Source organism: Epinephelus fuscoguttatus, linkage group LG13 (genome assembly GCF_011397635.1).
Source record: "Epinephelus fuscoguttatus linkage group LG13, E.fuscoguttatus.final_Chr_v1".
Lineage (NCBI taxonomy): Eukaryota > Metazoa > Chordata > Actinopteri > Perciformes > Serranidae > Epinephelus > Epinephelus fuscoguttatus.
The window spans coordinates 31,280,343-31,402,238 of NC_064764.1; the positions used below are offsets into that span (position 1 = coordinate 31,280,343).

Genomic DNA, 121,896 nt, shown 5'->3' on the forward strand with positions numbered 1-121,896 from the left:
TTGATAAGATTAACTGACCTTAAGGTTGCTTTCGTTCCTTTATTAGTCTCTTGGGGGCAGCAAAAACAAGCTAGATATACAACACTGACATATCACCTTTAAAGTTGATGTGGCAATACGTTAGCAAAGAGTTGCTCCTTTAGATATTTAGCAAATAACTCATTTGGAGCCATGCCTCAGGCCATCTGATAAAAGTAATTCCAATATTAACTCTCCTTTTACCTCTGTTTGGGTCTCCACCAACTCCTGAGGGAAATATCAGGCTCTTTAGCTGCTAAACTCTCTCCTCGCTAGTTGGTGTCAGGCAGGCAGTGTGCAGTGGGTCTATTGCAGCTTTAATTACTAAAAACATCTGCTCGCTGCATTTGGAAAAGACACTAGAAAGAGTCAACCAAACAGTAAAACTGCAGGCTGTGGACCCAAAATCAACAGATGAAAGCAGAGACTAGTGAAGGTTCTCTGTGGGTTTGTCACTACGAACAATAACTTTCATACTACACATTCATTCTTAATGTGAGAATATTGTAATACATATGGGTAAAACATGAATTATTTTAACTTTAAATAACTTTCAACCTTTTTATTTAAACCTGGTGGCAAATAGTTTTACCAGCACAAGGTTGAAACACACACTGGAGAACAGGTGGTACACACTTCCCCACCCTTTGTCACACACTTGTTGGCATGCATGTGTCTATGCTGAGGGAAGGAGGACGCACAACTCCAATATTTTTAAAAAACAATGGGTGCAAGTTGCAGAATGATTCCAAAAACTTGTGGGCAACAGCACTTGTGAGTGCTGTTGCATGCATGTGTCTATGCAAAAACAAAACAACGCAAAATATTTGTCACAATAAACCTATTTTTAGAAGAAAGTTTACATTTAAGCCATGCTGGTGACATGGCCCTAGGGATGGCAGTGTTGGTTAGTCTGTCACTTTGGTCCTTTGGTCCTTGTGTGTGGTATCACTGGAAAGCTCTGCTCCTGCGCTTTCATGTGATATGCGTGGCATTTCTGTGTGAGCCTGCATTCACAAGTAATCCATCCAAGTGTAATGTGTGTGCAAAGCTGTATGAAAGCTCTGTTATACATCATTTTAGTGTAGCTTTATCATTTTTTTCGCTGTGAAAACACTGGACTACCGACAAGTGCTTGGTCATCTCGGAAAGCCACGATTCCACTGTTTCAAGTGATATGCGTGGCTTCTTGCTATGACGAACGGTTGCGGAGAAAATCCATAGAGAAGAACAGGTGTGAATTTGGACGCACTATGCGTCGTTCGGGCCCATAGGGTTAATAAGCCAGCGTGTTCCCAACGACGGTATGGAGACGATAAGCTGTCACCAAGAGAGGTAACCCTAGCACGGCTGTGGACTCTCAGTCAATGCTGAACTAAATCCAACTGGTTTCAATCCAAGTTCATTACTTAGATACAAAGATTCTGCAGTGAAGATCATGCTTTTATCAACTTTAACTTGCTTTTGTTTTAAGATTTCCTAAACCAATGTAGTTACTTCATAGATGTGCAGTTTGTCTTTTCTTTTGTCAGATGTGTTTCTTGTCAGCTCCGGCAGAAAATCTATCAAATTTCTCACAAGATATTAATCAGATCCTGGAAAACAAGTTTATTAGTAACCCTTTTGCAGTACACATCAAATGCTATAACAAATCCCAGTCGCTCTGGGAGAAGGAATATCAAAGTACGTTCAAAGTTACAAGAGGTCACTGTGTTAGCCTTTAGTCAAATGGCTCCCTGCGTGACTTGATGAGGCCAAATGTCTCGTTTGATAAATGAATTTAAGCTTTTAAGCTCTGACTGGTATTCAATTAAGATTCAGATAACGTGTTTGTTTTATGGTTATGAGATGTAAATATAATCAGGAGCATCTGTGTTGTTTATAAATCAATGCAGTTAATGTACAGAAGGCAGGCATTTGTTGTTGCTCTTCTACTTTCACACACACACACACACTTCACCCAGTATTGCATTGCTTCAGGAGGCAGGTTGGACACATCTTACTGTATATCTTTATCAGAACTGAGCTGTATTATCATAATTGTCAGCTTTTACTGTATCTTGTCTCTTTAACATCATTTTGGTTGTATTTTTAGATCTGCAGCCTGCTTGAGATTCAGCACCGCTAATTAAATAGACAGAGGCGCTCACCATGCCAAATAAACTGATGTCTTTTCCCAGGAACTCTACGGAAGACTGTCAGATGAACCTAAACACACACACACACGCAAACACACACACACACACTTCAAAACAAACGATCCTGCCAGCAAGAGATGCAGGATCTGTCCTGATTACTGCAATTGTCACCGGCTGACCAGCGAAGTTGTGAGGAAGCTTAAAGGAATGATTACTGAAATGATAAAAAGTTTACCTGTCTGATAAAGACAGAGGGAGAAAGTGAGAGGAATGGAATGTGTTTGTAATTGAGTGTGTTTCTGTGTGTGTGCGTGTGTGTGTGTGTGTGTGAGGGAGAGAGAAAGTCAGAGAGATAATGACCTACGTGATTGATAATCGATGGCCTCCCTCTCCCCTTGTCTCGTGTTTCTGTTCTAGGGTTGTGTTTTAATGTCGCTCCTCTGCTCGCTGACCTCATTAAAGGATCTGGTTACCCTCAAACAGCTTTTTAATTTAGCCTAATGATTTTTTGCATAATAGATCAGATACTTGGTAAGCCCCAGGGAGCGGCCCTCCTCTTCAAGGTGCCTTTATAGTGAGAGGAGTAGAGGTTTGGGAGGTTGTTATTGTGCTATACGTGTTTTTGTTTAATTCTGGGTTTCTTTCTTTAGCTGCTTAGCTTCTTATTATATATCTTTGTTGGTAATTGACTGTGTCTGTGGAAACCCAGAGCCTCTGCCTTACTCTTATTTCCCTTCAACCACTGAACTAATCTATAAAAATATACCACTTGGTTACAGACAGAATCACCACATTTCTCGATAGCAAAATCAATGCCACAGTAAAAAACAAAAACAAAGCAATACCTCCCACATACTTATACAAACACTACAAACATCTAAATGAACTTCGATTCAAATATTTTTCATCCTTGATGATCAGTCTCGAAGCGCTTCACGTTCAGACCTTTATGCTCTGCCATTTCTCCTCTAATCATCACGCTGTAACCTGTAACAGGCTGCTATGATACCACAACTAGCACACATTCATATATGTAGTATCTTGTTGAGCCGTGAGTGTCACGTAGGTTTACATTACCAAAGGTTTATGACAAAATCACTTGACGACACTGACTCCCATGTACGCACAGTGAGAGAGGAGAGGGAGAGACGCTGTGCTGCTGCCAGAGGAGCTGCTGAACGAGTTTCCTCTGAGCGGTAAGTCACTAAAAGAGTCTGAGAAGTCCGGGGCTGTTCATGAAACATTCAGGACGCCACAGTTTATTCCACACTACTGAAGCTGCTCCTCTTTTTGGAAACGCTGCGGAGTCGGTAATAATTTCGCCTTCAGCCATGCTTGTTGTTGCCGTGGATAACAATATGACATCAGAATGTCAACAAGTTAAAATATCGTGAGTATCACAATATTAATTTTACATATCATATTAAAAAATATAGCTGTATTATTATGAATTACATTATATGGCACACGCCTACTTTTAGGCAAATACACTGCTACACTGTTAGGTCCAGAAGGACTCGAAAGGAACAAGAATTATATATTATTATCAAAAATTGGAAGTTCAACACCATATAAACAAATTAAAGTGTGTAAGAGCTGCATCACCAGTGCCTTTTTAATATAAGAAGAGAGATGGTCTTTATGGGTACAATAGGGGTGGCTGTGGCTCAGAGGTAGAGCAGGTCGTCCATTCATCATAAGGTCAGTGGCTCGACCCTCGGCTCCTCCAGTCAGCATGTCAAAGTATTGGGCAAGATACTGAACCCTAAATTCCAGATGGCTGTTCCATTGATGTGTGAGTGCATGTGAATGCTGACGGAGGGGCAGGTGGCACCATATATGGTAGCCTAGGCCACCAGTGTGTGAATGTGTGTAAATGGGTGAATGTGATGTAGTGTAAAGGTGTTTTGAGTGGTTGGAAGACTAGAAAGGCGCTACGCAGTCCATTTACCAATTATCTTTTTTCTCCTCCATTGCCATTGTTTCTGTTTTGCGATATGATGGTTGGTCTTTGTCATAGGCTATTCGTCCCGCCGTCCCCCACTATGATTGGACAACTGGGTAAAAAGTGACAATGATGACACTGCTGGCATTTTTAGCATAATGAAAATATGCGGTGCTCCCATGAAAAAAAAGACAAAACTTCCAATATCGTTGTGGTTGAAGCAGCTGCTTGCCATCCCTTGTGGTCAGCTTGTCAATAGCATGGTACGGCAATATTTCTGTTATCGCGACAGCCCTAACTACAGTGCACAGTGGTTTCAGATAATAACTTACGAAACTAAATACTTGTGTCCCGTTTTAAAGATTTCTACCTTCAACAGAAACCAATGGGCCTTGGGCTGAATGTAGAAGGATGAAAAGTCTGACTTACACACCATTGGTTTTGGTCCTCTCATGGTATTGGTTAGGAATAGCAAAAATACAGTAGTGGTAATTGCTTAACCTAAAAAATCTTATTTTTCACATTTTGTATAACTATTTTCTTCATATTTAAAATATATAAACACTGATTAAGATGTTATCTCAATAAAGCCATTCATAAGCCTTGAATTTAAATATTCAGGCTAAGGTGCAGCTGGGTTAGAAACAGTTAGGGTGAGCACTGTCTGTTTTTATAACTGGTGATGTAGCTCAAAAGCAAAAACCTCTGTCATAAACAACCATATCATCAGAGGTAAAATTATGCGCAGCACTCAATCTAAGGTTCATATGCATTTCTTAGAGAAATGTCTTGGGAACTTAAAGTATGCAGAGCTCATAGCTTCCTTGTATACACAGTGAATGAACTGTCACACACAAAACCCAAGTGATGAATGGAACTCAAAATCAATTTTCTACAAATGTCTTGGGAGGGATCCATCCCCTCCATATATAGCAGAGTGAACTGTAATCTGTGTGGCTTCCTGCAGCACTGAGACAACCAACACAAACATATTCCCTTCCCACACCCACAACACAAGCCAAATCCACAGCCTCGCACACAAACACGAGCGAGCAGTGAGCGTGAGGGGAAGAGACAGGCTCCGTCCCTGATCAGCAGTCACCCAGGCCTCTTCGTCTCGACATGATCACTGCCTGTCATTAGTCAGTTACTCTGTAAATTATTTAACCATGCACATGTTTGGAACCGTCTAAACACACCAGACACAACGCCACGCAAAGTGCTTTCATGCGCCGAGCGACGCGCTGACACACTCTCAGAAAATCGGACTCTTGGAATGAATGAATAAGTAAGGCGGGAAATAAATAAATAAGTGAAACAAACAAAAAACAAGCTCGGATGGGGAGGTGGAGGAGGGAGGGGGGAGCCTGAGCAGGGGGATGACGGCGTAATTTAGCGCTCCACTTCAATCCCAGTCAAATTAAAAGGGAATCTTAATGCATGTGTCTCTCCCAGCATTGATGTGTTCTCTCTCTGTGATATGGCGCTGAGATGGTAGACGCAATATGCCTGACAATCTATTCCCAGACTGGCCTCGCTGCCACTCAAACTAAGCACAGCGCTACTGTAGCTATTAGACAGGCTCTTTTGGGGAACTGATGGCTTTTCAGTGGAAAGAAAACTCTTTTGTGTATGTTTTAGTGTGTGTGTGTGTATGTACATGGATGGCTTATCATATACGTAGCTGTGTTTCAGCGTGTACATTCCAGCGTTGGCATGCTTAAAGGCTTGTCTATGCATGTATGCGTGTTCAGTATCAGTGTCAGAACTCAAGGGCCTTGTAATCAGCACTGAGCGGGTGCTCGACAAGGCCATTCCCCACCGCTGAGCATTATGAGGCCTCGGCAGCCGGAACTTAAGACAACATCGTGCACAAAGTGGGTAAACAGTGTTTGACATGTTTTCAATATGGTTACATTAGAACAAGCTGCGTTTGATTGAAAAGCTAATATTCAAGCCATGCAAATCATCAATCATGGGAAAAGGCCTATTAATTATTCAATAAAACAGTCTAATTCAAGAATCAATGTAGGGAAGCGGAGAGAGGGATGAGGGGGCTCCCAGCAGAGAGCGAGAAGGAGAGAGGGAGAGTGTGGGTAATATAAAGGAATAGGGAATTACCCCTCTCTCTCTGAGCTGTGGCCCATCTCGTCCCGAGCTGTCAAAAACAACTGCCGCTCCCGCGTTTCATCTCGCCAAGTTTAAAGACGACTTTGGAAACACTTCATTTTCCTCGCGAAACTCGTTAGGTCTTTGTTCCTCATTAGTTCATCTTCTTTTCTCCGTCTCTGTCTCTGTTACTCCTCCTCTGTTGTCCCCCCCTTCCTATATCACTCCTTTCTTTTTTCTTGGAAGTCATCGTTATGGCTCTTACGACCGCCTGGCTCGGGCGTTTTGAAGTTTTGGTATTGTGCCGTCTGATCTCCGGCAATTACAACTGGGCCAAATCTCTTCCTTGGGAATTCATTATTTACGTTCAATTAAACAAATTCATCAGCGGTCTCCTCAGTAGAATTCGGGGTGTGTGAGTGGTCGGCTGTAACGAGGCTGGGGCACGGACCGGCTCAATCAGCTCTAATACAAAGACTTGTAGTGTTTCCTCCAGCCAGGCCCCCCGGCCCCCAGCACCTCAAAGGTGTTTTCACAGGGTTCATTAGTCACTGGGGACTTCTAAAGTCCAACAGTACACCCACTTCAAAGCTCATTAGTATCTATTATTAATGAATTAATATCCAATATCTTTGATAGACCTAGGCTATCGTTAAAAGTTCTGGACTGAGTGTTAACTTCAGTCAAACCCTCATTTGGGTGGCAGCGTCTGAACTTCCACTAGTGACTTTTTGCAGATAATTTGGGCTACGCCGCGCCTTAGCAGCTCTGTGGCACTGTGAACTCTTTATCCTCTCTTGCTCGTAAAACTCATGAGGTGTCTATGAGGCGTTTAAAGCCCCTCAACCGCACAGCCACAGCTGGCCTATCTGATAACAACTGTGTGGTTCAGGAGCACATGAAAAGTCAATAGAAAGTGGTTGTGGGGGATTCAGGGACATGTAGAGTATATAACCACACTCACACACTCACACAGTCAATATGTATAAAAATTTCCACTGATTACAATGTTTCAATGATGATACATAATAAATATTCCATTCGCTAACTTTCTGCTGATAATTAATGGGAGAAAAAGGCCTTTATTTCTCTTGTTGCTTATAAAGTCCTGAGACAGCCCATTCCTCTGGGCCATTGACCTCCGTCACTACCCACCAACTATTTAAAACGCAAAATAGAGCCACAATGTCCCACTGGCTGACATGTTCCTTCATTACAATGAACACTAACATTGAAGAAATGTTCAACTCTATCAAAACAACATGAGGTGCCGATATAATGCTTTTAAACTTATAACAGCTACGTATACTGAAAGCACCTTCTGAAGGGCTTTTAAGGACAGGAAGAATGATCACAGAAAGCAAAATCTGTTTCAATGTTCATACAGGTATCTGTCTGTTGTTTTTAAGGCAGAGTTTAATAACTCTGACCTAACTAGGCGTGGCAGGATATCATAGTTATACAGTATACACAGGTATTTAAAATCCTGATGATATGATTTTCAATACAGTCATTAATACTGACACTCTTCTTTCTATTTAACGGATACATAGATGCTGTATTTAGGTGATGTATTGTATGTAGTGCACATCATGCGCCACCAGAGGTCAGTCTCCATTGATGGAGGAAGCAGGTGACCTCAGAAAGACGACAACTGCAGGGATGGGGATCATGTTACAGAACTAGTAAAAAGCCGGCCAGCAACGGCAGAGAGGAATCGTGGGGAAAACAGCATGTAGACCCAGCCTATCTTCACATCTGACTTTAGGAATTAAGGGTTTATTTTGACCAAACCAGAGGTGGTGATTGTGGAAAGACGAAACAACATGGTTTTAGTAAGATTTATTCTGTTTCTGTCAAGTTTAAATGAAGTGTATTCTACACTCAGTTCAAAATGCAATTAAAAGTTAAGAGTCTTAGTTTGTTAAAAAAAGAGAAATTTAAATTCAGTAGAAGTACAAGTTGGATTTTTCTGTTTAATAAAGACAGCAGATGCAAAAATATTTCCTTTCTTGACATTGTGTGAGTTTATGTTAAGTATTAGACTAAAAAAGCTGAAAGAGATTGTGGCGTCACACAAATGCCGTCATATACAGCAGTTGTTCCCAACTGGTCCAGCCTCGGGGTCCAGATTTCTCCTTAGCCATTAGTTCAAGGTCCACACAGTTTGATACATTCAGTGTCATACTTGTGTTTGGCCATGTTGTCGAGCTAGTTTGCGGTTTCTGTTAAGTAGCTGTCTGTTATGCACTTATTCTACAGCCGGAAGATAAAAATGAAATCGAAATTAAGTGTGTTTTTTACAAATCTGTCACATTCACGAGTCATTTGCAGTCCGTGACCGACCAGTTGGAAACCACTGATATACTGAATACCCTGTGAAATGTCAGGAAGGTATGAAAAATACAATAGATACCACCCAAGCCAAGAGCCTTCCATTCAAAATATATAATTGTGACCCATTCCTCAAGATTTATGTCTTCAGTAATATCCAATAGGACTGAGGCTGAGTGCCACAGACAGAGTTCGGAAGTCAGAAAATACATGGATACATGGATTAACGCATTGTTGGTTCTGATTTTTATGGGATTTGTTGACTATAAGAAAAGTATAGAACTATGCCAACTTTATCCTGTAAACACCAAAACAGACATACATGTATGTAACATAAGGGGCTATGGTGAGGCTGTACTGCTTCAGGTGATGCGTAGGTATGATTAAGAAAGGTAAGAGATCCATGAGTTTGAAGGTTTATCAAACAGTATAACACTGCACATTGGTTTATCATATTGAAAGACAGGATTTTACCACTCTGAAAAGTTATAACCTAATACTCATCAGCAATGATCATGATGTAAATCAGTAGTTCCTAATTGTTGGGTCGTGGGTACCCTGGAAATCCAGAGGTCTCGCGAGAGCACAATCTGAATTTGCTCAGAGAGTCACTCTGGCAATCAGTAATGATGCTCATTACCCATGCCGTTGGAGCCGAGCTGCACCAATCACATCGCTGTATCTGATATAGGTGGGCCAGAGGCGAGCTAAACAGATGACGACAGCGCTGCGACGACAAAGTCCGGAATCAGTCAGTAAACATTGCAAGATGGCTACGGATGAACACCAGTTGTTTGAAACGGCTTTGGCCGCTACAATGAACGAGTTAGACTTGGCTTTTTCTCTAAAAGAGGAACAGAAGACGGCGCTTGAATCTTTCCTTTGCAAGAAGGATGTTTTTGCTGTTTTGCCGACCGGATATGGCAAGAGTCTAATCTACCAGTTAGTTCCGCTTGTAGCTAAGCGTAAACGTCACCCCGTGTATTGTTCTGACTGGTTGTAGTGTTATCCAATTGCGTGCAGTGATATTTACAAATGCATGCTTGGTGCCGCCCCTCGAGTTGCATTTTCATTACTCATGGCAAGACCCTAAATCTTTCTAGATTTGGGTCTGAATGGAACACAAGTGACTGGCAAAATGTCAAGTTTGTTAAAAAAAAAAAAACAACAACACACACTTTATTTTGAGGTAAAGCGAATTTCAAGCACAGGGATTTTATTAGGTATGTGCCCTTGGATGTATTTGATTGGCCAACACAGTACAATGATACAAAAACTGAGCCAGGTTCAACCGGGGAACGTGCATCTACTGCTAGCCCCCCTAGCACCACTGAGCATGCTAACGCTACAGCTCAGCTGAGGAGGACGCCACTGATGTTTATATCTTGCTTTTCACAAGCACAAGCCTCTCATTCATGAGTAGATACACGCTTCCTTTTGTGTGGTGATACAGTTGTAATTCTATAAGAAGGAAATAGTTCCTACATGAAACTGCTCACAACAAAGTCTTTGGATAATCCTGAGTAACCCGGTCATGATTTCTGGAAAAAGATATTGCTTTTGACATATTAAAATACATATTTTTGGCACTTTGAGCACCACAAGCATAGTGCTATCTAGTTCCATTTTATTCGGGAGAGAGCAGACATCTCTACAGCTGATATCCTCGATACTCGATACTCACACTAAAACAATATAGACTGATAAACTGTACTACAGGTGAGAGGAAAATATGTATTTTTGATTTTGGGGGTGAACTGTCCCTTTAAGTGCCAAAGTGTTCTAAAACAGGTGAGGCAAACAAAAAAGTGACAAGGCTTCAAACTGAAATTGGTACAAGAGAGTTCGCAAAGAGTGACTTTTGCGAAGGATTGAAGGTTAGCATTAAGAAGAGGCAGCGGATGCACTTCAGACAGAATCAGTATAACTATATGTGTCGTTACTTAACCAGCAGGGTCACAGACACAGAGAGGAGGACAATCAGAGAAAACAAGGATGCACTGCACACACACATACACACACAGTGGCATACACATACAAGGAGGATCATGAAACACAACACCAAGGGCCCTCTCTGTGCATGTTAAACAATACTCTGACTGTCAACAATCAGGCATAAATTAGCAGCCGTGGCCTCTACTGTATTTATTCTGGTAATTACCTCCCAGGAGGGCACGCACACACACACATGCACACACACTAGCAGACACCACAGCATGGCACGACACACTCGCAGAGCACCAGCCCGTCGCCTCAGAGTGTGCGAGGGAGGGGTCTGTAGACATCCCATCAACACTCTGTGTGTGTGTGAGTGCACAGAAACATATGCGTGCAAGAAGACTTCTTCGTCCCTTTGATTGTGCGCAAGGGCTTTAAACCATATAAATCAGTGCGCTGATAAAAGCTAATCATTCTCTTCCATTAGGGGACAGCAACCTCTGAGACAGATACTGACTGATTGATAGACAGTTCTGAAAACACTACAGATTGGGATATCAGAGTTCAATAAAAAACTGACAACGAAGAGTGAAACAGCGAGACAGACCGAGAGCGGGAGAGACAGACAGGAAGGAGGAGGATGAGAGACACGAGAGCATGAGAGGGAGACAGAGAGAGACAGGGACACAGGCAATGACAGCCACATGAAATCTCATCTCCATTTTTGACAATGGGGGAACCATCTGAAGAGCAGAGAACAGAGGGAGGAATTTAACTGCTTTCATCTTGTCATAATTATCTCCAAGAAGCCACATGAAAGGGAAAATCTGTGTTTTTTGTTTATAAATTAGAGAACAAGGACATTTTCTGTGTCAACTTTGATGGCATTTTTCCTCTGTGCATGGTTGAACAGTCCTGGGCTAATGATCCCTTCTCTTCTTAAAGCGAAGAAAAAAAGCAATGATGAAAATTGCAATAAAAACGACACTAAACACAATTTAGCAAATGAACGGAGAGCGGAAGTGTCATAATTCAGAGAGCATCATTATCAAAATTGCTTCAATTGTTGTGCACTCACACAAACGCATAAGTATTTCCCCAATTTCTTTGCGTCGCTGCCCACCAGTGTCCGGCGAAACTCACAGAAAAATACACATAACATAGAGAACACGGCGCAGCCGGGCCTGACTGTTAGTGGCTGAAGCAGGTTTTTTCTCTGAGGCTCAAACATCATTAAAAAGAGCCGAGGTCATTTCTATGATCCATGCAGTTGGGCTTTCATGGGCAGATCAACAAATGGAGGCTGAAACCAACGGCAACAGCAATCAATAGTTCCCTTCAAGACACACAGGAGCACTCTGGGTATCCATCAATCTCCACCCTCGGACAGGAAGTTAACCACAAACTGGAAATAATAACTGCATGGGTTAGTTGGCGCCTTGTTGCCACAACAACTCTTCCTAGTGACACTGTACATGAAACATCTGTCACTAATGCTTATTTATTCTGCTCTAGACAACCAACAATACATTAAAGGGTCAGTTCACCCAAATATCCTTTCTCCCCAATTACTCCTGCTTTCCAGTTTGTAACTAGTGATAACTGGGACATTGTTTCTGGGAAGACGTTGCTTTTAAACTATTTTTTTTTCTTATGTTATTTTGCAACGCTTTAAGCACCACAAACAGTTTCTTGGCACTTCTAAAACTATCCAAATAACTGGATACAACTTGAGGTAAGTGGTAAAATGTGGATTTTCACCCGTCTCCCACAAAAATACACTTGTCCTATCCCAATCCCATGACAGAGTAAAAGCTAGAAAAACCACTTCGTGGTTGTATGCCTTTGCCAACCAGTCACTTTGCAGTTTACTTCCGTGTCTGTCAACACTTATATGATATAAGAAGTGAAGACACTGAAAGAATCTATAAAAGGTATTAAGTGTATTTTTTGGTGAAACATGGATGCTTCACACACACCTTCAACCCGGCAGCACAGGAGATCAACACAATCAGCATAGTTTCAAGATGGACACCCAAGATTAGTGTCACCAATTCAGTATCTGACCAAATGTCTCCCCTTCTGTTCCTGAGTTATGACTAGGTATGCGCGCCATTAGTCGTCTAACCGATTAAACGTCCACCCCCTCGCTAGTCAGCACCAGAAATATTAATCGGTTAAACCTATTAGTGTTTTATTCATGTACAATGCCACTTAACTGTCATGCAGCCACCAGCAACTAGTGGGTGCTACAGAGCCATCAGATAGCATTCCCCCTCCCCGCGGTAATGCTTGAGTAGACTGGAGTTTTAAAACAGCACGGTGTGAAACTGGAGAGGTGTCGTCTCGCAAAACCAGCGCAGTGTGGCAGTGCTTTCATCAAGAAAATGAAAACAAGGTAGAGCATATAATCACTCAACTGGAGCAATGCGCAACCACATTCAACTCAAGCTTTTGGATGTTAACCTGCATGGAACAACAGCTGCTGCCGCTAGGGCAATTTGACATTGTTCACCCGGAGACGCTGTGATCCGGCCCGGTCTGAGAAGATAACGCAGCTCATCATGACAGTGACCTTGGAGGATATGCTTCCACTTAACTTTGTTGAAGGTAAAGTGTTCAGGGAGTTAATGGAATATGTTGAGCCTGAATACATCGTGACAAGACGTTTTTTAGACTAATCGAGTAGTCTTAATTAAAATTTTCATTAAGTCGACAGGGAAATTAGTCGCCAGGAACATCCCTAGTTATGACATTGTGTAATGGCCACTGGATTGCATAAAATTATGTTGTCACAATGAAGTTGACCTTTGACCTTTTGGATGTAAAATGTGATCACCTCATCATTTTATCGTGTTAGACATTTGTGTGCAATTGTCTTAATTACGTATGAGTTCTTGAGGTATGGCCAAAAGCACAGTGAGCTTGACTTTTGACAACCAAAATCTGACCAGTTCATCCTTGAGTATGAGTGAACACTTGTGCCTAATTTGAAGAAATTCGCATTCATGACAACGAGACACACGGATGTATGTGCACCCAACCTGTAGAGGCTGGGTGTACACATCATCAACCAGGCTACTGAAGAGTAATGGGCGTTCGAGGACTTCCAACAAGCCATCAAGTCACTATCAGTGGCTGCTGAGCGAAGCTGCAATTGGCTTTGGACGAAGAGGAAGGACCCCAACTGGTCTGCAAGGTGTCCAACATGAGGGGTAAAAGTGACGGGGGGCACACCTGGGACGCCAGGTGTCACTGTTGAGCCCTCTGGAGATGTCTTGGGCCTATCAACCAAACACCAATGAAGGAGGGTGTCCACCTGATAACCCTGATGAAGTGATTACCCCTCTCCCTCTCAAGACACAAAACGCCAAGCAAGTGCTGCTTACTCTTATGGATTGTAACAACAAGTGAAACCTGTGTGACACCGTCAACAGATTCGGTTTACATGGATTTCTGAGGAATTCCTGAATTCCTTCCTCACAAAACATTTTCAGAGTCTACTTTTTATAATGCTCTACATCTTGAATAGTTTGTACACACGCTCCACTGCAAGCAGTCTTCTTTTTCCCTCTCTTTGCTGGTGCATTATGATGTTTCTGGACACTTTACTGCCACCTGTAGATCAAAACAGGAACCCACTCATAAACATTATAGTGTCTGCTGGTGGTCAAAAACTCTGATGGTTGTATCAGGGTTTTTATGTAGCCTAAACTATGATCAGCCAAATTATGAAGCACAAGCTGTTTCTATTGTGAAGCAGCCTCTGCGTGTGTTGGAGGTCAAGAGAGAGTTACATTTCATGTTTTTATTTTACTACATGTACTGTGTCCAGTGTTTTTAGTTACATTCTTGGTACAGTTTTCATTACTCAGCATATGGCTTCGTATCAGCCTTTTTGTTTAACACGCATGGGTTGAGGAGATGCCTAAAATAGCCTGGCAGTAGCAGACGAGCGGAAGCCTTAGAGTGATTACTGGTATGTGCAAATGCAGGGAACGCAGTTGTTCTGTGCAGAGACACATGTTGCTTTCTTCACTCAGAATTTCCCAGGAACTGAAACATTGATGCATAGCTGCAGTTTTTTCTTTTATTTAGCTTTTTTTTTCCGGCATCCTTTGTTTTAACTTGCTGAATATGTCCACTTATTTTCTTGTTCTGGGAGGAGATGGTTGGCTTAAGGGAAATATGGTGCAAGCAAGTTCAGAAAATCTCCAATGAGGGTTGGCAAGGCCACGTAGAAGGTAACAGAGTTGGCAAATTGAAAAGTAAACAGGAAATAAAATGATATTCAAGTTGTTTTAATTTCTTTACTTATTTGGCAACTGTGGAGTCATTTGTTGTTATCTGTATACATATATATATATATATATATATAAAACATGTATATTGTGATCATTTTTGTTGTACAATCTTTTTTATAGTGGAAGAGTCTAGTGTGAAGGACTCGTCTTGTGCCAGAAAATTTTCAATATATGTCAATAAATTATGAACATTATTATTATGTTAAAGGGGTAGGTGTTATAAGGTGTAGCTTCATTCTACACCTTTTCCAGACTGCAGAAGTGTCCAAGTTATGCTGAATTATTGTATTGTAATGTTTTGCTCTGTTCTATTTAAGTATCTGCCATTTTCTGAGAGGTTGCTATTTTATTAACATGAATTTGTAGATTAATTCATGATGTTCTTACTGTATATCTACTTGCAGACCGAAATTCAAACCCTAAATTTAAAAAAAATTAACACTAAAAATTCAGGTATCTACCTTTAATGCCCTTTTTAAAACTGTGTAATTAAAATTATTTCTAGTTTCTTATATAGGCACTCAATTATTCTTAATCAATCTATTCTCTAAAAAAAATCTAGTTACTCAGTCTATCCATTAATATATTAACTTGTTATGTATTTGTCCCATTGAATATCCCAATTATAAATAGACTTTATGACCATCTGCAAACATTTCTGTTTTTTTTTGTGAATGTACACTGAGAAATTTAGACACACAGAATTACACCAGACACATACCAGCCAGAGCCAATGCTCACCGATCCAAACCCCAAACCAGTCCAACCCACTTCCCCTGTCCGTCTCCCATCAGTCTGCCAGCTGCTGAGCCATAACTAAAAGGTACACCAAAGAAACACTTCATAAAAATGCCTATCATCTATCACCTAAATCACATGCAAACATCCCCTGCTTTTTGACTGGTTTCCAACTAATGCTGTGAACTGGATGTGTTTTTTCCTCATACAGCTGAAGCGTTGTGAGAGCCGCAATCAGCATCTGCAAGCGCAGCCTAATGTGGCCAAAGAGGATATGAAGCCGAGCCAAAACATGCACAAGGCAGACCGAATCTAATTAATGTTCATTAAAAGTTAAAGCGGGGGAAACGGCCAGGTTAATTTCTGCTACTGTGATCTTAAAGCCCGATGACTCACATGAAACCACGGCGGCCTCTATTTTGAGGCAGTTGCGGTGTTCTGCTGCGTGCAGTGCTGTGCTGGTGTTTTAAGAGAGCGAGGACAAGGACAGACCACACTGAGCCATATGTCCTTCCACTCTGCACATTAGGCAGCGAAATCCCTGGTCATCCATCACTGCCTTGTTAGAGAGGAGAGAAACAACATATTGCTGCAACATATTGTAGGAATACCATCACATAGACTGAGGCCAAATGTATATTTTTGGAGATCATTTACAGAGTCATATAACCTCCTATTGTGAGATAGTGAGATATCTGCATCCTGTCCCTCTGTCCACTCCGTCCTGGCTCTCCAGCCATCTGTGGCCCCTGTCACCTCTGACCTTTAGCAGAGGTCAACACAGGTCAGGCGTCTCAGGTTTGGCTATTGTTTAAGATAAGACAGCTTCTGTCTCATTATCAAAAACTCACTCACACATGCACGGGTTTATCCTCGACTCCACAACATGTCTAGAAATCCACACTGAATAAACTTTTACAAGACAGTCGGTTCGTGCTCTGCGAAAATAACTTCAAAATTCTACTCGTTCCTGACCAAAGTAAATATATAGAGAGCAAGAGAGGATTGCATAGTGCAAGGGGAACTATCCAGAGACATCATGCAATATGTTAATCACTCTACAAGAGGGAGGGCGAGGGGCCACGAAATCTGCGGGTGTTATACAACCACATAGAAACCAAAACAACTCAGCAAAACACCACGGAAAAGTTGTCTATGGAAATTAGACAAACAAGCAGCCATAAACCAGCGAGGGAAAACGCTCAAGGTTTTCCTCTTCACTTGGCGGTCATACACGTTTTGTTTCTCCATCACCTCTTCACTGCTTTTCTTTTTTAGCCTTAATTGTAGTTTACAGGGAAAGGGTAATCACTTGTGAAACAGGGCGTGTTATTTTCTTGCCCAGAGTGTGAATCCTAAGCAGGCCAATCGCCGGCTCTATCGCTCCATCTCTCCGCTGGCTGAATCCTAATGGCTGGATGGAGAGAAGAAGCGCAGGGAGCGGGGAGAGAGAAAGAGAGAGAGAGAGAGAGAGGCTGACAGCGGGGCTTGACATGGGCATTAAATCATGCCCCGAGGAATCCTCCATCCACAGGCTCCTGACAGCCGCGCTGTCATCACGGCCAGGCCACTTCCTATGCCTCTTGACAACACTGGAGCAGAATTAGTCAGAGCATCAGATGTAAATTGGCGCTGTTCAAGGATGATAATGAGCACCAAGATACATGTCGGTGTCACTGACGGGACGCCATCATGATTGGCTGTCCCTCACACCGCGCTCCATTAGGTCTAATGGTATTCAGGCCAGGTATGGGCGGAAGGCGGCAGCAGGGGGGGAGCAGGGATGGACAGGGAGAAAGTTTTCTGTTGTGATCAGTTTGTTCCATTTGTGCGTGTTGGATTGTGGAGGACCCTGTGGCCAGAGAGGAGGACATTTACACAGGGTCCAGGCAGCCCCCATATTCAGCTGTCCACTAACTGATATGTCTGTCTCCTCTCTCTCTCTCTCTCTCACACACACACACACACACACAAAACTGTCGTATTATCTGTCAAACTTAGTATAAGATCACGCAGCTTTTACACAGTGTGAATATACAAACACAGAGCGTCAGTTACTCTAAATCCTACCTCAATATATATTGTATTTTTTATGTACCATGCTGCCATATGCAATAAACTGCCTGTCCAAAAATGGCACCAGTCTTATCCCAGTCTGAACTCATGTGAGAAATCCACACACACACCAAGTCACTTCCAAAATTTTTCCAGCCCATTCAGTAAAACTCTTGGCTCACTAGTTTCCCCTCTCTCTCTCTCGGTGCAGTATGTATGCATGCAGTGTGTACAGCTTGCTAACATAATGCAGTAATAGTTGCCAGCGTGCCATTTTCCCTGCCCATGCTGAGGATGAGCCAGCCAGAGCCTGCCCCAGATGCATACATTTCCCATAATGAGGCAGGTGGCCTCGACAGACGGCTCGGTCGTGTGGGTGACACCGTGTACACCGCAGCTCTGGGCATCTGACTGACAGACAGTGCCAGTCCCTTCCCTCCTCTCTCCTCTCTCTCTCTCCTCTCTCTCTCGTGCGTGCTACATCTCTTTCGTGCTCTTCCACCTCTCGCTTCCTTTCTTTTCCTGAGTTTGTGCAAGTGTGTGTGTTTGTGTGTGTGTTTCTGCTGCTTTGTTTCACTGTGGGGTTTGGATAAATTCCTCCGCTCCACGGCAATTTCATATGAAGATAGCTGAAGGTCATTAATTGAACTGCCGCTGCTGTAACAGGGTAAAACTCACTGTAATTAAGAGTGAATAAATAATTGATTATGTATATTTTCTTGTAATTGGCTCCTCGTTACCCCTCTACATGCTGAATGCTAATTGACGCTGGGAGTTAATTATCATTTCACTATGAAGTTGGTAGTATATCCACAGAGATGTTGAAGATGAAGTGCCAAGGTCCCATCATGGCCGCACCTATAAGCACCAAGGTCAAGCCGAAATAAAAAAAATACCAGAAAAAAAAGGAGGAGCGGTCAGAACGTGGAGTGGTACAAAATGCCCCGTCAGCCAACTAATTGAGAGTATTTAGCAAACTAGAAGAGGAAGTGGTAAATGGCAAGGATTAAGCCAGAGGCCCTAAGCAAGAGGATCTATTAACAAGGATTCCCCAAGGCCTAACTAAAGACTAAAGATTAAGACTCCAATCTGAATGTAGGTCTAGCAACAGAGGCCGCTAGCTGATTAAAAAAAAAAAAAATCACATCTTCATCTTCAGATAAAATTACTCGCAGCAAGACGTAATTACTGATATTGATCAAAAGTCAGCTGGAAGAATTTGGCAAGCAATCAGTAGGTACTCAGTCTATCACACAAAGGTAGAAATAAAGAACTGATCCTCTTATATTAGATGTTGAACTGAAATTTGAAATGTCCTTACTTTTTCTGTAAAAAAAAATATAAATCAAAAAGGTGCGTCAGCTAGCCTCTGGATGGGCTTTGCTTGACAGATGTTGACATTTGAGGGCTGGTGTTGGTAGAAGATACGCTGTCAACCCCCCCACGACATTACGCCATAATTCTTATACAGCCATGGATGTATAAAGAGAACTGGATAAAGTGTTTCAGGCAGGGCCCCATTCATCCCTGTAGAAGTTACTCAGTGGTGCATGAAGCCAAAACGTCCAAATTCCCAGATGTAAAATTACCCAGCTCCTCCGCATCATTGGGCCCATAGAGCAAGTGCAATCGAGACTTTACCGGATGTGGCTAACTTCCAGCTAACTAGCCAGCTAGTTCATTCTGCTTAAGCAAAATAAATAAATATCCTGCAGCTCTTCCAGATTTCTAAATGTTATCCGATTGGATGGATTCAATCCGGATTATAAAACAAGCCTTTCGTCATAGAGCTTTTCCAAACTAAGTCTACTGGAAAATGTCTTTTTGGGCTGCAGGGCACCACGTGACGGACCCACAAGGTGTAATTCCATGGTTTGGCCACTAGGAAAATTGGCTCAAAAGCATGGTGTGCTTCCTGGGGACCTGTTTATAGCCTATGAACATTGATACAACACTTTCCTTTTTCAACAAGCCCACATATCGTTAGTTATGTACTAATTTAAGACAACTGTGAAAAATTCTACGATTAGGAGCTTGCTAATCTCATCAATGATTTCCACTCTGCGTAAATTTGTGTTCACGTTATTTTAACACCTGCTCCTGCACATTCAGTGTTGAGTTCATTCATATTATTTAAAGGAGGAACTTTCCTGGTGAGCCAACGTGCCTTTTGGGCTGACTCTTTTTTTGTTTTGTTTTCATTTGATCAGCCCATAAAAACAGGTAGATCAGTCCACTTTTTTTTTCTCTTGGTTAACACTGAGATGGCCAAGTCATATCTTTAAACCCTCCCCCCTTTGGGCTTGCCTTCATTAAACAGTGCATCCTCTCCTCTCTCCCCGTGCGCACGCAGGTGGGAGTGAGCTACTACGGCAACGGGAATCAGCGCCACCAAGTCATTTTGTCGTAATGTAAGCCTATGTGAAGCTCGACATAAAAAAATTTGTGAATGTAGTATTCATAGCATTCTTATTATCAACGATGAACAGTTGAATCAGGAAGTACAACAACATTTCCACTATAAATTGATGCAGAAAAGGAACAAATTGGGACAAAGAACATCACCAGAACGCAGGAAATAAAGTTTGCCCAGGCTGGGCCAAAATGCCAGCACTGATTTTTTTTGTCCCAGTCCAGCCCTGAGGGAGAGGTCTAGCTAGCATTAGCAAACAACTAGACTGACAGAACTTAAAGCAAGGGGTAGTCTTGTAATCATATCACCCTGTACGAAAAATATGGAGTGCTCAAATCACAAAATAGCAACGGCTGACGACGTAGACTACCAGCCGGCAGATGGGCTGCAGAAATTATCACACTAATGAAATTACCAGTATGAGATGAAACCAAAAATTCAAGTCATCCCAAGAACACTGGGGGGCGCTGCCACTGTAGAAAAAACAAACAGAGAGGCAAAGTCCCTCTGCTTCCACTGGACCACCATGAGACCTTATTTGTAGTGTTACATTTGTGCCAAGGTAGGGGCCATGTTGGTGTTGGTCACGTATATTGTCTGAGATGTAGTTCACTGAGCGGTTTCAAACAAAGGTAAATGGTACGATGACAAACCTCAGACAAAGTGAAACTTTCTTCACTTGCAAAATTATTTTTTAAATTGACAAACATCATGTGTCTATCACCGTTAAATACTGTACTTTTTTTTCTGAAATAAGGTCTCATGGGGAACATTGGAAGGGGAGAGACTTTGACTTTCAACTCTCTTCTTTTGGTAATTACATTTTGACCAAACACCACTGATTTTCTAGTGAAAAATGAATTTTAATTTCAGTCAGACTTTAAATATTACTGAGCCACAGACAGAGAGAGAGACTGGGAGTAAGTGAGGGAGAGAGCAGAATAGTCCCAGTCTCCTGCTAAGTTGCTTGCTCAGTCAGAACAGAGACAGCCGTCGCCCCGTGTGTCAGGCTTCCTTAATGGAGTCTTAACGTGTCCAGCAGCGAACAAAGACCAGAGACTCCTCTTCACACTGCCTGCCTTACAGGACCCCTTCTGTCTGTCTGTCTGTCTCACTGACTGAGGTGTCCTCTGACGTGCCTGAATTAATTTCCTACAACAGGGCCAGGCCTAGGGCAGCTGTGTCAGCATTTCATGAGCATGGTGAGGACTGCGGATTTTAAGCACGTCTGGTCTATAGGCCCGCATGTACTCTGACAGTCCTGTCAGGGAACTAGAAGGCAGAGATGCTCCTCAGCTCCTCTTACAAAAGCTTGTGTGATCAGCTGCCTCTCTGGAATAGCTTTCAGAGCACGGAAAGGCGAGGAAATGCTCACTTTTGCAATGTCAAACATTGCTGGGATATTACAGAGATACAGAAATAGATTCACGAGGAAGCCAGGAAATAACTAAGACTATCGGGGAATTCATAGACCATTTGAATGTTAATTTAAATAAGTCCACTAGCACTTATTTTGGCTAATTTCTTTGTGATTGTCTGTACAGTAAACTGCTCTCTCTGTTCCTGAAAAGACAAGTTTGCAGCAGCAGACAGCTGTATTGTACTGTACTGTACCGAGTAACATATTTTTCTTTTTTTTTCTCCTTTTTTTGTTTTTGGATGCGTTGTTTTTGTCTTTGAACGCTCCTTCCCTAGTGTCCTCCCGCTGCTTTCTGCATGTTTAATGTATCAGTCATTCAGGTGGGGAGTGACTGGTATGGCATTGTCTTTTAGAAGCGAAGAACTCTCTGTTTTCCAACTGCTGCGCCAGGTGTAACTGAAATTGACATGTCTTTCAATACATGCAGGAAATATGTTATTGGAAGAGACATCTTTTATTCTCCAGAACTTTACATCACACGCGATCTTGGCCGAGCGCTCTGATCTGGATCCCTCTGTGGATAAAGGGGAGGGTAGGGCTGCACATGTATGAGTGCGAGTGTGTGTATTAAATAAATAAGTCCAAAGACAAATCGATTAACACAGAAGCGTAGAAGTTTTCTTGGGAAACTAGGCAAGAAGAAAGAAAAAAAAAGTTCTATGGAAGTACCACGAAAGAAAGACAATATTAAGTGTAGGACAGTGGCTGTGCACGCTGCTGCTGTATGCATCACATGTACTGAGTTCAAAGGTCAAACTGCAGGAGGCAGTGAGCTTTGTATAATTATATAATATCTTAAAATTCTGAGACATATTTGCAGGAACAAAGCATGCAAGCAATGACTGAGAGAAAAATTAAGCATGAACAAAATGAGAGTGACAGTGGATCCAGGACAAAAACCTTTAAGGGACAGTTCACCCCCGAAAATCAAAAATATGTATTTTTCCTCTTGCCTGTAGTGCTATTTATCAATCTAGATTGTTTTGGTGTGAGTTAATGAGCGTTGGAGATATCGGCCATAGACATGTCTACCTTCTCTCAAATGTAATGGAACCAGATGGCACTCGGCTTGTGGTGCTCAAAGTGCCTAAAAGACACATTTAAAAAACTCGACAGCAATGTCTCTTTCCAGAAATCGTGGCCCAGTTACTCAAGATAATCCACAGACCTTGTTGTGAGTGCAGGGTTTCCCACACATTAATTTGTTTGCATCAGCATTTGCTGCCACATTTTGATTTTCTATTTTTGGAGCTGGACCGTTAATTTGAGCACCATTCGGTTATTTAGAGCACCACACTCTCTGAGAGCAGAGTATACTCTAGGCACAGATAGAGCAGCACAACGCCAGGCCAAGGAGAAGTGAAACTTAACCGTTCATTAATTCATATAGAAATAAATCGCTCTATGTCTTAGAACAACACTGTCATGTTAGCACTGTCTACTGTTTTTCTACCTGGCTGTGTTCCCATGGAAACCACACACCATACAATACAGCCCTAGGTTTAATGTTGTGTTCACACCAAACATGATGTGAATTTTGGATCATTTCATGTTGGCTCACTTCATATGCGTGAATAAGTTGCATCATGCGCGTGTGAAATCTCTTGATCAATGAATCAATCAATGAATGAACTTCCACCGTACATCCTTGGCGTCATAAGTCACCAGAGGATCTCAGTGCTGATTGGCTATTGGGCACCAATTGGTCACTGAAGGATTACACAAAATCACGCTATACACCTAATGCGCTTATTTCGCATCATTCCCGTCTCGTCCATCATGCCCATTGCGTCACCCAGCATAAATTTGCATCTAATCGTGTCTTTACATTGACTTTACATGTAATTCACTCCCCCAAATTGTTTCACTCACACCTGGTGTGAACACAACGTAACAGTTTCCTTCCATGCGCCTCTGCAGCAGCTGCTCCTCTAACCCATCTATCTGCTCTGATCGATCCGACCACAAACTGATTCACTGATCAATTCTCCACCTCTCGACTCAAACTTAAACTGTTGTTGTCGCCGATACCACCACACATATAGAGATATTCTAATTCTTTTGGAAACACTGAAGCACTTTTGTGGAGGAGCTATTTTCTTTCTACCAAACTTTCTGACACTCGTGCTCTTGAAAGCACCGGATTACATGAGCACAAACATTAATGGTGTCCTCCTTGGTTGAGCTGTAATGTTAGCTAGCTCAGTTGTGCTAGCAGTAGATGCACACTTCCTTCTGTGCGGTGATACGGTTTGAAGGTGTATTTCAGGGGGACGAAAGTAGTTCCTCCATGAAACTGCTCACAACAAGTGTTCAAATGTATTTTTTTAGCGCTTTGAGCACCATATGCCAAGTGTCATCTACTTTTATTACATTTGATAGAAGGCAGATATCCCTACAGCCGATATCTCCAACACTCGGATACTCATACTCATACTAGATTGATAAATGGCACTACAGGTAAGAGGAAAAATACGTATTTTTTATTTAGGGGTGAACTGTTGCTTTAAAAAGTTAAAAGGCAGCAAAAGAAAGCATCATGGAGTAATTAAAAGATATTTCTCCGTCCTTGTATGTACACAAGATATGGTGCTTTTGTCAGATTTAACAACTGTAACCTGAGTGAATTTTATCAAAGCAAAATAACCAGAAACCACACATCCTGATGTGCAGCAATTCTGTGGACATCAATGGCGTTGGTGCCCCGGGCTCTGGACCCAGCCTGGCCCACACCTGGACGAGGGCCTGTGCTGTTTTGGGGCAAGCAGGTGAACCAGGCAGGAAATGAGAGGATGCTTGTTCCTGGAAGAGTGACACTGAACTTGGATCAACACGCGGGTTTTGTAGCCCAGGACGTTTGAACATAATGTCATTCAGCAAACGCACACTGGCTTCTATTAGGAGCACGTCCCTGTTGGAATGTGTCAGAGCTCTTCCGGATGTTTTCTGGCCCTGATTGTCTTGCTTAGATGTATGCTTTCTGGCCTGGTGAGTGTGAATCTATCTTGGACTGGCTTAATACATTTGAACGCAGGCCGGGGTGTTTGAACTTGAGTGCAGTTTGGCTCCGTCCGTCCAAGGCCTCAGCTCACCATCTCTCTCTCTCTCTCTCTCTCTCTCTCTCTCTCTCTCACACACACACACACACACACACACTTCCACTCTTTTTGCTGGTCTTTCTCTCGCTCCCTCGTGGCCCTTCATCCCTTTGTTGGAGTATGCATAACCGTTGAGGGAGTGCCAAACTGGGCTGAGCCTGAGATGCTGATACAGTAGAAACCTGCGCTATCCCTTTAATGAGTACACACAGACACAGACACACACACACACACACACACACACACACACACACTTTCCACTGCTTGGCTATTAGGCACCAAGAACAGGAGGAAAACTATTTGAAAGTGAATTTTAGATTTCCGGTCGTGGAGCTTTGCCTAGGAGTGGCAGCCGAGCAGAGGTGCAAGCAGTGCGCACACACACACACACACACACACACACACACACACACACACACACGCACACTAATACATACACACACATACACACACACACCTCATACACCTCACTGTTTCGGCTCCAGTTGCTCTCGCACACAGCATGGATGATCAAAAGAGGCCAACGGCTGCCGACCATTATGCCAATGACACTTTGAGTAAGAGTCCAGAGAGCGCAGCGACATGACAGCCATTAGGGATTGAAAGTGGGACTTTAAAGGAGGGCTGAAGGACAACTGTCAGCGCAGAATCAAAGGCAGAAAGTGAAATCTTCATAATGTATTGCACTGGAAAAATTCCTGCTCTAGCTGTCTCTCTCAGCCGCTCGCTCAAAAGTATCCCATACACAGCTATGCCATTCAGCTCCCCCCAAAAAACATGAAACAGCCAGGAACAAAGGGCTGATGAGGGGAGTTCAGAGACTGGCACTCTGTAAATGAAAGCGAACAGCGGTGTGGGCCATTGTGCGGGTGGTAGACAGATAGATCATTAAGGACTGGACTGGGTTACAGTCAGAGCAGAGGACTACTAGCTAGCAACTCCAGCACTGTACCTCTGTTTTCCCCCAGCTTAGATCCAGCTGACAAATGTGACTGAACCAGTATGGCAGCACAATTAGAGCTAATGGATCACACTCAGTAACAGTTACAAAGAGGACTCAAACTTTTTTCAAAAGCACCGGCAGACGCTTTGTCACTGCACGCCCAAAATATAGCTTCATGTGTTTACAATTGCTGCAATACTTGAAGACCAATAAACTGTGACCAGACAAACTCCCTGTCTTCCAACTTTGATTTGTCCACTCATCGTTAAAATTGACAAAACAGAGGGCGGCTTTGTGTGTGCTGCTTTAGTGCTTTTCATTGGTGAAATCAAGGCCTGCTGCTGGCACTGACCAAACACTCTGCTGCTCTCTCAGCTTGGCAGAAAACTGCCTCTAATGTGTCTCTCTGTCGCATAATCAAGGATTTCACACTCTAAATCTTTGATCTGAGAGAACCCTCTCTGATGGGAGAACCCTCCAACCGCTACCACACACACACTGCACACACACCCCTCTCGGATCTCTGATCTCCCTCCAATTAATGATGTCAAATGAGTGTGTTTACAGGCTCATTAGATTACTGCTGCAGAAGTAGAGCACCGCCCTGCATCGCCCAGCACGCACACACACACATGCATGTATGCACACCCGGACCAAGACGCTCTCTGTCTTGACATGGCCCTTGGAGGGAAGCCTGATGGCAAAGCACCAAAGTACTGCTGCCACCATGGTCATAGCTGTGGCTCTCTGTGGTAACTGAGCCATGATGGCACGAGTCCACACACACACACGCTCTTACACACTAGATGTCCAACCCAGCTGGACCAGTTTGGAGGCTGTTCAGGGCCGGTTAGGCCGCAGCCAAGCAAATCCCCTGAAGAGCTCCAAGAGCTCAGAGACGCAGGCTGAGGCCAAGGCCTGGGGACAAACTGACAGGTGTGACAGGAGCAGTGCTGTGCACGTTCGCACTTCACAAGAGCGAGCTCAAAGTTCACTTCACACAGACTAAAAGGGCTCTATGCGAAATTCAGAGCGTATGAGTTGTCTGGACGCAGTTCTCAACATGGAGGTGGCTGAGCCAGAGGCTAGCAGCTAACAGTGCTAATGTCATAAACAGCACTAAACAACAGCAGCAGCGTTTAACAGAGCAACAGAGTTAACACTGTTAACCTGGGGTGGGGTCTATGCCTTCACAGTGACATTGTTCTGATATCAGCAATAACTGTCGTATGAGCTCAGTGCAAGGTGGCAGCAATGAATTAGCCAGTGGGATACACACATGCATGCTCTGCTCAGGACATCATTCGATTATATCTTTACATAGCAAAAAGGGGTGTGCCATATCATCTCGTTCACGATAATACTGGTATAATTTTTAATATAACATGAAAAAATCATATCGTGATACTCGCAATATTTCAACTTGTTGACATATTTATGTTATACTGTTACCCACGGCAACAACAAGCAAGGCTGAAAGTGAAATTATTACCGACTCCGCGGTGGTTCCAAAAAGAGGAGCAGCTTCAGTAGTGTGGAATAAACTGTGGTGTCCCGAATGTTTTATGAACAACCCCGGACTTCTCAGACGCTTTTAGCGACTTACCGCTCAGAGGGAACTCATTCAGCGGCTCCTCTGGCAGCAGCACAGCGTCTCTCCCTCTCCTCTCTCACTGTGCGCACACTGGAGTCGTGATGATCACAGCGTGATGATTAGAGGAGAAATGGCAGAGCATAAAGGTCCAGGTGGGAAAAAAAACAATGACTTAGGATTTTACTAAAAGAAGGAAATCAGCTGTTGATTTATATATATAGATCCCATGGGACATTTTTCGTATTTGGGAGCTGTTTAAATGTGTAATTTGTGGCAGATTTTATTTTGTTGCACTATTAATATTGTATACAGAATCTGAATCTCACTCTGAGTTACTGTTGTTGTTCACAAACTAAAGAAATTACATTCTGTTTAGTTTTTACTGAATATTTGAAGGCAAACTGTAAAACTATATCACTTATTTTGTTGCGATTCTATCCTCTTAAATTAATGATGTTTTTTGTTTTTTTGTCATATTGTCAACAATATTATTATCACAAAAATACCCTGACATATTGTGATATTATTTTAGGGCCATATCGCCCAGCCCTAAAAGCAAATAGTGGTTTGCCACTATATTAATGCTCTTAAAAAAATTAACTAGTTCATAGTTCACAATTTCAAGTTCAGAGTGCCAAAAAGCTATCTCGTTTTCATTTCTTCTGTTTTTCTTAATTGTCTTTTCAAAAAATAAGATAAAATCTTATTATTATTAATTCACTCACAGATATTTCGCAAAACTGGTTGTCTGCTTTAACTCCATATGTTATTTCAAATTTCTTGCTTTTTTTCAGATGTAGCGTGCATTATTTGCACAAAAACATTATGTTTTTTTCCACTGGAATCTGCACTGATCTGTTGATAAAACTCCAAACATTCATATGACTTGGATTCCTCAGCACCAGTAGCTGCACCGTCTGAATTGCCAGTTGCAAAAGCCATGCAGGTGTTGTGTCAAAGTCTGTTCCCCCATCAAATAGTGCTTCCCTACTGTTAAAATGTGTATCACCCCCCTCTGTGATTGGGTAAAGGAAAAGGTTTGGGTCAGATTTAGGTAGAGGGAAACACAAGTCGACAGAAAAACACTCTTGGACACATCACTGGCATGCCAAGTGCCATAAAACACAGTGTGAGTATTGTTAAGTGTTGTGAAAGTGAATCACACTCATGTTCATGTTTATTAGTTGCAAACAGATGCGCTCAGTTCACTGTTCACCAAAAATATGAGCAATGAACGTGTTTATGCACAAAACTAGACAAGAGGCACAAGCATGGTTGGGTGGATGACAGGGGAAGTACAAAATGTGAGGAAAAAGCCGCAGAGCTCATCAATTCCATCCAGCAATTCTTCATGTTTCATTCATCAACCAGTTTTCCCTTTACAACAGCTTGTTACCATGCAAATCAGCATGCTGCCTCCAAAAAGACCTCATGTGCAGAGCTGTGGACACCATGCAGGCTGAGCTCACTACATCTTCACTGCCCCCACTGGGTTGGAGGTCATCCTCTTCCCCCTGACTGAGAACGCCATGGGCCCACACTCTCACCTTAGCACTCACCAAGGGGCTCACTCGGGCCCTTGCCTTTCAACCAGCAGTAATTATGACACTAATGAGAAGAGCGTGAATCAGAGGGTTACATGCGGACAGGAAGACGGCTTTGACACACTGCTTCAATTACAGAACAGTCTGTCTTTGTAGAGCCCAAAGACGAAAGGGTTTGAGAGGAGTTAAGAGGATGAGAGAGCGAGAGGGGAGGGGGGCCAGATACGGCCTCTGTAATTCATATTTAATATCTGCATCTGTGTTTCACAGCACCTAACAGGCCACCAGTGACGTAATCACCCCCTTAATTGGGTAGTAATGATTGTTAATGCATGAATCATGTGCAGGAACATTTCCCATTAGAAAAATAACGCACAAGTGAATGCACCAAATGTACAAACTCCACGAAGAAAAGGCGCTGTTTAAAACAAATAATCAAAATTCTGTTGTTAAACGCTGACATTGAGCATTATTATTAATGCAGTGGACATATTCCACCTGAGCTCGGTGAGTCTGGTAGTCTTCTTCTTGAGGAATTCGGCTACAGAAAGCATTTCCTGACAGCATGTGTGACACTGTGACCTCAGCTGGAGTGACATAACCTGTGGCAAAAGCGAGAAAGGGAGAGTGCTGGCTCAGCAAACGCTGCTCTAAACAGTCACTCAAAACATCGCAACATCCGCACACCCCGAGGAAAACACACAGACACACATTCACAGACCAGGAAGTGACACTGACAGTGACAAATACCTCTTTGAGATATCACACTCAGCCGGTCTGCACTTTCTCACACACACACACACACACACACACACACACACACACACACACAGACCAGGAGGAAGTACACAAACGGGGGAAAGTGGCACACAAACACACACACTCACACAACAGCCAGGGCTAGCACATTACTATTCTATTGAGGTTTAGCAGCACTACCTTTTCCTCCCACTGGGAATTCGATAAGCTAGAAAATCACTGCATTTTTCACACAGGCACACACATACACACACACATCCCTGTACATCTATCTTTGTGAGGACCCTCTTGACATAATGCAATCCCACGCCCCTTACCCAAAACTTAACCTTCACAGCTGCTGTAAATGTCTGACTGTAGCCCTTATCTAAATCTAAACATGAACTTTAAATACAAGTCTTAACTGTAAAACAGGCCTTTAAAGAAGTGAGGACCAGCCACAATATCCCCACTGTCCAAACATGTCCTCACTTCGTTGGTTAAAAACCTGTTTCGGTCCTCACTATGTAGCAGGTACAAGAACACACACACATCCATGGTTTTACTCCTCTGCTACCTTCCATCTTCTCCCCCAAATCTTCCCCATCCTGCTAAAAAAAAAAAAAACTACTGGTGGCAAGAGTCTTCTCAGGCGTGCTCATATTAGAGCCATTACAGCTGAGGCTTTTTTGGGGGGGGTGGTGGGGGCCTGTATGTTTTAGCCCGGGCATCTTTTTTCTATCCTCTGGTCCTCTCTTATCTCGTTACACACTCTTCAGGCTTTGTGGTTAAATTATGTATTAAGGTCAATGTCAAAACACGGAAGATGTGTAATCTGCAGGGAGTTTCCTTTTATTCATTATTACAGTGAAGGCTGAGCACAACTGTCAGCCAGCCACGGTTGTGCTCAGCATGGAAGCTTATGTGCTCAGCGGGGCCCCACCAAGCCTCTCTCCCTCGCTCTCCTCTACCCCTTCTCCACCTATCCCTTGGCTCTCCCCTCCCATACTCACACACACACACCCTCTTCATCCTTCTCCCCCTTCTTCTTCCTCCCTTCTCCTCCTCCTCCTCCTCCTCCCGGACGGACCCCTGATAGATTTACCCAGCTAACCCGACTCACTTTGGGATCTCCCTCTTCTACAGCGCCAATCTGAGAGCTGTCAAGTGCACCTATATGCCGATGTCATAAATCTGAAGGAGAAAAATGTGCACGCCGGAGACCAAGGGGAGAGAGGAGGTAGAGGAGAGGAGCAGGGAGAGAAGAGGGGAAGGAGGGAGGGGGTGTCATGCCATCCGCTTGTAGTTTAGGGAATTTGTCTAATCTGGAATCATGTCAGGATACAGCGAGGCTATGCAATGCACTCCCTCTCCCCCTCCCATGTGTATCCACGCTTGTACATGAGTGAACGAGAGGAAGAAAAACAACGAGATGGAAAGAAATAGAGAGAGGAGCACAGAGAGAGGTTGCCAACGTCTTGTGTTCTTTGTTTTAATTCAAGGTAAACTGACGCTATGTGTTGACAGGACAAGCTATCACCTCCTTGGATTCTGCTGTCCTCCACAGGGATTTGGATCTGGGGGGTTCAAGCCTTCCTCTCTGCTGTCTCACAACAGCTCAACACTTGACCCCTTGTTTTCTCAATTGCTGTCAGTCAACGTCAGAGGCTCTTTTCTGTGTCAGATACGTACTGACAGCTGTAGCACAGCCAGCTTTGAGGTGCGCCGGACGCCTTTAACCTCGCCGGGCTTGCAGATCTCTTCCTTTAGTGGCTCGCGGTGGGGGGGGCGCAGGAAACAGTTTGATAAATCTGGTCCGGCTTTGTTCCAGCCAGTGTAATTATCTTCCGATTAGATTAATTCAGTTAGGCCTCAGTCGCATTTACAACAGCATTCCTCGGAGGCGACCGCTCTGTCATGTTAACCATTACACAATTACGCCTGTAAGTGATAATAACTGCTGTTATTATCAACCATGCGACATGCAAAGACCCATAAATAAACATATGCAACAAAGGCAGACATGTTAGAATGAAATAAACAAACACATATATGCATAATGGAGAGAAGAGGAGACAAACAAGCGTGAATTTCAACAAAAAAAGCTTCAAAGAAGAGTACAGAAAACAGAATAACAGAGAGGGCACGAGACAAACAAAGCGCACAACCAAGGTTATCGTGAATTTTTACCACTCAAGGAGTGAGTGATGGAGAGAGGTTAAGGTACTCAACGGCACCCAGACAGGGAAGCAAGGAGGCCAAGGTTGGCTTTCTTTTGAAAAACACACACACCCTCTCTCTGTCTCTCTGCAGCCCCTCGCCTGGTGGTTGCATCTTCTCTCTCTCAACCTCACGTGTTGTGCTTAGGAAAATGCCTCCTGACTGGTGGGCCTAATTACTGGCTCTTCGCTGACCCGCGCCGGGCCGAGGCCTCGTCAAAACACTGATTCAACATGAGCCCCGCACCGGCCAGCACCTCACACTAATGAATACTAATGAATAATTATCACTGGCTTGCTGGCGCGCTGGCCCACTGCAGGGACACATGTTAACACACCCACTTGTGGAGCGGTAGGAGAGGCGTAGAGGCCCTTACCCAGAAAACAGGATACTCAGCCCCCTATGCACAGGGCTATGCAGGAATATGCAACTCTCCCTGAAGGGATGCACAGGAAGCATAGAAGCCCTCAAGGTTAAACAAAAGTAACACTGAGCGGACTGGAGTGCGCTGACCCCTGTGAGGACTGTTTTGATTGTCATGACCTGTATAAGGCTTAATGTATATGGGGGCATGCTGTGGCAGTTGATCTACGTTAACCTGACACCCAGAGACTGTGAGCAGCAGCTTGTTTGGTGATATGATGAAACATGTCAGCTCAAGTGTGGTGTCAATGATCGCAGCAATGTAAACCTCTCCTCTGCTTACCCCAGCTGCACTGTAGGAGAGCTATACTTCGATATGACTGTGAAGGTTATTGGATTGCAAGCAGGCACAAAGTAGTGAATAAAAAGGTTGGCAATCTGTGACCTCAAGTCAGCCATCATCACAGGACATCGTGTGTGGAAAAAAACGTATTGACATGTTGTACAGTGCTGAGATTAAGATCATTTGAGAAATTGATTAATGTAGACAAAGCTGTCAATAAATATTGATATTTGTGTTTCACTTCAAACAGTGCATGTGTTTAACAGACCATGTGTACATCCTGTATGTTTCCCATGTGGCTTGCTTCAGTGTGAAAGTGCTGAGCAACATTTACTCACGCTCTGTACTTAAGTACATTTTTGAGGCACTTGTACTCTACTCAAGCGTTCCCATTTTCATACTAATTTATACTAATACTACATTTATTTGAGTGAGTTAAATAAAAAAAAATTGTTGGAGATTGAGATGTTACATACACAACATATGATCTTATGAAATATGATGTGTTATGTATTAAAACATCCAGGAACATATCAAGTAAAAATTACTCAAGCCTCAACTGGCTACAACATTAATCCATCAACAACTATAATACGATAATACAGTACACTAGGGATGCACCGGTTGCGAAATTCTGTGCCGATACCGATACAGAAGTGTAGAATAACAATTAGGTCGATAGATGATACTGATTTGTTTTTGTTATTGTTGTTGTTTCTGTTTTTGTTGTAATTTATTCACCCCTTTTGAACCAGGAAAACAAAGAAATCTTAAGTATAAAAAATATAATAACTGAACTGTTTTGAAGTCAGTCGACCTTCATTATACTATCACTGAATGAGCACAAATTCAATCATACACATTTGTAAAACAGCCTTTAAAATAACTTTCTTTCACATGGAAAACACTTCTTTTAAAGAAAATAACTGCTTCAAAAGCTTTTTTACTTTATATAATATATCATAACCTCACTCTCTAATATCTATTTTATATTGCTGTAAGAAACATCAACAAATTTCTCCTTCAAAAACTGTATTCTTTTAAGTTGCTCAACAAAAACTACATTTTACAAGCTTGTATTTGAACATATCATAAGAACACAATACTCATTTTTACTGAAGAGAGCTTGAACGCATCATAATGCAACCTCTGTTAGCTGTTAGTTGTTATTTCCGGCCACCAACTGCTAACAGCTAATGTTACGTAGCTCTCCTTCTGCTGATAACAACATGGATTTGTTGTTCACAAAGTAGCATTATCAGGGAAAAAAATAGGGTGTGTCACATGACGTGTTGATACCGAGTTTACTGCATCTTTTTGTGCTTAAGGCATCCTGAGGAAGACCTCCGTCCATCCTAAAAACGTTATCTATTGGTCCTGGGATAACTGGACACGTAAGTTTCGAGTTGCGTTTTTTAATCTGCGCAAAATTGATGTGACACAATAGAAAAACATTGGCCTCTGCCATCAGTGAATGCTAACTTATTTGCAGATAGGCCAATGGCAGTTAACAGCGAATATTTGCCGATACCAATGTGCGGCCAGAAAATCGCTGCATCCCTACAATATACACAATAATCTAAGTATATTTTACTGATAATACTTATAGACTTTTACTTACTCTGTATCTACTTAGATTTTTCAAAGCATGGATTTTTACTTCAGAGTATTTTAAATGGTGGTGTTGCTACTTTAACTTAAGTGCAGAATCGAGGCATCACTGCACAAACTGCCAATCACATCAACAATCACAGTTGTGTATCTCCTACAATAAGCAACACTTAGATCATTGTAGCACATCACCACACTTTGTCCAGGTTTAAACCAGCTACTGAAGCATATTGATATGTAATCTATGTGCAGAGTGTTTCTTTAGGCATAAAAATACTTCTCTTACTGATTTCATGCTGTCATTAAAACCTTCAAAGTGTTGTCTTATGACTTTACAAGGGGCGGGGGAAAACTCGATACAGCAGAGTATCACGATATTTTGTGTGGCGATGTTGTATCAATACATGGCCACCAAGTATCCATTTTTCATTATACAAATTATTAATATTGCAAATACAAATTAAACACATGGTAGCCTACTAGAATACAAAGAAATCAATATTTTGCAGCTATAAAAATGACTGAAGTGAGATGAGCAGACTGACAACTTCATCTTATAATATAAAACAAATGTTGACAAAGTTTTCCTTTGAGGACATAATCTACAATATATATTATTGCAATACTCAGCATATTGCAAAACATTTAAAAATCACAGTAATATTGTATCATGACTTAAGTATCGTGATAATATCATACTGTGGGGCCCCCGGAAATCCCCACTCCTAGACTTACAGTAAGTACTGCCCAAAACAAAATTCACAATAACTTCACATCATGAAGAAAGAAATATGAGCCCGAGATTTAGGCCAAGCTCTGTTTTGCAAATAAAAAGCAGTGAGTGGGTTTCCCCTTCTTCCTGATGTCAACTCATTGTCATAGCATCACATTTGTATCTTGCACATTTTTTGGATTAAATTACACCAGACTACCTAATAGTGAGTGTGAGTGTGTGTTCCCATGTGCTTTTCTGCCTCTGTGTGTGTGTGTGTGTGTGTGTGTGGTTGCAGGAGTGTGCACACGCGGGTTTTCCCCCTTGTGAGGAAATGTAAAACTTCTTGGTGTGTTATTTTTCTCCCCACCGTTTGTTCTTTTGATCTGTGTGTACATTATCTCCAGCTCTTTGAATTTCAATTTCACTGTCATGTAAGCTCTTTTCATCACAGCCGACGGTTGCAGCTCTAATAATATTCAACTTTTAGGTCACAGTGGAATGCTAATTAGATTGCTATTTTAATTAATATGTCCCTGCAGGTTTCCATATCAAATCAGTTTTAACACTGTACCATGCACTTTGAGCCAATAAATTACAATGAAAACCCCAAAATAAAACCACTTCAAAAAAGGAGGATTTTTAAGGTGTACAGGAGCGGCGCTCGTTTGAACTGTGTTTACATAAATTGCTTATTGTTGCTTAATAAACTGCATAATTTCAACCACATTTGGGGTACGTTTGAAACTGTTTCAATAAGCCATAATGGATGTTTCTATTTTCTGCTAATAAATCCATACATGAACCTGCTCAAAGGATAAAAGCCTCAGCTTAGCTGGTTATTTTCAAGGGCAGTGTAGTGTTAAATGTGCTTTAAACACAAGGAGATAAGTGTAGGTGTTGTAATATTACAGACTGTGTGTGTGTGTGTGTGTGTGTGTGTGTGTGTGTGTGTGTGTGTGTTTGGTGCTAGTGGCATTTAAAGACTTAAAAGTGCTTCACTTTCCATCAGAGTGTCATTTGTCTGTCAGCATTTCGATGTGTGAGCACGTGCATGTACGTGTATCTGCCTCTGTGTGTGTGTGTGTGTGTGTGTGTGTGTGTGTCACCCTGGATCCTCGAATGGTTGTTTTGTCCTGCAGCTTAGGGTGTCCCATTCATCATGTTGAGAGGGAACGGGGAGGCCTGGGATATGAGCACCGCTGTATTCCTCTCATAATCAAAGGTCATACTGGGGGCCAGTGTTCAAATTGCTTTACTTCACTGCAAAGCAGACACCTGCCCACACACACACACACACACACACAGACACACACATACAAATTAGTCGTCATGCCAAAATTACGCCATGCCAAATACGCTGCTCTGAAACAGGTTTCAATCTAAACCTGTCTGAGTTTTGTCTTTAAACAGGTTGTGTATTTCCCATAATAACGCGCCGCACACCTGCATACGAAAACAGCAAACACAGCATCATTCACTGACCTCTGAATATATTCTTCATCTTTAATTCTCCATCTTCATGTGTTTTCTTATAACTTTTTTTTTTTTTTTATCTAAAAAATGATTAAAGTTTTTGTCCAGCGTTCGCTTCAATTACGCTCTTACTATATCTCAATTTGTAAAATTCTTACTGGACCACATTCGCACGTCGCTACTGTACTTTCTGCACAACCTCCTTAAGAACAGCAAAGCCAGGCTTTTGCACGCTAACAAAAAATTGATATTCATGGACGGGGAGGAAGAGGAGGGGGGGTGGAAACTATTTGGATGTTTATTATACTTTAAAATGAAGTGATCCGCATTTCGCTGCCTGCGAGGTAATTAATGTGGGGAAATCTTGAATTAAAGATGTAAATCCTGACACTTTGGCAGGGGGGCCGGTAAGGGACAGTGGTCTCCAAGGTCTAGATTATTCTTAGCGTATACCAATTAACACCATGTATCTTCTTTTATGTTCACTTCAATTAAGAGCCTTTACAATTTTTAAGTTCTTTTCTTCTCAGTAGTTAGAGAATGTCAGAGAGGCTGATCAAAGGCGTGAGCTGCCGTCCGCGCACCATAGGTAATGCTGCTTTGCATAAAGAAATCTGCATATTGCTAAGAAGGTTTTCATTTCATTTTGCATGAATTACAGAGATGCAGCGGCAGATCGAGATGTGGAGGTGTGGACGTGCACGTGTGCACAAATACTCCAGACAAAGCACTCACCACTGAAGCATCTGTAAACTTGGAGGATTTTGATTTCATCGTGGTGACAGTATCAAGATAAAACAAGCCGACACCAGTTGAATGAGAGTTTTTTTTTTGGTTTCCTGTTGTTCCAGCTGTTGGGATTGTAAAAGAGAGATTGGGGTTACGCAAGGCTTCTGTTACAAGCTGCCGCCCACTATTAAGAGTGTTAATAACGCTGCACACCAACGTTAGCACCCAATAACTGCAGCTCCTGAAGTAATCACATGCTGATTTATGTGGGTGATTTTGGTGCAAATGTCTCAGAAAGCTTTGCTCGTTTTCTAGATCACCATCTTTTAATAGGGCCTGCAAATCAGGCCGGGCCTAATAGCCTTCTTCTCCACTCCGCCGCTTCACTCATTTGTTTTTCCTGCTCTTTCTTCCCATTACCTTGCTGCTGGCCTCGGGACCTCCTGTCTTCAGCTGAGGGTCAAATGAGAAATCACATGACGCACCCAGCAATTTGGGAACTTCTTATTTTGTTCAAATTACACAGGACGCATTTGCAGACTTGAATGTATGTGCATGATGTGTCTACCTTTACATCGCCAGTGTTGAAACTCTCAACAGATTGCAGGGCAAACAAACAAACAGCCTGCTCAAGTCGTGATAATCACTGCTACTTAATTCCATTACACTGTCAGCTAACAATAAATCAATGAGCAAATGAACTGACCGGCTATGAGGAATCGCCGTCCAGTGTGTGTGTCTGTATTATTCTATTGATGTTCCACCAACGGTCGTCCTGGAGATATTGAATGCTCTTTAAGCGAAGTGCTGACATCATAATAAAAGGCCACCGCGAACTGGCCGGCTGTGCGGTTTGGGAGCTTCGGGCTAAAGAGACGGACGGCCTCTGAAGAAGAAGAAGAAAGGCAATCTTCAAAGTCAATACTGCAACCAAGTGCTCTATGTGGTCACATTTACTGCACATAATGAAACTACAAATAGCCTCTCACGCAAAACACACACAGCGGATACACTAATATAAGAGAGAAAGGCATGGCAATGGAGCTGGAATAATTATACGATAACTGGAATGATAAATAATGTGCTCAGTGGTTTCTTTTGACACTAATAGCACCCTTGACTTGTTTTGAAATCTGTCAGTTTAATTGAAGTCTTTCCTGATTCGCAAAAAAAAAAGAAAAAGATTTGTGGAGTATATATTAAAATTGACATTGCATAGAGGTTATTTTTAAATCTACTCAAATGCACTTTCACCCCACTGAGTGTGCATCTGTACCTGACTTTTGTGATGACAGTATATTTAATCCATTGTTCGTGACTTCATAAAAAAATGAAGGGTTGGCAAATTCAAACATCAAAACATTAAGTTGGGTGCTATGTCTGTGCAGCTGTGTGTTTTCATAACCCAAGTGTCTCAAAGCATTATTAACAAAAATCTTTTGCTCAGCCTTGCATTTCCAGGGCCAATAGCAGCGGCATGAGGAGGCTGCACCGGTGCAGACACAACACAGCACAGACAGCCATCTAGTGTCGGAAAGGAGCAGATGCACGGCTCCAGCGCAGGGGGGGAAAGGCACTTCATTGTAGCCTGTATGCTGTTTATACCTTCATTTGGTTTTAAGGGCCACAAATGAGGGATTTGAGTCGGCACGGAGAAACTGAAAAAACATTACAATAAACTAACAAAGCCTGGATTAAGCACTGCGTTATTTGTTGTGTGTCATCATTACACCCACAAATTGGAGGAAAAACTCTCATGCGCTTTTGTACTGCCAGAACCAGGCACAGAAGGTACGCTAATGGTCAGAACTTGTCTTTTTAGCCCACACAGAACACAGCACACCCTGGGTTGCCCTAATAGCCAGCCTGCTGAGAGAGCTTAACCTCTCCCAGGGATACTACTGAAATAACAAGGCATCGGCTCCTGGAGGCTGCGTCCACCTCTTTTTGTACGAGAAACCTTTCTTTGCTTTTTACCTCGTGCCCTCTGTTTGCATCGCAACCGCAAAAAAAAAAAATCTTTTTGTTAATGCACGCAACCCAAACAAAGATTACAAACAAATGTGTGCTATTGTGTGCATATTGGGTGCATGAATATGTATTTGCTGAGCGTTCAAACAAAGACACAAAGGGAGGCCCAACCTGTTGTCGGCTCAGCCCCCTTTTTTCCCTGCTGTGAAAACCCTGCTCCCTTAATAATCACACATCATTATGACAATAGATGTTAGGCAAAACACATAAGCCCAATCACACAAGGAGACAGGAGCGTGTGCAGACAAACGCACATAAATACTGTACACGCGTGCATATCATCAGAGCCTCGTAGATTCCTTCACCTTGTGTGTGAAGATCTAATTCAGCCCTGTTTAAGATCTAAAAACACGTTTCTACAGTTTATCCCCTCGTCCTCCCCGCTGCTGTAAAGGTCTCGGCCCCTGCAGTCACGCGCTGCTCCCACAGACTTATCATCTAATTGCTTTTCATTGATCCTGTCCGATCAGGTGCTTAATGTTCATCCTTTTCCGGTGCCGTCTCCCGAGCACTTCTGCCAGTCCTAATCTGAGAAGTGTGCGTCCTTTTTCGGCACTCAAACACAAAAACAGCGAGACAACGGAGGATTGTTTTCATTCTGCGCTTGGAACATTTGCTTGTGTGTTTATGTGCGCACATGTAGTGGCTTGCATGAAACAGGATATCTCCTGGCCTGTTGTCAGTTCCCATGCAGACCAGATGAGGACATTTAGATATATTTAATGCATCGTGGACGGGCTGCAACAGCCAGAGAGGCTCCACTACCTAAAGACAGGACAGTCATGTGTGGAGTACAATAATGAGCCTGTTTATCTTGGAAGTCAGACAGTAAGGCTCTTCCGGTAAGGTGAACCAGATCAAGGATTTGGGACAGAAACCTCCGAGCTCCTCCTGAAGATTAAATGATGTCAGCATCACAAGTGAAGGCCAATGTGTGTTGGCAGGCGCTGAGCTGGACTTCTGAGGGATATTACAGTTTGTATGACTATCAATGGACAGAACTTAACTCTGAATAATTTTTTTTTCTACCCTGAATCTGGACTACAGCCACAAGCCTGCGCACTGACACACACACACACACACACACACACACACACAGAATTCATCCCTCTCCGAGGAGCTGTATCACAGCGTCGGTTTAATATGCAGGCCAGTTCTTGGTGGTATCAGATCAATGGAGAGTTTCAAATCAGACACAGCCGCTGAGACAGACAGAAGAGACCATCTTTGGCGCACATTAAGAGAACACTTTCCTTCCCCTCAAGATCACAGTTATTCCTTTTTTTTTTTTTTGATGGAGCCATTGAGTAAGATTCAACTGTCTTGTGATGCTCATTAAAAATATTAACGTAGAGTTTGTCTTTTTTGGCTCCAAATTATGAGCTCGGGATACTCTGAAAGTAATTGGCTAATTGCAGAAACTTCATGTGTTTTCTTTCAAACCTTTATCTGGAAAGATGTAAAATGGTCTTTTACAAAAAGGAAATTTCCCCATTGTTCTAAGAGAAACTCAAACACTTGCTCACATTTTCTCTGCACAATCATCTTGATCCATGCATGGTTTTGTTGTGGATGTAAGGAGGCAGAGCATGACTACACAAATCAAAGCTTTTATGATTATTCAATCAGTGTTCCACCTTATAAATCTGAACCCTACGGGATGGCTGGAAATCATCTCACCCACATTCTAGTTTACCTTGTAGCCTCTCCATGCAAATTCCAAGGACCTCTATGATCTATTTATCTCGTTTCATGTATACTCTAACTGTTTCATATATATACGGTGCGAGGAGATGATCATCAGTGCTGTTGCCGACTCCCTTCGAGCCTTCCCCTGCCTTTTCCCGTGCATTATTCAGTCTTTTCCTGAAGTAACAGCCGCCCTCTATATGCAGGCACGCCGACCACTAACACACTACGCTAATGTGATGTAAAAATGAATGATGAAATTCAAGGAGGCCAAATGAAAGAGAGACCGATGTGTGTTTGCGTGTGTGTGTGTGTGTGTGCGTGTGTGTGCGTGTGTGTGAGAGAGAGTAAATTCTGGCCCTGGTGTGAGCTTGTGTGTGTGTTCAAAGGTGAGGCCTTGGGTGATGGAGAATAGGATTCCCTTACCTCCTATAAGTACAGAGGAGGATAAAAGCCAGCTGTAATGACCTTGGTATAATGAAGGCCTCGCTGATTTCCATGATTTTCTTGCTTTCATGCCACGAATCTGCTATTCCATAGGAGGGGGCGTGAGGGGAAAAAGAAGGAGCTTTGTCTGGCCAAACATTAGCAGCCAACAACATTTGCCCAGAATCGAACACAAGCTCTTGTTCCCATGTTCAAGTCATTATGTAAACGATTATTATCTTGAGGCAAATTAATACATGAAACACATTTTTCTTAATGGGCTGCTCCTTATTTCTCCCTCTCTTTTTTTGAGGTGACCAATTTACGTGCAATTTCCTCAATTCGTGAAGTTATTTAGAAAGTGATGTAATGCTTGTTTCTTTTTATCTTGAAAGCAAAAGGCAGCGTGTTGTCTCGGGCTGCTCAGTGCAGCTAATATGGCACAACGAAATGAAAGGCTTCAAAAGAGCTTTTCCACTTGGAGCTGATGTAGTGCTGTGGCCGACCTCCAAATGTGATTAGACTGCAGTAAACACAACAATAGCAAACAATAAACAACTGGTAATTGGTGTGATCCTCTGTTCCAACAAAATCTTTCTTGATTTGCTATGAATTATGAGCGTTAATGTTTCCGCGCGACATGCCCCTCTGAGGATATCAAAAAGCTCCCGCTCCGTCTTGATGGGCCTGTCTCATTAAAGGAGAAATGGAGGCCAATGTGGGGATGTGATGTACGGTACATTCATCAGGATAACTGGCACCAACTCACCTCTAATTCGTTCTGTCTCTGTGCCTGATATAAGATGATTACACTCAAATGAATATTGTTTATGTGTGTGTGCATACAGAGAGACAGAGACTGGGAAAGGTGAAGCATCCCAGGTGAAGTGTGCCCTCTACAGGCAGATGTTATACAGTCTTGTGTGTGTAGAGAGAGGAAAAACGTAGATTTTGCAAAGTTAAGATTTCTTGCACCACATCACATACACACAACGTATGAGTCCGTCATATATCCGTGCACATAAAGGCAGCCGCTCAGGTTTTCCTACTCCGGCTCTCCAACTCCATACATGCCACCTCTTTCATTAATATGTGATGAGAGAGAAAATCTCCAAAGACCCCAATAGGCAGAGGCATTGTTTCTCTTTTAAAGTCATCTCAGATGGAAGGAGCAAACTTCAGAGCGTTAGTGAAGTGTCTAATGAAAGAAGTCTCCTCCTCTGCGGCTCCATTTCGCACAGCGTATTAGGAATCTAAATGTTGACTGAAGACAGTTTGATTCTCCGCCTGTGATTTTCTTAAGGAATAAAAACAGTGTAGCGTGTTTACAGTGTAGCCATGAAAGAGCTATGAGAAGGCTCATCACTACCCGATGCCATTTTGGGAGGCGGAAAGTGAGGTTCATACCACAGTTCATTTGAAAGCCATATCAAACAGCGAATGTTTAAGACCAAGATCAAAGCGATTTCTGGTCAAAAATATCACTAGACCAGCTACATTCTTGTAAAATTGTTGCTTTATGGTCGCAGTTATTTCAACAATGGGGGGCTATTATTGGAAATCAGACAGACAAGAGAAATATCTACACGTCTATGCTGCTTTTTAACTTTGGAGTAGTGGTGCTTACACACTGCAAGAGGGTGAAATGTGACAGTATGGACCGTCGTGGTTGCTCAGGTAAGTCAGGTGTCTCACATGCAACAGATAAAAGTTGTAGTGGAATGTGTGTGCCCGATTGAGGTAGAAAATATTTTTTAAAAGTTGCTTTGGGGACATTTTTCAAGCCTTTTTATAATACATTATAAAACTGTGAAGAAAGTACATGAAATATCAGGTGTAAGTAATCTCTTTGTGTCAAAAGTTTATTTTTCTGTCCTTCAAAACTACAAAAAATATACCGGAAATAAGCATTACGTTGTTAAAAATATATCTTAATATGCAAAATAGTTCTGTATATATTCAGTGATTATTTTCCTCACTTTTACCCACAGTTTTTGTTGGTAACATTTCATACAAAAGTTTATTAGCAGTCTAAAAATCAATATAATTTCAAAGTAAAATGTGTATCTATGTTTTATGTTAAGAGGCATTTTAATGCAAAGTAAGGCTGCAACCAACGATTACATTCATTGTTGATTAACCTGTCAATTGTGTCTTTAAAAATGGTCTATAAAATTAATAAAATTATATTAAAAAAAATGCCAATCAGTGTTCTGCAAATGTCTTGTTTTGTGAATAACCCAAAGAAATTCAGTTTGCTGTCATATAGGAGTAAAGAAAGCAGGAAACATTCATATTTAAGAAGCTGGAATCAAAGAATTTTCCTTTTTTGATTATTTTTTCATCAAAAAAAACCAAACAAACGATTAATCGGATATCAAATTAGTTTCCGATTCATTTAATAGTTGACAACTACTCGATTATTAGTCGCAGCTCTAATGCAATGTGCACTATGCTACTCAAAAGAGCTCTGCTAGTTAACAGCATAAAAAAAAAAGATAATTTAAATATATAATCGACCAGGTTTAAAATTGATTTCTCACCCTAACACTACATCTTGTGCAGTTTTGTGTCTCTTGCAGTGTTTTCATTTGTTTTCATTCAAAGAAGCTACAGACATTTTTCCACAGTCTGGATAAGAGAGGGAGACGACTGGGGAAGATGAAAACACACAGCCCTAAACACTCACTGGTGACTGTGAGCTATTCAGAAGAGGTGAAGCACTGTCTCTACACCGGTATTACTTTTACACACACTCATACCTAACGCTATCTGCTTATGTCATTTTCACTGTCCTTTGCGGAACACTTTTGTTTGTCTTTTTGAAAGACAAATGACTCGTGTGGTCAGTGAGGAGAACACTGCTGCAGGGAGTTGTTTAAATAGTTACGCAAACATACAGTTATACAACTGTTCTACAAACAATACAAACAGTTAACATAATGAGGTTTAAAACATCTCAGATGACTTGACACACCAATTTTTGTAAGTAGCCCCTATATCTGTCTTTGTGTTTCAGTTATAGCAGAAAAAAAAAACTCTGAATGTATTTTAAAATTAGCAAAACATATAAGTTATAATAAGTTTACTTAACAATATGTGACAGGTTGTTTTAGGAAGAAAGCATTTAATATCCACAGAACTTTATATCTTCATATAACTGCTCATAACTTTACAAGTAGGGATGAAAGTGTTACTGACGTCATGATAAACCGCAGTAAAATTTAAGATTGTGTAATTGTGACTACCTCTCAAACCGTGCTGGATTACCATGCTTTGAAAAACTCAACACAAACCCAGTAATGCTATAGGCTGTATCATTCCCCCAGGCTGTCACTATGATGAACTCCTAACAGTCACAGAGTGGCAGGACAAACAACACTGGCATCCTTGTATATTGTATATGTTTTTTTATATTTTATGTATTTTTTTTGTATATTGTATATTTCTGTATATTCCACTTCTTCTAAATTTTGAGTACTTATGTCAATTCTGGTACATTGAGAGCAAGTCTACCGGAGTCAAATTCCTTGTATGTACTATACTTGGCGAATAAAGCTGATTCTGATTCTGATTATTATAACATTTGTACAAACAGATATAGTACAGTGCTGCTTATTTTATTTAATTTTACAATATAAAATTTGGTGAAGTGACTTCAGTGTGTTTATCAGTAGTTTTTCGGCACATTTTAACCGTACCGTGATATTACTTATAACCAAATTCTAAAATTTTGGGTCACTATATTCATGAAATTAAATTTTCATACCATTTAATCTCTAATCACAACTCAAATTTTCTGTTTTTACACAGTGAAATAAGTTCTGAGCCCGTTTCATACACCACAAACTCCAGTTTCACATGCAACTGTATATCAGTACAAAGATATGAGTCCTAAAACTTGAATAACTAAAATCAAAATTTACAATGATTTAACATTTATTCCAGAATACCACTTTTGATTTTTAGTCTGTGTGCATAATAATTTTTTTTGTCAAACCTTACAAAATTGGGCAGAACTCACTATTAAAACTAATGTTGAAATATTTGGAACAGACATGTCATTTATTTGTTTGTATGACTACGACACACCAAAATGTAACTGACCTCTACTGAACATGGCTAAAAGACCAGTTCAGACCAAAGAGGCAAAGCAAGTTCTGTGAGATCTGTACGTCCGATTTAAACAGGAGTTTGAGCGTAGAAAAGAAAATCTGTTGTATGAAAACCAAAATTACACACGGGCTATTTGTAACTTTAAGGTCAGCGGCACCAGAATCCGCACATCACTTGAAGATAAAAAGGCCTGGATTAGAATTTTTTTTGAACGTTCGAATGTAATGAGCACTATTTAAACCATCCATATATGTTTAAATTAATTTTGTCATACAGTTGGATAAATTATAGTTACATTAGGTGCCTTCTTGAAGATGTGATGCATTTCAGTGGATTCAAACTCCACAATCTGAATCTGGCAAACATTATATTTAAAGAAGACAAAGTTTTGTCCAAACTTATACAATATAGAACAAACTTAAACCTTAAAATAACCATGGCCCATTGCCTATTCTATTATGTGCATAGACTATACTACGGTCCAAATAACTCTCCACAGAGCAGAGCTACAACACAACACTTTCAACTTTATTCACTCTCCTTATTAGAGCAGATTGCTTATCGCCTACTTCACAGAGCGCCCATATAGCATAGCTGACAGCAGTAAGGGAGAGCTGCACACATGAACTCCTCACTAACACTTTCCTACGCTAACCAGCTGTCCCCCTGTGGTTTCAGCTTCGGCCAAACCTTTGAAATGTCCTTCAAGGCGTGAAAAAACAACATGCACACTGCTTTGGGTAAAATCCTATTTGTACACTGTAATTACACTTTGAAAAGTTGCAAAGTTTAAAGTTTCGAGACCTTCACTTTTTCTCTTCTCATTTCTGATATTGATTAGGCTCTAAAACACATGTAAGGCTCGCCGTGCTAAAGAACAAAAGAGGTTTCTCATTACGTGCTGCGCCTCAGACAACTTTGAATGTTTCAGACTTGATTTCGCTGGTGTTATCAAGGGAAGCAATCAGGAGTGTTCAGTCAATAATTTTCAGAACCATGCAACTGCCATTAATTTGCTCGTAACAAAAAGGCTACAGGCATTTTGAATGCGGTTATTACCGAGATAGAGGTTTTGTGTGATAGGTGTCCCTAATGTCCTTCATGCTAAAAATACAGAGAAACATATCAATAAAGTTCATGTCAGGTGGTTTTCGGTAAGTCAACATAAAACTATGTAATCCTCTTCATCAACAATTATTTTCAGTCTTTGAATCTCAGAAATAATGATTGCGTAAAACTGAATAGAAGCATTAGCGACAAATGAAACAGACGTGAAAAATTGACTTTGATTTTGTTTAGGGCTATAATTTGTCATAGCCAAAAGGGACAGATTAGTCTAGACCCAATTTGCTTTGTTGCCTGCATGTTAAGCATAATTACCTAGCAACACCGTACTCACAGAGACATGAAGTAATCAGGTTGTTGTTTTTGGTTTCAGTGCTTGTGTAAGTGAAAATAATTCCAAGTGAAATTGTTATTGCACCATTAATTCCTGACCCTGTGATCAATCATAACATCTGTCTCAGTAATTTTAATGTTACATGTAAGCCACTCAAGTGCAACCAACATTTGTTTCTTCATCGCTTAAATATGCATTCAATTAATATGCTGGGGGTTTGATTTGTTATGAGATACAGAGTTTGGAAAGTCCCGTCCTGCTGAAAACAATCCACTCCTTTTTTTTTTTTTTTTGTGCCCCAGGTGTCAAATATGGTGCCCATTATTTAAACTGACCTCTTCTTGTGTTGCTTGCTTTCTACGCTGGGGATGCGGCGAGGGAGCCACGATGTCTCCCTACAGTAATCAATAAGGATGTCCAGCTCCATACACACCAGGTGCTCGGCCCAGCTGCTTTGAGGAGTGAGGGTACGAGCGGAGAAAAGAGAGAGGAATCAGGCACAGATGTAGCATTGTTATTCATGCAAAGAGAGTCAGGATCAAGTTCATAAGAGACTAAATTGAATACACAGGACTGGTTTCCTGGGAACGAGTACTGCGGGGATGACCACAAATCTGGATTGTGCACTGCAGAAAATAAACAATCACAAATTGACAAAAGGAGTTTGGATGGTAATTATAAATGTGATGAACACAGTGTATGAATATAATTTGTGTTTAACAAGGTATGTAAGTCTCAACTTTCAAAAATCAGGAACACTTGCATCATACATTTGATGTCAGTGCCTTATGGACAGTGTTTATGCAAGATGGACTCAGTACATGCTGTATTTGAGCACAATTTTGAAGTAATTTACTACTTGAAATATAACACTTTTTACTGCACTACATTTATTTAATAATCAGTGAAATACTTTGAAGATTTAGATGCTTGCAGTGTGTAAGATTTAAGGGGTTTTATTGGCATCTAGCAGTGAGTGTTGTAGATTGCAACCAGCTGAAACTTCTCCTGGTTAGAATTCCTTCAGTGTTCATTGTCAGGAGGTTTTAACCAGGAGTCGAATTATCCACAGAGGTCTCAGACCAGGTGATTAAAACCAGAAAAAACACTGGATAAAGCAGTTTCACGTTACAAATGAGTGTTTCTCTGACGCTGTTCAGCTAGTGATAGACAGAAAATTTAAGATCCAGACATTAAGGAGGTTTGTATCAGAAACCAAATTATCCACAGAGGTCTCTTCCTCTCCGAAACAAACAGGGTTCCCACACATTTCAATGGACAGAAAGAACCCATAATAAAGAAACATTATTTCTTGCCCCACTTGCCTGTCATTTTTCAAACATATCAGATTCAAACTCCATTCAAACATAATTTCAGCTAGCTGGCATACATGACGGGAGCGACAGAGCATGCAAAGAAAACGCAGACACATAAGTGATGGTAAACACAACAAACATCAACAGAGCTATGTTACATCGTCAGCTACAGCAAATAAATTACATGTTAGGCTGTCCATGAAAGATTACTGTAACAATTTCATTACACTCAACAAAACTCTGACTTTTCCAAAACTTTCAATGAGTTTTTTCCAGGCCTTCCATGACTGTAGAAACCTTGAACAAATGGAACAGGTTATTTAAACCATAAAAACAATAACTGAAGCAGTTTCATGTTAGAAATCAGTACATTTTTCGGCGCGGCTCCGGTAGAAGGGGCTGCTAACTACGATGGCCGATGCAAAAACCCAAATGACCCAGTCTAGAGCCAGTTTTAGTTTGTCCATTCTGGGCTACTGTAGAAATATGGCAGTGCAACATGGCGATCTCTGTGAATGAGGACCTGCTCCCTATGAAGATATAACCGGCTCTTTGTAAGGTAATAAAACACAATGATTCCTATTTTCAGGTGATTATACACTAAATAAAAAATAATTATAGTGTAAGATGGGGTAAGATGCCCCCACCCCCTTAATTCTTCATCAAACCAATATATGGCACTAAATCTACTCTCAACACATGTATTGAATGGCTATACAATAGTGAATGGTGACATTTCATTTGAATTGCTGCAGTCTTGATATTTATTCCACCAGTGCCATTTTGGGGTAAACGTATTGAATTTTATGTCACTTGAAAATAGTGATTTATTTATATGAAGTTGTACAGTTCTTTAAAGTAATAAATATAAAGTTTGACCCTTTACAAGATTTTCTTTTTTGTTTCATTTACATTTACATTTATTTGACTCACGACCATATCACATGGTATTGAGTACAAACATACAGTAAATACAATGACAAAACAATGGCACATGGCGTGGCTTAAGTACAACCAGTGTTACTTAAACAAAGGAAGGACATTGTTCACAAAAGCACCTCTTTTACAAATTACTTTTGGCTAATCTGATTGTAACAACAAAATTAATTTAGACATAGATGAATGGTTTAAATAATACTTTGTCAAATACCTTTCTCTGTAAGTCATTAAGCTTACATTCAAACAAAATATGATACTCATCTCCCACATGATTATCATCACAGAGGTTGCAGATGCTCTGGTTTCTGTCCAACCCTTATATCTTCATGTGACTTTAGGAATTCTGGTGTTACTACTCTAAAATTACAAATAGGCTGTCTGTATTTTTGGTTTTCATGCAATAGATACATCTCCAGTTTAAACTCTTGTTGTGCTTTAACTTTAACTACAAAATTGGCTACCGTTCAAATTTATTTCTCCCAACAATGTGTTGGTTTGTGGATAATGAGCCTGTAGATGCTAAAATCATATTTAAATAGCTTTCATATTTTACAGTATATTGACTTTGCTCTTAAGGTGAGCATCTTCCCCCATCTTACCCAGTATTATATTCCATTTCTGCCAATATATCTACCTCAATCCTACCAACTGGACCTTTAAAATACACAACAACTTACACAATATGACATATCCACTTCGACCAGCAACATTAAAAGTAGTACAAATGGCCTAGTAGTTGGACTAGGCCTGGTAGTAGTAGTAGCCTAATGTAACTGTCAGGGGCCATTTTGCAGCAACACTTGTGTTTTATTTCATGTACTTTTAAGACATTTTGCCTATAATACTGTCCTACTTTTACCTTACTACTTACCTGCTCATGAAGATTTCGGATGCAGGGCTTAAAATTGACTATTTTAAACGCAGTATTGCTGCTTTAATTTCAGTAAACGCTTTAAATTCTACTTCCATCACTGACTACTGGGACTTAAAATGAGAAAAGCTGTTACAGTAGCAAAATAAAGGAGAGGAGAAATGTGTTTTTCACCACAGAGAGCACACCAGCAGAGTTTTAACAGGTGGGCGGCAAAAGTCCATTTTCCTGGGGGAGATACCGTTGGTGTGGATGAACTCTCACCCCGCTGAAGATCTCGCGTTAACACTGTGGTTACCAGGGGAACGAGAGCCTGAGAAGTACTGCCTATGTGCTCTGCTGCTGCTGCTCAGCGAAATGAACACCGGAGATACAGCGTTACTTTTGTAATCCACAGACAAAGAGTCAAGCTTGCAACAGCATCGCAAATGAAGGAAGTAATGTAGAGTCATATCAACGCAATCGGCTTCACCGCCCATTCACTCTAAGGTTGGTACCGTAGTTAGCCAGCTAATGTTAGCATGCTAAAGCTATAGCTGCTAACAAACTGCTGTTGCCTGCTTCTCCTAGAAAACAACGTAACCAACTCTGTCGACTCTGGCATGTCTTTCCAAAGTAGTCTGGCAGGTTTACGTGACATTAGCTAACTCTGAATGTTGTCTTTAAGCATTTTAGCTTCCTACAAAATAGCTAACGTTAACGGGGTCAGTGTGGGTTGACGTTCACTTTTGCCTGTGGGCTAAGGCATTGACGGTTCGCGCTAAAATTCAATAACGTTAGTGAGTGTTGATGTGTGTACACACAGCTATTACAGCTGACACCAAGCTATTGCAAGTGTTATTTACTGTCAGTCGCTGCATTTATAATAACCTCTCATCGGTTTTACAGTGTCATGTCATTGAGGTTCTGCTGGCAGATCCAGAGTAGTGCACTGTGATGTTAACGTTTCTCTTATTTATTCTCAGGAACGCTTTGTCAGAGCCAAAAAAATTCATATTCTGCCAAAATGCCATCGCCTCAAGTCCTCCAGCCTGTTCTCAAGATGAAAGTGGATGAGCTTTTTCTCAACTGGTTGAGTGATCCTGCAACACAGTCACTACTCAAAGACTATCTTGACCTAATCAAAAGTGGACAACCAGTTGAGCTGAGCAGTGGGGACGCCCACGACAAAAAGTCATTGACCTTCAATGAGAACAACAATGTAGCATCCCAAAGGAACCTGGTAGAGAAGAAGCCAACACCCCTCGGTACTCCCTCTAGCCCCCCATCTGCCAGTACCCTGCCTTCTGGCAGCAGTAGTAACACCAGAGTGACCGGACCCAATGGCAGAGTACTACGGAGGTCTGTCAGCACCAAAAAGGCAAGTTATTGACTGAAACAGTAAATTAAAACCTTGAACAACATGTAAATGGTTGTCATGAGATTTCTGCAAGCATGCAGCCCATAATTCATAATTGAAACCTCTTTTCCAAGCTGTTATTTAACAGTGCTACAGGTTTAAACAAGATTTGGAAGTTCATATGAGAACATGCCAAAGGGCTTTCATCAAGATTGTAGTTTATAACATAAAAAACAAGGTGTGTCTTGCAGTCTCAGCCCTCTTCCTAGGGCCACCTGAGGTAGCCGTGACTTCAGGGTGTGTTGCATAATCTTATGTCTCAGTAAGCCCTGACTGTGTAGCAACATGTATTAGTGCTAAAATCTTAGGTGTAGTTGCAGGACTCTTTTAACATGTTGCAATGTTATAGGCACTGGTCTAATTACTACATTTAATGATGGCTAAAGTACACGTAGCTGCTTCGTTTTCAGCGTAATGGTATTGTGCATGCCTGTGCACTGTCACCCTGTCATGGCTAAATGGAATATTTTCATAAAATGGAGGCAACTTTATTGTTGTAAGCAACGTCAGTGGTTTTCCTATTATGACAGGCCACAATGTCTGCTGTGAAAAAGGCCCAAAACATAGCCTTTGTTTTAGATTATTCTTTCATGGGTTTACTAATAAGTGTTCCAGCAGTATTGCCAAAGTTGCACCTCATCAGATGTAGCATAAACATTCCAGCTGTAAAAGGACTGAGTTCATGGTTCAACTGTTTTCATTGTGATTATAGCATCTTTAATGTTGGTAGCAACAACAGTTGCTGTCTGCTGCAGCGCATTTCTTTAACACAAATGCCCCCCCGAGTTTAATTTTTTTCAGATCCTACACACAGAGCATTTCCTCTACTCTGAGAAATTCTTGTTTCTCAAACTTGGCCCTAATCTATCCTCTGGGGTCTTTATTTTCCCGGGCTGGCCACAAGAGGCTGCTGAGTAGCCTACGGGATCAAAGGCATTGAAAGGCTGTCCACTCTGCACTATCATAGTGGAGCCTCCATGTCTGTAGGCATATGTAGTGATTATTAGTCAAATACTTTCCAAATGTTCAGGCCTCGCCTGCGAATTAGTGGGGCATGAGAGATGGGAGTGTCTGAACCTAGCCTATCCCTGGCACTCAGGTTACTCCTTCCAGCCTGTGTGTTGCAGACATTTATTCTGTCTCCTGAAGCAGTGTAGGATTTTTGCGTTTGGCTGTTTGTAGAAGAAATCAGGCCCGCACAATGCAGTTAAAAGGCTCAAAATGTTTTTTATGTTTGTTCAAGAACTCTGTCAAGATGAGAAGTTGTGAACATAGCGAGTGTGGTGACAGCCAGACAGCTAGTGGCACGTCCTCTAAGAGACTCCGCCTTCGACATGCTGTTGACATGGTAAAGACAGGCATGGTGGTCACTGCTGAGACATCTGTGCTCTCTTTGACTGAAATACCAGGGCTGGAGAGCTAGACCGAATGTTAGAGCAAGGCAATTGTGTATTGAGGGTGATGAGTTTTTTTACTGTTGTGTAATGCATATAACTACTGTGGGCTTACAAGTGACCACAAAGCAATATAAACCAGATCCACAATGCATTTTAAACAACACAAAAATTGAAGCCAGTTTGCATAGCTCACATATTCAGATTTCCAGAGCTTCATGTACACAACAAACTTCATAGACGTTTCATAAATGAGATGTAATTTTAACCAACTAGAAAAAAATGGAAGTAAAGATTTATTTAAAAAGTCAAATGCAGCGAACTAAAATGCATCTGAATTCAGCATTTATTACAGTTTTTGATCTTCCGTACACCAGAATTTTTTAGTTGAAGCTGAAGATACAAACACTGTCTTAGCAAGGCCTTTTTGTGACCTGATAAGAAATGATTCATTGCTAAAAACAGCCTGACCACAGGAGGAAGAGGATGTAAAAGACTTAAAGCATTGCAGCATGCTAGTCTTCTTTGTGGGTTTCAGGTTTTAATGTTTCTCACAAGAACGATCAGTTGGCTTTGAGTCTTAACAAAGAGCTTTCTGTCTTGTCTGTTTAACATAAGCCCTTACAGTGGAAAGGGGCGTGAGACATTGATCCGAACTCTTTGACTTTCCCATCTATGTCTCTTTCCTCCCTATGACCTTAGGCCCCTTATGCCACCCTCTCACCCCAGATTAATAAAAAGCAACTGCTGGACAATTTGTGTATTCTGCTGTGATGTGTCACGGCATGTGGCCACTCTGTGTCACTCAATATTAAAGGGGCGGTGAAGTTGTATAAAGTAATACTTCTATTTTAAGACAACAAAATGAATTCCTGCATACAGATGCATTCTTCAAAGGATTACTCAAAAATTCGATTTATGTCACACTGATGCAGCCCGGAACAGCTGGTCTGACTTTGACATCAGACACCGATATAGATAGCCTTGGTTCCCTTGTGTTGGCATTAGTTACCCAGAACCCTGCCAGTGAGATGAGGTGTGGCAGCACATTCATCCTCCCTGTAATTTACTCTGAAACAACTCCTATTAGATGCTTCTCATTGTTAGAATATGTGGTCATGGATTATTTATTTACACTATGTACAGTAAATATCAGCTTCATATGAAGGCTTGTCTTGTGGTTCCTCTGTGTAGCTCTACACCTAAAATTTCCTGTTTGTTATAAGTGCAAAATGCACACACAAACACACACACACACACACACACACTTATTAATGTTAGTGATGTAGAACAGATTAATTTAGTTTGAGGGTTTGCTTTTTCTTCTGTTCTCAGTGTCCACATTTAGGATCACAGGTTATTTCGCAAGATGTATTTTTACAGCATGCTTGGTTAGGCTCAGCAACATTGAGGCTATTTGAAGCGGGGTTCTGGGGTCACGTTATCAGTTGCCTGACCTGTCACAGAGAACGAGGTGTTAAACTGTTTCCCACAAGCCCTTTTATTTTGGAGTCTTGGTCCCTTAGAATATAAAGTGTACAACTGCAAACTTTGGGCTTCGGCTAGGACTCTCTTCAGTGTTCCCCACATACTTAGATTCTATTTGTGGTAGTAACTAACTGGGGGGGGTGTCAGGGTCAGACACGGACCACAGTTAGTGGTAGTGGCTATAGCAACTCCTATTTAGCCTTCACAAACCTCAGCACTGGGGGTCTGATGTTATCTCAGGTCAACTCATTGCTAGATCAGTAAACTTTCTGTTGCTGCCTGCACAAGTTAGACCCAGCCTGCAGTGACTCCCCGCTCTGGGTTTGCACTGGCTGAATTCGAACTGCTAATGTTACAGCTGCTCTATCTCAGAATTGTCCACTCTCTTCCCGAGGAATGTAGTCTCCAAGCGAGGTGGGGTTGAGAAGAAAGAGAGGCCAAGGAAGGGCTGAGAGAATCAGTAAATAAAAATGAAATAATATTGTACCCATTTTAAATAGAAAAAAGGCGGTCAATGTTCATATTGTGGCGGGAAGACATGAATAAACCAAGGTATGGAAACTACTGCAATCTAGGCCTCATGTGAGATAGCACAATGAAATATGTGGTGTTTGTCAATCCCGGCATTTTAAGGATATTTTTTGAGCACAGTGGCACCTTGTACCTTAATCCAGTTCTGCCTTGATCATTAGTCTCAATAGATCTGTTGTTTGTGCAGCTATATTCCATTATAAACTTATAATTAAATTAAGTATAAATTCAAAGCACAATATCTCGCTTGTTTAGCATAGAGCCAAATTATTTGGGCTCTCGCTGTAGTGAAAACCCTGCAGACATGAACATAATGTAATTTTTTTTAAAACACAGGACAATAAACAGTTTTGGGAAATTGCAATGTCAGATTAAATATCATCTCAGAAAGCTAAATATGAGTTTTAAAAAATAATAAAAGAATAGGTAAAATTCACTTGATGTCTAAAGCTGTTAACGCCTAACCATCATAAGCTACATTTCCAATGTTTACACAGTAGTAATACAGTTGAGTTAAGTCAGGGCGGCCCAGTGTACTGTCACTCTTCATCTGCAGCTTCTTTCTTTAGTATGCTGACCCTTTGCTCCACTTCTGGTGCCATGTAGACTACATAGATTTTCCAGCAAACCCCCCACGATAACTGTCCAGCTCCGCTTTTGCATTATTACTCTTATGCAAGCCAGCTGATCTGCTCACATCATGTTCTGCTTGTCGGCCTTTCCCCAAGCCCACCATGTTGTCAGTCAATCAGGCCTATTTTTGGCCCACGTTCACATGTATCCCAAATCCCTGTCTCAGACATCCGATTGTGGTGGATTGAGCTGGAGCTTTCTGGATTTCACAGCAGCATTGGTTCTGTACCCGCGCTGTGAACCAGCTGTGGCTCTCACCCCACTGTCATGAGGTTGTTTGAGTCACCTCTGTGTGGATTCACTGTGGTACGTGTCACTAGTTCAGTCATTTTAGTAGTGCCGATACTACAGCCAGCTGAATGTAGTATTTGTGGGGCATTGTGTATGCTTGTATCGACAGTTTGGGAAAGCCGTCTGGGGAGTTTTGATCAGTTCGCCCCACCCTTCTCTAATATTTCTCTCTGCTGTGGTTGCCTGTCTGCCTTGCATGTTGTCTCTTGAATATCACAGATTTATAGCAACAGCATTGAATGTTGTTTCAACTGAACCTCGACTAAAATACAACCTCAACAACTTGTGAAGTCATCTGACTGCTGGGAGCTCTCACATACAGACCTGCCAAGAGTCACTAACTCCATACGGTGTGTTTCATAATCTCATCTGTTATGTAATGAGGTGAACATGACTGGACACATCTTTCTGTACAAATCAGATTTAACAGTTTACAGATTAGACATATTGTGGAGTCAGTCTCAGCTCTTGTTGTTTTCCTGTTTGTCACAGTGACCCAATAGAGTGTGGACATGGTACTTTAGCAGCCTGTTTGACTGGTAGTTGCCTCACAGGCTGATGTTGTTTGGACAGCCCGCCTGCTGTGGCCCTAAGATGATTTGGTTAGTGACAACACTTGCTGGAACTTGTCAATTTGGGATTTTCAAACAGCACAAGCTCGTGTTCAGAACCAGTGGGTGTTTTTGTATCTGTGATGTTTCCTCAGCCCACCACTTCTGTTCACACGATGTGTGCCTTGATATTAAAACACCAGCAGGACTGTTGCCTCATATGTAAACCAACACATCATCATCCCTGCTGTGGTGTGAAACCTCTGTTTATGAAACACTTTTTTTTTTTTTTATTAAATCAAACATATAACCGGGCAGAACATTATTCCATGGGAGCTGACAGTTTCAAGTGATATATTAGAGTTTTAATATATTTTGGCCTTGGTGCTTTTATTTCCATGTTTGGTTTGAATTGATGAGCACGGACAAAAGGCAGCCAGTGTGAAAAGGCCCATCATACAAACAGCTTATCAAGCATGTGCAGTGTCCTGTGTGGACGATAACAGGAACTGGGTTTGAGCAGAAACCAGTGGAAAAGTGTGGACTTTGTGATCCTGTCATCTAAAAATAACGTGGGTGTGCTTTCACTTTCCGTGTGAAATAACAATAGTATTAACAAACATAGGATTATTTACGTAGTCAACTGATGTGGACGTCTCTGTACTGATTTTGTTTAATTAACATTTACATCAGCAGGCGTATAAAGGTAGATGTTGGACTTTCCCTGTGCAGCGAAGGCAACCCCAGAGCTGTTAGATCAGCATATTTGTGGAGAATTGATGTAATTGCCATCACTCCGGGACAGCAGCAACCGGAAGTAGATGTTTGTTTGAGGACTAAAGATATACCCTTGTTTTCCAGATCTAGTTTCTTGGATTGCCCAAACAGTGCTTGCTGGTGCTTTTAATAGGCGCAGACTGGTTCGGTCATCATTCTTTGAATTTGACATGTCTCCCCCCTCCTCTATTTGCCCATCAACTATAATAAGACGTGGAATGGCTGGCAGCCCGAGCTTGCAAAGGGAAGTCAAAACAAAGACCACCATTAGATAAGATGCAGAATAGTTGAATATATGTATGTCTTTGAGTTGTGTGTGTATTATCTGGTGGTTTGGCCCACACTCTTGTTATCTATTATTAAGCAGCCATACCTTGGCTGTGTTCTGTATTTGCCAGTGCCTCATTAAGCTTATTTTATCTGTATGCTGTTCTTGTGATTTATACTTTCAGGCAGATTTAGTGGCAGATGTAGGCAGATTTAGCAGAAGAAGCATGTGGCTTTCATTAGACTCCATCACTTCAGGGGTTGTATTTTGAATTTTCCCATTAGTGTCTGTATGTACTGTCCAAAGAAAGGGGGGTTCCAGTTTGCAGGCCTCCGAGCACAAGCACGCATTTCTCTGAAGTATGCGGCTGTGTTGGGGATATGCAGACAGGAAGCCAGAGAACATGAGCAGTGTGCTGTCGTGATATTGAGGTGCATCCTTCAATTGGCTCCTGAGGCTGCTGCAAGCTGCAACAACAGGTCTGTCTTTACATAACCTTCCATGAGCACTGAGGAATGCAAACTGGAAAGGGCAGATCCATTGCACACACCCCTCCCATCCCACACATACACTAAGTGACTCCCACACACAAACACCCTGCCGCTTCTTATCTCCCCACCAGCTTTGAGGCAAGGGCTCCCTGACCCTGTGCAGTGCATGTGTGTGCGTATGTGCATGTTATGTAGAGACTGGGACAGAGCAGCAGGCAGAGCTGAGATTGTGCGACCAGATCTGGAATGGGAGAGAGAGTCATCACAGTAGCAGCTGCTCCCTTGCATTAAGAGGCTCTCACTCTGACAGAGGACAATCACAGGGACACAGACACAGAGGACTTCCATTGCCGCCACTGCCTTTTGCTCACAGCGCTCTGAGTGATTTGTACGGTCAAGAGGATAACGCTGGATTGAGTGTTGAGTTTGTGTATATGTCTGCCCCATCCTGTCTGGAGCAAGGATGAGGATGAGGGAGCTGTCTCTGCGTCAGGACCCTGACCTGAGGAAGGAGTTGGCTTTGCTGGCACGCGGCTGTGACTTTGTTCTGCCCTCTCGGTTCAAGAAGAGGCTCAGAGCCTTCCAGCAAGGACAGGCAGGTGTTTGTATGAATGTAGCCTCTACCACACTGGCTTTTCTGGCCTGTTGGCCAGTGGGCACGTCTGTTAATGTGGACTGGTATTTGTGGGCTTCATGTCTTGGTATTAAGGTTGCATTAGTAACAATCTGCTGTATTACAGGCCTCTATGAAATCACAGTAATTGTACTTATCCCTCATTGTTGACAATTCTTATTTACAAAGTGAAACTATAGGTGTTGTTGCTGCAGCTTGGATAAGTCAGGACAAAGTAGCAGTTACATCACTTTCTCTAGCATATTTAAAACTTTCATTAAACAGCTCACACACACTACTGAGCCATATGACGATGTGACTGTTGTGCAAACAAACCCACTTTTTGTGGGTTGTCTAGGGGCAAGCTATTTGAGCATTTGTACATAGAAATATGAGACATGAACTGTGGTTATTGGATGATGTTTCAGCTCATGCAGTACGTTGTGCTCAGCTGCTTTACTGTCCTCTCTCAGACCACACCATTGTGAATGTGCAAAATGTCATGGGGCTTAGCGGCTGTGCTCAAGAGCTCTGCTAGCGGTTAGCATGAAGCAAGGGTGAGTGAGAGAGAGATAGGGGGGACAGTGCTGGGCAGGGCAACAGGAGATGTTTATGTCCTTTTATAGCCATGGCTGACACCAACACACAGGACAGAGAAGAGCAGCAGCATTTATCATTTATCAGGTTGAAATGAGCCAACAGAATAAAGCAAACAATTTCGGTTGACACTTGTTAGAAATAGACATGGCTGGATTTAGCCCCCATATGTTCTCCTCTATAATTTTAAAGTTCCACTCTGGATACATTTTAAAGAATGCTATAATTAATGTTGTGTTTACCACGGTTTTCCCACATTGGGCTGGAAGCACATCTACTCTTTTTCTCTCATTGAGAAATTTGGGATTTGGCTTCACATCCAGCCCACAATGGCTGCTTGCACTAGGTTTCATTTTCTTCAGAATCAGAAGAGCAATAAAACAAAGTGTGGAGTCTGACTATGGGAGGCTAGGGCTAGATTGACAGGTGAAACAGCACCGGACACCAAGATGCTTAGCATTAGCATCAGAGGAAACATCGGAGAGATGTCAGACCCAAACTGGGATGAGAAGTCTGTTGGCGACTAGCAGTTGTACCACAAACATAGAATTATGTTTGCTTTGATTTTACAGTGTGTTCACATTGTCACACTATTATTGCATAATTATATACCAGTTAATAATCAGTATATAGTGAGAGATGTAATCAAAGTTTTCAGGAAGATATATCCCTTCTGGCTGAGAGTTTTATATTATGTGTAATAAGTCCACATTAAATTGGGGGTTCCAGGTGTTTCTGCTGATGTTGTGTCGAAGTCTGTTCCCACGTGAAGTAGTGTTTCCCGTAATAGACAGTGATTGGCTATTACATTCCTGACATATCTAATCTAGTTTGTCTGGGGTGCATATGAAGCTCAGATTTAGGAAAGTACACAGAAGTCAGATATAAGTCATCATTGTCAAGGTCAGATGCTTTAGGGAATATAAACATACTTGAGTGGAGGTGATCTTTAAAGTTTTTGGTCATATTAAAAGTCTTACTGTTGCAGACGATACAGGCCCTGTGCAATCTGGTCAGAGTGAGAACAATGGGTAGGATGTGTTGGACCCCCCCAAAAGACAGGGTGGTATTTTTATCTCTGAGCAGGCCTCTGTGTGGGTCTGTTTATGTGATTATTAAAGGCCATGGAGACTGATCCAGTTAGCAAGTTCTTGAGTCAAGTAAATAGTCTTTGAGTATGAGATGAAGAGTGAAGCATGCTCTGCTCAAGCTGTTTTTAGCAACTGGCTAATGTGAACAACATAACGTGTTTTGATCCAGATGCATGATGCAAGATGTCTTCTCAAGCTGTGGAGATGTTATCAAGGAGTATGATCTCCTCACAGTGTGTCAGCTGTGTTTGGTTGGTGTCATAAATCATGCAGGTTTGGAATCAAATTTATCATTACATACAGACGCGGGCCTGATGTTGCATTATGTCATTGCCATTAGACTTGAAAGGATGCACTGGTTTCCATGATGGTAGTGCTTAATAGTATATACCTCACACACACACACAGCGAGCATTTTTGGTACTAGGCAGGACACACAGAGATGTTTCCAAGCTCTGACATATTGGAAGATTGCAAAGATTTTTAAAAATCAAGCTCAGGTTTACATCCTGTAAAGACTCAAACATAACACTCATACAGCACCTCTGCAGTTAAAAGCCGACACACACACATTCATCACATGCCAGCCCCGCTCTTATCTGCACTGCTGTCATTGACAACTACTGTTTGTTTGTAATGAAGTACTTTCTTTTTAAGGGAACACACACTTATGCATTATGACATTGCAGTTTTCTAGTCCTTTATTGGGGCTGTCTCTTTAAGAAATTTTTAGTTTTTAATTAATGGGCTGTTTCATAGCAGACAAAAGCACAGGTGTAATTAATGATTCCAGTATTTGATTCAGGTGTGTCAGCTCTGAGGTCATGGTATGTGCCTGCTGGCTTACTGGGACACTTGAATGCGTCATCAGTAATGTTGTTTATAATTTATGATGTGCATTTTCTCATATGCTGTCAAAGTGTCTGCTGGGAATTTATTGATTTATTGATAGTATCGTTCCTGTTATCTCCAGATAAATCTGTTTAAGGGCTAGTCAGTATTTTTTGAGCATATGATTCCCAAGTATATGAACATGGATTGTGAAATAAATAAAATAACTTAAATTAAATCTAAGTATTTTGTGTTTTCCTCCACTGACGATTGAATAATTTGACTGCTTTAAACATTACTGATAAAAACAAACTGTTGATAGTTGTTTTGTGTTAACATATCTCATGTTGTTTACAGTTAGACACAGATACAGATTATGCTGTCAAGGACCAAAATATACTTGTGAACATTATTGCAATGCCAGAGATGTGAAGATAATTTTCTATTATACATGACTACTACTTAGAGACCCTTGACAAAGTAGTTGACTCAAATAAGATGGGTCATCCCTGTCACTTATTTGTGTATGATTAAATGCTTGTGTTAATCAAATAAAAATGTCACGTCTGTCCGTAGATTATCATAAATGTTATTTAGTAATGGTGTCCTCAGCCTTCTAGTATTATCTTGTTTAATATAGCCCATAAATTCCTGACTATTTTAGACATAATTTAATAAACAGATGACATTAACAACATGCAAACATCTCAGGGTCACTTGTGGTTTTCAGCAGCAAACTAAAATGTCCATTAGTCAAATCAGTGTACACATATTAATGTTACTTTACACATCTTAATTTAAATCTATTACATAATCTATTAAAAGGGAAACTCTATTACAAGCGTATCTGTTACAGATAATATCTAAAACTACTGGCTGCGTAGTCACAGCTCGTCCCTGATGGGCCTTGGGGCTGTTGAGAGGTTTGGTTACAGTGCGAGCAATGTAGAGTTTGTGTTAAGGCGAGCCGTAGCACATGCTGGAATGCCTGAGCTGCGAGGTGTTAGCGTTGTGCTAGCATCAATGGCTAACAGTTTACTCCTGTGTGTTTGTCTCAGGCCCAGGTGAGGACGGAGGAGCCCGTCACCACAGCGCTGAGTGAAAGCATTCCAAAGTTTTACTTCCCACAGGGCCGGCCCCAAGCCAACCTCAACATCGACGGCCTCATTTCCAAAATTGAGAAAATATTTTCCCAATTCCCAAATGAAAGGGCCACCATTGAGGACATGGGGCAGGTCGCCAAGGTGAGAATGTGATTTGTAGCATGGAGGCTCAGCTGCCACCCGGCAAATTATTTTCATTAGTGCCATTTAGCTCCCGACTTTACGAATGTTTGCTGATTTTAAACCTCTTCGGAAAATATTATCTCCAACTCCCCGAGGAATGTGAGCAATGGCCCAAGGAGAGCCTGAGTAAAGATAGAAATGACAGCTCAGTTTCCTCGGGGTTTTTAAGTGATGCAGCGCTGCTTGTCAACCCAACAGTGTCATGTGTCATTGTGCTGTTCTTTTCTGCATTAAAGGTCACATGTATATCTACAAAAATCAATTTTCCCCATCTCTTTTCTCTATATCCACACTACACACTGCCCCATCTCTTCTGCTTATTTGTCTCCATAGGCCTGTGAGTGTCCCCTCTACTGGAAAATGCCATTGTTCTGCTCCGCTGGAGGCGACAGGACCGGCTTCGTGTCCGTTCACAAGTTCGTGGCTATGTGGAGAAAGTAAGACAATGGCTCTTCTTATTCTCACTGGACCACTAGTACACTCACGGCCAAGTGGCTCATACAGTCTCCTTTGAACAATGATGACCACACGCCGGGATTACAGACACTGCATGCAGCTCTCTGCTATCATAACACTTTTCTTTTCAATTCTAAACAGAAATCACTGATCACAAAGGCCTCGCAAATGCTCACAAGGGAATACTTGCTGGGCATGTACAGTATCTGAATGAAAACATCTATTCAGTGTCTTTCTGCGTGATACTGAAAGGAATACCATAGGGCTTTTGTAATGGCGACTGTGCTCTTAGCTGTGTGCTGTTGTATGCAATAGGCATGCTCTTGTATTAATGCGTTAGCCTCCAGAGAACTGGATAGACCTGGCCTTTGACTCGAACTCATGACTGAGCCATTCTTAGATGAGAGGCCACAACAGACGCTCGCATTATTTCCCCAGCGCTACCATAACACTCAATGCTTATAATCACCAGGCGGCTATTCAGAATCCTAATTTCAGAATGTATTATACCTGCACTCGCACTTTTGAGGGGGAACAATCTGAAACTTGTGCTCTTGAAATAATGATAAAAAGAACAGAGAGAATGTACGAGCAAAAGAGGGAGTAACCTTGCAACCATCTGTTCTCTCTTTTCTCCTCCAGAACTCTGCAGACCTGTCACGACGACGCTTCTAAATTTGTGCACCTCTTGGCCAAGCCTGGCTGTAATTACCTGGAACAAGACGACTTTATTCCATTCCTGCAGGTACTGGCTGCAGCACACCCAGGGAGAGGGCTGGACTTGGCAGTGCAGGGTGGCAAAATTGCATTGGCTTGGGTGGTGCGAACTGGACTTAATTTTAGGACTGCCCTGCTGAAGCGGTGCTTTTTCATGTGGCGGAGGACTAATTCAGGGACGTTAGTATAAGCCAGTAATATGGTGGAGGGGAGTACGCTGAAAGGGAGCTACATCGGTGAGGGAATCAACCTCAGCATAAATTAACCAAAGGGAGATGACGATGTAATACACACATTATAGCGGCAAAAAAATCCTAGAAAACATGGACGCAGATTAATCAGATTTTTTCATAAGGATAGTCTAATTGGTGTTTGGTCAGTCTCACCATGTGGACCTGCTGTGCTGGCTGTTTGTATTCTCATTCCCCCTGACAAGCTGTTGTTGCTCCACACTAGCCCCACCCTACACCTGATTCATTTTCATGCTGGCAGGAGCGGCCGCTGGGCTGCACTGAACACCCGTTAGCATACCAGCAGAGATGCCTTGTGGCACACGCCGTTTAATTTGTACGGTTCCGCTCGGCGAATCGCCTTTGACTGTTTTGATGAATGAAAGGCGGATTGCAGTGGAGTAGATTTGACTGTCCCCGCCTGTTTCCTGTGCCCGGTGATTTATGTGTTTCTCTATGATTTAATTTCTCACACTAAGAGTCAAAAAGGCACGACGGCTGCCCTGAAATAAGGCCTTTTAATTTCATTGCCGCCTTCGCATTTATGTCAACAATTCTTTCCCCCAGCAGAAAGAGAAGGCGGTAGAATAAAGAAAAGACACGAGGGAGTTTTGTGGCAGGGATACAGCTACAGTTCATTTAAAATGCAGCACACCCCCTGTGACTTTATGGCATGAGGAAGGAGAGAAGGTTAAGAGCAGTCACTGGCAAACATCTTTTCTTTGGCCTTCCCACCACTTAGCTGTCAAATCACAGAGACTGAAACTCATCCCAAAACCGGTTGACCCAGTGATTTCTGACTTCAAAGGAACATTTAAATTTGATGGCCTCTCCCAACAAGGCTTGGAGCCTTTTCTTAACATAGCACAATTTATAAAGCATATGGCATGACAGAGTGATGTAGATAGAAAGTGACAACTTTGAATGTTTGAATAAGCATGCATTTAAATGGCCAACCCCCCCACCCCACCCCGCATGTCGTGTTCTGTCTACCAAAAAAAAAAAAAAGCACATGTGGTTGGTTTGCCATTTGACTTTGCAGAATAACTGCAGAATTTGACTGAGCATACATGCTTATTACTGTGGCAGGCACAGCATGCCACTGAGTTGTTTTGCATTTGTGTTTGTTAATTTTTAGGGGTCTGTCATAGAAATGATGCAGATATGTAGTAGAGACAAAAAGAGCTGACTTTATGGTTGTTTTTTTAGGATGTGGTGAACTCACACGCAGGCCTGGCCTTTCTGAAGGACGCACCAGATTTTCACTCACGATACATCACCACGGTATGCTACTACATTACTACTGCAAAAATGGTGCTGCATTGATTAAGTTAAGCTCATGGATTATTTATAACACTCTCAACTTTTTTTCAGGTGATTCAGAGGATATTCTACAATGTGAACCGCTCATGGTCTGGAAAAATAACATGTTCTGAGCTCAGGAAAAGTAACTTTCTTCAGGTATGTGTTACTCCTATGTTACTAAGGATGTCTCTTGATCCTTTAAACATCTACAGGGTGTCTGAAGGCCCTTAAAACATCTTAAATTAAATTCTATTAGGGTTGCCCCCTAATAGTCCACCAAAGATTAGTCGACCAGAAAGGTCATTAGTTGGTAAGATTTCATTGGTCGCTTAGTTGCAGAAAAAAACAAACAAATGTGAAACTCTATTAGGAGCTGCACCTTGTCAAAATAAATCAAAACCTATATGACTGGACCATGTGGGAATTTAATTTGAAAGGACAGACACAGGAAGTGTCCATGCTCAGCAGTCAGACAGGAGTCAGGTTAATTTCCAGGGCTGGTACCTGTAAACTCATCTTCATTGGTCGACTACAAACATGACATATCATCTGAAACATGGAAGTAGCTACATGCCCATTAGCCCACAGCGTCATTAACAGGCGGCTCGCTCAGTGTGTGATGTGCACTTGGAGATAAAATATAGGCCTATATTAATGAAGGTTCATTAGTACGGTTTTGTATTTCTCTGTAATGTAGCACAGTGTTAACAATGTTACTGATACTATTCTTTCTCACACCTTCAACTCAAACCACCAAAATAGATCATTTAATCATTGAAGTAATATCGTAAACATGCAGGCGACTAGTCGACTAATGGCCCTAAATGACGACTATTGGTCGACCAGGAAAATTCCTAGTTGGGGGCAGCCCTATATTTTATGTATATTAGGCCTTGAAAGTCATTAAATGTCCACATTTCTGTGGTTACAAACCCTTAAACCTACCTACATAATACTGTTGTTTTACTTTACACTTGCACTGACCTGTGGGCAAAATGTAGATAAACCTAACTCACTACTACTTACCTTAGAACTTACCTGCATACTTTAACAAAGAAAATCAGTCTTAAATTTGGTTTAAATTATCTTGGAAAGGTCTTAAAAAGTATTAGATTTAAGTGTCTGATACCCGAAGACACCCTGGTCTAATTTAATATATGACTTATTTATATATGAACATTTATCTTCAGTTGCACAGTCAAAAAAGTTGATAGATTTTAATAGAAATCTTAAATATGTACAGTTTGTTTTTACACTAATCACTTAGCTTCCCTTTATCCCCTTAAGAAAACCTGTAATAATAACAAAAAGGTTTATTAAAGGAAATTAGATCCATTAAATCTTATCGTTGTAGTTTTGTTCATCATTTCTTTCTGTTAGGATAACAGTGTTCTCATCAGAGTATAATAGCTGAATTTATTTTTGATATTATGTGCTATTTCAAACAACTTAATTTCAAGGCGAAATTAAGCATGAGGGCACCCACAATATTTGTGTAACTCCTCAGTGCACTGGAAATTTTTTGCATGCACAGCTACACCAAGTATAGACGGTCAACATTGAACAAGGAAGTTGGGGTGTAAACTATGACGGAGGATTTGACTTGTATTAACAATATTTTGATCATTAATATTGCAAAAACTTTACATTTAAATTACGGCTACAACTCTTCCTTCTGTCCCAGAATGTGGCGTTGCTGGAGCAGGAAGAGGACGTGAACCAGCTGACAGAGTTCTTCTCCTACGAACATTTCTATGTCATCTACTGCAAGTTCTGGGAGCTGGACACTGACCACGACCTCTACATAGACCAGAAGGACCTGGCACAGCACAATGACCAAGGTGCACAAGTACACCCGACTGGAATCTGCATAATTTGTTGTATTTGGATCTTAAAAACACACACACACACACACACACACACACACAGTGCTGATACCTCGTCAGAACACAACTCTCCCTCCTGGCATTTGTTGGCACAGTCAGTAGGCTGAAACTACATGTAACAATAAAAAGCATTAGTAAATGTCACTGGGTCCAGGTCTACTGCTCACACACAAACACATACACTGAGGAAAAAGACTTGTCTTTGGCGCTTCCTCCACAAACACTCGGCACCACATGTTCCTGGTTGATGGTCTGCGAGTGAGGCAGGGGAAATGAGACACAAGATCAATAAGAGAGCAGCACATATACTCTGCTCGAATGACGCCATGTCTGGAACAATTTCTGCCACTATATGGTCAAAATGATGACCAGAGGATTTATAGCACTGTCAAGATAAAAAAGAGCTTACACTAGCCGTTCTGGATTTACAGTCTGTGAGAATGGATTACATGTGTTAGGAATAAGTTGTATATTAACTGAGAGAGCTGTAGTATGAGAGATTTTTTTATATTTCCAACAGTCTGGATTATAAGTTATCTCTTTGCTATTTTCCAGCCATCTCCCATAAGATGATTGAGAGAATATTCTCAGGAACAGTAACAAGGTAAGTGAGGAATTTAATAAAGTGTGAAGGATTCTTGTCATAAGTTCTGAGCAGTTCATTTTGTAGAAGACATTTTCGGCTACAGTAGTAACTGTGTGGTTTATTCCATCAGAGACAGAAAGGTGTACAAGGAGGGGCGACTCAGTTACGCTGATTTTGTCTGGTTCCTCATCTCTGAGGAGGACAAGAAGACTGACACCAGGTATGTAGACTCACAGCCACACTGACTGCATCTTCTGTTTACATACAGCTTTTACAGATTCCTGTAGATCCTTAAATGTCTTTGAAGGCTCTTCAATTTAAAAATAAGGGATTAAATAGTTTTTGGAGCCTTATCTAAACACAAGGTACATATAAATATACACATACAGTTATGAATGAAATTGAACACAGGGTGGAGCATTCATGTGTGAAGTGCATAGAGGTAAGCTCCAGGTAATGGGAATCAGATGTGTGCAACGGGTACCAAACAGTTTTTGACCTTGTTAATGAAGCGTGTCGTGTAAGCATCAAGCATCGGCGTGGAACGCTGGATCTGTGAATGGAGTAATAATTGAATATGGACAATATGCCATAGTGAGCATGTGAAAATTGTATTAAGAATAAATGGATCGCCAAATCTAAAGAGAGAACGGGTACTAGACATTGGTTTATTCTTAGCCCAGAACACGTGTCCAGAACAATTTCCCCTGTTTGCACCTCAGTGGCTTGTTCAGACACTTTGTATGGTTAAAAGTCACTACAATAGGATTAAAATTTCTTAAATCAATCTTCCAAAAGACTTTAAAATGCTGACATGTAATGTAGGACTTCATAAATCTTTTTTCAAATGTTGCATTGTAAAATCTCAAAATAATTGTTAGCTCTTTTGTGTGTGTGTATTTTCTTTTTTTTTTTTTTAAATATAATCTACCAAGAAGGACAGCTCCCCTTTTAGTGTGTGCGCCCCAAATAGTCTGAGTCATTTGCAGTGGCCAAGGTTTGATTCCAACCTATGGCCTTTGCTGCGTGTCATCTCCTCTCTCTTTCTCACATCCTGTCTCTCTTCAGCTATCTTATCAATGTCGGCAAAAAAGAGTAAAAAATAATCTTCTCATTCTGATCTACCCTTGCCTCCACCATGCTTCCATCCCCATCTGTGATACCAGCATCTGGGTCTGGAGCAACACATCTCTGAACATCATTCAAGACACATAAAGTAGAGGAACTGTGATGTCTGAATCAAGCCCCCTAGTAACAGCGCCAGGCTTTAAAGCCAATTCTACATAGTGGCCAAATGTGGAATCGCAACGTACAGGTCCATTTCATGAAGCAATTAGGCCTAAAAGACCTTTCCCCAAAGACTTACATTGGCAAAGAGATTTTTTGAGCATCTTGATTCATTGAGCCTATCCCAGCTGACATTGGGCGAGAGGCAGGGTACACCCTGGACAGGTCACCAGACTATCACAGGGCTGACACATAGAGACAGACAACCATTCACACTGGCATTCACACCTACGGACAATTTAGAGTCACCAGTTAACCTGCATGTCTTTGAACTGTGGGAGGAAGCTGGAGTACCCCTGCGTAATGACTTATTTCACTATTGGGATTTGAGCCATTTGTTCCGAGGAGATCCACACAGTTAAATAAAATTTCTCCCATTCAAGTGAGCGGAGGGCTAAACAGAAAGCAGCCAGCTCAGCCGCGCTAGTTCGCCATAAGTCTCTAGCGCGCCTGCTCTATGGGCCCCACAGTGAGGAAGAGCCAGGTCATTTTAAACAGCGGAAAACAAGCTTTTTTGGCCTCATGCATCACAAAGCAACTTCAATAGGATCCTCCAACACTGTATCCAGTGTGCTTTATACATCCATGGTATGAACACGGTGACAAACACCAGTCATGCAATTCAAATGAGGAAGTGAAAGACCTATTCCACACAGTGCTCCCAGACTCCTAAATATGTTGGTTCATGATTTTTTTTTTTACTCAGTTTTGGTTATTTTAAATTTGATCTTAAATTTCATCCTACTGGCATTAAAATGTCCTACAAAGTCTTAAATCTAACTTGCCTTACACTGTAGGAACCTTGCTTTACATCTTTCCTCTCATGCATCTCTGCCCGCTGCTCTTCCCCTTCCTCCTATCCAGTATAGAGTACTGGTTCCGCTGTATGGACCTGGATGGAGACGGCGTGCTCAGCATGTACGAGCTGGAGTACTTCTACGAGGATCAGTGCCAGAAGCTGGAGACCATGGCCATCGAGCCCCTTCCCTTCGAGGACTGCCTCTGCCAAATGCTTGACCTCGTCAAGCCCGAGGTCGAAGGTCAGACCTGTTTTACACTTACACACACTCTCAGAAGTTCACACACACCAGAAAGGCTAACAGTGACGGTCACAGACACACATTCAGGTCGGCTCATTGATCATTAGCTGAGGGGAACCGTTATAGATGAGACTGACTGACTGATCTCTACTGACTGAGGCCAGCTGTTGGTGTCATCCACACTGTCAACAAATTCCCGGCAGCACTTAGCTTTACCGCCATGCCATTTAGAAGACACTAGCCCATGGTGAGGGTATGCATGTTTAGTATTGATAGCCACAGCAAGAATGTGACCCTAAGTCGACCCTGTGGTGCGCTGTACGAGTGGAGCTGTGTAATAGAACATGTAATATGAGATGTAACAACTTCATATTTGAGACTGAGGTTTCCTCCTCCCAACAGCCCAACTTTCACAATTTTAAGAGTCTGTTAAAATGTCGCATTAAATGTAGTATTCTTTAGGAGATCTCCGGTCTGTGGCGCAGGCATATGAACTTGAACACTAGCTGCAGATAGAGATGTTACATCTGATGACAACATAATATGCAGATCAGATGAGTATGGAGGAGTTTTCATAAACAGCTGTTGTGAAACGCTGAACTCGTCGACCTAAAGTCTCTTTTGAGTGCTACCAGTCTTTACATTTCACATCACTTCACTTTAGGCACAGAATAACAAGTTATCTGTTGGGGTTAGATTAGATTTCAATATTTTCTATGTTACTTTAAAAGCACGTTTATGTCTCATCCTTAGACAAATCAGACATCTTAAACTTTGCATGAGCCAAGCAGCAGCCTGCGAATATCAGGCTGAGCTCCCTCTCTGAAAGTTCCATTTGAAGGCCTAAAACTGAAGGTGATTGCTGTCAGTACCCCTGAGCTTTACAAGCAGCTGCATGAGAAGGTTAGGCTGGCAAAATCTGAGAGATGTTTAAAATCAGGCGCTCAGTTTATCCAGGTTTGACACAGTTTCCAAACAGTGAAAATGAAATTGATTTTTTTCATACGTGATCAATCATTTTCATGTCATTGATTCAGTAACAGTCCAAACATTTGCTGGTCTCAAATCTGAAAATCTGGTTTCACATCTTTATATTAACAGAATATCATCATGGCAGGCCACCACAAATACATGAAGGTGTGGGGAAACCCTGCCACCAGTGCCAAAAACTTGACATTTACTGAGTCAGCTCAAGTCTCAGGGCAGTTTCTAAAGCTAGATTGGACGGCAAAGTCAAGCTAAAAACCTTGTAGTGAGACCCTAAATAATTTAATAAAGCCCATGCCATAAATCACCTGTCACTGTCTAAAGTGCCTCTTTAATCCCGTCCAGGTAAGATCACTCTGCGAGACCTTAAAAGGTGCAAGCTGTCCCACATCTTCTTTGACACTTTCTTCAACATTGAGAAGTACCTGGACCACGAGCAGAAGGACCCGTTCTCCGTTATAAGGGTAAGGTTAAACTCTGGTAGCATGTCAACAGGTGTGAGAAAGCATCATGACTTTGGAGTTCAGGTGGATCATGTAGCTTTGTCGTGTTCTTAAGGAGATGGAGACAGACGGCCAGGAGGTCTCAGACTGGGAGAAATACGCCGCTGAAGAGTATGACATCCTCGTGGCTGAAGAGGCCGCAAACGAACAGTGCAACGACGTGTAAGTCTGACTTTAATCACGGGGTTTATTAGATGTGGCTGCAGTTACAATCCTGGGGCCTCGTTACAGAAAAATATCTTAACTGCTGGTCCTATCTTAAGTTTCAAAGATAGGAAAATCCTGTCCTACTATTACAGAAACAGTTAAATTCTAGTCTCTGGTTGGCTGTTCCCACTTAAAGCAATACATGTAAATAATCAAGTGATCACTTTAAGTTGTTTTTAAAGGTTATTAATTTACTTTTTAACATTTCTTTACTCCTAAATTGACTCTACAAATTCCTAGTGTGATTTTTTTATAAGTTTGATAAACTCGGGCCCTGATTATTGTGTTAGCTCTTGTAATTACACATAATTATTGTGAGTGCTGTGGTACCATTATGTCATGGCAGGAGAAGCCCAGATATAATTGATGTAAGGGAGTGTATTGTGCTGTCAGACAGTGACAGTTTAGGTCATGTGTTATGCCCAGCAGCAGCAGCAGAGCCCCTCTGAGCGAGAGTCAGTGATAGATGAGGCTGTTGACAGGTATGTTGTGTGGCGGTTTTAGGAGCACCACCGAGTTCTAAAGACAGGCTGCTAACCAGAGCAGGTAAGACTTTCAGGGTACCAGCAGGGACTCAGTGCCCTCCTCCTCCTCCTCCTCCTCCTCCTCCTCCTCCTCCCTCCTACTCTCTGGGAGAGTCCAGTCCTAAACCCACTCCTAGCCTCTCCCCTCACCCTCCAATCTGAGCATACTGTTGACAGCAGATAGTTGTTTTCCAGACAGCGCAGTATCATGTGTATGCGGCCATGTCTTAGAGCTGGGAGTCTGTTTTTGAACCAGACACTTTCTGTTTTTATCCTTCCTCTTCTAAGAACAAAAAGCTCTACTCCTGCATTATCTCTGTCCGTTCCTTCATGTGTTGCTCCTGTTGCCTCTCCAGTTCAATATCTCCTGTCTGTTCAGAGGAGTACTTTGACATTTTGGGAACTAAGCTTACATGTTCTTGTCAAGAATTATAGGAAAAAAACAACACCACTCTCATACCTGCATGATTAAAAATGAAGGTATCGCCAGCAGCCAGTTAGCTTAGCTTAGTTTAGCTTAGCATAAAGACTGGAAACAGGGAAACTGCTAGCCTGGATCTGTCCAATAAAATCTGCTCATGTAAACACAACAAACTGGAGGTCATGTGCCATACTATTTCGGCTATAGCCAGATGTAATTTCTTTAAGTCTTGTTGTTACCATGAAGCTGCCAAGCAACCAGCTGAGGCTTTTTTTTTTTACATGTTTTATAGGAAAGTAAACAAGATACTAGCATTTGAATCAATAAGCATTAAAGGTGCTGTTTACCCTGTTCCCAGTCTTTGTGCTAAGCTAACAGTTTCTGGTGGTTTCACTGTTGAATTGATCTTCTCTGACTCTCAGCAAGAAAGCCAATCACTGTGTCAATTTTGTCAATGAAAACTTTGATGATTAGCATTCATTTGTGTCATTTTCTCTCAGGACTAAACTGTAAGAACGACGTTAATTCAAAAAATACTGACGACGAAATCTCTGTTTGTTCTGAACAGTAAAAATAACACGAAATTGGCTCTGTGTGGGTGGAAAACCTAATTTCAATCACAGTAGCTATGTCAAAGCTTAATCATTTTCCCACCTGCATGAGTGATTAGCTTGCCTCATGCCATTAACTCTGTCCCTGCTTTGTTTATTGTTAAATTTAGCTTACAGTAAACATCTGCTCCTTCTAAAAACTGATTTCTTACGACTCAAAACTAGACACATACTCATTCAGTGAATATTAAACTTGATTCAGTATTAATTTTAGCTCCATGTAAAGTGAATAAATGTGACGTTTGCCTGCTAATGCTCCGCTCATCTGCCTTGACAACATAGTTTACACATTTTCACAATTGCCAATTTATTTTATTTTAAATATTCTACTGAGTGAGACATGACACTGAATTTAGTGGAAGACATTAGTAAGTTACTAGATATTAGTAATATGAAGACTTTGTAATTTAGAGAGCTGTAGGCATTCATTTTTATGTTCATACAAGACGTACAGGAAATCAGTAACACATTATTAGCATAGATGACTGAACGGATTTTGTGCAGCCAGGAGAAATGTCTCTAAAATTGTCAGAGAAAATTATATCTACAACACTGAATAAAACTAAAACAGTTTCACTGACTAAATCTTTACTAAAACAAGACAAAAAATGACCAAAGTTTAAACCAGCAGAAATTTCAGCAAGACCAAAACTAAATTTAAAATTCTTATCAAAGTTAACACTGGAGAATAAGTATATTTACCAAATGTCAAACTATTCCTTTAACATGGTTATCCTTAAGCACGTTCACCAGAGTTAGTATTACTGTTGACTGTGTTTGAATGATCTTTCCCTCCGTGTGTTTGTGTAGGTATGATAATCCTTTGAGCCCTTTAGGGCAGCACATCTCAAGCGAGCTGGGGCTGACAAAGAGACACTTCTTTGAGATCCCCACTCCGCACTGCAACCTGGACCTGGACGAATACGAATATGAAGATGACTTTGAATGACCCTCGGCCCTGTAGCGCTTTCTCACACGCCTGCTGAGCGCTGTGCGCTCTCAGAAACAGAGCTCAACCAGCAGTGTCAGTGGATGAATCGCATCACGCCGGAGATTCGCAGGTTCAAGCCCAGTTTCCAGAAACAGGACAAACTTCAATAAACAGGTGGTGAATTCAAACACTGTCAGGGCACTGGTGGGGTCAGATGTGCTGGAGGAACAGCCACGGTGTCACACATGTGGCTAACAGGAAACATGACACTGTACTTTACCAGATGTTTTAATATTGTCACCTGTCACAGTTAAAGAAGTCACCACAGCTGACTTCATGATGTCACACTCAGACCTTTGCTCCATCTCCACGTGTTAACACAGGAGAGGTTGTGTTTGTGCACGTAATGCTTTGTATAAATAATGTCTGGGGCGAGTGTTTTGTCATGTGAACGTCAGCACTGTGTAATCACACGAGCTAAATCACACTCTTCACACACTGGAGCTCCCTGGAGTGTTAGTGACAGATGGGTTGATTAGATTCAGGTTCTGAACTCATTATTCTCTGACGTCATTGGCTAATGTTACATTCCAGTGATCATAACGCAAAGTTTTCTACAAGACTGTAAATGTATTAATGGTTGTTTGTTGAAATGAGAAGTTGCTGTAAATGCCAAACAAGCCACCGTTGAGCCTGCTGCACACACACACACACACACAGCTCAGACTGCCACACACACACACAAACACACTGTATATTTTACAGGTCTGTGCTCACTATGATTTACTGTATGTGTGAGATGGGGTTGTTATTAAATTATTAGAGATGGATTTATAAATAAGTGTAAATATTTATTCGGTGCTTGCTGTGTTGTAAATGATTTGGGAACGTGTTTTAGACAAATTCTTTTTTTCTATGTTACCAAGTACTTAATATGAATGTACTTTGACAGAACAAAAGGAACCAATTTTAAAATGTTTTGCTTTTCTTTAAATTAATAATAAAGCCTTTGTTAATGGAAAAGAAAAATGACTGGGGTTTAATTTAATCTATATTTATCTGTCACCATGCTGCTGCTGTAAACACAGTATTCATGGGTATTACATGGAACAAAATACGGTATTTATAGAAATGAATGTATTAAAAAGAATATTACAGATTGGGAACATGTGCTTGTTTGAACTTTTTAATGATTTAAATACATTTACAGCGATACATAGGAAGTTTTTGGCAAACTTAAACCCAACCGTTTCCTATAAGGAGCAATAATAAAGTGGCAGGTGTTACAATAAAGCAAAAGTCTTAATGTACTCTACAAGACAATCAGACAAATGTTGGACCTGAGTGTGACACGAATGTAAAATGAAAAAATGGATCATTGTCACTTGTAAAATTCAAGTACAGTACAGATGTGAATGTGAAGGAAAATCTTTACACACACTGATACACTTGGTCCTGAAATAAAAGGTGTCGGTAAATAAAATATATGAGCTTAATCTGACATTATTTAAAGAATAAGGAGCGTTATTCTATAACTTTCTCTGTAACAAGTCCCATGAAAATACTTTACATCGTAAAAACAGATCATAAATATTTAGTTTACACTTTTAAATAAATACATTCAGTAATTAACCGCTGGGCAGTTTTTACGTAGCAAATTATTCTCCCAACAGGAGTGAAAGTGCATTTGTTGGGGACTGTTTTCAGCCGCAAATAAATACATATTTGGAGTGCTAGTTCAGTGGTTCTTAACCAGGGGTCAGAGGACCCACAAGGGTCCTAGAGGGAGTCCCAGAGGGTCCCCAGAAAATGGGGAAAAGTTTAATTGCACTATTTAATTCACTGTAGAAGGGAGACCGATGAGTCATAATGTCGTGTTCACACCAAATGGGATGCAAGTTTTCGCTAGTAACAAGTTTGAACACTAGAATATTTTGTGGCGACTCCTTTCACACGTGCAAATAAGTTGTGTCATACATGCGTGAAATCACTGAACATCATCATCCGAACATCCCTGGAGGATCTCAATGCTGATTGGCTATTGCGGTTTAATTGGTCGCTGGAGTTCAGATTTTTCAACTTTTGCAAATAAGGGAACGTCATGAAATCGCACCTATCGCACTGCCCAGCAGGAATTCGCATCTTTACATTGACTTCACATGTAATTCCCTCGCACAAATTGTTTTACGCAACGAAAGATTTTCTATTCTGATCATTGGTTTCACTTTCCCTGATCCGAATCAAACCTAACGACTAAAATATTTTCAGATAAAGTTCCCTGAAGCGAAATCCTATCAAATGACCCTTTGCTAAGCCCCGCCCTCAAACACAGACTGGCCAATCACAGCGTAGCATTGGCTAGCTCTAGCGTAGGGTCTGACAACAACACAGCTGTGCTCCATTCACTCATGCAACTGTGTCAGAATTTCTTCGTTTTCAGGCTGAGTTTGTAGATTTAGAGCTAGCCATGGTTAAACATTCTTGGGGGGACATGTGATAGTGATACTTGTTACCTGGAGAGGTCGGTAGGAGACATGCGTTAAACGTTACACGTAACGTTACTAAGTTAGTGCTTCTATGCTACGCTAGCTACTGAAGGTACACTTAATGTATGGGCATACTGCTTTTGCTGTGTGAATAAGGATCAACACTGCTTTACAGGAACACTTTTCAATTTTTCTGAGATTTTGATAACCTTTCTTGAGTGCAGATTGTGACTATGGGCTGCATGCTAGCTTCAGCAGCTCAGTGGTCCATCATAAAGGGGCGTGGCTTAGCCAAGGGTCAATTTAGGGGTCTTTTACCAAAAAAAAAGTGTCTTGTCAGGGAGTAAAGCGAATGTGGGATTGGTTCAAAGTGAACTACAGTTCCCTTGTTCTTTGTAATGCAGGATAATTAATTAATTAACATGCTTTTAATACTTTGTGGGTAACAACTGAGGTTACATCAGACTTTGGCACAAATAATCACTTTATAATTAGTAGGATAAATTGGTCTTTTCATGAGACTTGTTGACAATAAGAAAAAGAGAATATCACAGACGTATCCTTTGAAACTATACCCTCATAGAAAACATATTATACTGCATTTCAAAATATGTTATAAAAAAAAAAAGAGGACACTGGTACATCTGCACATCAAAACAGAGGAGAAACAAAAAAAGGTATACGTCTCACTCAATGTTAGTGACGTCCAGTGTGAGGTCTCCTGGTCTCGTCATCCAGACAGAAGCACCAATTCTCCTCCGACCTCCTGATAACTGTTACAGTTCAACATCCACAGTGTCGTCGTCCACCTCGTTGCTGAGGACGGATCCCTCCATGATTAATCTTCTTGCAGGAGGTTCCACGGGGACAGAAAACGGATCCGCGTCGGTCGTCTTTTCCTGATGGCTGAGGAGTTAGATATAATTATTAGTGTGAGCGAGGTAGAGAAGGTTTGCTGTGTAACTGCTTTATAAACTAATAAGACTGGTTCACCTTGGACTGAAGCTGGACCTGTGAGCTTTGACAACTTTGGACTCAACAGAGCTGAACGGACACGGGGACTTGCTCCCTAAAAAAGAAAATATACACACATGATGCAGCTGCTAATTTTTAAATCCTGTGCTTGAGTTTGTTGTTCAGTGTAGCACCTTCAATTTTCTGTTTGGAGAAAGGAGAGCGATTGGGCTTCCTGTCAGAGCTCACATAGGACGCAGCATCCTCTCCTTCAGCTACAGCCAACAGAGACGCACGGTAGTAGATAAGTGGCTGCCAGCACTCCTCCCTGAGGTTAATGATGTGCTCTGCAGTGTGTTTCTGCAGATAGGAGAACCTGCACAGACAAGAACGAGATTTTCAGAGAGCCGAGTTTGAAGAAATAAAAAGGTCTGTGACATTGTTTGATGCAGCACTTACACTGTTTTCTTGTCTGGTTTGAGGAGTTTGCTGGAGAACTCACTGAGGATGGTCAGGTAGGAGAGGTACGGTGGCGTAGGAGTGTCTGGGGTCTGACTGAACTCTTGGAACACAAACTCGATGCCGTTCCTGCACGTATTAACACACACTTGAAGAAATAACATCTAAAGAAAACAATCTGACTAACGTGAAACAAGAGCCTGGCCTGACCTGTGGATCATGACAACGCATTCACGAAACTTGACAAGGTCCCCGAACGTGAGGGCGAAGCGCCTGGCCAGCTCTTTGATGCTGGTGAAGGTCTGGACTCCTGGGTGAACCCTGCCGCCGCTCTCCTGCTCTCGCTTCAGACGAGCAAACAGCTGAGGAACAGAGGATCAAATCACATCAGCATCTCGCAGCTTGTGTAGCTGAGGCTTATTTTTAGGATGCGTAGGGAGCGACTGTACCTGCTGCAAACAGAGCACCAGTGTACGGGCACTCTCTATCTTATCCATCTGTCTGGTCCTGTACATCGTCTCTTTGATGATGTCTCCGAAGTCGTTGTGGTACTGAGGACAAACAGGGACAATCAGCTTGGGTAGCACATACTAGCATTAAAGGGATAGTTTTAGTAATTTTGGGGAAGTAGATATAATCACTTTCTTAGCAAAAGTTAGATGAGAAGATTGATTCCACTCTCATGTCTGTCCATTAAATATAAAGATACAGCCAGCAGACAGTTAGCTTAGCTTAGCATAAAGACTGGAAACGGGTGGAAACAGCTAGCCTAGCTCAGTCCAAAGGTAACAATTTTTTTTTTTTGCTTTATCTTATCATAATGGAGTAAATGTCGATAGCACAAAGTAATGGCTGTAGAATAATGACACCATGTGTATTTAGATTGATATGCTATAACCCTCGCTTTCACTATGCAATTGACCTTCTGCTAAGCCCGGCCGCTTGTGATGGTCCAACAAGCTGTCAGAGGCCCTGCGTCGACGTAAGTTTGTGAGCTGAAACCATTTCCCTCAGTGGAAACAAAGCTTTATTTACTTTAATTTCACAGATAAGAAACAATAAACTGTGAAGACAGTAAAGCCTCCACAAAAATAGCATTTTAAGTCTTGTGTGTGATTTATCCTGGCTTCATATGAGCAGAGGAAATCTCCGCTCATTGCTAGGCTAATTTATACAATGTAAAATGCCATAGGCTTGTGCTAATAACGTTAGCATGTTGTATTTGTTTGGAAAACGTGTTTAGTATAAGACAGTTGTTTTGTCAGTGAACCTTGTGAGTTGTAATGGAGCAGAATTTTCTGACGTTACCTTTGTTAAATGTTGCTGTTGTTCCTGGCTTCATATGAGTAGAGAAAAAGTCTGTTAGCAGCTAGCTAATTTATACAATGTAAAATGCCATAGGCTTGTGCTAATAATGTTAGCATGTTGTATTTGTGGGGAAAATGTGTCCAGATAAAGACAAGTGTTTGTCGATCCTGAGAGTAACAGTGAAGCTGATTTGTGTACTTGTGTTTGAAATTGTCTCTATTAAGCCATGTTTAATGTGTGTTTAATGTGTGTTTTGGGTGTGTTTTGAATCAACTAAACTTCACAGCACTTCACAAAACCCCAACTAGTGTTTAGGAGGTGTAGCTGCAGAGTGACACAGACACACCACCGCACAAGTATAAATGCTCACAGCACAGAGCTGACACACAGGCATAAATCCCGCTTTGGACAGATATATGCACCTTACAGACATGAGAGTGGTATCAATTGTCTTATCTAACTTTTGGCAGGAAACCTAAATAACTTATTTCCCAGAATGTGAAACTATTCCTTGAAGGAGTTAACCTTTACCTTCATGTAGTACATGAAGACCTCAGCCGCCATGCTCATCTCCAGCACTCCATGCACTATCAGTTTGCAGAAGGCCGCCAGCAGATTTCTGCGTCTGTGAAGGTCCTCCAGCCTCTCCACTTCAGAGCTTTCACTGACTGAGGGAGCCAGATGGGGGTGAAGCGTGTGGTTGGATGTGAAGTGGTCGGAGAGAGAGAGAAGGGGAAGAGAGTGATTAATCATGAGAAATCATATAGCAGAAAAGGAAAAAGAACAAAGCAGAGTGTTTTAGTTAGTTTGAGGACAATGGCTTTAGCAGGTGGAAATCAAAGATAACATAAGACTAGAGTTATGGTTGTGACACCATGTGGCTTCAATCTTTCACAGGGCTAATAAAATAGGCTCAGAGGTGAGCCAGAGTTAATGGAATTTTCTCACGGAAAGAGATTGCCCTGATTTTATGATTTAACTCAGTGCCCTTGCCCTCCGAGTGATCTCTGATCCAGCAGCTAATAGAAAACACTGTCTATATAACAGAACCGTTACCAGGCAAATCCAATAAAACAATAGCTTTTTATTACATGTTCAAAAACCAATAATCCTGTATTGTATTTGGTTGAACATTTAAGAGATTCCCACCAGGGCCGCTATTGACTCTCTGGACGATCCCATATTTGGATGCAATATATATGTCTGTGAAAGACGAAGCTATTGTAAAGATAATAAAAATGTTTTAGTTACAGTCAGCCATGAATGGATTCATAAGTTTACCTGCAGGACTTTACAGAGAAAACACCACATATTTCCAGCATGTCAATCTTATTTTCTCATCTCAGAGCAGACAGGAACACACTGCCGTCATCAACTTACAAGCTTGCATCCCTTCGCATGACAAAGTCCAACGTCCTTTCATACAAATTAGTCCGGCCAGTTTCAGTCCGAGGATATTAACAGGGCTTTCTTTGTAATTGCGGGTCAGTTGTCAGGTCAGGTTGGAAATCAGAGCCCACTTACAGTCAGCGGGCCACTTCGCAGTCAGTTATTAAGCCAAATGTGTGGCCATGCATTTAATATCTGCATGTTTTGACCACGTTGAGCCGCTGCACTCAATCAGTGCCTCACTCGGAGCAGAGGAGGCCTGAGAATAGATGCTGAGCTCCGACAGGGTGAGAGTGCCATCTGCTGTGTGAACGCTGCACAGTGTTTACTCCTGGGTGTCACACACACACACACACACTGCCTGAGTATAACACACCACTATGAGGCAGCTGTGTGAGAGTGCAAACGTCACAAAATATGCAAATCGATAGGTTTATCTGAAGTTAGTCAAAAACACTCTAAGAACAGCCAGATGGTGAAGACAAATTCAAATCATTAACTTGTGTTTCGGATTTGTGGCATGTATGTTATGTTTATGTTACTTTAAACTTGTACTCCACTACACTCAACAGCTGTAGTTACTTTTTAGACTGAGATTTTACGTGGAAAAAATGTAAGAAAGCTTATAAAATATATCGCAATGTTAAAAATTTCAAACTTCTGGGCCTTTTGTAGCCTTCACTCAAAACAGTGTCCTTGCCAGGTTCAGGTGTTAATGATTCATTACGCATTGCCACCAAAAAAAAAAGATATTTCTCAAATGGATTCACAAATAAAAACAATTAGGTATATAAATACAAATTTTGGTAACCGAACTTTGCTTTCTCGTCTTTCCTATTCCAATAATTTGACGACCCTTTGGAGGGGGCCTGACCCCTCGTTTTGAAACCACTGGACTATTGTTAGTATTAAAACTAGTTTCACCTCGACCAGCTGCAACAATAAATGTTGTATGTAATAATCAATCAGTCACAGGAGACATTTGTCTGCATGACTACTTGCTGCTAATACTGCATTTTTCCTAAATACAAATTTTAAATGCAGCACCTTTACTGACAATAAAGTGTTTTAACATTGTTGTATTGTTACTTTTACTTAAAGGAATACTTGACCCCTCAAACGGCCATTTGTATACCTGGATGCTGTTCAACACGGCTACTCATACTGGATGTTTTAATATTCATTCTGCACATGGCTCATCCATAGAAAGAGTCAACAGTATAAATACCTCGTGCCTAGCTGGATGACAATCTAAATTTTAAACACCATATTGAAATTCTGACTGCCAAATTGAGGACAATATTTGACTTTCTGCACAGAAATAAGAACCGCTTTCTTTTTGTACACAGGAAAAAGAATTGTAGAATCTGCATTTTTGTCTATTTTGGATTATGGGGATGTTATATACGGAAAAGCTGCTGCCTCTACACTGAAATCACTGGATGTTGTCGACCTTATACATGGAATATTCTGCAAAAGATCTTAAACTTGGACACTGCCACCCTTATGGCTGTTTTAAATGCCTTACTTCTGATCTTGTTTATTTGAGTGTAAATGCTTTTAACTATACATCTACACCTTACACATCATTTATTGCTGGTGTTGTTTGTTGTTTTGTATGATTTAATCTCTGTTTTAGTTGATATGCATTACAGTTCTTTGTTTGATTGTTTTTAAAGTCTTTGTTCATGCTCTGCATCACTGAAATGAGGGTCTCCCTGAAATGATTTCCCAAGTCTTAAATAAAGGTTTGAATGAATGAATTCCTCACCCCACGTTACCTCGGATTTGGCAACAAAACTTTTTCTTGCATGCTTTCATGACGAACAAAGAATCCAAAAACAGTGAAAATTCTTGATCAATTTAAGTCATAGTGCACTGCGTTTAACAACAGCAAAACTACATTTAAACATCAGTTTACAAACTCTCACACAAGTCATTTAGTATAATCAAATTCTCATTTATCTAGTAATATGCTCAGTAATTCCAAAACATGATGTTTAAATATAGTTTTGCTGTTGTTAAACGCAGTCCGCTATCACTTGAGTTCATGAAGAATTTTCTCCAGATTTGGATTCTTCAGTCACAGTAAAGGCATGTAAGAACCAATTTTCTCACTAGTTCAAATCAACACTGGGTGAGTAATTAATAAACAAATGGTAATTTGGGAGATTAAGTATTCCTTAAAGTAAAGACTCTGAGTGCTTCTTACACCACTGGACCATTGATCTTCTCTCTCCTTGTTTCTTTTTACTGTCAACTGTGAAATAAAGGCGGAAGTGCCACAAAAATACCCTAAATTAAACACAAAACAAATATGTTGTGTAGAAAAGTACATGTATTCTTAAAGATACTCTCCAGATATACAAAAATAGTCTGCTTGGAATAAAAAATTGTGTCTAATATGCTTTTATCACAAAAAAATCCTCAGTGGCAAATCAGAATCTATGAAAATACAAATATTTATGCTTGTTTGTACAAGAAACAATCTGCAATCAGCACAGTGAAGCTCAAACATCCAAGTGAGGTAACAGTGACCAAAAACTCTTGCACGTAGGTTAAGAAACTACTGCTATAAAGAGTCTGATGTCTCACCACCACTCTGGCTGTCACAGTCCGTTCCGACAAAGATGTGTGTGCAAACAAAGGTCAACAGCGCCCTCTGCAGTTTGGGACTGGGAGTGTACAACAGTGGACCGAAGGAGGTGGGATCCCACACGTGTAGCTGGTAGGAATGAGCCGTCAGAACGTCACAGACGCCCAGAAAAGCCTGATGTGGGAAATCAGGGAAGTTAGAAAGATGAGAAACAAGAAGCGCAAAAGGTGCCATCACTGATCAAACATGAGTTCACCTGCTGCTGCACACTGTGGTCAGCGTGGGAGAGAAGGTGGTGACCTCTCTCACAGAAGAGACGCAGCTGGAGTCTCTGGGCCACGGCTCTCTCCTGAAACACACGAAAGGGCATAATGATGAGTCACAAACAGTGCAGCATGTTGCCTGCAAATATGTATAAATATATATACATTTATTTCATGTACAAGCTTTCTAAAGGAGAACATGTTCTAAATCTCTTCACACTACTTAAAAGCATCATCTCAGTGAAGGGAATTAAAGCAGATGTAACTCACTCTGGAGGTCAAAGTTTCATGACTGGTGTTGAGAGACCAGAGCATGCAGTAAGACAGACACTGCAGCACCTCCAGCAGCACCTTCACACAAACATGACAAAGAGAGACAGAGGACACTTATAAAAAGAAAGACAGTGAATGAATAAGTCCACAAAAATTGATTTTAGAGAGGTGAGTTGGTACCTTGGGTGGTGCTGCTCCATTACTGTCCTCCGCTGACAGGAGAGGAGACAACAGCTCAAACAGGTTCCACCTCAGGAGGTCGTGACAGCTAACAAAACATGAAGACATATAGATAATCAGCAGCCAATAATGACACGTCACTGACAGGATAATACAGGCTCTCAAATCTTACTTGTGGAACGCTCGGAGTTTCTTCAATGTGGCTAAAATTTCTCCAGTTTTCGCCTCGTCAGCAGAGAAACTTGGGCTTTCACCCTGTAACAGAGAAATCAGAAATAATAAGTCATCATTGTCAAGTAAGGCCCCAATCACACAGAAACCTAACCTTACCATGTATTCAATCTACCATTTATTTATCTTATTTTATTTATTTGACAGTAATTAGTATCTAGTCACTAAAATGTTGAGGCAGAGCGTATGTCTGTAGCTCTGGTTGAGGGTGAGAGGCTGTCAGCAGATAAACAGAGATCTGTGTGGGTACATGAGACCCTAAAAAAGAGGGTGGATTACGGGGAGCACCACCAGTTGGTCCAGGAGCTTCTCCTCCATGATGGCTGTTTCAGGCTCGTAGCAAAAAAAATAAATAAAAAATGCTAAAAAAAGTAAAGTCCACATGGCCAAATCCCACATACACACGTCATCGTACTTTCAGCCCCACAGTGTAACAGCACCCTCACCTTCAGTGAGTCCCCCAGCAGTGCTGCCAGTTGGTCCACCCAGCACTGAACCAGAGCGTCCCTGGCAGCCCGGGCCGCTGAGCACCATGCCGTCTCCTCCCCGCACAGACTGAGGTAGGTGCGGGCTGCAGCCTCCAGAACAGCAGGGCTCGAGTGGCGCTCCAGAGCAGCTCCCATCTCCGCCGTCAAGGAGGAAACTGCCTGAGGAAGAGGAGGAAGAGAAAACCACAGGTTAACTTCAAAATATGTGGATGATTTTGTGACCATATCCAACAGCTAATAACGATTACGGCAAATAAATATAATCTACATTATTCTGACAGTGTTAAAATAATGAGTTAGTTTTTAGATTAAAAAAAAAAGAACTGCGTCACCCCATTAATCTATCATTAAATACTTGAGTCAGGTGAGAGACTGGGTGCAGACCTGTGTGTTTTCAGCTTCAGGACACTCAGGGAGGAAGTACTGAGGGATCTTCAACAGGGAGGCAACAACGTCACAACTACCTGAAAACTACACAAACAACAGAGACATTCTCATAATGTAAAGCCCAGAGTCTAACTGTGCAGCACAGACACCTGAATGTTAATTAATATATTGATGACTATGTGTGGAATAAATACCTTGCACAGTAACTTAGGAAGCACCACGAGGAGATGATCAGTGAGTTTAGTACAGTCGTCAATCTGAATCTTCTTTTCTCTGGCATTCATGACCTGAAACACCAAAACACACAGAGACTAGTGCATCAGATTTAAAGTACATAAGCATGAAAGAGGGAAACAGAGAGGGCTTCAGGCTGGAACTGAACCCGCAGCTGCTGTAGCAAAGTCATTGCCGTCATATCTTCTCTACCCACTAAGAAACCAGGAGCCCCAAGATTAAGATTTTACATTAAAAAAAACATAAAATAAGATTAGAAAATACAATGAACTTAAATAATTAAACCAGTATTTTTTCATTTGTGATGATGAGTAGTTTCACTGAGGAGACAGTCGCCCCTTTAAACATCTCAGATGGCTTAATTACATAATTTCTTGAAGCTCAAAAGGTGAAATTATCCAATATTTCACAAAAAAATTGAGAAAGGTCAAAATGATGAACATAAATTTGTCTTTTACCTCTTTTCTACCCCACAAATCATCTCATCATGTATCAGATTTATCCTTAAACCTTTAAAAGAAACCACCAAGGCGAGACCCACAGGGTGACACTTACTTACTTACTACTTAACTGTATTCAAGGTAATTAAAAGAAGCTCCACCTCGACCTGCTACAACAGTGAAATGCTGCTTACACTTTGATGTATTAGTATTAACAATCTAAAGACAAAATATATAATAATCCATCAGTCAGAGTGGCCATTTTTACTTTACTTTTTATATTTTTGTACATTAAGCTGAAAATAACTTCTGTGCTTTTACTGGATTTGTACTATTACATTGCTGTATTGGTACTTTTTCTTTAGTAAAAGATCTTAATACTTCTTCCACCCGTGCTCAAAAACAGGGATGCATCTCCCACTGACCCTCTTGGCTCCGCTCCTTCCTGCCAGCGCTGATCCCTCAGCAGCCTGACGCACCGACGCGACCAGGATCTCCACAAGCACCGCTTCTTCCTCGAGAGTAAGACCTGGAAGCACACACACACACACACACACACACACAAGATGGTGACTGCCCTGGAATAATAATTTATGTCACAACATATGATGACAAGTTTGGATAATAACATTTAGTGACAGTGTTTTGCAGCAGAAATGAAGCTGTTAGAGGCTGAGACAAACCCACTTAATTAGAAGCAGATACTGTTTGCAAAACAGGATGCTGAGGACATTTTTCATTAAACAGTGGCTTGCTGTGGTGTTTTACACATCTGGAGCCTCACAATAATATTTACAAATATGCTTTAGTCATCAATAAGCACTGGATATTATGATCACATTCATCTGTAATGATTTCAATCAAATCAAGGAAATGATCTGTCAAACTAAACCTCTGCTTGTCTTAGAATTTTAAGGATTGCAGCATCACAGTTACCTGGACCGTGTGAGGAAGAGTCCTGCAGCAGTATAGACGTGAGTGTGGGCCAGTCCTTCAGCAAGGCTCCACCACAGTCCCACAGACTGTCCACGAGGTACACCACATGATTGTGCAGCTGAAAGTGGATGCACGCAGACATGTTAGTCCGCCTGCTCATGTTAATTTCTTTTAAGCTAAAACAAGAATCTCAGCCGGTGTGTTTTCACCTCAGACTCCTGGTAGAACTGCAGCAGAGCCTTCAGTCTGGCAGATGTTTGTTGTTGATGCACCTCCTCCTCATTTATGTCATCCTGAGTATCAGATGCAGGGGCTACAGTGTTGAGAAGCCTAACAGAGACCAGCGACATCCAGGCAAACACTGATTAACAGTCTGATTGGGGTTTTTTATTTGTTTTTTCAAGTGGTGGAGGTGAACATACCGTGAGAACAGAAGCTCCCCTGCAGTGGCCGCCAGAGGGCGCTGTGACGAGTACACAAACTGGAGCAGTTGATTGTAGTCGTCTGGAGTGAGGACATCATCAGATGTTCTGAGGAGTCAGAGGTAGTTTGAGGCAAAGAAAATCAGCAGGGAAACATTACAGATGATTGCAAAAAAAGATGAGAATAGCAACCAGGCTGTGGACTCACTTGGAGATAAGAAGCAGTAGTTTCATCGTCTGCACCGCCACTTCATTGTCCTTATCTAAGGTCATGGAGATCATCCGGTCCTGGAGCAGTAAAGATGAAGCATGAGTGTTCACAGTTATACAATGTAGGTCTCAACGTGCATTCATCATATTTTAAACAGTAACAAAGAATCAGCTTTGTGAGAGAATGTTTGTTTGCTTAGACTCCTGTTTTTGTCTCAAAGAAGACAAGAAAACCATATTGTTCAGAGGAGGAAAAGATCAAACTGCTGGAGGAACAGAATCATAGAAAGCACAAACTACAAAGTAAATTTGATTCTCCAAATACCAGAGAATAGAAAATGACTGTTGGAAGAAACTGCAACGAAAACAAATTCAGTCAAATCTAAAGTGTAAAATCAAAAGCGAATCCAGCAGTCGCAAAACACTCCTCTCCGGGTGTGATAGTTTTTTCATTTACCACCATGAACTCAGACTCTGAGTGGACATGAATGAAATGCAGCTTTAAGCGGAGTTGCATACCTTGAAGCGGTTCGTGAACAGGTCCAGTTTAGGGAGGAGCGGAGGATCTCCATACAAACCCTGTAGCCCTAACACACACTTGAGACGCACATCTGGTATCTGAAACATGAGATGCATGTCAGAGCATAGACAATCATCAGTTTCATGGCAACAGACATTCAAAAAGATTTAACATTCACAATAAAATCAAAGCTATCTTTCTGTATTATCACATTGATGCTACATTTACCTTGTCGTGCATCATCCAGCCCACGTACTTGAGGTAGCTGTCATTGAGAAAGGCCGAACTGTAGAGCTTCATCCACAAACCCAACTCCTCCATACAGATGGAGCGGATTTCTGGAAGCACATCGCTGCACACACACACACACACACACACACACACACACACATAAACACAAAATCAGCTCCACAATCAATAACATAATACACACTGAAACTTACAGTGTCTGAGGAACAGTTACCGATATCTCTTCAGAAACACTCCTTTAAAGATGACGTCCATCATGCTCTCTATCTCCGCCCTCTTCTCCTGCAGCTTGAAGGCAGACAGAAACAAACAGAGTCAGACATTACTCACACGCAGCACAGATAAAATCCTCGACCAAGCGACACCGGTCTTACCTCTGTGATCTTCTTCTGTATCCTCTCCTGCTGCAGCGTGCTCTTCTGCCTCATCGTTTTCCTCTTCTGCACCTCATAAAGCTTCTGACTGTTTTCAATGCCGACACTCAGACTCAGAGCCACAGACACCAGAGAGCTCAGCAGCTTCACCGCTTATCAGGGACCAAAACCAGACAGCACAGATTAGTGCACTGAATGTGTTCATGTATCTGCATGTATGTGTCTTCTGTTCTTTACCTGCTAATGTGCAGGTGTGTCTGAAAGCCCGTATGTAGGAGTCTGACAGCTCTGTGAGCAGCGAGATGAGCGTGTTCATCAGGTAGCTGTCGAATATGACACTGTGCTGACACTGAGCTACGAGCACCGACACAAAGTCGCAGAACTCGGAGTGGAACCAGCGACCGTACGGACCAGGTTGTATCAGAGGGTACTCCACACTGTCCTGCAGCGAGAGGAGGGAGGGAAGGAAACAGAGAGAGAGAAACACTTTGAAAGGACTTTGAAGGAGGAATGATGTTAATGTCAGGACAAAGCCTTCAAACAGGAAGGTGCTACTGACTGTGTCCATGGGCCACGTGACTGTGAGGATCCAGGGAAAGGCCAGGAACTTCTTATACTGCAGACCAGCGACCTGAAACACACACACAGTCGAACAGTTTCAGTTTAAAGTGTTAAACACTGGTAAAGACAGAGAGGGAAACACAGACTGAGGACAGCTCACCTCATCCAGCTCCTCCACCATCTTACTCATGACCTCATTGTCCTCTTTGTTCTGACACATCTCTGCTGTGACCACACCTGAGACACAGGAGAGAAAGATATAACTGACTGTGTGTATTCTATGTGGATTCTGTGTGTGTGTGTGTGTGTGTGTGTGTGTGTGTGTGTGTGTGTGTGTGCTGCTTGCCTTTGCATCCAGAGCACTGGATGAAGAAGCTGATGAGATCGAGGAGAGATGAGTCTCTGTCCGTCACATACGCCTCGATCCAGTCATCAATCACCGCCTGCTCAGACGTCACACAAGAGTCAGTCACTGGGTTTACTGTGTATTAATATTCTGATAATGACACTTATCCCAGTCGGTATATTCAGGTGTTTTTATGGTCAGGACATCGGGCTCATTCTTGCTTTTTATTGTGTAAACACTGTTTGCATGCAGCTGCTCCTTCTCTCCTTACACATAAGGACATCTGGGAGCGGCGCCCAAGTCCACCACTTTGTCAGAAGTGCAAACACAGGAGGCAGAGGTGTTATCGGATTACATTTAGCTCGAGCCAAGTGCTCCAGCAGGGTATAAACAGTGGTTGATGTTTTGTGAACTGAAGGATTGTCTGTACAGGTAATGTTTGGCTGAATCATCCTTAACAATGGCCACTAGCTGACTTCACAAACATACTCACTCCTGGTTAGTACAGTTCAAATTTATTTATTGAAGTCAATTAAATATGTACATAATTGTTCATGTTATGGGTGTCTGATGTAGTGATCACTCATAATGGCTTTGGTATGAATTTGAGAATGGTTACATTGGTGTGACTGGACAGCACTGTACTGTTACAGACCGAGTTAAGTGAATTAATTGAATTTCCATTTATTGCGAACTGTCCCAAAACTATTGATTAAACACCTACTTTTACTCACTTATGACTTTTGTCCTAAAAGAGGTTCATTAGAGCCCAAACGGACAGTGTTTCCACTTGCTCACATCTGGCCAGAAGGCTGATCCTGTGTAAATGGACGGATTCTTCACCTCCAACATATGGACATTGGATTAAGGATGTTGTGTATTATTTACAATGGGAGGAAATCCGTTCTTTTATTAAAGGATCAACTGCATGCTTCTTTGCCACCTGACAGACATTTTTAACTTTTGTAGCAAATATGGAAGCTGAAAAATTGTAATGAAATATTTAATACTCCCCTACTGTCGTGACACAAGTTAATAAATTTGTCATTCTTTGTAAATTTTATTTTATTTTATCTATTTATTTTTAGTCTATTTTATTTTTTTTATTTATACATATTTTTTTTTTTTTTACATTTTTTTTTTGTATGTATATATTTTTTTTAAATCTTTTTTCATTTATTTATTTATTGTTCGTTTTTGTCTTATTTAATCTCACTGGTCTGGCTTTCCCTGTTTCTGGGTTGGTGGGGTTGTTTTCTGTCCTTGTTGGCTCTGCTTGTTTGTTGATGCTCTGTGCATCTTATTGAATTATCAATAAATATACCTTGTTTGAAAAGGGGGGGGGGGTTGAGAGAATCATTAATTTGACTCCTAATAAATAAATGTTTTTACCAATATAAATAAATGCTAAAATAAGTGCTCTCCATTCACAGAACATGTTTTATTGTCTGTACCGAGGCTACGCGCAGAGTTTGGCAAACAAGCATTTCTGTATGCAGCTCCTTGTATGTGGGGAATCTTCTGCAGAAAGGCTTAACGTTGCACTTATTGGTTCCTCTCGGCTGTTTCAAAGCACTGTTGCAGGATTTTTGTACACAATCATCTATGTGCCCGTGTCAGGGTGTATTTTAGCTGGTCTTTGTCTTGCCTTTCTGTTATGTTTTTATGGTTCACTTGTAGCATATATTAACATATTTTGGGGCTTTCAATCTCATTACATATTTTATACTTCTTGTTTAAGAGCTGCATATTTTTATTTTGTATTTTTATTCTGTCTGTAACTTTATGTTGCTGCCTGTCTCGGCCAGGACACTCTTGAAAAAGAGATTTTTACTCCCAAGAGGGTTTTTTCTGGTTAAATAAAAGTTAAATAAACAAAAATAAATAAATCGTACATCCCTTAGCTAGCCAACATTCCAAGATAAGTGTTTTCATTTGTTTATAATTACCTGTTATGAAATGAGGAGAACATAAATAAACAGACTTTGTTTTTGTTGCCCATGGTTTCTCCATGACCCTATCTATCCTAGCACAACCCTTCACCCACACTGCTCTTCTTTCAGGCTCTTTCTCATGGCTCGGGAATTTAATAAACAAATATTTGGAGCTCCCATCTTCATTTTTCATGGGATGATGGTTCTTGTAGGTTCCTTCACTACAGCACATCACCGTAGTTATGCACTTGCACCCAAGAAATAGGCATGATGTCAGAGTGATATGCAGTCACACTCGGCCATAGCCTGTGTGTTTGCACCTCCAACACCATGGATGCACACAATTGCAGGTAGAGCACGGTGTCATCAGCTGAAAATATCTCGAGTAAAGCTGGAATATTAATGTGCATGTAGAATTATCACTCTTTTATAAGAAATCAAAGGCTAAATAATATTTTCGGTGCACATGTTTCACTCTACTTCTGCAAAAACAGTTTAGATTTTTCCAATTACATTGAATAAAATTACATAAAATAAGACCACAGACACAAATAATATATCACAGTTGAGTGTTAGCTAGTCTTACCTGCATGGCGCTCCTGCCCATGGTGATGACCTCGAACAGGGTGACGGCCTCCACCTGCCTCTGTTTACCGTGGCTGCTTCCTGCTCTGCCAACATTGCTGCGGCTGGCTTTGGCACTTTTGCTCTTGACATTCTCTGAGCCCTTGTGTGGTCGTTTTCTTCGTCTCTGTGGGTTTTGATAAGACAGTAAAAAAGAGACTCTGTATTTCCTCAACCTTCAGAAAATCAGATACACTCCTAAAGGCACCTTGCAAAAAATTTAGGACCCCCTTTTGGAATATTTTGAGAGTTGACAAGTATTGAATGAGACTGACTGGTTGTAATCCTTGCCAAATTAGTCCCCTACAGATTTGGAGGGTACAACTGGGATGATCGAGAGTGTTGGGCTGTGAGGGAAAAGGGCAGGTTATCCTCACATTTACTCACTCATTTGTACAGTACATCTGTTCTTTGTTCAGCAATACACTCACTGCCAATGTGTACTGCAAACAAATATGTTGTCAAATGAAAATTCAATAAACCTGTTAAACAGGCAAACTCCTCTGTGTTAGCACTGAAGCACCTTTAACGAGTGAAGGTGCAAATTCAAGGCACCAGACGTTTCCCTCCTCCAGGTGGGTGCTAACGAGTCTCATCACACTTTGGAAACTCTTTTAGTGAGACGGCTTTTGACAAACGCTTTTTCTTTTTTATCATTGTTAATAAAAATGGAAGATTTGGCTCCATCAGTGAGACAAAAAACAATACTGATGAACACAAACAATTATTTTAATAATAAGTTAATCTGCTAATCATTTTCTCAGCTACTCTAATAAGCATTTTGTCTGTAAAATGTCAGAAAATAGTCAAAAAAAAGCTCATTATTATTTTATAGAGCCCAAAATGACGTCTTCGAATTACCAACACTCAAAGACATTCAGTTTACTAACATATAGAAAAAGCAGCAAATCATCACATTTGGCATTTTTCTTAAAATATGACTGAAATTTTTAAACAATTCTCAAAAAAGCTGATAAGTAAAGAAATATTTCATTTTTTAAATTATATAAAATCAACTCCTGTGACAGGCCTTTCTCACAGTCGACCTTTTGTCTTCTCGTTGTAGAAGAGAAGCATACGTGTTACTTATAATACTAATGATGGCTCTGTCACGTGTCCCAGTAAGTCCTGACAGTGTGACAGTGAACTTGTATGCACAATACCAGAACCCTGAAACTGGAGCAGCTAAACAGAATTCAGCCATTATTCAATTCATCACTTGCACCTGTGCATTTCATACAGTTACATGCTGGTTTGAAGAAAGGTATTGAACAGTGTGTGCGGGACTTTCTGTTCAAACACAGTGACATGTTAAAGTGTCTATGAAAGGGGGCAGATGTGAGAATAAAATATACAGTATCATCAAAGAGGCACTGTTTGTATTATGTGTGCCAATACTGTCTTACTGCTCCTCGACTGCTGCTCTCCTGTTATCAGACTGTTTCTGGTGGACACCGTGCACACTAAATGATGAACATAAAAACACCTACCACGCTCTTTTGTCTGTTCTCGTTCCCGGACTCGTCCTCTGAATGATTGACAACCTCGGAGGAGTTCGCCTCATCGTGAGAGTTCTGACTGAGAAGTCAAAAATAGAAAACAAAAAAGGAAATAAGCATTTAAGCACCAGAGATGGACAGTAAGTACATTGACTCATGTCCTGCACTAAATTATAGGGCTGTGGCAAACGTCTTGAAGCGTCGAAGCTTCATTCATAACATCGACCTTCACTTCTAAATCAGCAGTTGAATGCTGCACAGCTTTTTCATTTTTTTTGCATGTCTATTCATTCTGTTTAAACCCAGTATTTATTACTTACGTAAGATTTTGAATTTCAGGACTTTTACTTGCAAGTAAAGTGATGAACACATTAATGCATCAATAATTCTAATTAAGTAGCCTAATGTCTTTTATTCTGAAATGGGACTTTCTGCATAATGAATACTTTTACTTTTATTACTTTAAAGTAGGGATGTACGATATTGGATTTTTGGCCGATATCTGATATGCCGATATTTAACAACTCATTTGGCTGATAACTGATACCATTATCGATATATCCTTTTTTCCCCACCAGTTTTAGTGATCATCAAGTCTCCTCTGTAGTAGGGGTGTAACGATACATCAGTCCACATCAATACATCAATTCATTGATTAACGATCCGATTATATCGATGCAAAATGAAAGCATCGATCCATATCGTCATCTTGAAGATACACATTTATTTTGAAATTCACATAGCACATCTGTGTCACCATTTCTGGGCAAGTGTGCCTCTACTCAAACAACAAACAGAGCTCAGAAATAAAATGGTCAAATCATATTCTAGTTGTTTTTGTGAGTTGATGTAAATGATTGTGTTAGATGGGCATATGATATCGCGTCATATCGATCGCAGGCTCCTGAATCGAATCGAATCAAAATCGTATCGTGACAGACTTTGTGATATCGGCAAACATCGTATCATCATCCAAACAAATCGATATAATATCGTATCGTGATGAAGCTGGTGATTTACACCCCTACTCTGTAGTGGAATTAACATCATATTATACATGTGTACTCTTATCATGATGACCCACCAGCAGATGGAGACATGAAATATAATACTTTTCAATATATGTAATAATTATTTATTGTACAAAATAAGAAATAGCATGTTGGCTGATTCCAATAGTTCATTTCAAAGCCGATATTGGTCGATACTGATGTAAGAGCCACAATGTGTGAATATAAGTTCATTTAAATATCATGCAAAATCTATTTCCAGACATTGTGTAAAACTTAAATACTGTGTAAAAATGTAACAGAACTAAAATGCATGTATGTTAATTTTTGATGATGACGCTCCCTTTAATTTTATAACGTACATCATGTGCAGTATAGTTGAGCTGACAGCTGCATTAGGCACAGGAGCACACAGTTTTTCTACCGTGTGACTGAGGGTAATTTCAACTTTTCAGTTAATGTTTTAAGCTGAATGTCATCTCCTGTCATTCACGTCAGATTGAAGTTACTGTGCATACAGCTCATTAGTGGCCTTTTTGATATTCAGAGGGTGATATTGATTGATATTATCATGCATCCCTAATTTAAAGCATATTTTGATGCAGACACTTCTGTGGTTTTACTTAAACAAGACTTTGAATGCAGGACTTTTACTTGTGATAAAGTATTTAGACCGATTACTCTAGTTAAGGGTCTCGATACTTTGCTTTTTCCACCTCTGTCAGTCTCTTACTTCTGCTCTGAGGTCCTGGATGCAGCTGTAGCCGAGGGTTCAGGGATCATCTCCTCCTCAGGTCTTTACACAGAGCTCAGGTGTGTGTCTCTGCATCTGGAAACACAGTGTGATGAAGTGAGGTGCAAACAGAAGATGTTTCAGCAACCAAAAGTATGCATCAAAATTAACCCTGCATGCATAGTGAGAAGAAGTTGCCATATTTATGAGTATCTGTCTTATGTTAGTACGTGTGTGCATGCAAAGGTGCTGTTGCATGTCTCCTCTCCCCAGGGAGAAGGTGACAGGGGATTTTAAGAGCTGCTCAAAGACACTCCGGCAGAGTACATGCCTTTACCCCCCTGAGGCTTTCAGACACAACTGTGAGACAACTCCCTGCTGTCCTGTGACACTGCTAGCTAACACATATGTTCCTAGAAACTTAAACATGACGTTAAGTTGTAATTTTCTGAAGCAGCCCTGACGTGTGTACGTTACAACAATGACTGACAGGTGAACACACAGGTCCGCCGCCGCTCCTACTAAAGTTTTCAAACTTACCGTCCTCACATCGACTCATCTTTCCTCGGTGTTCATTCATGTGTAATTTTAAATCCGAAAGCTGTCACATTAATTCAATTTTGAACATTTTCCACCGCGAATATCCTCCTTCTTTTCGCCCAGCTCTCACAGTCAAGTTGCAGGACAGCCTAGCTCTAACCTGATTGGCTGGGGAAGCGAGTGGAACGTGTGTGATTGGTTAGTCTGGAACGTCACTCACAGTGTAGTCCCGCCCCTGGAGGCTGTGACAGACAGACCGTGTCCGGTTTGGTTTCTGCATACCTCAGCACTGTAAACATCTGCAGGACGTATGACATATGAGGCAGATATGAGTCATTACTGGGTGTTTATTTAATAAATAATATTACAGAACATTGTATTGTTTCCTCTCAGCCGTTAATATGGTGTTAAAGTGTCTTAATGTGGCCTGTATGTGTCGTTTATTTCAATAAACCAGCAGCAGTAGTTAATTCAGAGGGGAGCTGTCGCGGTATTTTCAGATTTAATATTGTGCAGGAGTTGGACAGCAGGAGGCGCCATTTACTCATCATAGACCACAGGCTGACATGGCTGCTCTATTACAGGCAAGAGTGAGGTCATTGTCAGAGGAAGGATTCACAAGGCAGTAATCATGATATATATTAACCCTTTCAGTGTTTACATTCCTCTTTAATCATGAAAAACAAAATTTTTAAGTTATTTTTTATAAATATGCATGTCGGGTGGTCATCATGCATTTAAGTTTTCAACTGCTGATATATAAACCAATGAAAAAAATGGATGTACTATGTGAAACTATGCAAATATATATTATTAATGCTGTTAAACTAGAATGTTCACATATTTTAACATACTCCAGTGCTACTCAATGCATGTGCAAAAGCATTGAACCTTGCTTCTGACTCCTCCGCCCCTCCCCTCTCTTTCTACACCTCCCCCTTGGACCCCTCCTCCCTCATTCAGCTCCCTACTCTTGACTCCTCAGGCCCCAGAAACACCTCCCCCTGTTAAATGTTCTGCTTTTCAATGAGTGCACTTGCTTATTTATCATAGGGTGCAGCCCCCAATCCCAGCAAGTCGTCCCACCACCCTCAACCTTGACTTTAAAACCCTAAAAACAGGGGTGGAAGAAGTATTGGCATCTTTTACTTCAATAAATACCAATACAACATAAAGTCCTCCACTACAAGTAGAAGCCCTGCACTCAAAATCCAAGTTGAGTAAAAGTACAGAAGTAGTAACACCTAAATATCAAATGTAAAAGTGGTCTCTCTATAACTAAATATTTGTATCATGACGTTAATACTAATGTATCACTGCTTACCCAACGTTTGGGTGTAGCTAGTCGAGGTAGAAATAGTTTTAATTTTTAGTTTTGAGTTTGTCACAGCTCAAGTTTCTTAGGTTATGTTTGTTTATTTTTTTGATTCATGTTGTTTCCTGTTTTACTTTGAAACTCACATCTCCTCTCCTTTCAGAGCCCTTCACTTCCTGCCCCTTTTGATGACTTCACCTGTGTCTGATTGTCTGTCCCGCCCTGGGTAGCCTCACCTGTGTCTCGTTATCTTTCCCCTCACGAGAGTATATAGTGTGTGTCTTGTTTTCTCTCAGTGCCACTTAGTCTTAGCACCTTGTGCCTCTAGCGTTCCAGCCTTTTATTTCACTGTGTTTTCTTGTTTTTTTTGTGGATTTAGCCTGTTGATTCTGCCTCCTCCTCATCCTTTTTGGATTTGTTTGCCTTCACTGATTGTCCCTTTGTGTACCAAACCTACAGTTTGACCAGTAAAAACTGTGTTATTTTACCTGAACTGTCTCCAGAGTCGTGCGTTTGGTCCACCAGTTTTTAGCTTAGTTAGTTTGTAGTAGGTTAATTACGCATTAATGTTTTTTGAAATATGCACCTCAAAGGTGTTTTAAACTGAGTAAATAAAACAATATTTTTACTCGGGGAGCCTCTACATGGTGGAGCCTGATTGTCTATTGTCTATTACTTCAGTTTAAACTGTACAAATACAGCTACATCCTGATTAGTGCAGAGAAGTACATGACATCACTTCTTTTCAAGCTGAGTCCCACCTATTTCAAACTAGTGAGAGGAGCTCAGACAAAAACACAAACACAGGAAATTGTTGCAGGAGAGGGAGTTGAGCCAGGAGACGAAACTTTTGATTGACTGGTCCATCTACGTCCCAACCCTCACCTATGGTCATGAGCTCTGGGTAGTGACCGAAAGATTGAGGTCGTGGATACAAGCAGCTGAAATGAGTTCCCTCCGTGGGCTGGCTGGGCTCAGCCTTAGAGATAGGGTAAGGAGCTCAGACATCTGGAGGGAGCTCAGAGTAGAGCCGCTGCTCCTTCATGTTGAAAGGGGTCAGTTGAGGTGGTTTGGGCATCTGATCAGGATCGGGCACGTCCCACTGGTAGGAGGCTTCAGGGCAGACCCAGAACACACTGGAGGGATTACATATCTCATCTGGCTGGGGAATGCCTTGGGGTCCCCCAGGAGGAGCTGGAAAGGGTTGCTGGGGTGCTTTGCTCTGCCTGCTGCCTCTGAGACCCGGCCCTGGGTAAGCGGATGAAAATAGATGGAGGGATGTTGCAGAAAGTCTTGTGTTCATGTTGGAATCAATCGCTCATAGCTGCATCAGAAAATAGGTATTGCGGGGCCTTTAATGTTGATCTTTCACTAATGATACTTTGTTTTTATGAGGGACAATGTAGCTGATTTGACAGCTAATCTATATGTTGTTATAGCAACAGGGAGAAAGCAAACACATTTCCCTATTGCATCCAATTTTATTATTCCACTTTAGGTAAAAAAAAAAGAAGAAAGGAACGGAATAATAACAGTAGTTTTAACAGTAGTGCAAGGAAGGATTCAACAAGGTTACATTCATTTTCCAACAACTGACTCATCATAGGGACTAATATGGGTCACATTCAGGAGGACAATATAAAAACCTACATGATTTGTCAATGAAATCCCACCATCAATCAGTTGAATCAAATTGTGTAGCACCTTTTCACAGTCTTAACAACGTCAGTTCATTTAGAAGCTCCTGGAGAGACCCGGTGCATCAGACGTCAGGATTCATAGACACAGAGACGTTGGTTGAGGTGAGTCAGGACAGGAACTGAGAGATGAAGGTCACGGCCTGGTGAAGGTCTTCTGTCAGCTCCTCCGGCAGCGTCAGCACCACTGACGTTAAGCTTTGAGTTAGTTCCAATATCCTGCACAGAGAAGCAGCATATGGTCGGTATCAGATTGTTGCTGCATTAATCATCATCAGCGTCACATTTTGGATTTTGACTCACCAGTTAATGTAGTGAGCTGCCAGCTGAGGTTCATGCCTGGAGCCTTCCTCGACCACCAGAGACTGTTTCATCTGTTTGAAGTTGGCCTCGATGTCTTTCTTCATTTCAGAGAAAGCCTTAATTCCTCTGAAAGAACTCAAGACTTGCTGCAAAAAAAGACATCAAAGTGTGTAGTGGAATAAAAACATAGAGGTTGATGAATAACAGAAAAGAGCTGAAACGTGATAGTTGTGATTTATTCTCCTTACATAAATAACCGAGAGCTGGTGAGCGATGTATTTATGACTCCCAAGGTGCCTGATATCTTCCTCTAGCTGTTGACTCAGCACCAGGAGCTGGTTCAGTTTGGCGATGTGGAAGAAATATTCTGCAAAAGAAGCATCAGCACATTAGTTAGGAATGTTTTTTAATAGTAGGAACACCCACTGTAGATGATTGGCATAAGGATCAGAATCAATCATTGTTGCTTCAACTACAAGGCATCTATGTGAATATAAAAATGCCAAGAGAACATCGACACCACCAGGAGAAGAAATATTTAAAAAGGACCAAAAATAAAGCACTCATTAAGCAGAATAATCCTCAAGACTGTCTGCAAGTACAACACGTTTTTGTATTTCCATCTGTGGAGTGAAACTATGGAACCATTTGAATGTGAAGCTCAAGAAATGTCCAAATATAAGCCAGTTTAAAAAGAGGTATAAAGAGATGATTTTCACAAGGTACAAGAATGAAGAAGGCGTTTGACTATCAGCAGGTGTTTACTCTTTATTCATTCATTTATTTATTGCCATGAGTGACGTGACTAAGAACTCAAGGCGTCAACCTGGCCTCCAAATTCCCCGCATCCCAATCCGATCGAGCATCCATTGGGCATGCCGATACCTTACCTCACGACCCACAGGACTCAAAGGATCCGTCAACAACGCCTTGGTGCCAGACAACACAGAACACCCCCAGCGGTGTCTCCATGCCTCAACAGGTCAGAGGCCCCATCACAGATCGGACTTGGCTCTGATCTGTCGAGGCATGGACAAAGGACCTCTGAGGTACTGGTTTGTCCCAGAGATGCTCAATCAGATTAGGATCTGGGGATTTGAAAGCTAGGTCAATGCCTTGAGCTCTTTGTCACGTTCCTTGGACCATTCCTGAGCAGTTTTTGTGGTGTGGCAATCAGTGGGGCTACTTTGTCTATCTCAATGTTTAGGTGGGTGGAGTGCGTAAAGGGGCATCCACATGGATGTCTCCCAGCAGAACACTGCATTGCATGCAGTGTACATAGTTTGTGTATATGTGCATAGCAAGCAAGACATATCTGTCATGATTGGATAAGGATATAAAGATGAGATTATTTTTTGAAAAAGGTATATAATTCCTGAATTCAGGCTGGCATAAAATCTTGTTTCGGGCATGTCCAACGGGGAGGAGACCTCAGGGCCGCCCCAGGACACGCTGGAGGGATTACATCGCCCGGCTGGCCTGGGAACGCCTCGGGGTTCCCTCGGAAGAGCTGACGGAAGTGGCTGGGGAGAGGACTGTCTGGGCTTCTTTGCTGAGGCTGCTGCCCCTGCGACCCGGATCCAGATAAGCGGAGGACGACGAGTACGAGTACGAGTCTTTTTAAATCTATGCACAATCTGTCCATATGCTTCTTGCTCCTGGCTGGATATACATTTATATTCAATTACCGTCCATTGGCGGCCTCTCCAGCATGTCCACCGGGCTGCCTTGAATGAGGAACACCTCTACACGAGGAAACATCACTGACAGGCCCACCATGTCCAGGTAGTCCTGAGGAAACACGTAAACCCTCTGATTTCTGGTACACTATGTAACACGAATACTCTGCTATTCAACAGCATGCCATAATGGTCCTGTTTTTTTTAACACTATCATTGGATGTGATACCTCCAGCTGTGGCATAGGCTTTGGTAGATGTTCAAGGCACTGCAGCATCTGGTCGAGAATCTCTGATCCTTGAGCCTGGAAAGTGTCGGACTCCTCTGGGCTGCAGCCTTGTCCTAACTGCTCCTGGAACTGTAACACAGAAACTATGTATAACAATGTCACGCATTAATGCATTAATGGACTTAAAACCTTTTTTTCAAGTCTCGGCATGTTGGGACACATCATGATTAAACTGGCAATGGCTTTCTCACGTCTAATGCTACATTTGAGTGCCGTCGTAAATGTCAGAGTTACGATATGGGACAGGATCACAGGGACACGACACGATGTCAAAAATGTAAATAGGTCCAGGAAAATATGAAGTTGTCTGAGCCCAAAATGTGTGTAATGTTCACAATTAATTAAAGAAGATAATGCAAGAAGAAAACTTGTGAGTGCCTGACCTAAATGTGACTAATAGCACCGTAAATAATCTCAAAAGATTCAAATTAAAGGCAACAAGCAGAGTCGATTCCTTAATTTGTTTTGCTGAAGTGGGGATTTTCAGTCGATGGGTTTCCAATCAAGCAGCAAGTGGTAAATTATGATTTAAAAAAGATTTAATTTGCTTAAAACTAAAGAAAAACTGTCGAAGAACAAATTAACGATGATGGAAAAGCATGTCAGAGTCCTAATTGTAGTTGTATGCACATTCATTTGCAGCCCATTATCAGATGCATGATGTATGGCCAACATTAGCTGATATAATTAAGGTGCTGCACACCCAGTGCTCATTGACTCCTGTTTAATGGCTGTGTGTTGTGCACTGGTTCATACATTAAACTTCCAGTATGCCTGTTTAATTGCTTTAGTTCTGCTGATGGAAATGCGCATGGGGCTAATTAGTGCTTTGATGGAAAACGTGACCTTTACTTTACTTAAAGGGACAGTTCACCCCAAAACCAAAAATACGTATTTTTCCTCTTACCTGTAGTGCTGTTTATCAGTCTAGATTGTTTTGGTGTGAGTTACTGAGTGTTGTAGATATCAGCTGTAGAGATGTCTGCTTTCTCTCCAATATAATGGAACTAGATGGCACTCGGCTTGTGGTGCTCAACACACCAAAAAAAATACATTTGAAAAACTCAACAGCAATGTCTCTTTCCAGAAATCATGACCTGGTTACTCAAGATAATCCACAGACCTTGTTGTGAGCTGTTTCATGTAGGAACTATTTTCTTAAACTACATCAGCCGACTGTATCACCACACAAAAGGAAGCGTGCATCCACTGCTAGCTCACCTAGCATCATTGGGCTAGCTAACGTTACAGCTCAGCCGACATCTTGCGCTGTCATGAGCACGAGCCTCTCGTCCATGAGTAGATGCACACTTCCTTCTGTGTGGTGCTACGACTCATGGGTGTAGCTCAGTAGAAAGAAAATAGTTCCTACATGAAACTGCTCACAACAAGGTCTGTGGATTATCTTGAGTAACCAGGTCATGATTTCTGGAAAGAGACATTGCTGTTGAGTTTTTCAAATGTATTTTTTGGCGCTTAAAGGAACATTGTGTAAGATTTAGGGGGATTTACTTGCATCTAGCAGTGAGGATTGCAGATTGCTGCTAAAACCAGCTGAAACTTCTGGTTTGATTCCTCCAGTGTTCATTGTTCAGGAGAGTTTTACTGAGAGCTGAATTATCCACAGAGGTCTCTTCTTCTCCAAAACAAACAGACCAGGTGATTTAAACTGGTAAAAACACTGAAAAGAGCAGTTTCACTTCAAAAAACAATGTTTCTTTTATGCTATTAGGCATGTCGCAGACGAGGCACCAGCCCAGCACCTGCTGATGTGCACTTGTGTATTTTCTCTGATAACTTAATGTGTGCACACGTTGTTTCTGATCCAGACACTCAGGAGGTTTTTACCAGGAGCCAAATTATCCGCAGAGATCTCTTATTCTCCAAAACAAATGGACCCAGTGAGGAAAAAATAGGGAGTGCTGAACTGGGCTAAGGCACAACGAAGTAAGTTTTAAGAAATAGCTCACTCAGTGTAAAAGTCCATGTCTCAGGCAGGCAGTCCAAAAATGCATCTGAGGCACTCTGTAGTAAAAACTCTTTTATTAGTACATGGATAAACCAAGGCATTTCAACTAGAGAGTCTTCATCAGGGTGACGAAGTACATGGCTGAACTGTTCATTTTCTGTCTTTGCTTATCCTGTTGAAGGCCTATCCCAGCCGATGTTGGGTGAGAGGCAGGGTACACCCTGGACAGGTCACCAGACTATCACAGGGCTGACACATAGAGACAGACAACCATTCACACTCACATTCACAATTTAGAGTCACCAGTTAACCTGCATGTCTTTGGACTGTGGGAGGAAGCTGGAGTACCTGGAGGAAACCCACACTGACACAGGGAGAACATGCAAACTCCGCACAGAGGGGCTCCCACACCCTGGGTCTGAACCAGGAACCCTCTTGCTGTGAGGCAGCAATGCTAAACACTATACCACTGTGACACCAGTTTATAATTTTTAATAAAGGATTTTTAACTACAGTCCGAGTGCCGTGGATGCATTTTTGGACTGCCTGTCTGACTTTTACGCTGAGTGAGCTGGCCAGTCGTTGTTTTTTATCTGTAAATGGACACGGTGATTTAAACCGTTAAAAAAAAACACTGAATAAAGTAGTTTCACCTTGAAATTCTGTGCGTTTCCAATGCTACAGTGGCTGATGTTAAAATGTGAATGGCCCTATCTAGAGCCAATATTTGGTTTGTTTGTTTGTTTGTTTGTTTGTTTGTTCTGGGCCTCCGTAGAAACATGGTGGTGCAACAGTGAGGACCCTCTACCTATGTAGATATAAGCAACTCATTCTAAGGTAACGAAAACACAATGATTCTTATTTTCAGGTGATTATACACTAAATAAAACATACTTATTATATTATATTCCATTTCAGCCAATATATCACCCTAAATCCCGCACACCGGACGTTTAAACCAAGTGCCATCTAGTTCCATTATATTCAAGAGCAGGCAGACATATCTCCAACACTGGACAGCTCACACTGAAACAACCTAGACTGATAAATTGCCCCTTAAATAAACTAGACTGTCCCTTTAAATTCCACTTAACAGTTACATCAAAAACTGATGAAAACTAAGGGGAAAGTAAAGGAGATTAATGGCTGGTGGGGGGGGGGGGTCACTCTACCTGCTGCATCTGTGCCCTGATGAGAAGGTCCAGCTGCCCACAGAGACACAACATCTCCAGGCCCACCTGCTCTGGACTCAGGTGGACAGGCATCAGAGGTCTCTTCACCTGTAGCTCCACTGACCAAATGACAACCAACAATCAGTCTGACACCTCCCCATTTTCCATCCTCTTCACAACAAACACAAACTCACAAGAGCAGCCTATTAAAACAAGCTGACATCCAGCCTACAGGTCCCGGGCAGGATGGAGATGTATAAGGGCTGAAGGGGAGTGGTCAGTGTGTTGAAATGAGCTGGAGCCAATTCCTGCAGGGCGCACTCCACCAACATGCAGACACCAGAGAGATGTCAGTGTAACTGCTGCTACAGAGCAGGATGAAACAATGCTGGGACTTACCTTTGAAAGCTTCATGGTAAACGCAGGGCTGACAGAGCGGCTCTGATGTCCTCACTGCCATATCTGACCTGTTATTATCACTATTATTCTCCTAAATGCGTCCCGCTGGTGACAGCCATAAGAAGCTCATAAAAGCAAAGTCAACAGCCAAACTGAGGCCATAGACGGAAAATAGATGAGGGTCTATTTATTTATCTTATTGCATCTGGTCGGTATCTAACGCAAAGTGGTGCGTTCGAGTGTCACACGTTCAGTCAGGGTGAATAAAAGCCCGCACGGTGTTTCCTCAGCCCTAATTCTTCATTTCCGTGCAGGTGTCGATGCTCAGGCAGAAAACATCCTTAACACCGAGAGGATCCATGTCGCTATGTGATAAAACACACACTCACACAATGTCCACGCCCTTTGCAACAACAGCCGTGCAGTCACAGTCTGTGATTTGCAGTTTTGAACGCCCCCTCGCCCCCCCACACACAGACTGAGCCTCTCAGAATGATGTCATGTTTTAGGGATGAGGACCACAGCATCACTTGGTGAGGATGCAGAGCTGCTCTCTGCAGGTCTAGCACGACAAAGACACACCTGAGTGAAGTGGAGGGAATTGAATAAGTACATTTACTCAAGTGCAACTGTCAGGTGCTTGAGTATCTTCATTTTATACCACTTTATACTATTTTTTTTAGGGATTTCACATCAGTTAATCTGCAGATTATTCTTTCAGTCTATATAGTATAAAATCTTCCATCTTACCATCAGTTCAGACCCACAGTTATTCTGTTTACAATCAAACCGCAGAATAAAAATCTACACTATATCAATGTTCATTAGAGAGAAGACACAATATGAAACTAAACGTGAAGTGTGAGTGTGGATATTAGAAAAGATGCTGCACAACTGCTTTTCTTTCTCAACTTTGATCATTTCTGATCCATTCATGAATTTATTCATTAAAGTTTGTACGTCAAAATGTCCTAAGATTTAGTTTTAGTACATCCTCTCTGTATATATTTAAGGAATAGTATCCTTATATTTATTGTGTTTTCGGATAAGTATCTTTGTCCTTTTACTTTTTCTTTTTAAAATAATTCTTGCAAACGCACAAATAGAAACCTGACACATTTTTGAATCCGCTCCTGCACTGTCATTTGAGCATCTGTTATTAAATACAAATCTTTGCAAACCCCCAGAAATAAAGGACAGGGTCAACTATATGACAGAAGCTGCCTCTTATGAGCCAGTGACGACTGGGATGATTGACGGGGCTCAAAGACCAATCTGGGGGGATTTGGGGATTTATTTTGCATTGTCTGGGGGCCTGCAAGTGTGATTTTTGTTATGTCTTGCCCTGCCTATTTTTTGTATTTATTTGATTTATTTTTTAACTAGGGGCAGCACGGTGGTGTGGTGGTTAGCACTGCCACCTCACAGCAAGAGGGTTCCTGGTTCACTCTTTGCAGAGTTTGCATGTTGTCCCTGTGGCAGCGTGGGTTTTCTCTGGGTACTCCGGCTTCCTCCCACAATCCAAAGACATGCAGATTGGGGATAGGTTAATTGGTGACTCTAAATTGCCGTGTGATAGTCTAGTGACCAGTTCACGGTGTACCCTGCCTCTCGCCCAAAGTCAGCTGGGATAGGCTCCAGCCCCCCCGCGACCCTCAAGAGGATAAGCGGTTAGAAAATGGATGTTTTTTTTTTTTTTTAACTATTTTTAATTTGTTTATGAATTTAAATGTAGTTACTTTGTTTCTTTGGGCAGACTGGGACTGGTGCTGTACCTCTTGTATGGATCTTTATTACCCTTTTTGTATTGTACTTTTAATTTTGTCAGTTGAATGTCTCATTTGATGTGTAGAACTGTCACATACCAACCTAACCAAAATAAATAAAAATTAGGATTATATATATTAAAAAAGATAGCAAAAAAGATCTTTGCCAAAAAAAAGGACAAATCACCTTTTTTTTTATTCAAGCACTGCAGTTAAGGATAAAGGGAAGTAGTATATGTCTAATTTTGTGCAGAAGCAGGTTGGGTTAATCTAAATTTTGCCAACAGTTCAATGCAAGTATAACGTGATAAGACAGGATTAGGTTCAGTGTTATATTTTAAAGTTTGTAACATCAGAAATGTGGACTCTCACGCAAGAGATCTTGACTCACTGAGACAAAAATAAATAAATAAAAGATGGATAAAGTTAAGTAGATAAAATGTTTGTTGCAATTAAGTCTTTACAAATTCAAATCAAAGATTATTTAATGACTTTTATGCTCTAAAATTAACATTTTAAGACCTTTTTGGGACCTGCAGACACCCTGAACGAAGCACTGATTACATGTTAATGCAGGTGCTGGGCTATTACTAATTACCAGGAATAAACTAAAAAGGCTGCATGTGCTTGCAACTTATACACGTCCAGTTGAAATGGTTTGACATGATGTACCCGCTGAGGTGGCATTTAACAAAATAGAAGAGCTGAAAGAAGTCAAGAGTAAAATATGAAAGCAGTTGGAATGTCACTGTATAGTAATAATGACGATGACATATATATATATACATAACAAACTGGAAGGGGCTATTTTTTTATAACATATATTTATATTTGTTGCCACTACGTCTGTACTTGTGTTTAAGTAAAACTTTTGCAGCAGGACATTTACTTGTCGGAGTATTTTTATATTGTAGTATTGCTACTTTTCTTCAGTGAATGATCTAATCCTCAAAGCACAAACCAACTCTGGGCTTGGTTTATTAAATAACAAAGTCAGACAGGAAGTCTCAAATCCTTCAATCAGGACTCAAAATGGGTCTTAATAAAATACAACTGGCTTATAAAGTTTGTCACAGTTTTACAGTATCCAAAGAGAAAGTCAGAAATAAAAATGCAGAGGTCTCGACAAGGTAAAGGCAGGAAAACATTTAAATAGTGTGCTAAGGAATATATCTCCTGATACTATAATAGTATCAGTCTGGCGTTACAAAAAAACAAAACAAAAACTGAAGACAATTCTCTAGCAAAAATCGAACTCACCTGATTCTTTCAACACTCAAATATACAACAATATACATATTTTCGTAAACAACCTTAATTTCAATAGATAATCTTGTTTACAAGTGCATCTGGAGGAAAAATAACATTTATATCCTTTTGCATCAAACGCCCCGCCCTGTCCCTGTCGTCCATAATCTACCTGTGAGCTCCTATCAAGAATAAAGACTGTGGTCCACGACTGTACATATTCAGCTCCCTTTCATAACAGCTATTATACATCAGGTCGACAGTCCAGTGGCTGAAGCAGAGAAGACACATGCTGGAGTTTGACATCTTGGGACCACATTTGTTGCTCTCGTTTTCCTTCTCGGCTCAGAGACGAACGCCTCCTCAGTCTCAGTGGGACTCCAGTTGAGTTCAGGTACTCTGAATTTGTTGTTTCTACTGACGGGTGCCGTGGGGTAGAGTCAGGTTCGCCATCAGCTCATGAACAGACGCAAATATCGTACACTCACCTAAAAAAAAGAAAAGAAAAAAAAGAAAATACCCAGTGTCAGCGAGTACAGATAACAACACTGATTATTCGACTGAAACCACTTTAGAAAATTTGATACAACTTGTTTTAATACAGTAAATTATTCAGTGTTCATCAGAGCGTGAGTCTCACCCTGTCTGGCTGGGTGCAGCTCATTAAACCTCTTCAGGATATTAGAGACCATGAGCGCTGCGGCCCCAGAGGAGCTGTGCTGTCTGGGGATGTCAGCCTGCTGAGTGAGGCCTGTGGCCATGTCGTACACAATGGGCACAATAATGCTCACTGGCTCCTGGGGCACTGGGATACGCTGGGTCAGCTGCAGCTGTGAGACAGACAAAGATAAACACAGAGTCAGGTTGTTTCAAATTATGCTACACAAGTATAAATATGACTTGTGTTGTAGTTGTGGAGAGAGACCAGTGAGGCTCCACTGGGACTTACGAAAAAGAGCATCTTGGACTTGAGCACCACAGCGATGGTTCCAGGAGGGGCAATGGGGGGAGCACTGGGAGGGATGGTGAGGCAAAACTGGACGTTCCACTTGAGCTGTGCAGCCTGGTCAGGGAACTGCAGAGAAAGGCAAAATGTACGAGTGTTTCCCATCTGACTGTCAATAAAAAATATACTACTTGGGCTCTGATGCAGTCGCCTCTCTGTCAGTTGTCACCACTCTGTCCCGCCCACAGCACTAATTGGTTACACCTCTTAAGTAAAAGCCTATCAACTCTGAAAGGTGCAAGACAGATTGATGCTGCTCTGGACAGCGAGCAGAGCTGTGTGGTGAACATTAAGGCCCAGACACACCAAAGCAACATCAAAGAACTAGTGGCGACAAAAACCGACTGTTGCATCGCCTGTGTCTCGGCCAAAATGTTGCAGTTGAACACCCTGCAAAGACGACAGCCAACAGCCAACTAGCATGTGAGTGCTGCACCTGCCTGAAAGGAAATAACTCTCCATACCAGCAGACAGCGATAGTCTGTATTTGTCATTCAAAAAGGGAAACCGGACGACTGGCGGAACTGATTTAAGACGCTAGTTAGCAACCTGATGTTGAAAGAACGAATGATATTTACCGTATGCTAGCTAACAACACAAACAATTATGAACTGTTTCTGCTGAAGGGCTCCTGACTTTACTTTGCTCACTTCCAATTCTTTTCTCATGCATGAAGCTGAACTACCAATCAGAGAGATTTCATCAGAGCTAACTTGAGCTGTATGAATTAAAGATCTGTAAGGAGTGGCACCTGGACGTGGGTGAGATATGTGACCAGATTATCTTAGTTTATAAAAATGCAACAAAGTAATGATTTAGACATTTTACACACTAGACATTTATAACATGGACTTGCCGATGGACATTCAACCCGCACTGAACCCATTCATGAGTCAGCTGTCACTCTGTTTGTCTCTGTTGTTTGAGACTTACATCTGCAGTGCAGTTCATGCACTTTACTGATAAACCACAGAATTATACAGCGTAACAGTGGTCTTAGTGATCATAGGAAGTTTTTGTTTTGCATCAAAACTTCAACCCCTTTCAAAAAAGAAACGGCTACTCACCAGTTCCAGCTTCATGATGCGCACACAGTCCCTCAGGATGTTGGTGGGCGCCCCCAGCAGCTTTGTGAAGGCATTTAGAGTGTTGTATTTGAAGGGAGGACCAGCAACCTAGAAAGTGGACAATAGAAGATGAGTCAATGGGATAAAATGACACAAGTGCACGTGTTCCTGTGAATGCTTAAAGTCTATCCCTGTTAAATTGGTCTTCTCATCAAACTCTTCAACTGCATATTCATGTGCATCAAATTTATGAATTAGGCTTCAAGTGGCTGCTGCGTATTCTTACCCGTGTCTCAAAGAACTTCTCCAGCACCTGAAGCTCCTCCTGGGACCAGGGACCTGTATTCTCTGGAGTGACTTTGAGCTGCAGTGTCTGATAGTTCTTTGGGTTGAGAGCCACACGGCACTTGAGTACGTCCGTCTTAAACATGATCACGCCCGGCTCGTTAGAGTTCACAATAGATAACTGGACGAGAGTTGACAGAGTAAGCGAAGTTAGGGGAGAGCAGAGCACATGATGTAATCTGAGGAACAAAAAAAAAAAAAAAAAAGGGCAAGGACTTAAGTCCCCAAAATCAGGATAATCTGTGCACCACTTACGTTGGCCTCCTGCTGAATGATCCTTTGTAGGTGCCGCCTCATGATAACTGAACCCAGAAAGCGCTCAAGTGGCGAGCAGAGGTAGCTTCCTGCCAGGCCTGGCACCAGGCAGGGAGTGGGTGAGGGGAGCAGAAGCACATGCAAGGCATTGTGGGTGAGGATGGTGGGAATGGAGGCAGCCCAGGGGCGCTGAGGTAGCTTACGGGGTGGAGGCATACTGGTAGGCATGACTTGTGAACCTGAAACAAAGACAGAGGGAGAGAGAAGCTGAAGAGAAGCACTCAAATATTTTTACAGATCAGAGTCCTGCATTGGGTTGGGTGCCCATCGGGTGAACGACAAAAAAGATGATCTGCTGCTGGCATTTCGTCTTAATTTTACTTCCAGGTTCGGTTCTGCAGTGTCACCGAGTTTGTGCTATAGCTTGTTCACCAGAGAGCACTGACAGGTTCAAGATTCAATACTTTATTTCCATATAAGCATGGACGGTTAGAATTAATTTTTCAACTCTAAAATGTCAAACACAGTTTGTACTTACTGGTCCCGGCACGTGGAGAATGAGGGTCGGGGATAGGCGAGTGCAGCGATGGGTTACCAGGGGACATGCCATGGATCCTTGCCCCAGGAGAAGGCCCTGAGACCTGGGGTGAGCCTGGCCACTGGCCCCTATGGCTGGGAGACACCATGGCATATGGAGAGCTGGGGTCCAGAGCACCTAGGGTGAAGGAGAGACCGCGGTGAGCGACACAACAACTAATGTTACAACACAGATTATTACACCACTGTGTGCCCACTAACAATAGGACATTTGTCATATGCTTGCTAACGTCTGCAGCCTAGTGAAGATGTACACTTCAGCCCATTCCAGCCCTTTTGTCCAGCAGACCAGAATCACCACCACGCTTCCCTGCTGCTTACCGTGGGGACTGGCAAAGCTGGTCTGGCCCATGGCTATGCCCAGAGAAGACGGAGACGGTGTGGGCCCGAAAGGAGAAGGTGCCCTCAGAGCTCCACTAGGGGAGCCAGAGGCATGGATGTTCCCTGCACACACACACACATACACATACCAAAGGACTCGTCAGACTCTGAGGTTGACAAGTTCTCCCCACACACACTCACTCACTCATGTACACTCATGCTAAAGCAGGGCGGAAGGGCTGTAGTCTCTGGCTGGCGGGCTGAGATGGAGAGGAATGGAAGGAGCAGGACTAAAAGCATGCTTTGTTTCCTCTCGGCTGTGAGGCGTCTGCATATGTTGCATGAAAAACAACCGATCTCATGGTTTCACAAAATTAAAATGGGCACACATGGTTGCTCTTCCTCGTTCTCGGTCACAATCACACAATTTGCTCTCGCAACAAAACAACAGAAGTCAGCAGGGAGGTTGATGGCAGTGATGTGATTATTTGTCGGTCATAATCCTGTATGGCAGCTTGACAAGCTCAGATGATACAAGCAACACCGGATATCATTCACTCACACGTACTTGGACAAAAACCATGCTTGATAATACCTGGTGACTGAGTGGGCATCATGGATGGCGAGGGAGTTACGTTAGCGTGGTAATTAGGCGGCGGTGAAGTGAGAGGAGGGTAAACACCTCCTGCACCCCCTCTCATTGTCTGTGGCTGCGGTTGAGCTTGCAGCTGGTTCATCAGACTATCCATCACGTCTACACCCACAGGTGAGGGTGGGTTATCATCTTCATTGACAGAGCGCCTGCGAGCATCCTGATTACTGTCTACAAACATATTCAGGAATGTCTGGAAAGAGGAAAGAGAAGGACAGAATTTAATGTAAAAAAGCTGAATTAAAACAATTGTAAGACTGTATACCTGCAAACTAAGTTTTTCCACTGGTAGCACTGGTGCTCCCCTCTGAACATTTTTGGTGTCAATAACTTATATTTTAAAGGGGACAAAGTCATGTGCATCCTGGGCTGTTCTGATGCATTTATGGGTCATAATAGGGGTGGCTGGTTTGACCAAAGAGTTGCAACTGACAGCTAACTTTATGTAGAAACATGAGGCGCTGCCTAAGGACGACCTGAAAAGCACATTTCACAGGTTTTGCAGGTCACACTGGTGCTCGAAGCTACAAAATTTAGTAGCACTGTCTCCAGAAATAGTCTAAGTGGTCGCAGTCTGGAGTCTTTTATCTTGATGACTCTTGGAATCCAGTTGTATTTTTTTTTATTTTGTGCCGACTAGAAAAAGGACCTTTCCAGTTCTTAACAGTGAATCTAAAAGGTTTTCACACTGGGGTGATGACAAGGGAAACATGTAGTTATCTTATATCAGCATAAAGACTGAGAGCAACCAGTCTGGTCTGAGATGCCAAAATCTGCCACCACCTCTAGAGCTCATTAATTCATACTTCAAGTATTCTTTTAATTAAAACAAAAACCAAAATGTAAAAACTGTAAAAAATGTGTGGCTTCAAGGGGTTACATGCTGGAATATTTCTTGGTCTGGTGCAGTGACTTCCTGGAGTTTACGCTAATAACCTGGCAATCTCACGGTGATGACAAGACTCCAAAGGAGTGACTGTAGAAGTGCTGGCAGACGTGTGTTAACTTTGGACAGAGCCAGACTAACTGTTCCCTCATTTCCAGTCTTCATGCTGAGCTAAGCTAACCAGCTGCTGGCAGTAGTTTTATATTCACTGTACAGACATGAGAGTGCTCTCTCGTCTAACCCTTCACAAGAAAGCAAAAAAACTATATTTCAAAAAAAGTTGAGCTATTCCTTCAGCTCATAAACAGTTACTTAAATTCATAGATGTCCATTCGAACTAAAAGTCCAGGATTTTTTTGTCAGGAAGTTTAGACAGAAACTTCAGCTAAAGAGAAACGTATCCCTCTCCCCATATTAAGTCTGTTCATTGACACCTTTACTGTGCCGCTAAGTCTGGCATACCTTGAGCCCAGGAGCTGGGTAGAAGCCCTCTACAATCTTCGTGTTGTCAAATAGACTGTAGGCTCCGTCTCTGATGGCGACCACACCACGGCTGCGGCAGTAGATGTCGATGCAGTACATGTTTCTGAACGCCAGGCGGATGTGTGTGGGTGACTGGGGTAGGATGGAGAAGCACTGATAGGCAGTGTTGGTGCGCTGGGTCAGGCCCAGCATGGGCACTGTTGGTAGCTTGTTAATTGCATTTAGAGGAGCCTGTGTGTCAGAGAGCACCTGGGGAAGATGATAAACAGAAATGATAACAAGGAAATTACACAGAACACTAAAATAAAAGAAGGGGGGTGTGTGTGTGTGTGTGTGTGTGTGTATGTAGTAGATGGTGTGTGAAAACTTATTAGGTAGTTTAACACAATAAATGAAACCTTAAAAGTCACTGGATGACTTGATCCAGATATAACAAGTGCACATGTTGCAGCTACATTCTCAAAACTGTGCTACTGTGTACCTGCAGCAGCTGCATCACGTTTGGACTCTTGTTGAACATCTCTTGTAGCTGATGGAGGATGATATTGTGGCAGTTGGAGCAGCCAGAGTTGGGCCCCACAGTGCCCAGGGCGAGGTGGAAACGCTGGCTGTTGGAGTTCCACTGGATGGTGACGGAGCTGCCCTTTGTGGTGCCGTAACACAGCACCAGCTTACGGTAGTTGTACAGCCGCACCTCTGAAAACAAGCTCAGGTATGATGGCATCTCTGAAGGGAAGCAGTAACAAGGTGCAGCAGTATTAGACTGGAGTGTTTCTTTAAGGGCCTTATCTAACTGTAACTCTATTTCTACACACACAACTTAGACTTACAAAATCACACCTGATTGCTCTAGTTTTTTTCAGCACAAAGGCAAAACCAGGCTGATAAATCAAAGTTTGTTTTACTTTGCCAACTCCACTGCACATCCCTACACCCGCAGCAAAACAACCAGTGACATAATGATTTAAGATGAACTGACTTTCATCAGTCATCAGCTGTACAGATGGTTACGCACGTACCTGGCAGTGCTCGAGAGAAGTTGAGGACACACTGATACAGCTGACTGATGGCGTTCCAGTCATTAAGGAACATCTCCACCACCTTCCGCCCGCCCACTGGCTCCGACAGAGGGTTTTCGTAGGTCAGATACACGTGCCGCGTGGAGGCTAAAGCAGGGGACAGATGGCTTTGTTTAGATGCAGGGCCGTGGAGTAGATGCAAAGCATAAATGTACATAATGTTTAATGCAAAATATTCTATGACAATGAATTTGCTACACTGAGAATTTTCATATCATGTGTGAGTGTGTTGATTTTATTAATATGTTTAATGGTCTTACTCCACTCTCAGATTGTGACCTAATTCTAGGGTGTCATCTCTCTTACAGTTCCTATTTTCTTGACAGAGATTGTTCATCTTTATGAGGGTTTCATGGACAAATGAAGCCAAAAAAAATAAATGTAAATTTTCAGTGATGAACTTGGAACACTGTATGTGGCGTTCACCTTGCTCCTTGCTGTGTGTGCTGTTCAGAGGGCAGTTGGCCAACATCAGTTCAGCCACCCATGTTCGGTTGTTCCTGCCCTGCAGTCGGAAGGTGCAGTCCAGTAGGGACCGATCTAAAGCTCTCCTGGTCTCCTCTCCTACACCTTTACACGGAGGGATCCTGCAAGAAGAAACAATTACACTGCATAGTCACAATGGTGTTGGTGAAGTTGATCATACTCTGAAGAAAAAGTACATTTAGCTATCATCGTGTGTGCATATATTCATGCATGTGTGCTTGTGACTTACTTTAACAGACGAATGGCATGACTGCTTCCATCTCCCTCCACTTGGACACCCTGGTTTGGGATCTCCATGTTGGACAGCTAGTCAAAGACAGACAAGACAATTTAAGTGTTAATGTTTTTGATTCATCTATGACTGGCATGATGATTAAAACCAAGCACTGTGTCTTACCTCTGTTCTGAGGCCAATGAAAGGCATGTTGGTGTCGCACATCGCTACTAGGTGAGCCAGCTCTTTGTTGAAGGCACACATTTCTCCGGACCGCTTAGGCTTCTTTGGCTCCGAGTCCCCCTGGTCCCCAGATATCTACAGAGCAACAGAGACAAAAAGAAGTGGATTAAAGGACACGAATGTGTATTAATTCACCCCACTGGGCATATAGGCTTTTACTTAGCAATGGTTTGTCTCACATTCACATTTGAACATCTGTTTGAACCTCAAGGCCAGCACCACTAAATTCTTGTGTGATAAAATATGCTGCATTTCATAATAAACAAATGAATGTTTGGTGTATAACTACCCCAGTATAACTACCCCAGCACTGACTACCTTTCTCTTAGTCCCAGGTCGAGCCCCTCTCCCTGTCGTGTCCTGAGCGAGGTGTTCTAGGTTGGGTTTGAAATGCTGCAGGAGCTGTGCACACATGGGTCCGTCATCTCCTTCCAACTGAGACACAGACAGGAAGGAGTACTTGTACTGCAACGCTGTGGGACTGCCAGGCACTTCAAGCATTTCCACCAACTACAAAAAAAGAGACAGAGTGTGAACAGAGGAATTGGAAAGATCGTCACTGTCGTCATCAACCCTCTCAACACTTCATTTTGGTTGAGCACTTTTTAGCAATATAATGACTGAGGAACTCACAATGTAGTACTGTGGAAGACGTGTGAGCTTAATGAAGAGTTTCTGTTTGGACAAGCTGCCAACGGGGTGGGACGCCGAGTTGGACAGGTGAAGGACATCAGTGCACACAGTGGGGAGGTGCTTCACAGACTGTCGACAGCGCTGCTCCCCCAACCAGAACCTTGCCAAAGAGAGAGAGAACGATGACATCTAAATGACATCTAAGTTGCAAGAACTCCCAGATTCATATCTCATACTGTTACTCATAGCATTCACAGTGTTTACTAGTGCAAGACAGGCAATTCAGAGCTGCGGCAATCTCTCTCAACACTCATCTTGCCACCTGCTTAGCCAAGTGTTGCTACTGACAGCTATTAGTCAATTTTGACAAGCATGAAGCAGGCGTCAGACTCTGGCATCTACTGGTGACTCTGAACTGCCCCTGCCATCTTTCGCCTGTGCCAAAGAATACTTTATACAGCCAGCTGTGAATGGACATGTTAATAGCTATTTAAAAATTGAGGAGGTGGACTTACTTCAACTGTTGAAGCCAAGATATGATGCGCTTCATATCATCGTTAATGGTCTTTTCAATGTCGTCCAGCATGGACTGATCTAGAGAGAACACACCAGGGTTTTATGTTGAGCTGAGCATACAAACCAAAACCAAGGACAAACACAATAAACAAAGATAAAATAAAAACTAGTCATGAGTTTGTGTTTGCTCTTACTTACCTAATCCATACAGCATGGGCTGAAACATGCCGGAGTGCAGGTCTACAAAAATGTGTAAGCACTCTGAGCGTCCACAGGGCTCAAGTATTGGGATAACAAGCGTGGGTAAAGCAGTCTCGATGAATGCTGAAATAAACAAACAGACGCTTGAGTATCTCTTTTGCAGATAACTCAAAACCATGGCTACAGTACGTTTACTGACAGAAGGTAAATGGGAGATGCATGATGGAGCACATCTCTGTAAGCTAATGAGAATTTTGTACATGTAATTCATCATAATTAAGAACAAGAGAACATCAGATGTTATTCAGGGTTAAAACGATGCTGCCTGCATCTTAAACAATGCCTCTTTTCTCAACTGTTGTGACTGATAAGCACATGGTTGCTGCTGCTGCTGGAGAGGACAACACTTGTTTTCTGTGTACTTGCTCCATTTATAGCTAAGAATGTGTTTAAAGCTGGGGTGGGCAGTTTATTTTTGGCATCAGAGTAAAAATTTTCCAACAATATTTCACCACATTGTAATTCAAGTGTTCGGAGCAAACACTTGATTTCTTCATCTCCTCTTGACTTTGTTTTCAGGCTTAAGAAAATCTAGCCTGTGATGGGAGACTCTGGTCATCACAGGTCATTTCAAATGCAGAGGTACATGCATACCCCTTCTGTGAAAGCCTGATTTAATGGTGGAAAATCCTACAGAAGAAGTTGCTATTTTAGCATTGGTGACATGTTTACATTGCAAAACAACCCAAAATAGGTAGACAGACTTATCAAAAAGAGAGTCTGACAATAATTAATAATATTAATAATAAATAATAATTAATATTAGCAAAGCATTTCAGAGATGGACAGAAAATGTTGCTAATAGTTTAGCCTTCTGCTAACCGGAGCCTTTGGCTATTCAAGTTCATGTTTACATAGCTAGCTAGAGCCTCGAATCACAGTATGTCATCTCAAAGGGCTTTACGTGCTCACAAGTTTGCAAAGAAAACAGGACAGAAATTCTCATATAATTGCAGCTATATAATTGCATCAGGATCAAAATCGTGATCAAGATGATTAAAATGAATTTCTAGTACTTGTGCAGGTTAACGTATGCATGCTTATCTGGTGGGAGGGGCTTAGGACAGAGAGGGGAAAGCTGCAGGGGGAGGGCTGCAGTGAGAAAACTGCCTACCCCAGCTTTAACTGAATTAATGAAGAAAAAGTTGAGGAAATACTAACAGTTGTCGCTGGGATTGCTGGTCTTTAGGATGGCCTTCAGTTCCTGTAGCTTCTGATGGGACCGGGCGTGCACACTGTCAATCAGAAGTTTCTCCACTGACAGATGGTCAATCTAAAGAATGAGTACGAGACAACAGACATTATTAAATTAGAAGAAATTTGTGCAAAAAGCTAAACTGCCATATTCTTTAATACACTGAAGACATATGTCCGCCTTACCTTCATAGCTCTCTCCATTAATTTGGAGTCACAGGCAGGGAGAGGAGGCTCATGAGATATTTGTAATGGCTTAGATCCATCTGATTCATCAATCTTGATGGTAACTTTGTGTACTGAGGCTGTACCTGTTTTCCTACCCAAAACCTGTTGGCTGGAGGAGCAAATTAAAATTGTGTGAGTGCATTCTACCCTTTAAAGCTCTGTGTCATCATTTAATTTAGCAGATTTTTTAAGAGAACACTGTGCTGGGATATATGTGTGAGAGCAATTCACAAAGTCTTACTTCCAGACGGTGAGCGTGAGGTATTTTGCAGGCACATATCTCTCCTCCTGGACCAGGTCACCCCATCGCTCTCTGATCAGCATCAGCGTCTGAGAGTGGAGCACCTCTAGCTGCAGTGACAGACAGAAGGAGTCTGGAAACAATGCAGTTAAGGAAAAAACAGAGTGTGGGAAAACACCACATCCAGGTGAATAGAGAATTTTTTAAAAAGTACTATACACATCCTTTAATTAACATTCAAAACACACTCACACACATATCCCCAAGACACATACACTTTGTTGGTAAAAAGGGGTGTTTGTGCGCGACACAGACTGCTCTTTGACACGGTGAGCTGCATTGCTGGCGTTGGTGGGGGAGAGGCAGAGCAGAGATCTACTGATTAGCATTGTGATTAGCACAGTCGTGCTCATCTCGCATGCTTGATCAGGGTCTTTGATATTAGCATGAATGCTAACAAGCTGTTGTGTCTCTCCACACTTTACCACAGACTGATGAGTGATAGGCCTCTGTCTGTCTGATAAGAACAAATCCTCTTCTTTCTACAGCATATGCAAGGGTTATAATGGCATGATGAATGACAAATTATCCATGCCTGACAATACCAGTGTTAGGTGAATGATTAATATGTTGACATGCATTTTGTAGGAAAAATAATGAAGCAATTATTTCACAAAAGCATGGACACATACAAAAAACCTTTCAGTTTCTTAGTATAGTGTTAAGAGCAGTTGGAAACACACGTCTCCATAAGGAATTCATGACACCTCAAATGACCTGACTGGGTGACAGGTTGTAGTGAGAACAGTGCTGCCCTTTCCCTGTCAGCAATAAAAGGTGGTTGTGTTGTTAAAGAATGAAAAAAGAGGCGATTAAGAAGGATGCAATTCTGCAGCTGGGTTTCTCATTGGAATGCTGCGAGCGTCCGCTTGACCAGTCAATACTCTATATGCTCCGACACACACTCCCGCCCTACTGCGGTAGTTCACATCAGACTGGGACTCAAGCCAAGAGGTTCTGTGCAGGCCATACGCAAAATGCAAAAACGAGGAAAGGATACGCAAGCAGTTGTACATGTCCTGTAGGGGTTTTTCATCTGCACACAGACGTGCCTGGACCAACTCGTGGATGAAGTTCACCTGCAAACTATGGACCAAGGTTCGGCCATCTGTCCACATAAGGAGGAATGGGGGAGGAGCGTGGGAAAGGGGTGACAGACAAACCAGTTAAATGTGAAAGGTAAAAACATTAACAATTAAGTATATTGTCAGTCAGCTTGTCAGTGGTACCCACTGTGCTGTATAGCAGAGCTGGATGAGTGACTTACCTCCAGTTTCTTTGTCCTCCACCAGAATCTCCAACTTCAGCAGTCTCCAGGGAATATCAGGGTCATCTCCCATCACTGTCAAAGTGGCCTCAAACTCCCCTTCCACACGAAACTTTACACGCCCATTAGCTACACCAAATACACACACAAGCAAGCACAAAAATAAGATATTCTCATTACCGACATGGCTGAAAACAAAGTGTTAAAGGTCCAGTGTGTAGGATTTAGTGGCATCTAGCTGTGAGGTTGTAGAACTGAAACTTCTCCCATTTGTCGGGCATGTAGGAGAACTGTGGTGGCTGGCGCGATAATGCAAATGGCCCTATCTAGAGAGCCAGTGTTTGATGTGACCATTCTACGCTAGAGAGCAACATGGTGGACTATGCGGAAGAGGACCCACTCCCTGGGTAGATACAAATGGCTCTTTCTGAGGGAATAACTAGAATGTGATTCTTACTTTAAGGCAGTTATAAATTGATGAAATTATAGTTACATATATTATATACCATTTCTACCGATAGATACCACTAAACACTACACAATGTACATTTAATTTAATTATGAAAAAGATTATCAGATAAAATATATCATCACAGATTTACACAAGCTGCTTACCAACTGTGAGATTTGCTAACTGGGGTGGTAAGTCTGTGGTTACAAGGCGATGTCGTAGAATCTGGTTTAGCTGGCTCAGGGTGGTCTGCTTCTCAACCTTTGTGATGGGGTCTGGAGGAATGATCTTATCCTACAGAAACGGACACAGACACAGAATCAAAAATGGTGACAAAAGTTGTTTAAAGCCAGTCATTTGATCTCTAATCATCTTTACATATAGATTAGCAGTGTTAGCACAACGAGAAAGCAGGTATAATAGACTTACTCGTATACATGTCGGCAAGCGTGGGTACGTTCCTGTAGTGAGAACATCAATGGCAAAGGGGATGGCGAAGCTGGGCAAACGAGCATGTACCAGGGCATCTCTGGCGAGCGATGCCAGCCTGTCAGCTGTGTCCACAAACAGGATGGTCTGCTGATCCAAGAAGCTGGAAATCATCTGTCACCATGGATACAATGAAGAAAAATAAGAGCAAGCTGATTTGAAATGTGTTATCAAAATCCACCAAAACAGGAAGTCAAATCACACACAACTTACCGCACACTTCTCAACTTTCCCCGCATTGCTCGCCCACTTCACCAGGGCTAGCAGCCGCACAAATAGCTGCCTGGTGCGACTGGCAAACTGGACGATCTCAATTTTCCTGGAAAAGAAAGAGTAGATAAAAGTTAAACAAAAGTTTGCTTCACAGGATGAGCCGCTAAGGGAGTGAAGATTTGTGAATGAAAGGGAAGGAAGCATAACGTTACCTCTCCATGTCTGTTTTTCTGGGAAGTCTGCAAGAAAAAACATTAAAACATTACTCACTGCTGCTATTATCTTTATCCTCAAGGTAGAGCAACAGTCCTAAACTCTGTGTATCCCTGTCTGAATCAGCTTTGATTACTATGAATGAAAAGTTCATCTTGTCAGTTGGCAGCTGGTGACCAAGAAGACAAGGATCTGGCTTGGGGACAGCAGACTGCATCAAATGGTCCACCATAAAACCACATAATTATCGCCACACATAAACACTCATCTTGAATAACAAGCCATTAGTTATAACTTTAAGATCCTCAGATAGATGAGGATGTGTTGTTTACCTGTACGCCCCCTCACGTAACAGTAGCTACCTGTGCTATTATTTATTAGGGCTCAATATGGGAATAATATAATATGGGGGAAAAAACTTCTCCAAACTTCTAAATTGGTCCCAACTTGTGGTCCCGTTAGCTTTTATTATAGAAGCTGGAAAAAGAGCATCATTTGAGTTTGCTAGCATTAGCCCGCCGGCTAGTTAGCTTTGAGGCCTACAATGCTAATCGTTACTCACAGTTCAGCCAGCAGGGTAATTTCATGGTAGGTCCTCTGGAGAAGAAACTCAATAAGCAGGCTCAGTCGGACCCCCTGTGTGGCCGGTGCCCCGGGCGGTGGTGGCTGTGGACCCGACACAACCGGACCTCCGAGTGGGACGAGCTGCCCATCTGACCCAATCTGCACCGGAGCCATTTTACAATGACGATACAGGCTAGTTAGCTACGGCGATGTACCCAGCTCCTACAACGGACAACTATCGAGTTGTAGTGGCTAACTCCTCGTAAAAACACTATCTTCGCAGCCTCACAACATTTCTTTCACCAGACGAGCTTCTCGGCACGGACTTGGTTTCCTTGTTCGTCAGAAAACTCAGCAAATGGTCCAAATTTGGTAACTCATTACGGAGAAGGCTCAACGGCGCTCTGCCGCCATCTTTGCTGTCGGGAATGCCTACCACAGGTCCGGTGGCAAAGAAAACCCAGACAGGAGCCCTGAGGAGCGAGAGTCAAGAGTGTCTGCTCATTATGGTGTCTTGCGACAGGTTACTGGTTGCCAGACTGGTTTGAACTGGGACCAAACTGTTTGTTAAATGCCAGGTTAATAATGCCTGTATGTTAACAGGTTTAGCTTTCTAGCATCTAGCTAACCGTCACTTATTCATCAACGCGTTCTTCAATCTGTTGCCCTGGTAACAGATGAGCAGTGGTTGACAAACGTTACTCAGATTTATTTATTTATTTATGTTCATTTTTAAGAAAAAGTAGCAATACCAAAACTGAATAATACTTGAATAATACAATTAAAAGTTTTATTGAAATATATATATATACACACAGTACCAAAACAAAAAGTATTTATTATGCAGAATGTCCCATTTCATAATGTAAATTATTGCAATATAATCTGATAAATGATGTATATGTTATTGTTGAAACTGGTTATGGTGGGGCTAATTTTAATTACAT

At 41.7% G+C, this 121,896-nt stretch overlaps 4 protein-coding genes across 7 annotated transcripts; 1 reads left to right on the plus strand and 3 right to left on the minus strand.

Annotated features, from left to right (window-relative positions):
* Positions 1 to 49,876: 49,876 nt before the first annotated feature.
* ppp2r3b (protein phosphatase 2, regulatory subunit B'', beta) lies at positions 49,877 to 74,496 on the plus strand. 3 transcript variants are annotated; one of them, XM_049593879.1, is made up of 15 exons: positions 49,877 to 50,059; positions 50,536 to 50,930; positions 61,584 to 61,769; positions 62,145 to 62,248; positions 62,910 to 63,012; positions 64,424 to 64,498; positions 64,589 to 64,675; positions 66,204 to 66,360; positions 66,961 to 67,009; positions 67,122 to 67,211; positions 69,143 to 69,318; positions 70,651 to 70,769; positions 70,864 to 70,970; positions 71,520 to 71,561; positions 73,382 to 73,518. In XM_049593879.1, the coding sequence occupies exons 2-14, from the start codon at positions 50,577 to 50,579 to the stop codon at positions 71,536 to 71,538; spliced, it is 1,626 nt and encodes a 541-aa protein (XP_049449836.1). In that variant the 5' UTR covers positions 49,877 to 50,059; positions 50,536 to 50,576; the 3' UTR covers positions 71,539 to 71,561; positions 73,382 to 73,518. The 3 variants fall into 3 exon arrangements, with proteins under 3 accessions (XP_049449836.1, XP_049449835.1, XP_049449837.1); XM_049593878.1 differs by lacking the exon at positions 71,520 to 71,561 and having other exon boundaries at positions 73,382 to 74,491; XM_049593880.1 differs by lacking the exons at positions 49,877 to 50,059; positions 50,536 to 50,930; positions 71,520 to 71,561 and adding an exon at positions 57,509 to 57,988 and having other exon boundaries at positions 73,382 to 74,496.
* Positions 74,497 to 74,710: 214 nt separating this feature from the next.
* si:ch211-269e2.1 (cohesin subunit SA-2) lies at positions 74,711 to 95,285 on the minus strand. The gene is made up of 32 exons (XM_049593877.1): positions 95,149 to 95,285; positions 94,609 to 94,704; positions 92,857 to 92,944; positions 91,329 to 91,493; positions 88,809 to 88,905; positions 88,623 to 88,699; positions 88,461 to 88,532; positions 88,139 to 88,343; positions 87,902 to 88,053; positions 87,742 to 87,815; positions 87,507 to 87,630; positions 87,278 to 87,376; positions 86,757 to 86,836; positions 86,549 to 86,656; positions 86,336 to 86,456; positions 86,127 to 86,244; positions 85,616 to 85,719; positions 84,711 to 84,803; positions 84,514 to 84,600; positions 84,088 to 84,288; positions 83,583 to 83,665; positions 83,411 to 83,498; positions 83,228 to 83,308; positions 82,951 to 83,043; positions 82,694 to 82,868; positions 79,241 to 79,377; positions 77,851 to 77,952; positions 77,612 to 77,763; positions 77,402 to 77,530; positions 77,137 to 77,318; positions 76,982 to 77,057; positions 74,711 to 76,894 (listed from the first exon to the last, which is right to left on the minus strand). The coding sequence occupies exons 2-32, from the start codon at positions 94,656 to 94,658 to the stop codon at positions 76,765 to 76,767; spliced, it is 3,543 nt and encodes a 1,180-aa protein (XP_049449834.1). The 5' UTR covers positions 94,659 to 94,704; positions 95,149 to 95,285; the 3' UTR covers positions 74,711 to 76,764.
* Positions 95,286 to 98,015: 2,730 nt separating this feature from the next.
* Positions 98,016 to 104,387, minus strand: si:ch211-218d20.15 (uncharacterized). The gene is made up of 7 exons (XM_049594214.1): positions 103,972 to 104,387; positions 103,573 to 103,691; positions 100,372 to 100,500; positions 100,152 to 100,254; positions 98,712 to 98,830; positions 98,464 to 98,609; positions 98,016 to 98,379 (listed from the first exon to the last, which is right to left on the minus strand). Exons 1-7 carry the CDS (start codon positions 104,030 to 104,032, stop codon positions 98,271 to 98,273), a joined length of 786 nt encoding a protein of 261 aa, XP_049450171.1. The 5' UTR covers positions 104,033 to 104,387; the 3' UTR covers positions 98,016 to 98,270.
* A 2,297-nt stretch (positions 104,388 to 106,684) lies between these two features.
* med14 (mediator complex subunit 14) lies at positions 106,685 to 121,586 on the minus strand. Of its 2 annotated transcripts, XM_049594434.1 has the most exons (29): positions 120,948 to 121,586; positions 120,385 to 120,411; positions 120,173 to 120,278; positions 119,900 to 120,073; positions 119,635 to 119,764; positions 119,020 to 119,148; positions 118,753 to 118,860; positions 117,693 to 117,825; positions 117,410 to 117,560; positions 117,191 to 117,302; positions 115,967 to 116,092; positions 115,768 to 115,846; positions 115,253 to 115,412; positions 114,938 to 115,129; positions 114,560 to 114,694; positions 114,392 to 114,468; positions 114,103 to 114,263; positions 113,617 to 113,763; positions 113,079 to 113,323; positions 112,577 to 112,846; positions 111,172 to 111,421; positions 110,577 to 110,699; positions 110,197 to 110,373; positions 109,659 to 109,897; positions 109,345 to 109,524; positions 109,059 to 109,166; positions 107,935 to 108,060; positions 107,626 to 107,815; positions 106,685 to 107,473 (listed from the first exon to the last, which is right to left on the minus strand). In XM_049594434.1, the coding sequence occupies exons 1-29, from the start codon at positions 121,121 to 121,123 to the stop codon at positions 107,400 to 107,402; spliced, it is 4,305 nt and encodes a 1,434-aa protein (XP_049450391.1). In that variant the 5' UTR covers positions 121,124 to 121,586; the 3' UTR covers positions 106,685 to 107,399. The 2 variants fall into 2 exon arrangements, with proteins under 2 accessions (XP_049450391.1, XP_049450392.1); XM_049594435.1 differs by lacking the exon at positions 110,577 to 110,699 and having other exon boundaries at positions 120,948 to 121,584.
* Positions 121,587 to 121,896: the final 310 nt, after the last annotated feature.

Excerpts from the sequence above, each read along its gene's own strand:
- ppp2r3b (XM_049593878.1), top strand. The coding sequence starts at position 50,577 with ATGCCATCGCCTCAAGTCCTCCAGCCTGTTCTCAAGATGAAAGTGGAT. Across the intron at positions 64,499-64,588 it reads ACTCACGATACATCACCACG|GTGATTCAGAGGATATTCTA; the intron begins GTATGCTACTAC and ends ACTTTTTTTCAG. Across the intron at positions 67,212-69,142 it reads GACAAGAAGACTGACACCAG|TATAGAGTACTGGTTCCGCT; the intron begins GTATGTAGACTC and ends CCTCCTATCCAG.
- med14 (XM_049594434.1), bottom strand. The coding sequence starts at position 121,123 with ATGGCTCCGGTGCAGATTGGGTCAGATGGGCAGCTCGTCCCACTCGGA. Across the intron at positions 117,303-117,409 it reads TAATGGAGAGAGCTATGAAG|ATTGACCATCTGTCAGTGGA; the intron begins GTAAGGCGGACA and ends CTCATTCTTTAG. Across the intron at positions 107,474-107,625 it reads GCTGCACCCAGCCAGACAGG|GTGAGTGTACGATATTTGCG; the intron begins GTGAGACTCACG and ends TCTTTTTTTTAG.
- si:ch211-218d20.15 (XM_049594214.1), bottom strand. The coding sequence starts at position 104,032 with ATGGCAGTGAGGACATCAGAGCCGCTCTGTCAGCCCTGCGTTTACCAT. Across the intron at positions 103,692-103,971 it reads TTACCATGAAGCTTTCAAAG|TGGAGCTACAGGTGAAGAGA; the intron begins GTAAGTCCCAGC and ends TCATTTGGTCAG. Across the intron at positions 98,610-98,711 it reads ACCAGCTCTCGGTTATTTAT|CAAGTCTTGAGTTCTTTCAG; the intron begins GTAAGGAGAATA and ends CTTTTTTTGCAG.
- si:ch211-269e2.1 (XM_049593877.1), bottom strand. The coding sequence starts at position 94,658 with ATGATCCCTGAACCCTCGGCTACAGCTGCATCCAGGACCTCAGAGCAG. Across the intron at positions 77,764-77,850 it reads TGGTGCTCTGTTTGCAGCAG|CTGTTTGCTCGTCTGAAGCG; the intron begins GTACAGTCGCTC and ends TCTGTTCCTCAG. Across the intron at positions 77,531-77,611 it reads TGCGTTGTCATGATCCACAG|GAACGGCATCGAGTTTGTGT; the intron begins GTCAGGCCAGGC and ends TAATACGTGCAG.